At 39.8% G+C, this 112826-nt stretch overlaps 9 protein-coding genes and 1 pseudogene across 22 annotated transcripts; 7 read left to right on the forward strand and 3 right to left on the reverse strand.

The window, feature by feature from the left end:
• Window positions 1–7686: 7686 nt before the first annotated feature.
• Window positions 7687–11633, reverse strand: LOC120291124 (serine/arginine-rich splicing factor SC35-like). 2 transcript variants are annotated; one of them, XM_039308092.1, is made up of 8 exons: window positions 11458–11633; window positions 11278–11356; window positions 11103–11182; window positions 10922–10988; window positions 10537–10608; window positions 8319–8525; window positions 8049–8231; window positions 7687–7964 (listed from the first exon to the last, which is right to left on the reverse strand). In XM_039308092.1, exons 1-7 carry the CDS (start codon window positions 11531–11533, stop codon window positions 8057–8059), a joined length of 756 nt encoding a protein of 251 aa, XP_039164026.1. In that variant the 5' UTR covers window positions 11534–11633; the 3' UTR covers window positions 7687–7964; window positions 8049–8056. The 2 variants fall into 2 exon arrangements, with proteins under 2 accessions (XP_039164026.1, XP_039164025.1); XM_039308091.1 differs by having other exon boundaries at window positions 7687–8231.
• Window positions 11634–20918: 9285 nt separating this feature from the next.
• LOC104447942 (sugar transport protein 5-like) lies at window positions 20919–26255 on the forward strand. The gene is made up of 4 exons (XM_010061692.3): window positions 20919–21146; window positions 23536–23855; window positions 24635–25264; window positions 25530–26255. The coding sequence occupies exons 1-4, from the start codon at window positions 21011–21013 to the stop codon at window positions 25953–25955; spliced, it is 1512 nt and encodes a 503-aa protein (XP_010059994.3). The 5' UTR covers window positions 20919–21010; the 3' UTR covers window positions 25956–26255.
• Window positions 26256–27462: 1207 nt separating this feature from the next.
• LOC104447943 (sugar transport protein 5) lies at window positions 27463–32955 on the forward strand. The gene is made up of 4 exons (XM_010061693.3): window positions 27463–27713; window positions 30303–30622; window positions 31374–32003; window positions 32222–32955. Exons 1-4 carry the CDS (start codon window positions 27578–27580, stop codon window positions 32645–32647), a joined length of 1512 nt encoding a protein of 503 aa, XP_010059995.2. The 5' UTR covers window positions 27463–27577; the 3' UTR covers window positions 32648–32955.
• Window positions 32956–39503: 6548 nt separating this feature from the next.
• LOC104451192 lies at window positions 39504–51525 on the forward strand (annotated as a pseudogene).
• Window positions 51526–52068: 543 nt separating this feature from the next.
• On the forward strand, window positions 52069–55205 carry LOC104447945 (sugar transport protein 5). Its single transcript, XM_010061696.3, has 4 exons — window positions 52069–52216; window positions 53113–53432; window positions 53910–54539; window positions 54667–55205. The coding sequence occupies exons 1-4, from the start codon at window positions 52081–52083 to the stop codon at window positions 55090–55092; spliced, it is 1512 nt and encodes a 503-aa protein (XP_010059998.2). The 5' UTR covers window positions 52069–52080; the 3' UTR covers window positions 55093–55205.
• Window positions 55206–55719: 514 nt separating this feature from the next.
• Window positions 55720–65065, reverse strand: LOC104447946 (synaptonemal complex protein 1). 2 transcript variants are annotated; one of them, XM_039308314.1, is made up of 19 exons: window positions 64776–65065; window positions 64621–64670; window positions 64078–64285; window positions 63860–63985; window positions 63584–63682; window positions 62132–62808; window positions 61801–62049; window positions 61596–61724; window positions 61449–61517; window positions 61258–61368; window positions 60721–60828; window positions 60530–60640; window positions 60369–60455; window positions 58782–58868; window positions 58581–58688; window positions 58287–58373; window positions 58106–58165; window positions 57212–57251; window positions 55720–56160 (listed from the first exon to the last, which is right to left on the reverse strand). In XM_039308314.1, the coding sequence occupies exons 1-19, from the start codon at window positions 64942–64944 to the stop codon at window positions 55952–55954; spliced, it is 2784 nt and encodes a 927-aa protein (XP_039164248.1). In that variant the 5' UTR covers window positions 64945–65065; the 3' UTR covers window positions 55720–55951. The 2 variants fall into 2 exon arrangements, with proteins under 2 accessions (XP_039164248.1, XP_010059999.2); XM_010061697.3 differs by having other exon boundaries at window positions 56025–56160; window positions 57149–57251.
• Window positions 65066–65852: 787 nt separating this feature from the next.
• Window positions 65853–67191, reverse strand: LOC104447948 (signal peptidase complex-like protein DTM1). Its single transcript, XM_010061698.3, has 2 exons — window positions 66739–67191; window positions 65853–66357 (listed from the first exon to the last, which is right to left on the reverse strand). Exons 1-2 carry the CDS (start codon window positions 67110–67112, stop codon window positions 66270–66272), a joined length of 462 nt encoding a protein of 153 aa, XP_010060000.2. The 5' UTR covers window positions 67113–67191; the 3' UTR covers window positions 65853–66269.
• A 5899-nt stretch (window positions 67192–73090) lies between these two features.
• On the forward strand, window positions 73091–74902 carry LOC104447949 (transcription factor MYB41). Its single transcript, XM_010061699.3, has 3 exons — window positions 73091–73336; window positions 73448–73577; window positions 73789–74902. Exons 1-3 carry the CDS (start codon window positions 73204–73206, stop codon window positions 74597–74599), a joined length of 1074 nt encoding a protein of 357 aa, XP_010060001.2. The 5' UTR covers window positions 73091–73203; the 3' UTR covers window positions 74600–74902.
• A 22004-nt stretch (window positions 74903–96906) lies between these two features.
• Window positions 96907–102207, forward strand: LOC104447950 (cryptochrome-1). Of its 2 annotated transcripts, XM_010061700.3 has the most exons (5): window positions 96908–97665; window positions 98311–98529; window positions 99252–99958; window positions 100639–101441; window positions 101828–102207. In XM_010061700.3, the coding sequence occupies exons 1-5, from the start codon at window positions 97359–97361 to the stop codon at window positions 101829–101831; spliced, it is 2040 nt and encodes a 679-aa protein (XP_010060002.1). In that variant the 5' UTR covers window positions 96908–97358; the 3' UTR covers window positions 101832–102207. The 2 variants fall into 2 exon arrangements, with proteins under 2 accessions (XP_010060003.1, XP_010060002.1); XM_010061701.3 differs by lacking the exon at window positions 101828–102207 and having other exon boundaries at window positions 96907–97665; window positions 100639–101445.
• A 3827-nt stretch (window positions 102208–106034) lies between these two features.
• LOC104447952 (probable protein phosphatase 2C 9) lies at window positions 106035–110860 on the forward strand. Of its 11 annotated transcripts, none has more exons than XM_039310171.1 (6): window positions 106035–106435; window positions 106503–106647; window positions 107123–107359; window positions 107452–107728; window positions 108358–108560; window positions 109999–110134. In XM_039310171.1, the coding sequence occupies exons 2-5, from the start codon at window positions 106618–106620 to the stop codon at window positions 108519–108521; spliced, it is 708 nt and encodes a 235-aa protein (XP_039166105.1). In that variant the 5' UTR covers window positions 106035–106435; window positions 106503–106617; the 3' UTR covers window positions 108522–108560; window positions 109999–110134. The 11 variants fall into 11 exon arrangements, with proteins under 11 accessions (XP_039166105.1, XP_039166106.1, XP_039166100.1 ...); XM_039310166.1 differs by lacking the exon at window positions 108358–108560 and adding an exon at window positions 110285–110860 and having other exon boundaries at window positions 106039–106435; window positions 107130–107359; window positions 109999–110153; XM_039310168.1 differs by lacking the exon at window positions 108358–108560 and adding an exon at window positions 110285–110860 and having other exon boundaries at window positions 106039–106435; window positions 106510–106647; window positions 107130–107359; window positions 109999–110153.
• Window positions 110861–112826: the final 1966 nt, after the last annotated feature.

The raw sequence follows: 112826 nt of genomic DNA on the forward strand, positions 1-112826 counted from the left end.
CGTAGGGATGAGATCAAAGCCATGAAGGCGGAGATCCAAGAGCTCAAGATCGAGCTCGCCTTGTGCAAACTAAGCATCACCAACGGTGCTGTGTCAACCCAAGCGGTGCCCAAAATTGAGGTGCCAAAGCCGAAAGAATTCAAGGGCGGACGATCCGCCAAAGAGGTGGACAACTTCGTCTGGAGCATGGAGCAATACTTCGGCGCCGTCAACATACACGACGAGTTGACCAAGGTACGAACCGCTTCCATGTTCTTGTCTGATACGGCGATGCTTTGGTGGCGCAATAAGTGTGACGAGGTTAGACGCGGCGCCGATCCCGTGTGCACATGGGACGACTTCGTGAGAGAGTTCCGGGACTACTTTTTCCCTAAGTTTGCTCAGCAAGAAGCCCGTAGCAAGCTCCATCGCCTCGAGCAAAGAGGCACGATCCGAGAGTACGTGAAGGAATTCACCGAGCTCAAACTCCAGATTCGCAACCTGAGCGAAGAGGAGGCTCTCAGAGCGTTCATGGATGGATTGAAGCCGTGGGCACTTCTCGAGCTCAAGAGACGGGATGTGACTAGTCTTGCGCGAGCGCTGAGTGTGGCCAAGTCGCTCGTCGACCTCACCAAGACCGAACCAAGGAGTCGACAAAGGGATTGGAGGTCAGATCGACCCTGCGAGGATGAAGCACGAAGCACTCCCCGGGCCGCGCATGATCAAGGCGGCCAAGCCAAAGCATGGGGAGAAGGAACTTCCAAGCCATCCTTCCAAAGGGGTCGACCACCGGCGGACTACGCGAGTAAGTTCGATCAACCCCCGCCTTCTCCTTGCTTCATTTGCCAAGGTCCGCACTGGACCCAAAAGTGCCCGAAGAAGGGTCGAATCAATGCCCTCCTTGCCATCAAGGAAGAAAAGGAGGAGTCCAAAGAAGATAAGCGGCAGATCTAGATTGGAGCTGTGAGGATGATCAACTCGGTCCAAGCCCGATCGCCGACCAAGGAAGAAGGAATCGCACCAAACACCGACATGTTCTTTGTGGAGGTCGAAGTGGGCGGTCGAACGCTTTACGCTTTGGTCGACACCGGCGCATCCAACATGTTCATGTCAACCGAGGTTGCAAAGGCCTTGGGACTTCACGTGGAACCATCCGGGAAGTCGTACAAGCCCATCAATTTGGGCGACTTCCATGGCGTAGGAGCAACACCCGACGTGGACGTCAAGATTGGCGGATGGAAGGGCCGAATGGCGTTCGAGGTAATCCCTCTTGACGATTACGATCTCATTCTCGGCATGCAATTCTTTAAAAGTGTGGGAGCGATGATCGACATGAGGACCAAGTGCATGATGATCCTCGACCAAAAGTGCCCGTCGATGATCCCCATGATCAAAGGGGTGGTCGACACCAAGACCATCGCGTCGATCCGACGCCTCGACAAGAGCTTGAAGGCCGTCATGCGCATCAACAAGCTGTCCGAGGTGAAGCCAAAGGTCAAGTTGGATCCTACCCCAACAAATGCCATGCCAATCCAAGCGCTCTTCCCCGAGGTTGAGTGCTCGCCGCGCGCTCCGTCCAAGCCGAAGACCGAGCCGTGTGCAAAGTCCAAGTTCATCAATGAAGGTTGCGGTCCATTATATGAGAGCATCCGCACCAAACAAAACAAGAACAAGAGAGCCCGTGCCAAAGCCCGTGCTCGTGCCAAGAAGGCCAACCGCCGAGCTGTGAGCGACGAGGGCGTTGCTCGAATGAGTGGGGGAGAATGTCACGGGCCTAAAGAGAGTCGACCCGAGAGGTTCCCCAAGGGTGATCCCGACTCGCCCGTGGACCTCTTGCTCTCACTCGGATTTCCACCAAGCCTGCTCCTCGAAGTTTCCAAGGGCGGGCGACACCGTCATTTTGCCTAATTCCGAAAGTTTCCTTTTCATTAATGTCGGTAGACGGTAGTTAGACATTATGTCGGTAGTTGAGGCGGTGTGATCTCGCCCGCTGGATGAAAAGTAGATCAACGGTTGTAAGCCGAGGCCCTCAACTATAAAAGGGGTGTCCTCCTTCATTTGTAATCATCCAATCCACCATTTCAGCATTACAAAGTTCCATTCCCTTTCAAAGCTCCTCTCTCTCTAACTTTCTCTCTCAACGATCCGGGTAAGCGAGCGGGTAAGCGATCGATCGAGCAAGGCTTGGCTTGGGTGATCCAAAGTTGCCCGAGTCGCCGCGCGGCCACGATCCCAATCGATCAGCCCGTGACACATGTCTCTTCGCTTTAAGTAAAGTGATCTTCTTTTCTTTATCTTTTTTTAATTAGCCACTTCATTTGACCAAGTCAACAAACCCAAATATTACAGAAGGCCTTCAAAGCACTTCACAGGGAGAGGCTATGGAGGAAGAGCGTGACGTCAGAAAAGGTGCTTTATGTTGCGTTCGTGTATGAACAGTCCCTCTAACTTTTCCACTTCACCTCCTTGAAGTGCTTGAAGTGGACACATTTTCCTTTTCCATTCGCCGTTTCTTGCACTGCATCAAAAGAAAAACCATTCTTTCACGGCATTATAAGTTGAAGACGATAAGTCAAAAAAAGGAAAAGATTGGAAAATTGCTCCATGACTTTATCCATACGATAAGTTGGAAATTTTCAGGCCAAACATTTAAAAGTCTATAAAGACCAGGACTTCCCAAGAACCATTGCAACGCGTACTAATCCAAAAGTCAACACAATAGAATTGCGTACTCCACAAAGACCTTTGACTTCTTGAGAGATATTTACAAGATCGATCCACACATGCATGCCGGTTTGAATTCTTTCTTTTTCTTCTAGGCTGGTAAGCTAGTTTACATTCTAATTGTATCATAAAATCGCAAAATTCAGAGATTTGCATGAGTAGAATATTCTTCTTGGTGGATATGGTAATAAGGTTTCAAAGGTGCTCACTGTAGGGGTCCATGCACAGAGAGGACATGACCTTACTGTCAATTTATAATGCAGTGTAAAAAAGAGATTCAAAATGTTAAAATAGTTTTTCTTACTTTCTCTTTACGTTAATATGAAACTATTGCCTTTCTTGCATGGCTGACTTCCTTTTTGAACATTTTTATGGATTTCTAGCCATTGCTCTGTCCTTTTTGAGGAGTGAGGATGTTGCTTTGTAGTTACTAGCGGAAAATAATGTAATATATTAATGATTTTGTTTACCCTTTTTTTACTATTTATTGTTAACTGGAAATACTCTCTTAGAAAAGAGCAGGAAAAATGTACTTGGATGCACCTTTAATTATACTTTGGTTATTTTGTTTCAAGTATTGACAATCGTTACAAAAGGGTGATATATTATTTATACAGAGTCTCACTTATTTGGAAGCCAATGGTTGACTTGACTCTACCTTACTAAACTGAGTTATTCCAATGTCAGCATTGTTTTGCTTGCTAATTTACTAATATTTGATAATAGGATTCCATGCATCACAGACATTAATCAGTGAAGAAAGTAGCGTTATATCTTCTTTTCGACTTTGAGATTGTTGCATCGATACTTTGACCGAGGACACGTGTCTTCACGACCTGGAAAATTCTCTCATCCTCCTTGATAAATTTCTTAACACCATTATGAAGCTACTTTAGATGTTGTAAATGGCGCAGTGCTTCGTTTCTAGTACTAGGCTAGACTTAAGACCTTACTAGCATTTGATAGCATAGGTCGAACAGTTCAATGCCTTCTATGCATGGGTATGAACACCTTCTAGCTTTTTACACGTATCTTCTCCAGGACGTGCTTAAAAGGTTGGGAATAAGATGGATTAGGATTCATAGTCTAATCTACGGCTGAGTTGCAGTTAGTCAGCTCAGCAAGCAATTATAAAATTAATGATTTTCCTAACGTGCTAGTATAGTTTAAATCCTGTTGGTCAGACTCGTTGATGATAATTTACCAATTATGTTAGTAACTTGTGGACTTCCAATGCAATAGCAGATTATCGACACCATTCAAAACAAAAGTTAAGCGTTGAACGTGGTATTTTACCAATAACTTACCAACATAGCTCCCCTTTCATGGTAGTATGTGATAACCTGAGTAAGGAATTTTCCAACCTCAAGTGGAATGTAAATTACTCATATACAATTTCACTACTCACACCAAAAGGGAAAAGTGCCAAAAAAAGTCCTAAACATTTTTTTGGTGCCAATTTAGCCCTAAACCTTTTTAGGTTGTGCCAATTCATTCATTTCTAGCCAAAATTGGCCGGATTTTGCTTATTGGATGCCGGCTGGCTAACATGGCCTGATCGGCGCTGACGTGGACAACTTTTAATAATATTTTAATATTTTTTCTTTTTTCTTTTTTTTTCTTTTTTCTTCTCCGCTTCTTCCTCTAGCCGGTTGCTAGACCTCGGCGACCGGCCAGAGGCGACAGCCAGCGAGGGCTGCCTTGCGCAAGGCAGCGAGGCTCGCCCTCACCGGATCTAGCGAGGGTCGAGCCTTGCCCATGGCCAACGAGGGCGAGCCTCGCCAGCTCGCCGAATCTGGCGAGTGAGGGGGTTTGAGCGGGGAGAGAGAGTTGAGGGTAGACCGCCGGCCACAGCACCTGAGCCGCGGCCATCGGCCTACGGCCGCGCCTAGTTTCAAGCGCCAAAGCTCCGGTAGGCCTCGGTCCTTTTGTGCCTTGCGTTGGTCGGACCAAGCCGGAGCTCGTGGTCGTCCGTCGCACAAGCTCCGTCTCCGACCTTCCTTTGTTTGCTATGCACGTCCTGGTTTGTTCTTCAAGGATTCGGTTCGAGATCTAAGGGCGTTCAATCTGGGCGGGACCTAAGAGAGAGAGAGAGAGAGAGAGAGAGTCCTCTCCCGGCCAAGCCGAGGAAACCCTGGCCACGCGAGACCACCGCTGCAATGCTGCAGTCCACCGCTGCTCGCCCTCACCGGCCATGGGCGAGGCTCAACCCGCCGATCCGACGAGGGCGAGCCTCGCCGCCCTCGCGGCCACTAGCGAGGTGGCCGGCGAGGTCGACTTCACCGATTGTCACCTCGGCCGATCGGCTGGAGGAAGAAGAGGAGAAGAAAAAAAGAAAAAAGAAAAAAAATCAAAAATATTAAAATATCATTAAAAGTTGTCCACGTCAGTGCTAATCAGGCCACGTCAGCCAACTGGCGTCCAATAAGCAAAATCTGGCCAATTTTGGCTAGAAATGACTGAATTGGCACTACCTAGAAAGGTTTAAGACTAAATGGGCACAAAAACTAAAGGTTTATGACTTTTTTTAGCACTTTTCCCCACAACAAAAACTTAGTGGTGAAATTACTAAGTTACTTACGTAGGTTTGGAATTTATGGCCTTTTTTTTCTTTTTTGATCAAGATGTTGATTTTTCTGAAGCCCCAAAAGATGCCTAAAACTTTCACTCGACTTATTTTCCTATGGTATTCCTATTTGACAATGGAAATGCATCCCCAAGCATTTATTCGTGGAACACATGTTTGTGGATGCTATCTGGCATAATGAAAAGGTTGACTGTTGCCATCAGATTCTTTGACATTGCATATTGCCTGTTGCCTTCTTCCAAGACTTCAGCACATTCAAGAATTGAGATTAGATTAACACAACCGCGTGATGAGGTTGCGAAAATATAACTCATTGTCTTATAACTTCTCGATTGGGATTGTCGTCAACTTCATCTTCCCCCCCTATTCTATTCGTTCACAAAGTTATCTGAAACTTTGATTTTACAGGTTCGGGTTTTACTCGCGATTGATTGAGGATAGGGTCAAACTTTGGTCTACTATGGTTTCCTATTTCAAATTCAGAAAACTCCGAGCTCTCAAGGACTATGTTCACTGCTTTCCAGATAAAGTACTCAAGGGAAAATTGTTCTGACAAGTTTTGCTCAAGGCAACATAAGTTCACAGCACTGAAAAACAGAAAAGATGGTTTATGGTGAGCTAGCCATAAATGAGTTTTACTTGTAATTGACAATTGGAGCTCGGCCAAGTGAAAACAAACCTTCATGATTTAAATGCCTTAAGATTTTGGAGGGCAGGATCTCGTCTGCCTTCCAACTCTTGAAATATAAGGTAGCAACAGAACAGAACTTGGATTCTTTTTGAGACAAAAGTATTGTATTGCAGTATCCCCTCTCCAGACAAAATGATGACCGATGATCTTACTAATTTAAGCACTTTTTAGTTTGAAGCTCTAATGAAAACGAAGTTTGGATTTACTCTACAACTATACTCTTTGGAGCAATCAAAAGCTACTGATTTGCCAGTAAAGACTCTTGCCGTAGCAACATGCAGTAGCACTCGAGATAGGAACTGACTGAATGCGCTCTGGGTTATGTTACCCAGCGGATAGTAAGTTACACAAAATACAAAATTATGGCGGATGGCCACAATTAGAAACAATTAGTTTTTGATTGAATGCACTCTAAAAAGACGCATTTTTCGAAACTCTTCCGCATGTAAGGGATTTTGCATCTACATAAATCTGAAAAAAGCGTTATAAGAGGGCCAACAATGGACAACATTTTGGACTACTTATGAATGTTCAATTTCAACTTCACATGAACCCTTCACTTTTTAGATTATAACACTATATACATTGACTTTACATTGATATAATAGTTATATTTTCTCACTCTAACTCATCATGGATACTTAGATTTCACTACAATGACCTCAGACTAGATGCAGAAACAGTTCGAAATATCACTTTGAGTTCAGCTGTCTTCTCTCTACAAATGAATCTAGATGCCAGAGTTCAGCTTTTACATGTTCCAAAACAAAAGGCAGTCCCATATTTACTTGGGCGAGAACGAAATGAAGTCCTCATAGTCATGCCAGTATGGGTTAAGCACTCAAATTCTGTTGCCGGTCAATAGTCTTTTAAATTCAAACAAAGATAATACCACATCAGAGAGCGTAGCAATAGAGTGAAAAAAGTTTTGAGACTTAATCAAATAGTTGCAAGGACTCTAATTTTCATTAAAGAAATTGCAACTGGTTGACAGAGCAACACCATTTATCAGACAAAATCTTCTACAAATGATCCAGTAAACGGCTTGAAGCTTTCGCGTCTCTTCTAGGATCAGTGGCTGTCCGTGAATTTTGAACACCATGGAAAATGATTGAACGAAATCATTTCCATTGACGGCCTGAGTTGGGGATCAGCAGATACACAAGCGACCGCAAGCTATAAGATGGTCGGAAGTTCATCCTCGATGCCAGTGATGTTATTTCCAGCAATACTTAGATCACATAAACGCATGCAACTTCCCCAAATTTCTCCATAGAACTTGTTGAGACTCGTGTCCATAAAGTCCAAGTTGGGGTACACAACAAAGGTCCCAGATATGAACCAGTGAATTAATTTAAATGCTAGTGCAATCGGCTCAATGTAAAGCCAAGAAATGGAACCCATTTTCATGCAAATTTGTCAAGACCCAAAAAAATTGCCAAAAGAAGGGATGCCAAATTGGCACACCCACCGCTGTGAGGATATAAAAACAATACTAAATTCAGGAGCATCATTTCATGAGGAATGAAAAACCATAGAGCACTCATAGCGGACCACCTTCGGAGATGGCTAGTGGATTATGACCAAAAAATGGCTAACGAAAGTGCAGGATCATCACCACCACGATTCTCTCATTGTCCATGTGCATTACGTATGATTAAACTGACACCCCATCGACAATAGTTAAAGTGTAGCCAGAGACCTATGAACAAGTGCATCACAATAAAGGCTTTAAATGGACTTCATGAATGCACGTTATAGCACAAGAATAAGATCAGAGTATCACAATAACCACCAAGGTCAGAAAAGACGGACTAGCTGCCTTCAAAGAAGGAAAACATAACGCCCGACTAAACCTAGGATTAACATCTAAATCACTGCACGCAACGAAGTATCCGTCCACCCAATCAAGAGCAACTCAGGATAAAGTATAATTGTTTGTCGAGCAAAAATGACTCCCACGACCTGGGGCACTCATCTTTCCTAAAAAGGCAACATGAAAAAACAGAGACATAAGGATCAAATAGTTGCAATAGAGTGAGACAAAATCCATTCACGTGATTTTACCACTCGATCTATGGACTACGTGGAGATGCACCAGCGGAATTGGCAGGACGTCCACTGGGCGCATCTCTTTGGAGCTGAGAATCTCTTTCACCATTTCGTACATCAGGACTTTCAAGTGTAGAAGGTCTCTGATTTGGAGAGCGACTCCTCTCATATTTGGCTTTCTGCGGGCTCCGGGATGAACTGAAAATTGGGGAACTCCAATCAGATAGAAATTCTCAACAAGAAGTGACCAAAAGAAACATTAAAGGGAAATAAGGAGGGCCTCACCTTGTGTATGATCCACTCCGACTTCGGTCCTCATCATCATGTTTGGGTGCCCTTCGGTCTCTGCGACGATCAGGACTTGGGCTATAGCTCCTACTTCGGTGACGGTAACTCCTTCCCCCGTCTCTGTACTTGTCGCGATCATATCGTCCGCCACTTCTACTGCGACTTCTCCTCCTGTAATCACGGTCTCTATATTCGTCTCTGTACCTGAAAATCCATTGTACCGTCAGTTGCAGTAAAGAATGAGAGGAATTACTTGCAACTCTGCAAGATGCAAGTACTCATTAAGATGGTTAAGGGTTAACTGCTACTTGCTGTTATTTTTTTCATTTTGCTACAAACAAAAGAACAAGGTGCAACAAAATCAGATGTCACCTAATATCTGAACTGCAAAGCTTAAACAACCAAAAAAGGGAATCTAGAAACCAACAACTCAATGGCATAATGGGAACTTGCCGAAAGAAATTAGCAACACCACATTGACACCTTACTTACTTGTTAAAAGGAGGTCACGGGAGTTTACAATTTCATGTGTGAACATCTTAGTTAAAGGCGACACAGTTACAATCTTATTAGGCTGTATCATCAAGTGCTGATGGAGTAAGTCTAAGTTCATAAGCTCTTCATCCAGCACAAATTTATAAAAATAGTTTTGGGAAAAGTGCAAAACAAGTCCTCGATGTGTTACCCATTGTCCCACTGATCAATTGAGCTCTAAATCTTTTGGCAGATGTTCAATCAGTCCTCGTCTTGCAACTGATGCTGTCTTTTCACTGGAAAATGGAACCCACTCAATTTTACATGAAATTGACTATGCTCTTTACTATAACACTGGATTTTGTAATTACGAGACTCAGAACCTAAATTTCATTTAAATTGAGGAAACCTTGGACTTCAACTCAAAACCCTAAATTTGGCCCTTCAATCATCAAATTGTTTTATCAGTCAGCTGATTCTCATAATCAATTCTGTCACTCAATGATTGATTACACTGATGTGTTTTATCCCTTAATTATGGTCCAAATTATCCAGTTAATCTTTTTTCCAACGTAATAAAAATGAGGACCAGTTGCTTAGCTGGTTTGAGCAACCATAATGTAACTGCACTCCCAACATTTTTCTGGAAATTGCACTTCCAAACTTAGTTGCTTAGATCTCAAGAAAAGATGGGAAAGTCCTATCCACTAACTGAAGAATAACGAATCAAATTTACTATATGCACGAGTGACTGTGGTTTTACCATTCAGATTCAGCTGCAGCATTCAGCTGGAACGTAATTCTATTTCTTGACATTGGATTACTGAGAACAAATTCAATATATAACACCCCAATTCTTTAAAAGTAATTGCCTCTAATGTCATTTAAATGTTAAACATATATTATGATTTGTATCTTTAAAAAGGTATAGATATTTTCCATAAGCCATAAGATGTGTAAACAAGCTTCTCACATCATTGTTAACAGCATTAATTCCTCCATAGGATCAGTTCTCTCCATGAACTTGATCAACTGTTTTCATTACGTGCAGACAACTAACAAGGGATGGTAAGGATTATGCACAAAGTTCGCAATTTGATTTTCATGAGGCCCGGAGGGAACCTATAAAATAAATTAGCAGTGACATTGTTAACCCAAAGGGACAGGTGTCCAGTCATATAGAGGTAAACTAAGGAGAAATTCCCTCCCTTTCCTCTTCAAACACTCCACAAGTCATTGAAAACAAATTAGATGGCTTAATCCTTCGTACATCAAAGAGCTCTAGTCATGGGTCCTCTATCCACTGTAGCATCATGATTTCAATGGTAAATTGACCCTGCCTATTTTCTCATTCAATCAGGATCCCAATCAAAGTTTCAGCTGCCTTTATTAAATCACAATCAAAGTTACAGCAACCTTTATTAACTCTTGATATGTAGAGATAAATGAATTGTGAAGCTAGTAAACAGGCTTATGTAAGTATTAGAGGACAAAGTATCTTAACCATTCTATAAAAGTGATTTTGAAATTTCACCTCAAACACAAATCAACAACTATAGCAATAGTGAGTTACAGACAGTTGTCAACACATTAAACCCGAATTTATAATCAAGTGTAGAATTTTTCTCATTTTAGTATATATAGACACAACTTGCATAACTTTACTAACTTAACAAACTTAAACCAATTTGCATACACACAGTTTGTGTAACTTTACTAACTTAACAAACTTAAACCGTACCTTGGACGAGGACTGCGACTTCTCGACCGCCTTCTCATCTTTGAAACCGGTTCAGCAATCTTCCCCTTATCACTGTTGCGAAATAGAGGCCAAGCTCATCAGAAGAATCAATAACAAGAAACTGACAGCGAAGTTATTCAAGAAATCTATTTTTTCCTTTTCTTTAGGCCATCTTTTACAGGTTATTTTGCAAAACGAATCCTCCACTGACAGAATCATGTTAACAAGGTCATAGCAACTTGTGCCATTTCGAGGTTTATTCCAAGAAAACCAAATTCCCTCCAGTGAGCTCGTACCAGATTGGCATTGCCCTGTATTTTAACCGAAAAGAGGCACAATCTTGAACAATTCGAAAACTTAAAGGTGAGATAATCGGACAGCTTACATTCTCTCGGCATTGGGACCGTACTTGGCGAACTGAACCCCAATCTCTCTCCCATCCACGACTCTCCCTTCCAACAAGAAAACCGAACAAGAAATCAAACGCCAATCCAAGCGTTCCCCGCACAAAGCAAACAGAAACCCTCGTCACCGAAGGAACTAAAAATCAGAGACAAGAGCGACACCATCGAGCTTGTCCACCGCCTTCTGCGCCTCGTCCGCGTACTTGTACCTCACGAACGCGAACCCTCTCGATTCCCCAGTCCTGCGCGACCACATCAGAGCACGGCAACAAAATCCCCAACCCTCAGCACGCGACCTAAGAAGCAAAAGGCAACGGAGCAGAGGAAACACACGTACCTCCGGTCCCTGGGAATGAACACGTCGACGACCTTGCCGTACTTGTCGAAGAGAGGGAAGAGGTCGTCGGCGCTGGTCCCTGCGAAACAACCGCGTAAAGGCATTGAAAAAGAGAGAGAGACAGAGACAGAGACAGAGAGTCGGGATAGGGAAGCGGAGGAGAGGGAAGGAGAGGGCTACGGAAGGAGATGTTGAGGATGAGGAGCGAGTAAGTGTCGGCGATGTCCGGCGGCCCTGATCTTCCGAAATGCGACATCTGCGCGCCGCCGCTGCTGCTTCTTCTTCTCCTCCTCCGGCGAGAGATAGAGAGAGATGCTCCGCTGGGGCTTTAGCTTTGTCGAGCGTCCGAAGGGTTCGCCGACTTCGAGAGCAAGATAAGAGAAGACCCGAGAACGGGTTAGCGGGCCGGAATGGGCCGGATCGTGCGGGTCTGATTTTGGCTCGATCCGGGTCGGTTAGGACCAAATCGGATCGTGGCTGTCCGAGGAGAAACATAGGGCGACGTTACGAAGAAAGAGAATCGCAGAACAAAACCATATTAAAGTCATTGCCCCAGCTTGATCGAAAGAAGAAATCTATCGCAACCCAGTGCTTTAATAAAAAGCTATTTTGCAACGTGGAGATTGGTGGGAACACGACTGATGACAACACTATCTCCGATTCGACCTCCACAAATAAAGCGATGAACAATCTCAACGTGGATGTTTGCCCGTGGCAAAAGGGATTAGTAACCATATCAAGATAGACAATTTATTCTAAATATGAAAGGCTAGCCTGCATTGACAAATGAAAATATCATAGCAAGATCATTGAATTTACAAGTCATGAAAATTCACCAGGGAAGAGGTTATCTTCAATGCTTTGATTCTTTAAATGCCCATAATCTTTACGTATGACAATCCAAGTATTCATATACGCAAGAACATTCATGTAAACTAGGATCCTGCATTCTATAGTCAAATTTTCAACTTCGGTTCCCAAATTCTAGGGTTTTACGAGTCAATTTGGGCCAAAATTGTTCCATTAGGGGTTGAAATCGGCTTGACTCGGGAGCTATAGGTGAAATCACAAAACTACTCGCATTGGGGTTGTTTTTAAGTTTTGAGCTGCCTTTGCTAGTAGGCTATATTATTAGGAATTTGGGATTCTTCAAGCCCACAACAAAAGGAGGACGCGAAAGCCCATTGCTCATTAACAAGATCCAATGTTGCATAAAATCCGATGGTATTAGAAGACCCTTCAGGTTTGTGCTCCTTCAAGCATGTTGCGCCCAAATGAAAAACGTATGAAATTCCCTTGCCCCCAATGACCCTCGTGTCTCTGGAATTCAGTACGTATCTCCCTTTTTCTCCCTTGAATCAACAGAGACAAGACACGAGCTAGTACGATTCCTCTCCCAGTACCGATTCCTCTCCCACACTACATGCATTGGGTCCAATGGAACCCCTCGGTCTCCGGCAAGAAGAGCACCACAGAGATCGTCATCACAGCGTTCCTAGAGATGTGGAACATCGGAGAAACTTGGCCCAAGCTTGATGGATAGAACCAGGCGTCAATTGCTTTGGCACAATGCTCGGTTTCAAGCATGGCTGCAAATGACCTGAGCATGGGCACCAAGGTTTTAGGTGCAACTTCAAGGGACTTGAGCCCAGCCTATGTGGACAAGGCTGTTGAGGAACAGTGCTAGGCCTTGATGGACCCAAGCCATACACCAATGAGTAGGGCACGAGAACCAAATACCAAGGTAGTGCCACCAAGGACCCAAGCATTAGCACAAGGTCTGTGGCTCGACTTCAAGGGACTTGGGCTAGGCCTCTATTGACCTCAGCATAGGCATCGAGGTCTTGGCCTTCACCTCAAAACTTTGTGGATTCGAGCTCGATTACTGAGGAATTAGGCTCGACCTTGGTGAACCCAAGCTAAGTGCCAATGACTTGGGTGCGAAAGCCGACTAGCTAGGCATAGTGGCCATGGAATCAAGCACCAGCACCGAGGTCTCGAACCTAGCCTTTGTGGACCCAAACACAACCACTAGGGTCTTAGGCCCGACCTCAAGGGACCTAGGCTAGCATTTGTCAGTTGGGACCCAATCATAGAGGAATTAGGTCTGATCTCAATGGACTTGAGCTAGATGCTAGTGATTTGGGTGTGGGAGCCAGATACATGCGCAAGGCCACTAAGAACTTGGGCACAAGCACAAGAGAGTATTACATTTTGATCAATTGGGCGAAAGTTGGTTTATTGATAAATCCACTAAAACTCATCATTAATTGTCCTTAGCTTTATTAAAACCATATTTCAAATTTTAGGCTACTCATATTTCACCCTACTTAACAAGTATGAGTTAAAATATGGGTCGATACGCCACCTCTACTGGTAAGACACGAGCTACTCACTGTAAATTCCCTTGCCTTGTGCCTTTCTTGTCTTTTGCCGTGAAAAGCCCCATATCCGCATACACGTTAACACCAAGAACCAGCACTCCTTTTGGTAAATTTCCATTTGTCGTTTCAACTCCATACTCGCGGCGAGTTTTACCCGTCAAGTGAAAAGTGAACCGAGTGTATGTTTGATGATGTCATTAGGCAGGCAAAAGGTGCTTGCACTAAAGGGATTGGATTGGTTATATTAGTTCTTTGCAAATAGAAGAAGAAAATGCGTAGTGCAAAGAATAGCTAATCCGCCTTAGCTGTCACTTAAATGATACCTTTGTGTTAAAGAGTTCCTTATCATGCTGGGATTGTTTCCAATCACCAAGGATCATCTGCTTCTGTTCGCTAACATGACTAGCTTTTAGATTGCATTCTTTATTTTGAAGTATCGGTGACTACATAATATATTTTTCTAGTCCCTCCTGGACTCTACTTTCTAATTATTTTACATAAGAATTGGGAGGCTCTAGCAAGGTCTAGGATTAAGTTTTTATAGGACTTGTTTAGGTCCATAGGACTGATTGTATTAATTCTTTGCAATGGAAGAAGAAAATGCCGTCTGCGAACAGCAACTAACGCGCCTTAGCTCTTACTTAAATGATTAGATTAGCTTTTGCGTTAAGGTGCACCCACTGCCACTGGAACGCTTCCCCACGTGACCAGCTACCACCGTAGTAGCCAACAACGCCCATTTCCCTAGGAAACCGTTTGATGTCGACAAATGCGAGGTCAACCGTTTAAATTACTAGATTATTATTACATCCAATAACGTTGGATGGGCGGCGCGTGGAAAAATTCGGTCAGACAATCCATTCAATAATAAATAGTGTAAGAATTTCTTTATATTGGCGGCGGATTTAATAAAAATGCAATTACTAGGTCTTTCCTCTCGAGGGCATGATTCTAGAGAGGGCGATTAAGATTCACGTGGAATAATAGAGAGAGCGTCGGATGTACAGGGAATGCAATATTCTCTAAAATGCCAATTTGATTAGCTTGTATTAGATTGGAATCGGATCTTTTAAATAAGGGACAACTAGATCCAATCACTCCATTTATGCCGGATTGTCTTCCAGCCCCCAAGTAAAGTTTCAAATGATGAACGGTTTCCTCGTTAAAAAGAAGCAAAATTGCATTTTTTTTTCTTTTGACAATTAACTAACTATATATATATAGTGAGAGTTGACAGCTAATCGTGATTTTCACTTTTAAGTGTCAAACTATGAAAATAGCCTATGGATTTACTTAAGATTAATTCAGATTTAGATTATTATCATAACTTGGTTTTGGAGTAATTTAGGGTGTGAGATCAGGAGATAAATCTCTTTCTTTAAATAAGTATAGATGAGTGGACTCCTTCCATGAACAAAGTTGAATAATAAAGATTGTCTCAAAAGCATAAATTCACGGAATCTAAAAATTGCTTGTACTACGGTATTGTAGCTTTTTGGAAGGAAACATAAAAATAATAAAGCTTGAAGCTTCCTATCTAAACTTATGTTTGTGGATTCCAATTGACCTGTGGCTTGTATAAAACTATTAATATATTCAACAAAACCTCGGTTAGATAATTTCATATTAACTAGTTTCTTCAACAAAAGTACTTGATTTGATGTAACTTCTCATAAATATTCATTAGAATATCCATGACTTCTTTTGTAGTTTTTGCTTTCTCGATGTGGTTCAATCAAGAATTTTCCATCTAGCTTTTGTTGTCAGATCTACTTCCACCATTTTGTGTCTCCAACCCTCAAGTAGTGCATAGATATTTTTTTGATAAAGATAATCCTCAATTTAGAATTTCCACCATCCGAAATCATGTCCATTGAACTTATCAATCTTGATTTTATCTTCTAACATACTATTTGCTTTCAATCGAATGTCAACGAAAAACTCTCGATGTTCTCGATTTGCCAACTAAGGCTTTGATACTAGTTGTTGCATAATCGCACACCAATTCCAGAAAAAACTCACAAACAATTCACCAAATATGATATAATAATAAAGAACATAATCAAAAGAATACGCCAAAAAATTTACTATTGAAGTTCACACAAACCTAGGCTATTTCTCCGTGTAGAGGCACTCTGTGAATCCATTAGATTTCGAAGAAAGTTAGAATATAATGATAATCTTCTCTCAAGATCAAAGTATAAAGAAATTGAGAATCCTTACAAAGAAAAAACCCTCTTTTTTCTTTTCTCTTTTTCTCGCCTCTCTATTTTATTTTTCAACGTCTTAACGGCTAGCGTCTTCATACCGCTAATATAAAGGTATATCTTTTAACCTAAAAGCACATTTAATAGAAAAAATAAAAAAAAATCCCCTTGAAAAAAAATTGGCTTCATCTATAACATCGCACTCGATAGAGAGAGTAAGATAGCAAGAGAGAGAGATGGCGATAGGAGGATTTGCCGTCGACTGCGGCAATGCTGACGGCCTCAGGAGCAGGATAATGCTCTCGGTGGTGATCACCTATTTCGTGGCCACGACGAGCGGGCTTATCTTTGGGACGACACTGGAATTTCAAGTGCGTCCTGCCTCTCCTCTGACCAGTTTCTTTCGTGAAATCTCGGTAAAAAGGTTGGACATTACATCCGATATTATCAAGTTCTTTCCTCATTTTACTTCGCATTATGCGCTTTGGATGTGGGACCATTGTAATTGGGCAGTCAAGTCAAGATATTCATACTCGAGATTGTAGAATCAAAATTGGGAAATTGACACAAATAATCCTTAAATTTTGGTTTAATGTGCAATTTGATTCCTAAATTTTTAATTTGTTCAATGTGACCTCTAAATTTTAACTCAATATGTGATGTAGTCCTAGAACTTTTAATTTATTTAATGCGGTCCATCAACTTCTTATACATATTCAATCTAGTTCACATCCGTATGAAAATGTTTAATGATTGGATTAAAGTTCAAAATTACATTGAATAAATTAAAATTTTATGGATCAAATTACAGATTCAGCCAAGATTCTAGGACCATCTGTGGCATTATCCCATGAATCTATCTTCATCGTGTCTTCTTAGAGCAATAAATGCAAAAACATCAAAATTCAATCACCTTGCGTAATCAATTATTGAAGCCCCCACGTTCACGTATCGACACTTTTCTTAGTCTCAGCTCCAGTACAGGCAGAAAAACCATATTGACTTCGCATGTTTTTGCTTCGAGGAGATGTTGGTTTCGATTGCTATCGCTCGGATGAATCGCATGATGTGGGATTTCTTGAAGAGTAGAGCGCGTTGTTTGACGGTGTTAGCTCATCCATCCACGCTCAGGAAATTAATTTTAAAAAAATGATATATATTATATATTATATTAAAAAAGCTGATGTCAATCTCTCGGGTTGGAAGGTAATGATGTTGTTACCCGTCCCATTCACGGTGTGGAATAGATAAAGAGAGAGATGGGTGTGGCGGTGCAGTTCGTTTACCTAATCTCAATTGTTTTTAAAAGATTTTGTACAATCACTTGGTTAAAACAGTGATTACATATGAAATTGCATGTTTTCTTTACTGATCGCCCATCATTTTCTTTCCCGGGGTCTTCGTTAGTTGGGATGGTTAGGTCAATATAGTTCGAAACCGAGAAAAAATATATAGAATTAAGTTATTCTCAATGATCTAGCTGTATCTTATTAGATTCAAGTCAAAATCCATTTAAACTTATGTTCCATGTTCCACCTTACATCACAGTGTGATATATGAAATGTTTCTACGTACTCTTATGGTTGGTGATGGAAACTTTTGTCCAAGATTTGTACAAAAATGATGTATCTATCTCAAAACCACCATTTTCAATGCACATTTCCAGGATTGGTGGCTACTTCGTTAGTTGTGACATAGTATCACGACCCTCTCTCCTCAAATAATAAACTTTTGTATATCTGTCATAAATAAGTAATGTGGTGAATTGGATGTATCCCATGATTCTGAATGTGAAAAGATGTTTTCATCTGGAGGTTCTTATATACTTTACTTATCTTTTGATTGATTACCATAGTATTGCTATAGTGATCGTGATAAATAGCTCCGAGTAAATTAGGATTATGCTAGTTGGTTACCACTAGCATCAACGTGATTTTCTAATCCATAACTATGGTAAAGAAGAAAATAACTATTGTTAATCATTTAGTGCGACGTGACTTCTTACACATGCAAGAAACTTGCACTAAAAACAATATGAAAAGTCTTTGCATGGGTTAAAAGGAGAATTTATCCAACCTAAGCTGGTGATGGTGCTTGGAAGACGAAAATGGACTGTTTGTCCGGATCCCAAAGTTAACTGGGGCACGAGCCGATCGGTTGGCTCGCTCTTTAAGCCACTGCAGATGGTCAATAGCGAGGACAATGCCGAGGGACACTCGAAAAATTATTACATTAGTATACTTGTGGATCCCATTAGCATGATCGCTCCATCATTTTCGGGAACAATAAATAATACTAATAATTTATTATTATTGTTGTTGTTGTTGTTGTGGATAACAATAAATAATTTCAAATAAATATTCAAATATGCCAAAATTAAAATTAACTATACCAAAAAAAAAAAAAAAAAAAAAAAAAAAAAAAACAGAAGTTAAAAATTAGGCATATTAATTAAAATTGTTGGAACAAAACGGTCCTCGGAGGCCCCACATGCACCCCCACATGCCCATGGATTTTAATGCTAACATCATTATGCATTGATTGGAGTGAATTAATTGAAGAAAAAAATAACAAACTAAATCGTTCAGATCCAAGCTTCAAATTTCGGATCTAACAGCCATGGCTGAAATTGGGTTTTCTCGATTTTGAGCCAAAAACATTAATTTAATGCAACCAAAATGTTCTAAAACATATATATATACACCCATGTAACAATTTCTAACATATATCATTCGGGGTAATTTGAAAATTTTAGAACCTTTTCAAATTATGAAACCTAGAAATTCAAATTTGAAACTCTCATTCAATATTCAATGAAAATATACAAACTATATACGGTTGGAAGGAACTCAACATGTAGAACAAAAGTCCTAAGGTTTCAAAATCGATTGATAAAAAAAAAAATCACATGAAATAATTACGACAATATTCAGGTTTTAAAAGAATTTTAATTTTGTTTTGATACCACATGTTGATATTAAAATCATAAATATCAAAATTAATCAACATAAACAACCAAATAATCAAGAAAAAAATCAGATTTATATATGAATGTAAAATACCATAAAAGATATGCACAGCAAAATTAGACCAAACCTATTTGAGCCATTACTTTACTTAAAAGAACTAAATCAATTTGATTAGGAATCAATGATCTATTAGAATGCCAATCTGTGAAATATTTCATTATAGCAACTTTCTATGGGATTAAAACAACTGATAGGTATAACGTATCATTTTAAACTAGAAATGGGACCTTGCAAATGCTAATCACTTAGTGTGCCAATTGGGCTATTCCCATTTCAAGTTTCAATTAAATACAATTACCAACACTTTACTACTCAACTAGACTCATTATTGATAGATACCAAAATCCATTTCAACAAGATCACTAAAGGGTTCTACATATATTGGAATATCCATTAATTTGATCATTTAAAATTGAAAACCAATTAATTAGTCTAAGCCCATATTTAGGAAATTTCTAACATGCTCAACATACAAGACTACATTGAGACATTATACGATAACTATACTCAAACATCCCTCCAACTTGACGTCAATCTCTGAAATCATACATCCACATCAGCCCTTAAAGTTAAACCCTGTTTGCTTATTGTTTAGGTTGGCGTGGCATGTGTCTTGGCTGCGACGACGGGCACTTCTGGCACAGAGCGCATCAGCAAGGACTACGCCATACTAGTGCTGGTGCTGAAATGCATCTACGTGGCCGGCTTCGGTTGGTCGTGGGGTCCCCTAAGCTGGCTCATTTCGAGTGAGATATTTCCCATGAAGATTCGTCCCACGGGGCAAAGCATTAGCGTGGCCGTGGGCTTCGCAGCCGCGTTCGTGCTGTCGCAGACGTTCCTGACCATCTTGTGCCACTTCAAGTAGGCGCTTTCCTATTCTACGCCTTTTGGATCGCCGTGATGACGATCTTTGTGGTGCTCTTCTTGCCGGAGACGAAGGGGTTCCACTGGACTCAATGCATGTGGTGTGGGAGAGGCATTGGTATTGGCAAAGGTTTGCTAACAAGGGAATCATTCTAATATAATGGTGGAGAAGGGTGTGGAAACTCAGTTACTGGAGGATAGAATATCATGCAAGTACCACGAATCAGTCAAGTCCAAACATTTTTGGCTTATGCGAGTGGCCTCTATCTGGAGTATTTATTGTAACTGGTAGGATTTGAATGAGTAACCTCTACTCCCTGACCTAGTAAACCTCCAAGGCTCCAATCAGTAATTGCACGAGCTGTGGGGGCTTCAACTTGTACTTTCAATATTCTGCATGACTAAATAATTTTCCAGTAGTAAGTAGGGAGGAATCTTTCAGGTTGACTTACAAGGGCATTGGTCTGGTTTAGTGGTTTAATTACTAAAGCGTGTTGGATTACAGTTCACTCGACATTAAACATAAAACAAAGGCAACACATTACATCGAGATCAGCAGATAAAATTTTAAAAAAAGAAAAACAATGCCAATGAACTCAAAGTTTATCATGGAACAATAAATAAATAAATAAACAAGTAAAACTGATAGGTATTGAAAGATGGGACATCCAAGACAAGATGTAAGTTACTGACTTGGTCAAAGTTGAATTGAAAAAGGACCCATCTTTTTCTATTTCATTTTCGAGCTCCCAAGCTAGTATTATTTTCGGGACAAGTAGGACATCAATCAGATTATAAATATATCAATCACTTCTCAATCAAGTTATAAACCAATACTCAATATAATAAAAATCCAATCAGAGAAGTGATGCTTGCATGCAGATCAGATGCACAACACGTATACGAGCTTTAATACTATTGAATGCAAAATAACACCATATTTTGACCTAGCCACCCAAGCTTTTGCCTCGTGTTTTACCTAATCCCTCGAAACATTTATATGAATCCAGGTTTATCGGCACTCCTGCATCGCGAAGGAAAAAAAAAAAGTAGGGCGAGTGAGACCTGCCTGAGGCTCTACCTTACACGACTTTCCCTCGCAAGTCATTATAAAATGCCGGCCTCGTGACACGACGCAACGGCCCAATCTTGCGACTCCCTTCATCATTCGCTTCCGACGGAGGACTCCCAAAAGTGCTGCTCTGCTCTCACTCGAAAGAGAGAAAGAAAGTGGGAGAGAGAGAGCAGGATGGCGGGTGGAGGGTTTGCCGTCGATGGCGGCAACTTCGACGGCCTTGGCGGCAGGATAACGCTGTCGGTGGTGATCACCTGCTTCGTGGCCGCAACGAGCGGGCTCATCTTCGGGTACGACATCGGGATTTCGGGTGCGTCTTCTGCTGCCTCTCCTTTGTCCAGTTTCTTCTGTGAACTGTTGGCGTAATACTTCGAAAAAGGGCTGGTTATTACATCCGACGTTCTCAGGACCTTTCCTCATTTTACTTCGCATCATGCGCTTCGGATGTGGGACCGTTCTAATTGGGCGATCGAGTCGAGATATTCGTCCTCGAAACTGCAGAATCAATCTATCACCATCGCGTCTTCTTCGAGCAATAAATGCGAAAACATCAAAATTCAATCACGTTGCTTAATCAATTAGGTTTATGATGAAATCTAGAAATCGATCACCAATCCAATTTGAGTATCTCTATAGGATAGACCTCAATAGAAAACTAAAGAGTAGCAGTAGCAAGTGATTGAGTTCTATAGTTCCTAGTATAAAATTATTGACTCTAGAGATATAGTAATATAAAGAAGACAAAATTGTTTCAAGCACCGACAAAACCAAAAAACCCTGTATTTCAAAGAGACTACAAAATGTTCTTGTGAATTATGGCCAATACCAAGTATATAAGTAGTGATTTCAAATCCAGAGGTTAATTGTACTATGACAACTTTACGTAAGGCAGAATTCAATTTTTTGGGGGTGATAGTGGAAAAGTTGACAAATAAGTCACCATTACTGCGTACATGAGATTTTCACCTCATATGGCTCTTCGTTCAATTCTTTCGATTCCTAAAAGGGATTACTAATCCTTAACTTTTCGAGGAATCCTTCATCAGTGGTTGTGAATGACTGATTTTTTTTCAATCTTTTCGACCTTGGTTCCGAAGGAGCAAGTCAGAAAGATTGAGAAATAGAACCATCTGATTTGATTTGTTCTCAATAGCCATGAGATGATCATCTTAAGGTGATCCTTTTGTTGACGGATGCTCCTGAATAAATTGAGTTTTCCGAAAAAAAACCTACTAGCGGAGGAAGACCTCCTAGGGATAAGAGACATAGGGCTAAAGATAGAGCCAAAAAAGGATCTTATCTAGTTTTTGTGTGTGTAATACAGCTTTACTCTTCTTTTCTTTATTGTTGATAGGAATTCCCGTGTTAAGACCCTATGAATTGATTCAAACCTTAGATTCATATACATGATGGAGTTGCAAAAACTTCTAGATAGGTACCCTACATCTGAACCAAATTATTTATGGTTAAATAATCTCTTTCTAGTTGCTCTGGAAAAATTAAGAGATTCTCTAGATGAAACACGGGGTTATGCTTTTGGTGGCAACATGCTATGGGGTGGTGGTCCAGAGCGCCTTCTACTTCTCGCAGGCCATGAACTAGATCAGAATCATTTTCAACGAATCCATAAGAAGTGATCTCATTTTTTTCATTGGTTCCAATTTCCATTACAAAAGTAATTAGTATTTTTGGCATTAAAAGATATTGTTGGCTGGTAATTATTCCAAAAAATACTATCAATTCTGCAAGAAAACCACTCATACCTAGTAATGCAAGGGAAGCCATTGATAAGATACTAAATATCGTGAATATTTTTTAAAGGTTCCCATGTTCTCCATCAGCACTTTCATACTTTCAGCTCCAGTACAGGCAGAAAAACCTTTGATTTGTCTTGTTTTTGCTTCGAGTAGATGTTGGTTTCGGCTGCTGTCGTTCGGATGAATCGCATGATGTGGGATTTCTTGAAGAGTATAGTGCGTCGTTTGACTGTTAGCTCATCCATCCTCAGGAAGTTAAAACAGTGATTATGTATGAATTGCATGTTTTCTTTAATAACTGCCAATTTTTTCTTTCCCGTGGTCTTCATCAAGGAGGATGGCTAGGTTGGTATAATTCGAAACAGAGAAAAAAATAGAAAGAATAAAGTTATTCCCAATGGTCTCGCTGTACCGTATTAAAATATGTTGCACCTTACATCAATACGTGATATTTAAAATATCTATGTATTGTTATGGTCTTTTTTTTATTTGGTCGAATGTACTCTTATGACTGGTGATAGAAACTTTTGCCTAAGATGGGTGGGAAAATGATGCATCAATCTCAAAAACACCATTTTGGATGCATCGAGATTAGTGGCTACATCATTAATGATGGCATAATTTCACAGCCCCTCTCTCCTCAAATAGTAATTTTTTGTATATTTGTCATGAAGAAGAAGTAACATGATGAGTTAGATAATGCAACCATCTCCTATGGGCACGAGCCTTGACATCGATTTTGGGCCTGATGTGAGGACAATTAGTACCTAGTCAATGCAAAAATTTATGCAAGAATTGCAGTGTGTGAGGATAATGTTCTTTAACTGTTTCTTTTGATGAGACTCATTGCGATCATTAAGAAAATACGGATCTAGAACAGAGCGATATACATTTTAGTGTACTAACATGTACATGGTGCAAATTTGCAATTTATTTGTGTAGGGGGTGTCACTACAATGGCTCCCTTCTTGAAGAAATTCTTCCCATCGGTACTAAGGAAGGCCGCCGAGGCCAAAACGAATGTGTACTGCATTTATGATAGCCAAGTCCTAACGTCATTCACGTCTTCACTCTACATCGCGGGGTTGGTTTCCTCCCTCTTGGCAAGCCGCCTCACTGCAGCGTTTGGTCGGAGAAACATAATGGTTCTCGGTGGCTGCACCTTCCTTGCTGGGGCCGCCATCAACGGCGGAGCTGCCAACATAGCCATGCTCATCGTCGGGCGTATCTTGCTTGGAGTGGGTGTTGGCTTCACTAACCAGGTAGTAGGTCATTTGCTGCTTAATTATGTTCTAAAGAAAATAAGTCCTTTTTCAACACCATGTATCAAGGTTGTTGACTTGCACTCCTCATATCACGATTAACATTTAGCCATTCTGAAATTTGCTGGTACGTTGAGGCTCTAAGAGTGCATTTATTTTTTTGAAAAATAAATGATTTATAAATGATTTTTAAAATAATTGTTTAAATTATCTATAAAAATGAATGAACGAAAAATTATTCAAAAAAATATTTGGACATAAATTATTATTATTAACAAAAATATTTTTTATTGACTAATTATTTTAAGCAATACAAAAAATAATTTTCTAAACCATCTATTTTCCACGAAATAAATAGCACATAAATTTATGATCAATTAGAATACAGATATTCCATTTGGACTCTTTGTCAATAATTATATGTATTCATATGATATTTATGATCGACGAGATGTGTAAATTCATCATGGTACCTATTATGATCAGGTTAATTTTACATTAGTTTGGTGGAGACTTAATAGGCTAGAGAAATTTGACCCCAAAAAAAAAGGCTAGAGAAATGTTCAATATTAAGATTCTAAAGAATAATTTCTATATAGTAGTTTTTTGTTCAAAGATAAATAATAGATGATAACTAAATCTTTTTTAGTGAAAAATGAGTTCAATCGGATCCATATTTTATATTCAATTTACTATATAAACGAGATTCATGCAATACACCCTTCTTTTTGAAAGAAGAATCGCCATCCAGTTAGTGAATGATGAGAATTGTATCTCAGGCAGCTCCAGTCTACCTCTCCGAGATGGCCCCGCCGAAATGGCGCGGCGCCTTCAACACCGGCTTTCAATTCTTCTTAGGCACCGGGGTGGTCTTCGCCAACTGTTTAAACTACGGCACTGCGAAGATCAACTGGGGGTGGCGCCTCTCCCTCGGCCTCGCCGCGGCCCCGGCCGCCATCATGACCATTGGCGCCCTCCTCATCTCTGACACTCCTGCAAGCCTCGTCGAGCGTGGCAGGCTCACTCAGGCAAAGCAAGCGCTCCTCAGGGTGCGGGGCCAAGACACCAACATCGAGCCTGAGCTCGCGGAGCTCATCAGGTCCAGCGAGATAGCAAGGGCCGCCAAGGAAGAGCCCTTCTTAACGATCTTCGAGAGGCAGTACAGGCCGCACCTCGTGATGTCGATAGCTATCCCATTATTTATGCAACTTACAGGGATCAACATCATTGCATTCTATGCACCTGTTTTGTTTCAGTCTGTGGGATTTGGGAGCAGCTCCGCTCTGATAGCGGCTATAATACTTGGAGTGGTGAACTTGGGATCGATTCTGGTGTCTACGTTTGTTGTGGATCGTCGTGGGAGGAGGTTTTTGTTAATTGTGGGTGGAGTGCAGATGTTCCTGTGTCAGGTACGTAATTTGCCCCTAGCTTTATTAGCGATGCATGAAGGCGTGATTCTACGTATGCAGAAAATGAAGAGGTAAAGTATTTTAAGGAGTTTCGACCGAAAAAAAAAAACAAGTATTTTAAGGAGTAATGCTCATTGCTCAACATACAAAAGACTACATTGAGACATTGTACGATCACTATACTCGACCATCCCTCCATCTCGACGTCAATCTTTGAAATCACACATCCACATAGGCCCTTAAACCCTGTTTGCTTATTGTTTAGGTTGGCGTGGCATGTGTCTTGGCTGCGACCGCGGGCACTTCTGGCACAGCGCACGTTAGCAAGAACTACGCCATACTAGTGCTGGTGCTGATGTGCATCTACGCGGCCGGATTCGGTTGGTCGTGGGGTCCCCTAAGCTGGCTCATTCCGAGTGAGATATTTCCCATGAAGATTCGTCCCACGGGTCAAAGCATTAGCGTGGCCGTGGGCTTCGCAGGCGCATTCGTGCTGTCGCAGACATTCCTGACCATGTTGTGCCACTTCAAGTACGGCACTTTCCTATTCTACGCCTCTTGGATCGCCGCGATGACGATCTTTGTGGTGCTCTTCTTGCCGGAGACGAAGGGGGTTCCACTGGAATCAATGCATGTGGTGTGGGAGAGGCATTGGTATTGGCAAAGGTTTGTCAGCAAGGAATCATTCTAATATCATGTTGGAGAAGGGGTGTCGAAACTCGGCTACCTGGAGGATAAAATATCACGCAAGTATGTTCCACGAATCAATGAAGTCCAAACATATTTGGCTTATGCGAGTGGCCTCTATCTGGAATAGATTTATTGTAATTGGTAGGATTTGAATGAGTAACCTCTACTCCCTGAGCTGGAAAATCCTCCATGGCTCCAATCAGTAATTGCACCAGCTGTGGGGGTTTCAACTTTTACTTTTAATATGCTGCATGACTAAATAATTTTCAAGTTGAATGAAGGGAGTAATATTTCAAGTTGACTTACAAGGGCATTGATCTGGTTTAGTGGTTTAATTACTAAAGCGCGTTGGATTACAGTTCACTCAACATTAAACTTAAAACAACGACAGCACATTACATCGAGATGAGCAGATAAAAAAAAAAAAAAAAGCAATGCCAATGAACTCAAAGTCAATCATGGAACATAAAAAAATAAATATATAAATAAACAAGTAAAATTGATAGGAATTGAAAGATGTACAAGAGATAGGACATGATGTTATTTGAATAATGAAGAGCCAATCATAATATCTTAGGTGCCTATTTATAGAGAGTTCGCTATTTAGGAGATAATCAAATAATCAAAATTAAATAACATAATCAGGAAAAAGATATTAATAAAAGGGAAAGTTTTCAAAATGTTGCTAGAATATATAAAATACATCCGAAATCTTTGACGTCTTGAAATCAATGAAAACGCATGAATTTCAAATCAAATATCGTAACCCATTTATAACTTCAAAGATGCTGCAATCTTCTTTAATTTGTGGGACTGTCGGCTCTTTGATGCTCGAAAATTTCTATATAAGCATTTGCCCATTGTTCTACGTCAACATTCAAGACAAAATGTAAGTTATAGGCTTCATCAAAGTTGGCTTGAAAAAGCACCAACCTTTCTCTATTTTATTTTTTTTTAGCTCCCAAGCTAGGAATTTTTTTCGGAAAAAATAACACACTAATTAGTTTCTAAATATGTCAATCACTTGCCAATTAAGTTATAAATCTATACTTTTGGCCTCTAATATTAAAAGTCCAATCGGACAAGTGATGCTAGCGTGCAGATTAGACGTACGACACTAATTAGTTTCTAAATATGTCAATCACTTGCCAATTAAGTTATAAACCTATACTCGATATATTAAAAGTCCAATCGGACAAGTGATGCTAACGTGTAGATTAGACGTACGACACGTGCACGGTCTTTAACACTATTGAAAGCGAATAACTCCATGTTCCGATTAAGCCACCCAACCTCTTGCCTCGTGTTTTACCTAATCCCACGAAACTTTTGTATGAATCCGGGTTTATCGGCATTCCGGCATCGCCAAAAAAAAAAAAAAAAAACAAGCAAAAAAACAAAACAAAACAAGACAAAACAAAATAGGGCGAGTGAGACCCGGCATTTACTCGAAGTGCATTACCTTCTCGGGCACATGACCCACTTGAAGCTATTATCTTACACGCCTCTCCCCCGCAAGTCATTATAAAATGCCGGTCTCGTGACACGACGCAACCCAGTCTTGCGACTCCCAAAAGTCCTGCTCTGGCACGAGAGAGAGAGAGAGAGAGAGAGAGAGAGAGGATGGCGGTCGGAGGGTTCGCCGTCGACGGCGGCAATGTCGACGGCCTCGGCGGCAGGATAACACTGTCGGTGGTGATCACCTGCTTCGTGGCCGCGACGTGCGGCCTCATCTTCGGGTACGATATCGGGATTTCAGGTGCGTCTTCTGCTGCCTCTCCTCCATCCAGTTTCTTTTGTGAAATTTTGGCGTCTTACTTCGAAAAAGTGCTGGTTATCACATCCGATGTTCATAGGATCTTTCCTCATTTTACTTCGCATCATGCGCTTCGGATGTGGGACCATTCTAATTGCACGATCGAGTCGAGATATTCGTACCCGAAACGGCAGAATGAATCTATCATCATCGCGTCTTCTTCGAGCAATAAATGCGAAAACATCAGAATTCAACCGCCTTGCTTAATCAATTATTGAAACCCCCTTGTTCTCCATCAGCACCTTTCATAGTTTCAGCTCCGGTAGAGGCGGAAAAACCCATGACTTATCTTGTTGTTGCTTCGAGTAGATGTTGGTTTCCGCTGCTGTCGTTTGGATGAATCGCCTGTTGTGGGATTTTTTGAAGAGTAGAGTGCGTTGTTTGACTGTTAGTTCATCCATCCAGGCTCAGGAAATTAATTTAAGAAAATGCATTAAAAATTAAATATATATTATATATTATATTCGAAAAGTTAATGCCAACGTTATCTTTGCGTGGACCCCTCCTGGGTTGGAAGGTAATGATGCCTGTAGCCCGTCCCATTTAAGATGTGGAATAGACAGAGAGAAAGATGGGTGTTGCAGTGCATTTCGTCTACCTAATCTCAATTATTTTTAAAAAGAATTTGCCCAATCACTTTATTAAAACAGTGATCACATATGAGGTTGCATGTTTTCTTTAATGATTGCCAATTATTTTCTTTCCTAGGTTTTGTTAGGTGGGATGGTCAGGTCAGTATAGTTTGAAACCGAGGAAAAATATACAAAATTAAATTATTCGCAATGATCTAATCCTACCTTATTAGATACAAGTCAAATTCCATGGGAACATATGTTCCACGTTTCGCCTTGCATCACAATGTGATATGTGAAATATTTCTATCTACTATTATGGTTGGTGGTAGAAAATTTTGCCGAAGTTAGGTATGAAAATGACGCATCAATCTTGAAAACGCCATTTCCGATGCATTTTTGAAGATTGATGGCTACATCATTAATGGTGACATAATGTCACAACCTCTCTCCTGGAATGGTGATCTTTTGTATATTTGTCACGAAGAAAAAGTAACATGGTTAGTTCAATGTTAAAAGCTATTTCCATCGTGAGGAGGTTCTTATATACTTTATTTATCCTTCAATTGATTGCTATAGTATCGGTATATTGACCGTGATGGATAGTTCAGAGTAAATTAGGATTGTGCTAGTAAGTGACCATCAACATTCAATACGATTTTTTTACCACCCGCTGCGGTGGCTTCGTTGGATAAGGCCCCGTTGATCCTTGCCTGCAAGGTAAGAGGTTTGAAACCATATGGAGGCACTTGATGCCTTAACCGCTTGCACGGGGTGGTGGTTCCCTCGTGCGGCCTCAGGATTTGCCCGTCAACTGCCAGCTATTCGAGGTTTCCTGAGTCATAAAAAAAAAATATTCAATACGATTTTCTAATCTATGACTATGTCAAAGATGAAAATGACTATTATTAGTCATTTAATGTGATGTGACTTCTCACACATGCAAGTTTTTAAGTGTAAAGTGAAAGGTGAAAATTGCACTAAAAACAAAATGAAAAGTCTTCGCATGGGTTAAAAAGAGAAACTGTCCAACCCAAGATGGTGATAGCGCTTCGTAGATGAACATGGACTGTTAGTCCGTATCCCAAAAGTAACTTGGGCACGAGCCGATAGGTTGGCTCGCTCTTTAAGCCTTTGAAAATGGTCAGTAGTGAGGACAATACGAAGGAATATTCCCAAAATTATTACATGAGTAAGTATATTTGCGAATCTCACTAGCAGGATTGCTCCGTCGTTATCTGGAACGGCGGAGGCCATGAGTTTTTCAAGTCGAATGTTGGAAACCAAGCAAATAGGTTGCTCTTTATTTTCATACCTTTTTAAAAAAAAAAAAAATTAATGGTGTTCTTTTGATCCCCTTGGTTATTTCACGTGCTAATAAATAACTACGGTACTCAGACCCACCCAATATATGTATCTTCGTGATAGGAATCCACGAAAAATGAAAATTTACAAACTTATTGAAATCGAACTGTTTTAGAAAACAGCAATGGTGTTGTTTTCATATAAGTAGATTTCAAATCACAATACGTAGCCATATTATGTTTCAAGTAACTGCTCCTAGGTAATTTAAAGTGTTTGTAAAATGGGAAAAGAAATTATTATTTCCATAAACGGAAAAATAGACTTTATTCTTCGTGTACAGTATAAACTCTTCAATTTATTTATGCCAACTAGTCAATTCATGTATGCCCAAGTGAATTTATTCATGTAATGCCAACCAACAATCTCTTATGTGCACGAGCCTTGACATCAATTTTGGGCCTTGTGTGAGGACATTTAAAACCTAGTCAATGCAAAAATTTATGCAAGAATCGCATTGTGTGTGGATAATGCTCTTAACTATTTCTTTTGATGAGATTCATTGCGATCATTAAGGGAATACGGATCCAAAACAGAGCGATATACATTTTAGTGCACTAACATATACATCGTGCAAATTTGCAATTTATCTGTGTAGGGGGTGTCACTACAATGGCTCCCTTCTTGAAGAAATTCTTCCCATCGGTACTAAGGAAGGCTGCCGAGGCCAAAACGAATATGTACTGCATGTACGATAGCCAAGTCCTTACGGCGTTCACGTCCTCACTCTACATCGCGGGGTTGGCTTCGTCCCTCTTGGCGAGCCGCCTCACTGCGGCGTTTGGTCGAAGAAACATAATGGTTGTTGGTGGCTGCACCTTCCTTGCCGGGGCCGCCATCAACGGTGGAGCTGCCAACATAGCCATGCTCATCCTCGGGCGTATCTTGCTCGGATTGGGTGTCGGCTTTACTAATCAGGTACTAGATCATTTCCTCTTTCATTATGTTCTAAAGAAAAGAAGCCCTTTTTCAAGACCATATATCAAGGTTGCTGACCTGTACTTCTCACTTCATGGTCAAGGTTTAGCCATTCTGAAATTGCTGGTACATTAAGGCTTTAAGGTTACACTTATTTTGAAAAAAAAAAAAAAATGAATGGATTGAAAAAATAATTTCTTAAAAAGATCGTTTATATTTCTTATAAAAAAAGGATGAAAGAAAAATATTTTTATTGCTCAGAAAATGTTTAGACATAAATTATTCTTGATAATAATAAAAAAATTATTGATTAATTATTTCAAGCAATACAATAAATTATTTTTAGGAAAATATTTTTCAAAATTTTTCATCTTTTGTGAAACAACCAGAGTCTAAGTTTATGATATTAAAGATCTTCCATTTGGACTCGTTGTCAATAATTATATGTTTCATATGATATATCATTGACAAGACGTGTAAATGTGTTGTGATGCTATGATGATCAGGTTCATTGTACATTCGTTTGGCGTAGACTTAATAGGCTAGAGAAATGTTCAGTACTAAGATTCTCAAGAATAATTTTTATATGCTAGTTTTTTGTTTGAAGATATCATTTAACAATTGAAATAGGAGTTCAACCAGATCCATATTTCATATTCAATTTAGTATATAAACTAGATTCATGCAAAATATCCTTCTTTTTGGAAGAAGAATCATCATCCGATTAGTGAATGATGAGAATTGTATCTAGGCAACTCCTGTCTACCTCTCCGAGATGGCCCCGCCGAAATGGCGCGGTGCCTTCAACACTGGCTTCCAATTCTTCATAGGCATCGGGGTGGTCTCCGCCAACTGCATAAACTACGGCACCGCCAAGATCAGCTGGGGGTGGCGCCTCTCCCTCGGCCTCGCTGTGGCCCCAGCCGCCATCATGACCCTCGGCGCCCTCCTCATATTTGACACTCCCGCAAGCCTTGTCGAGCGCGGCAGGCTCACTCAAGCAAAGCAAGCACTCCTTAGGGTACGGGGCCGCGACACCAACATTGAACCTGAGCTCGCAGAGCTCATCAGGTCCAGCGAGATAGCAAGGGCTGCCAAGGAAGAGCCCTTCGTAACAATCTTCGAGAGGCAGTACAGGCCACACCTCGTGATGTCGATAGCGATCCCATTCTTTCAGCAACTTACTGGGATCAACATCATTGCATTCTACGCGCCCGTTTTGTTTCAGTCCGTGGGATTCGGGAGTGACTCCGCTCTGATAGCGGCCATAATACTTGGATTGGTGAACTTGGGATCGATTGTGGTGTCTACGTCTGTGGTGGATCGCTTTGGGAGGAGGTTTTTGTTCATTGAGGGTGGAGTGCAGATGTTCCTCTGTCAGGTACGTAATTAGCCCCTAGCTTTATGAGCAATGCACGAAGGCGTGATCACTGATTTAGAAAATGAAGAGGTGTAGTATTTTAAGGTGTAATGCTCAACGTACAAGACTACATTGAGACATTGTACGATCACTATACTCAACCATCCCCCCATCTCGACGTCAATCTTTGTAATCATAGATCCACATATGCCCTCAAACCTCGTTCGCTTATTGTTTAGGTTGCTGTGGCATCTGTCTTGGCTGCGACGACAGGCACTTCTGGCACGGAGCGCATCAGCAAGGGCTACTCCATACTAGTGCTGGTGCTGATGTGCATCTATGCGGCCGGGTTCGGCTGGTCGTGGGGTCCCCTAAGCTGGCTCATCCCAAGCGAGATATTCCCCATGAAGATTCGTCCCACAGGGCAAAGCATTAGCGTGGCCGTGAACTTTGCCGTCACATTCGTGCTGTCGCAGACATTCCTGACCATGTTGTGCCACTTCAAGTATGGCGCTTTCCTGTTCTACGCCTCTTGGATCGCCCTGATGACTATCTTCGTGGTGCTCTTCTTACCAGAGACGAAGGGGATTCCACTGGACTCAATGAATGTGGTGTGGGAGAGGCACTGGTACTGGCAAAGGTTTGTTAACAAGGAATCATACTAGCTCGTGTTTTGTCTCTGTTGATTTGATGGGCAAAAGGGCGATGCGTACTGAATTCCAGAGACGCGAGGGTCAGTATGGGCAAGAAAAAATTTCGTGTGTTCTTGATTTAGGCGCAACGTGCTTGAAGGAGCATAAATCTGAAGGGTCTTCTAATGCTATAGAAATTCATGTATCTCATTTCATCGCGAAGTAGTAAGACGTCGCAAGTTTTATTAAGTCCAGGAACTATTCCGGTGCTTCATGGCGCCTGGTAATCTAAGTACGAATTGGATAAGTCTGGAGTTATAGGATGAACTTATGGCCTAAAAGAGGGGATGCAGCAGGCGTAAAAGGTTTGACCAAAGCAGATCACTGTGTAGCCCCGTTTAGATCGACATACAAAATTTAAGCTTTTGCCTTTGTCTAGAAAAGTTACGGACTGAGAATTTACGTATCACATTCACCATTTCGCCTAAATATCGTCACGATAACCTACAAATTACATTTCCAAATATCCACGTGATAACTATTCTATTAAATAATGCAATCCACAAAATTCATCTTATCTATTTAAATTCGGAAATGGAATAAATAACAATATATCCGAGTAGTTAAGGATATCAATGGAAGGTTATCCATTTAAATTTGAAAACAGGTAAATCGACGATCATATCCAATAATTATGGATAGAATGGAGGGTTTTTTGTACTGCCATATGTTGTAGTTAGAGATCGGTAGCGATCCAAGCACATTGTTAAGTTAGTTGATTTCTTCGGATTTTATGGATATTCATATTTACTTGAATATTTAACAAACTATACCAAATCACTCAAAATAGGCAATCAAATATTTCAAATCAAATGAGATAATTACAACAAATAAGATAATTACCTAATCTAAGTATTAACTTTCTAAATTTGAATTCGTCGCAATCAGATCAGAATCGGGATCATGGAGCTCAGTGTTGGTGGACTAGTGCTTATTGCATATGGCCGTTGCCGATGGAAACTTGCAATATAATGATGAATTGCCTCGAATCAGGACCGGACCAGTAGTGGCATCGATAGTAGGGGCGGCGTGAGGGCGGCGTGAGGGCGGCTCATCTCAAGGCTAGGCTCAACTCCCACCCGGCACAGCAAGGATGTCATGGGTGTTGGAGGTCTGTTTGTCAAAACAAGCTAAGTGCGTTTTCCTTGTCCCACATAGGAAAAGTGGGAGAAAGTGGGCTAATTTATAAATGTGGGGTTCCTTGTGTAAATCAAGGAATGATTGGGTGGGCTAGACCCCACCATACCCACAAATAATTGTGCCATTTTGGTGCACTTAGCACACCTGCGCTCTCACAATTTAATTAGCACTAATTCATTTGTTATTTATTTATTTATTTTTCATGTTATTAATTTTTAATCAATTCAAAGGTTGCACTTTGTTTTTGAGAATTTTCGGAAATAAATATAAAAAATGAAAATTCGAAATTTTATTTATTTAAAAAAATTATTATTCCGAATTTTGTTTATGTTTTTTCAAGACAACCTTTGAAAAAATTACTTATTTGGTTTGCAACTTTTCCCAAAGGGTTGCAATTGTTTAGTTTTCGACTTATTTCGAAGGGTCGCATTTGTTTATTCAAACAATTTTCTAAAGGACGTGTTTATTCATATTTTTTGGAAATTTTTATGAAGAGTTTATGTGTTTTAAGACTGTTTTATATATATACTTGTCGGTTTCGGAAGAAACAGAGTGATCATTTTTCGAACCTTCTTTCGAAAAAAACTGCAGCCAATTTTTTGATTGCTTTCCTAGAAAGACTCTGGAGTAATAGTAGAATTACTATCTAGTATTCTCATTTGAGACTTTGTTGTATCCTGGAGGATTTTTGCTGGTGACCATTAGTAACTTTGTGAGGCAAATAAATCCTTAAAGAAAGTGACATCACGCCCCAAAGTCCGACTTGAATACTCTAAATATCTGTCTTCATTGTTCTACCTAATTCGAAGCCATATTTTACCAACAGTGGGTAGCTCAGGTGTAGAAGTAGAGGGCTTGATGGGGGCAGTGGGGACAGGGCCAAAGGGCTCAGCACGATGGTAGGGACAACGTTAGGTTGTCACTATGATTGCCAGGAGCTGGCGGAGGGAGGTGTCATAATCAAGCGGCAAAGGGTGTCGTGACAAGGACATCACAGGGTAGCAGCTCAATGTCGACGGTAGCAGCGACACAGCAAGGTAGCAGCAACGAGTGGTCAGTGATCGTTGAGGCAGAGCTTGGTTCCCAGGCTTCAAGACAGGAAGCGGCAAGCAATAGCAGTGTGGGTCACATACAAAATAGTAGCAAGTCGCTAAGGGCTTGAGTGGAGGAGAGGTCGCAGCTTGATCGTCGTCGGTAGGGGCTTGTTCATGGCAAGGGCAGTAGCTTGGAACGGCAGATGGCTATGGTGCTAGTGTCTTGGCTCGAGCAACAGCTTGGCACGACGGAGATGAGGGTGCGGTAGGGGGTCTCGGCTAAGCTTGGCCGAGCTTATGCGTATCTCTCTAGTGCTTTGATAATTGTTTTGCCAACCACGAATGACGAGGCATAAACATGTTTATATAGTGAATACCTAGGTTTAATCTTGATTATAAGGGCTTAATCTAGGCTTTTTCAATGTAATGTGCTCTTATAACCTAAGGTCAATCCCTAATAAGACTTTTAATTGGCTGAATCAAGCTTAATTTAGGCAATTGAGGCCCTTTTACCCTATGAATATCGGCCACCTACACCCCTAGTTGTAGCTCAATTTTACCCCTATGTGCAAGCGTAGTCCATTCATTTTAAGCTTAGAACCATCCTCCACCAATCTGACTAAAATGCAATTACTTGAGATAAAATATAAACCATATAATGAATACTCCTAAATCTATATGCTATGTAATTTAATTTTAATATTTCTTTTAAGGTTTTAAAAATTTATCCCTAATTTTTTGTGCAATTAATGATCAAATGGTTAGCTAATATTTAAGTGCCAACAACCTACAAGAGAATAGATAACCTTGAGTAAGGGTGATCAGGTCCAAGGTGGGTGGGGTCTAGACCTAAACCCTATACCCGACCTTATTATAACCGGTTCCCATTTTTTAGACCATGTACCCAATCCTGTTTGTATTTGATCCTGTACCCGACCTACCCTATTTTTCCGGTCTGATTCCAAGGTCAACCCTATTTCCATTGAAACCTGTTTTGCAATCTCCCAATATCCTATAAAATTTCGAATTGTATATTAATACGCAAGAAAAATAACGTATTCCTCCTAATTTGTATCGAAATATTATGCACTTATAATAAATAAATACATGAACTTTTTGACTAAATGAAAAATTAAGGATCCACAGGGCTAATTATAATAAATAAAATCATAAGAAAAAAATTAGCAACAAACATGAGTTTAATATTAGTCTTATCCCCACAACTACTACATGAAGCTACTCATTTATGCAAGCATAATTCTTCCTACAAAAAAGAAATTAGGCAATCTAATCCACGTGGTACACAAGAATTTGGCGATGACGAACACCGTCCATTTGTCAAACGGTGCGAGAGGGAGCCGCTGAGGGAGGGAAGCAAGTGAGGAAGAGGAATGACGAAAGAGGAGTGCCGTGCATATTTGAGAGAGCAAAGAGGAAAAACGTCGTGTGATTGTGGGAGTAAGAATAGAAATAAGAGGAAAAAATAGAGTTTTGGACTTATACTTACAAAACCAGTTTCCAAACCAAATCCAAAACTGGTCCGGGAACCGGTTCCTAGGTGGGTAATCAATCAGACCCGGTTCCTAGATCGGTTTAAACTGGTTCCCAATTTTGAGAACCGATTCCCGAACCGATTTCAATGGAAACCCGTTCCCGGCCCTGTTTTCCAGGTGGGCCGGTCCGGTTCCTAGGTATATCCAGTCCAGTTGCACACCCCTAACCTTGAGGTTATTGGTTATTCCGGTTCTAATGCTAGGCGTAATGACATAGAAAATCCATATCAAGGTACATTTTTATGCTCGTTGGAGAATCCATCTCATGGAAGAATGCAAAGCAATCCTTAACTACATCTTCCACTATGGAGGCTGAGTTCGTAGCATGTCAAGAGGCGAGTTCTCATGGTTTATGGTTGAGGAACTTCATGATGGGGCTTAAGGTAGTTGATATTATTTCGAGACCACTAAAGAGTCACTATAACAATTAGGTTACTATTTTCTTCTTGAAGAACAAGAAGTCGAGTGGTGTATCCTAACGCATTGACATTAAGTACCAAGTTGTAAGAGAAAGAGTCTAAAATCAAATTGTGTCCATTCAGTATATTAGTACTAAAGCCATCTTAGCGGATCCTATGACAAAATGCTTACCACCCAATCTCTTTCGAGAACATGTTGCTAGTATGGGTTTGGTTAATAGCCTTTAGTTTAGATCATGGTTTTGACATATGATGTATTTTTATTTATTTTGTGATCACCTCATGTAATAGATTTGGATTTATCGATAGTTGCTTCTTATTATATGTGCACCTTTGAAGCTTTTCGAAACAAACAATTATGTATGGACCTCATGAACATATTTATATTATGAAAAGTTACAATTCATGACTATTAAACCATTATGTTGCATTTGGGAAAATTGTCCAAAAAGTCCTAAACCTATTGCAGTTTTGCCAATTCAATCCTAAACATTTTAACTTTACCAATTGAATCATAAACCTTTTAACTTTACCAATTGAATCCTAAACATTTTCACTTTTTGCCAATTCAGTCTATCCGGCCAATTTTGGCCAGAAAATGCTAACGTGGAAGCTGGCGGTACCACGTAGTACTGCCAGCATTGACGTTGATAATTTTTAATTGAATTTTTTTTTCTTTTTGGCTTTTTTCGGTGGCCGGCCACCAGCCACAGCCGATTGGCTGGCCTCGCCCGCCACAGGCGAAGCCTGGCCGGGCGACGACGACGCCGAGCGAGGCCTCCCTAGCCCCAGTGAGGGCCGACCTCACCAAATCTAGCAAGGGGAGCCCTCGCCAGGGGTCGCCCTCACCCAGTGAGCATTGACCTCACCCCTAGCGGGATGGGCGACGGCTAGCCACCCGCCACAGGCCACATCAGCATTTTCCGGCCAAAATTGGCCAGATAGACTGAATCGGCAAGAAGTTAAAAGGTTTATGACTCAATTGGTAAAGTTAAAATGTTTATGATTGAATTGACAAAACTACAATAGGTTTATGACTTTTTGGATAATTTTCCCGTTGCGTTTAATGTTTGTGTTGGGATAGTAACTAAAGAATGTACCGTGGCATTGGAACATGGATTGGCTCCATTTCTTTTCTGGATAAATGTAAGACATGACTTTACTTAAGAGTTGTTGTATATGCTTGATTATGTTGTGTTTTGTGAATTAGATCGATAATAAAGCCTTTGGCTAAGTGGCAGAATGTTGGACTTGACGAGGTCCAACCCATTTATGTGGCTTATCAAGTTAATTATTTAACATTTGATATGAGCCAATTTAATTAAATATAATATGGGTAATATATTTGTGACATCTAATTAGGCATATAGAATCCATATATTAAACCTTAATGGAAGGTTGAGAATTGGCAACTCTAGGGTTGATCCCATCATTCCCTCTATATATGGTCTCGCTTTGGTAGAGAATGGTTGCATCCCATTATCACGATTCCGCTATTTCCAAAAAATCATTGAGAAAAAAAATACACACTCATCACAACCATCATAGAGGAAAGAGTGGCGAAGATTCATACTCACAAGAGGATATAGGGTGCGTTTGGGAACCGCTTTTGGGGAAAGCCTTTAGGAAAATGCAAAGACCTTTGACTTAAAGGTATTTTTCAAAATGCAAACTGTGTTTGGTAAATTATACTTTGAAAGCTCTTTGTGAAGTGCTTTGAGCAAAATAGTGTTTGGGAAATTACATTTACAAAAGAGTTTTGTGGTAAAAAAAAATTATCAAAAGAAAAATTAAAAATAAAATGACCGGCAAGGGCAGCGGCCGTCAGCGACCTCCGGCGACCGCCGGCGATCTCCGGTGACCCCGGATCCGGGTCGTGGGAGGCAGTCTGGTCGCGCGACCTCTGTGCGTCGCCGGAGGTCGCGCGACCTCCGGCGACCAGTCCGGCGACCAGATCTGGTCGCCGCGAGGTCACGCGACCTCTGCGCGTCGCCGGAGGTCGCGCGACCAGATCCGGTCGCGCAGAGGTCGCGCGACCTCCGCGACCAGATCTGGTCGCCGGAGGTCGCGCGACCAAATCTGGTCCCGCAGAGGTCGCGCGACCAGATCTGTTTGCCGGAGGTCGCGCGACCTCGCGGCAACCAGTCCGGCGACCAGATCGGGTCGCGCGACCTCCGGCGACCAGATCTGGTTGTGCAGAGGTCGCGCAGCGAGGTCGCCGCAACCAGATCCGGTCGCCGCGAGGACCTGCGACCTCCGGCTGACCTGCGACCTCCGGCGGACCCTCGTTGGAGGTCGCCCGACCCCGAGGCTCGCCCGAAGAAGATGAACAGTGTTCATACAAGGACACGCACCGGAAAAACAAAAAATTCGTGAGGATAATTTTGGAAAAAAAAAAGATGAACAGTGAGCTCCCAGCATGCCGAGAATGAGGCTGCCTTGGGCTTTCAGCCTTCCAAGTGACTTGCTTTCCCATTAAGAGGCTTCGAAAGCTGGTTCCCAAACACCCATTTTTTTGCCCAAAGGGCTTTTGATGCCCAAAGCCCCTTCTAAAGCTACTCCCAAACGCACCCATATTCTCTCTCATTGGATCAATAATTGCTTCATTTGATTCGGGTACACTATATTATTTAATTTGATATCATGTTCATGTGATTGAAAGATCTTATTACTCTCACAAGAGATGGCGATTGGAGGGTTGGCCGTCGATGGAGGCAACCTGGATGGCCCCAGCTCCAGAATAACGCTGTCGGTGGTGATCACTTGCATCGTGGCCGCGACGAGTGGGCTCATCTTCGGGTACGACATCGGGATTTCAGGCGCGTCTTATGCCTCCTCTCCTCTGTCCAGTTTCTTCCGTGAAAATGGCGTAATGCTCCGTCGTCCTCCATCGGCACGCGAATTATCACGTCTTCTTCGAGCAATTAATGCGTGAAAACATCAAAATTCATCCCCCATGCCTCATCATCATCGAAGCTCCGACATCCTCCGTCAATCTTTGTAGTTTCAGCTCCAGTACACGCAGAAAATGACATCCATGAAACGGACTCGATACGACTTCGCACGTTATTTTTGCTTCGAGTGGATGCAGAAAATGACATCCATGAAATGGACTCGGTACGACTTCGCACGTTACTTTTGCTTCGAGTAGATGCAGAAAATGACATCCATGAAACGGACTCGATACGACTTCGCACGTTATTTTTGCTTCAAGTAGATGCTGAAAAATTAAAAGGCTCACGTCGATCTTCGCTTTGCATTTGAATAGATAGAGAGAAGAGGGTGAGCTAGTGCATTTTTGTTTAACTAATCTCAAATATTTTTTTCGACCAAAAAAAAAAATCTCAAATATTTTTAAAATTTTGCACAATCACTTGATTTAGACAGTGAGTATATTATGTTTGTGCCTATAGGTTGCCCATCAACATCTGGTAAGATTTCTCTTTATTTATAATTATGGAAAATTAAAACAATTATTGTTGGCTATTTCTGGAAAATGCTAAAGTTGGTTTCCATCTTGAGGAGGCTCTTACGTAGGTTGCCATCAAAATCTGATCAGATTTTTCCTTATTTGTAATTATGGATAATGTTCATCCATGAATTATGGAAAGGGCTTTAGTAGTATAATAGTTTTTGCGCTAATATAAAAATAATACTTTCTTGTGAAACCACAAACTTGACGTAATTCACTCTACAATAATGTATAATTATTTATTATTTGTTTTTTTGTGATCGAGAATAAATTATTATTCTTGCAATATACTAAAGACCATTACCCAATCGTTTCTTTTATCGAAAATGCTATAACAGTTTTCCACCTTGAGAGGTTCTTATATAGGTTGCCATCAGGATCTAATAAGTTTTCTCCTTATTTGTAACTATGGAAAATAAAAAAATAATCATCGGATGACTCAATCACATCAGCCATTTGGGACACCCATGATAAATATTATATTTCTATTTCAAAATTATTCTTTTCCAAAAACAAGTTTAGAATAGAAATCCATTTAATAACGCAATGTCATTTTCTATTATTAGAACAAACTATTTTTCCAAAAATAGGTTTGAGAAAGAAATGAGAAGTAAAAATTTTATGTCTCTATTTCTAGAACAAAAATAAGAAATAAAACTCTTCTCATCACTCGTCCTCGCTATTAACTGACCGTCCACCTGCCACCACTTGTCGCCCTCCAACTCGTCGCACAACACGCACCCATTGTGGCCCCCTCCTACCACTGGTCCTCGCCGTCGCCTTTTGCTTGGAAGGGATAAATTTTGTGTCATTATCAAATAATAATAAAAAATTTGTATCATTATCAAATACGTATTTTTGCTTAAAAACTCATTCAGAAATAGAAATAGAAAATGCTATTTCATATTTTTGCTTAGAAACTCATTCAGAAATAGAATTAGAAAAATCTATTTCTATTCAAATAATCAACTTTTAGACAGAATGATTATCATTTGCACCTTTAATGACATTAATTTTAGGCTCGCGCTATTTCCACCTGGTTTATGTATTTTCCCAATAGGAATCCACCAAAAATGAAAATCTATGAACTTATTGGAGATGAACCTGTTTAGAAAACACCAAATGGTGTTGTTTTCACATGAGTAGATTTCAAATTTGGATATGTAACTATGTTTTGTTTCAAGTGACTACTACTACGTAATCTAAACTTTCTATAAAAAATAAAAATATAAAAAAAAAAAAAAAAAAAAAACACTGGAGGTTCGCCCTAGTGGCCACCCTTCCAACTTGGAAGGAAGAGGTGAGTTCAAATCCCCACCGTCTCAGGAGGGATTGGGGTGGTGACGATTTCATTTCATGAGTGGGTTTCGACTCCCACGCCCTACAAGGAGGCAGGGCAAAAGTCTGAGAGTGAGTGTTAGAATAGGCTTAACGTAGGACCGACAAAAAAAAAACTTTCTATAAAATGGGAAAATAAATTATTACTTCTATAAATGGAAAATAGACTTTATTCCTCATTTGCGGTATAAACTCTTCAATTCACTTATGCCAATTAGTCAATTTATATGCACGAGTAGATTTATTCATGTAATGCAACCATCTCCTATGTGCGCGAGCCTTGACATCGATTTTGGGCCTCATGTGAGGACAATTAGTACCTAGTCAATGCAAAAATTTTGCAAGAATTGCGTGTGTGAGGGTAATGCTCTTAACTGTTTCTTTTGATGAGATTCATTGTGATCATTAAGGGAATACGGATCCAAAACAGAGCAAAATACATTTTAGTGTACTAATATATACATGGTGCAAATTTGCAATTTCTTTGTGTAGGGGGTGTCACTACAATGGCTCCCTTCTTGAAGAAATTCTTCCCATCGGTACTAAGGAAGGCCGCCGAGGCCAAAACAAATGTGTACTGCATTTATGATAGCCAAGTCTTGACGGCGTTCATGTCCTCACTCTACATCGCGGGGTTGGCTTCGTCCCTCTGGGCAAGCCGCCTCACTGCGGCATTTGGTCGGAGAAACATAATGGTTCTTGGTGGTTCACCTTCCTTGCCGGGGCAGCCATTAATGGCGGAGCTGCCAACATAGCCATGCTCATCCTCGGGCGTATCTTGCTTGGATTGGGTGTCGGCTTCACTAACCAGGTACTAGGTCATTTGCTGCTTAATTATGTTCTAAAGGAAAGAAGTCCCTTTTCAACTCCATATATCAAGGTTGTTGACTTGTACTCCTCATTTCATGATAAGGATTTAGCCATTCTGAAATTTGCTGGTACGTTACTGCTCCAATAGTGCATTTATTTTTTGAAAAATAAATGATTTATAACATAACTTTTTTAAAATAAGTGTTTAAATTATCTATGGGAATGAAGGAATGAAACATATTTTTATTGTTCAAAAAAATATTTAGACATAACTTAATAATAATAATGATGATGATGATGATGATGATATGTTTTTTTGACTGATTTTTTTAAGTAATACAAAAAATTATTTTCTAAATCATCTATTTTTCATGAAATAAATAGATTATAAGTTTATGATCAATTAAAATACAAATCTTCCATTTGGACTCTTTGTCAATAATTATATGTATTCATATGATATTTATGATCGACGAGACATTTGAATTCATCGTGGTACTATTATGATCCGGTTAATTTTACATTAGTTTGGTGGAGACTTAATAGGCTGGAGAAATTTGAAAAAAAAAACAAGGCTAGAGAAATGTTCAATATTAAGATTCTCATGAATAATTTCTATATGCTAGTTTTCTATTCAAACATAAATAATAGATTATCTTTTTTTATTGAAAAATGAGTTCAATTGAATCCATATTTCATATTCAATTTAGTATATAAATGAGATTCATGCAACATACCCTTCTTTTCGAAAGAAGAATCACCATCCAGTTAGTGAATAATGAGAATTGTATCTCAAGCAACTCCTGTCACGCCCGATCCTCTGAGCACGTGCCCATTCCTCATTAGTCGATTTAATAGCGATGTCCCAGGACGCATCGCCGACCCATTCATTTTAAGGAGAGTAAATTCCTGCAAGTATGCATACCATAGTGGGTGAACAACTCCCGTTCAAGCCCTTCAGGGACAGTTTTTAGTAGAAAACTACACAGCCTTTTAGTTCGAGCCTAGAGACACTCAAAGATTCCAGGATGGCGATACCTACGCAAAATGAAGGATCGCACAGGCCATAAGAAATCAAACCGTTGCTTCATCTGCAATCAGAAAGGACATTTTGCTAAAAATTATCCTCAAGCGAGAAAATGTCAAAATCATCTAATTCATCACATTGAGAATGAAACAAGTATTTCTCTTGAAAATGATGATATTGAATATGTATTCTCTGCTGATGAAGAGCCATCTAAACAAACTCTTTGTGTCATTCCCTCTTACCAAACTTCCAGTGAGACTGAGTCAGACTTAGAATCTAAAGACATCTTTCACATATCCTCCACATCTCCAGAACCAAGCCTTGACATAATTTCAAGTCAAACTCACTGTCCCCATTTCCCTGTAAAAATCCTCACTTCAAAGTTTGCCAAACCGATCACTGTTATTGCTCTCATTGATACCGGAGCAAGTTGTTCAATACTGGACACCAAAGTTCTTCTTGAAGAATATTGGACTCCTTATGTCCGATATTTCAATTATGCTTCGAGAGACACTTTCTCCACAAATGTCAGGACCACTCCAGTAATTGTCCAGTTCTTTTTCCTCAGTGTTCCATAACCACAAAGATTTTTGGATCAAATCTCCCCAATAAAGACTTGATAATTGGGTGGGATCTCTCAAATTTCTCAGTATCATTCCTAGAAAAGGTCTTAGGTATAAAGACCAATTCTCTAAGTTTGTCAACATTCAGAGACTCTTTTCCATTCAAATGAGTCTATTAGATCCAATCATGCAAAAGTTGTTAGAATCTTGTTCGGAATCCCATTCGGAATTTGCTCAGAAGTGTTCCTATCCTTTATGGAAAAATCCAGAGTTCTTTGTTCGCCTTCCTTTTAAGAAGAATGAAGACATAAATCCAACCAAGGCAAGTCACATGGGAATGAAGCCAGAACATCTGGCTTTAGCTCAAAGGGAATGCTCAGAATTATTGCAATAAGGCCTTATTAAAATCTCTGATTCTCAATGGGCTTGCGAATCCTTTTATGTCAATAAGCATGCTGAGCAAAACAGGGGAAAAATGAGACTGGTAATCAACTATCAACATCTCAACATTTTTCTCCAAGATGATAAATTCACTTTACCATCCAGAGACTCTCTCTTTACTGGTCTAACCAAGGCCTATATCTATTCCAAATTCGACCTCAAAGCCGGATTTTGGCAATTAGGCATCCACCCTGAAGACAGATCCAAAACAGGATTCTATATCCCAAACCAGCATTTCCAGTGGAAAGTTATTCATTTTGGCTTAAAAGTAGCACCATCCCTTTTCCAAAAGACCATGTGCCGTATTTTCCAACCAATCTTGTCAAGTGTAACCGTATACATTGACGACATTCTGCTCTACAGTCCTGACGAACAGACTGTCAACTCCTTGAGCAATTCGCAGAAATCGTGAAAAAGCATGGCATTATGCTTTCTTAAAGGAAAATGAATATTGCCCAAATAGAGATTGAATTTCTTGGTATGCACCTCAACAAAGGTACATTGCAAGAATTATTGAAGTTTCCAAGATAACTTCACTACAAAACAAGTTTAGCAATTTCTTGGGATAATAAATTATCTCAATGATTTTGTCCCAAACATTGCAAAGCTTTCCTTTGCAATCCATGCTGAAGAAGAATCCCCTACCTTAGGGAAAAACTCACTAGTGGAGATTATGCAAATCTCCCACCATTGCAAATACCATCAACAGGAAAAAGAATTCTTCAAACTGACACTAGTGATGAATAATTGCAGCCATCCTGTTCGAAGAAATTGATGGTAAGAGACACATTTGCGCTCATAAAAGTGGAAAGTTTTCTCCAGCTGAAATGTATTACCATTCCACTTTCAAAGAAATCTTAGCAGTAAAAAATGGAATCAAAAAGTTTGAGTTTCATCTTATCAGCCATCACTTCCTAGTAGAATTAGACATGGCATCTTTCCCTCAGATGACCAAGTTTAAACAGAAATAGATTCCAAATTCCCAACTGCTTCGATGGGCTGAATGGTTTTCAAAATACTCTTTTGAAACCAAACATATTCATGGAAAGAAGAATGTGCTTGCTAACTTCCTCTCAAGGCCAAAAGTATCAGCTGAAATCAACATGTACATCAAGAGGCATGCTTTTTATATGCTCAATCATGGCGTGAAATATAAGATTGAGAGGATCAAAGATTTGCCAAGTTGGAAATATCCCCAGGAGATTATTCAACAAATCCAGAATGATAGTCTTGCTGAAAACCTGGAGAGCCTTATGTGGCAATGCTACGTAGATCTGTTCAGATTTAATGGAGGTTCGATTCTTTATCATTTTGGGTTAAATTCGATTTATCCATTTATTCATCCTTTTATCTAAAAGGAAGATGATTTCCCGAATCAACTCACGACATTATTATGGTACTTAACCAATAAGTACTTAATAGTTATTGAAATTTCAATCAGAAGATTCATTGCCAACCTCACCAAGATATTTTTACTCGGAAGAAATGTTGAGAAAGAAAGTGATAAGAATCTCTTAGACTTTCTTAATTGGTTCTACCATCCTACTCACTGGAAACATCTCTTGGAAAAAGAGCTGAGAACCATAACCCCAAATCCTGAAGTTCATACCATCTTGTTCTTTCAACGACCATGGCATTTTTTTTACAAATAATGGCCACATCATTGATGCCCCACAGGAAATAGGAACCACATCCTATAAACCTCACTTGGATAGCCGAAAAGCTCGAATTTATAAATCTTATCCCAGATCTAGTAGATCTTGTGAACACCAGTATCGAGGACTCCAAAAAATCTTGTGCTAAGAAAACAAGACCATTCCCGAAGATATATGGAATAATGTACCCACTACGTGGGATCATTATGACCGAACACCAGAAGCTATGGAAGCACTCAGGCAATACAAACAAGTTACATCATCTCAAGATCATGAAATGACAGGAGCTGATGACATTATTCAATCCACCCAGGACCCCTATGCACGCTTTAGAGGTCCTCTGTCCTAGGATCCCTACGAACATGGACCTTCGTCCTTATCTCAAAGCATGGACACATCATTTTATGCACAGCCATCCAATTGGCCTCAGCCTAGCATTCCTACCGACACTGAAGAAAATGACAACACAAACTGAGCAGAAGAAGAAGCATCCCACTGGGCTTACAAAGCCTCTGCATCCACATCCTGTCAGCTCAACCAAATCCTATCACCAGAATACCTTGAAGCTCTTGAACAAAAGTATGAGGAACACTGCTGAGCAACATTACACAACTCGGACAACTCCGACTATGACTACAATGCTAGTGACGGACAAGACCGATGAGTCCGTACAATTTCACTGTAGCAAATCACTGTTCACTTTACTGTAGCACTAGGCTATGGAAGGTACTGTTCATAGTATGCGAATAATTCCCTCCTAGAAGTTTCCGATGCCTCTGTTTGTATCCGAACCCATGAGCTTGGTCCTTGTGTGTGTCTTTGTGACTTCTTATCGTCTATAAAAGACGAGGAGGGTGTAATATGTTGGGAGGAGTCCCTTAAAGTAAAGTGTGTGCTTTGTGAAAAACCTCTCCATGACTTTCTAAATTTCTCTTCTTCTCCAGCCTGGTAGGATCCTCCAAGAAATGCAGCTTTGGTAGATTAGAAACGTTGCCATCCTGGAATCTTTGAGTGTCTTTAGGCTTTGAACTAAATTGCTGAGTGGTTTTCTGCTAAAAGGTTGTCCCTAAAGGGCTTGAACGGGAGTTGTTCGCCTACTGTGGGATGCATACATGCAGGAAATTTAACTGTGCATATATAAATCCCCAGACAATAAAATAATGAGAAAGGAAAGCAGGGCCATAAAATTTCAAACCACACAACCACACTCTTATATATATATATATATATATAACACAACTGGTCATATATTATACAAGTTGGTCCAAGTATATAAACACACATAACATCAAGTTCTCAAACAGAGAGGGGTCTACAACTCCGACTACTCGTCATCGCTAAATTCTTCCTGCTCCACCTCCTCATCCTCTTTGATCTCCCCTTCTTCCTCGCTCCAATTGGCAACTTCGGGTGAGTACACTAGAAAATCATAATCACCTTTAAGATTGGGATCATTGGCATCCATTACTAATCCACCCTTAAGATCCGTTGTGCCATTCCCAAGTGCAGCCTTTAAAACATACCGAAATACATCAGCCTCCGGCACAGGACCCTCCCTTCGCCTATCATGATAGTGACAATACCATGACTGGTACCTATGAGGTACCTTCTCGGGTTCACCCACGTCAACCCAAACAGTGGATTTTATCATCACATACTCCAATCCTTCAGGGTAAGGGTGTATCGGAATATGATAGCCTACTTCGGTGACCTCCTTTGGTATACCAAAATGCACAAGAGAAGGGGGAGGTGCTGTCATCTAGGGACCTGAAATGTTGTCCCACAATGGAGTGAGACTACGTTTCAATAAGTCCTACCCTCCTAAGACCCAATTAGGAAGCTAATATGCCTTAAGGGCTACTTAAGCACAACACGAGTCAGAAGATTTACCTTGACCTCAGTTCCATCTTGCAAGTCAGTATATATTGAATATACACAAACCACATCAATTCACCCAATCAGATCGAACCATCGATCAATCAACTAAATCGATTACATGTCATTGCGACCTTCCCCTAGTCGATACATTCAATACTATTTATAAGTTCACCCATGATATGACTGTTTATTCTAGGCTGATAAATAGATAATATAGCTCTCGCTAAGTTGATAAATAGTATACTGCTCTCGCTAAGCTGACATATCCAACCCTTAAGTTAATATAGCACACTAATAATACTCTCTCTAAGCTGATCATATTGCTCTCACTAAGTTGATTAGATATATTGCTCTCACCAAACTGATATATCAGAGCCCGTAGGTTGATATAACATATTGATAAATTGCTCATAATCTAAGCTAACGTATCGCCCGTAGGCTGATATAATATACTATCCAGACCATTTAATCAATTCTTCATTTTTATCATACCCGATAAAAATAATTGTATGTAGGTACACGGTTGGCCATAGCCAAAATATCATAATTTCACTTTTTGAACATCTCACTAATTTCAACAGCTCATAATATATTTTTCGCGCTATAAACCGACGCCCGGTAATTTTCCAATTAATTACCAAATTTAATTAATTTAGGAATAAAATCTTAAAATCACAATTAAATCAATTCAACACAATTTAGAGCTCAGATAAATAAATAGATTACACCATGATAACCAGCATAAAATTCCAGTCATTGGCTATCCTAGCCTAATTTCCAAAAAATAAATAATTAAATAAATGAATACGAAAAATATTAAATAAATGTAATAAATCCAACTTAGGCCCGTAAAGCCTAATTAGACGCCAAAACGGACCCGAAAAAATTCCAAGATTCGTTAAATAAATAATAGCACGAGTCTACTTGCTAATGGCACTATCTAACCACCTAACATGCATCAGCAAGGCACTAAATTAATTGCTCTACTCTAATCTATCCACCTAATCACACTTAATTAAATCTAAACAACCCCTAAGCATCATTAGCCTACTAAGCGGAGTTTAGTGAGTAAAACTCACTTGTTTAACAAGTAGTTCGGTGCAAAAGGACAGGAACGTCGCGAAGCTCGACTTTCCTCAAGGTGGGCCTAGCAATCGAGGCTCAGGACCACCTCAAAATGGGCCCGCAACAGTGCTAGATACCCTCTTTGTTTGCTGCTATGCTTGGCTGAAACAAAGACCAACAAAGCCGGTTAAGAGCGAGAATGGACCGAGGAAGGTAGCAAGGGCTAAACTGGGCCTTGGTGAGCACTCACGGTAGTCAGACAGGGCTCACAGCGGCCTGAGCTGATTGAAAAAGCTCCTGGGATGCATGGACAGAGGCGGACGACGGGCTAGGACGCGCAAACGGCAGCACGGACAAGCGAACGCGCGACGGCGAGCTAGCTGCTCTAGCGAGCGTGCGGTGGCACAGCTGCTTCTAGTGGCTTGCGAGGTCGACGACAACTTCTCTCCTGCTAGTTGAGGGCATCGAGTAGCACAAAACAGAGGGAAGAGGGGTGGTGGACGCAGCCTTCGAGAGGAAGAGAGAGATAGAGGGGGCTACAAGCCTTGATCTTCCGCATGCTTATCTCATTGACCTATCCACAGCCAAGCATGGCTTCCTTGGCTCTCAATAAGCCACCAATGCTCCCCCTTGCAACCTTGAAATAGTCCAAAACCATAGGTAATGGGGAGCATACGAATTTCTAAGATTTCTCCTTGAATTGGGCTTAGTTTCTTGCTCAATTCAATCTCATTTGGCCTCAACAAATCCCATTGTCGAGTTCTCAATCAAATCGATATTTTTCTTTACCAATACAATCCACTTGATTCTCAAATTTGCGATAAAAAAACGATCCCTGCCTTTTTCTGAACAAAAACGACCATAGGATGACTTTTTCCCAAAAAGTCTCGGATTGCAGAAAAATCTTCTGAGACTGAGTCGACACTCCTAGAATTTATTATGACATGACAGAATTTTTAATTTCTGAAATCGGATTCAAATTCGCGGTTAATTTTACTCAAGCGCGTTTTTAGCGTAACTTAAGCTACCAGGTAGTTTTCAGAAATATTTAGTGTAATTGACCCGTGGTCAATTTTTCTCGAGCCACAATGAACCCACTTGACACATTGGTAATTCTCGGTTGTCGTGAAAATCTCGAGAATTCAAATACGAACACGGGGTACTAAAACGATAGAAAAATTAATCTAGTGCCAGCTGACAAGAATTTTCCAATTTAGTGGTGTCATCCACAATTAGCCACATATCTCTGTTGAATCGACCTATCTCTGATCTCAAATCGATTTTTAATTGTTTCGTAATGGCCTCTAAAGATGAGCACGTCGAGAAACTAACTCCTGATCGAATTCTCAGGTCTATCGCATTAAAATTCTTTAATGGCTTCCTTGAATAGTCTAGTTATCTCGAGAGTGATCAGCTCTGAGAACAGCCTTATAGGCGCGTCGATGAAATGCCCAATTTATTCAATAGAAAACAAAATTGAAAATCTAGGATGTCACAACTCCTATCTACCTCTCAGAGATGGCCCCGCCGAAATGGCGTGGCACCTTCAACACTGGCTTCCAATTCTTCATAGGCATCGGGGTGGTCTCCTCCAACTGCATAAACTACGGCACCGCCAAGATCAACTGGGGGTGGCGCCTCACCCTCGGCCTCGTCGCGGCCCTAGCCACCATCATGACCCTCGGCGCCCTCCTCATCTCCGACACTGCTGCAAGCTTCATCGAGCGTGGCAAGCTCACTCAAGCAAAGCAAGCACTTGTCAAGGTGCGGGGCCACGACACCAACATCGAGCCCGAGCTTGCTGAGCTCATCAGGTCTAGTGAGATAGCAAGGGCCACCAAGGAAAAGCCCATCGTAACGATCTTTGAGAGGCAGTATTGGCCGCACCTTGTGATGTCGATAGCGATCCCATTCTTTCAGCAACTTACAGGGATCAACATCATTGCATTCTACTGCCTGTTTTGTTTCAGTCCGTGGGATTTGGGAGCGACTCTGCTCTGATAGCGGCTATAATACTGGGATCGGTTAACTTGGGATCGATTCTGGTGTCTACGTTTGTCGTGGATTGTTCCTCTGTCAGGTATGTAGTTCGCCCCTAGCTTTATTAGCAATGCATGAAGGCGTGATGCAACCGATGCAGAGAATAAAGAGGTGAAGTATTTTAAGGAGTAATGCTCAACATACAAGACTACATTGAGACGTCGTGCGATCACTATACTCAATCATCTCGCCATCTCGACGTCAGTCTTTGTTATCATAAATCCACGTATGCCCTTAAACCTGGTTCGCTTATTGTTTAGATTGGTGTGGCATGTGTCTTGGCTGTGACGATGGGCATTTCTGGCACGGAGCGCCTCAGCAAGGGCCACGCCATACTAGTGCTGGTGCTGATGTGCATCTACGCAGGCGGGTTCGGTTGGTCGTGGGGTCCCCTAAGCTTCTGTCTCGTGTTTTAAAAATTAACACAATCTAATCAAACAAGTGAGACTTGCGTGCGGATTAGACATATGACACATGTTCAACCTAAAACACTATCAAATGCAAAAGTAACTTCATGTTTCGGCCAACTTACCCGAGCTTCTGTCTCGTGTTTTACACGATCCATGATTTTATTTTATTTTTTTCTTCTCATCCATATATTCTTATATTTTTGTTTTGTCTTTTTACAGAATTAAGAAAAGTCGAATCTCTCGCGCTTGAAACTAAATGTCACCACCTCACCTTTTCTTGCTGCTGGGCCATGTACGGAGTGGTACCCGATCCATGAAATTAAGGGAGCAATTTATGAATCCGGGTTTACAGGCATTCTATCGTTGAAAAAAGGAAAAGAAAATCGGGTGAGTGAGATCTCATCCTTGGCGACGTAACCCATTAAAGGTTCAACGTGACGCCTCTCTCTCGTAAGTCATTATAAAATAAGGGTCTGGTGACACGACGCAACGAGCCTTTGCGACTCTCATCAACATTCACCCAAAATTCCTGCTCTGCGAGTGAGAGAAAGAGAGAGAGAGATGGCGGTCGGAGGGTTGGCGGTCGACGGAGGCAAGATTGATGGCCTCGGTGGCAGGATAACGCTATCGGTGGTGATCGCCTGCGTCGTGGCTGCGACGAGCGGGCTCATCTTCGGGTACGACCTCGGAATTTCAGGTGCGTCTTCTGCCTCTCCTATCTCTCTATCTTCTCTGTGCGGATTCTTCTGTGAAAATGGCATGATGCTCCGACGTCCTCCGTCGACGCGTGAATTGTCGCGTCTCCTTCGAGCAATGAACGCATGAAAACATCAAAATCCATATCCAATGCGTCGTCATCATCGAAGCTGCGATGTCCTCCTCCATCAACACCTTTGTAGTTTCAGCTCTAGGACGCGCTAGTGTAGATAATTTTTAATCGGGCAAACAATGAGGAAATCATTAAAAGGTTCTAAACATATTATATTTTTACAATTCAATCATAAACTATTTTATGTTTGTCAATCGAGTCCATTCAGTCAATTTTGGCTAGAAATCGCTGATATAGAAGTCAACCGTCTTATGTGACACGGCTAACGCTAGTGTAGATAATTTTAATAATATTTTAAATATAAATTTAGTGTCTTTATTCTTTTATTTTCTTTTCTTTTCTTTTTTTCCCTTTTTCGGTAGAATTACAAAAAAAAAAATCCTAAACTTATAATAATTGTGCCGATTCAATCCTAAACCCCCCTTTTTTTTGTCAATTTAGTTACAAACTTTTTGTAATTGTGCTAATTCAATTCTTCTAAATCTAATTGCCATCCAATTACCATATCTAACTATATTCTCGTGCACAGTATAAACTCTTCAATTTATTCGAGGTAATGCCAACAAGTCAATCAATTTACGTGTTGAACGCACAAGTAAATTTATTGATGTAATGCAAGAAGTGCAGTGTGTCAGCATTTCTCTAACTGATTCTTTTGATAAGATTCATTGCAATCATTAAGGGAATGAAGATCTAGAAACAAGCGGTGTACAATTTAGTGCACTAACAGATACATGGTGCAAATTTGCAATTAATCTGTCTAGGGGGTGTCACTACAATGGTTCCATTCTTGAAGAAATTCTTCCCCTCGGTACTAAGGAAGGCAGCCGAGGCGAAGACGGATTTATACTGCATTTATGACAGCCAAGTCCTAACGGCATTCACATCCTCGCTCTATCTCGCTGGGTTGCCCTCGTCCCTCTTGGCAAGCCGCCTCGCCGTAGCATTCGGTCGGAGAAACATGATGCTTCTCGGCGGCTGCACCTTCCTTGCCGGGGCAGCCATCAATGGCGGAGCTGCCAACATAGCCATGCTCATCCTCGGGCGGATCTTGCTCGGATTGGGTATCGGCTTCACTAATCAGGTACTAGATTTCACTTGCTGTTTTATTATGTTCTAATGAAAGGAAGTCCTTTTTCAAGACCATATATCAAGGTTGTTGACTTCTACTCCTGATTCATGGCTATAGATTTAGCCATTCTGAAATTGCTGGTATGTTCGGGCTCTAAAATTATCAATTCAAGTATAAAAACACAATTTAGATCGAATGCCCAAAACAGAATTCAAGACATATTCGATAATAAACGCATCGTGGTACTATTATGATCAAGTTCATTTTATATTGGTTTGGTAGAGACTTAATAAGTTAGAAAAATGTACACTACTATTCTCAAGGATAATATCTATAAGTTAGTTTTTCGTTCAACGATAAATAGTACATAACAAATTGAATCTTGATCATTGAAAATGATGAGTTTAATCAGATTTATGCTTCAAATTCAATTTATCTATATATTAGATTCATGTCTTCGCATTATAAATGATGAGAATTGTATCTCAGGCAGCTCCATTGTACCTCTCCGAGATGGCCCCACCAAAATGGCGCGGCGCCTTCAACACCGGCTTCCATTTCTTCCTAGGCACTGGGGTGCTCTGTGCCAGCTGCATAAACTTCGGCACTGCCAAGATTAGCTGGGGTTGGCGCCTCTCCCTTGCCTTGGCTGCGGCCCCGGCCGCCATCATGACCCTCGGCACCCTCCTCATCTCCGACACTCCTGCGAGCCTTGTGGAGCGCGGCAAGCTTGCTCAGGCGAAGCAAGCGCTCCTCAAGGTGCGTGGCCACGACACTGACATCGAGCCCGAGCTCTCAGAGCTCATCAAGTCCAGCGAGGTAGCCAAGGTCGCCAAGGAGGAGCCATTCGTAATGATCTTCGAGAGGCAATACAGGCCTCACCTCGTGATGTCGATAGCGATCCCGCTCTTTCAGCAACTTACAGGGATCAACATCATGACCTTCTACGCGCCTGTTTTGTTTCAGTCCGTGGGATTCGGGAGTGACTCCGCTCTGGCAGCGACTATACTACTTGGAGTGGTGAACTTGGGATCGATTCTGGTGTCCATGTTTGTGGTGGATCGTTGTGGGAGGAGGTTTTTGCTCATCCAGGGTGGAGTGCAGATGTTCCTCTGCCAGGTACGTAACTAGCCCTTTGCTTAGGTTTATGTTCATTGAGTAATGCTCAACCGTTCCTCCATCTCGAGGTCAATCTTGTAATCATAAATCCACATGAACCCTTAAACCGTGTTAGCTTATTATTTAGGTTGGTGCGGCATGTGTCTTGGCTGTGACGACCGGCACTTCTGGCACGGAGCGCATTGGCAAGGGTTACGCCATACTACTGCTGGTGCTGATGTGCATCTATGTGGCCGGGTTCGGTTGGTCGTGGGGTCCCCTATGCTGGCTCATCCCGAGCGAGATATTCCCCATGAAGATTCGTCCCACGGGGCAAAGCCTTAGCATCGCCGTGTTGCTCACACTTACGTTCGTGCTGTCGCAGACCTTCCTGGCCATGTTGTGCGACTTCAAGTACGGCATCTTCCTATTCTTTGCCTGTTGGAACGCCGTGATGACGATCTTCGTGGTGCTCTTCTTGCCGGAGACGAAGGGGATTCCTCTGGACTCAATGCATGTGGTGTGGGAGAGGCATTGGTACTGGCGTAGGTTTGTTAACAGGGAATCATACTAGCTCGTGTCTTGTCCGTGTTGATTTGAGAGAGAAAAGAGGCGGGCAACGTACTGAGATTCTGAGAGACACAAGGGTCAGTATGAGCAAGGATATCTTCATGTGTTCATGACTTGGACGCCTCATGCTTCAAAGAGCATAATAAATTTGAAAGGTCTTCTAATGCTATAGGAACTCATGTATTTTATTTCATTGTGAGATGTAGTAAGTTCTGCTACTTGGGGGAAGGAAAAGATGTAGCAAGTTAAATTAAGTGCAGGAACCGCCCCATTGCTTCATGGTGGCTGATAATTTAAAGTACAAATTGGGTAATTTGTGAGTTGTAGAATGAACTTATGGCCTAAAAGCATATGGGGTCAGTTATAAGGGGATCGAACATAGACGCAGCCAGGGGTAAAGATTTGACCAAGCAGATCACCGCCTAGTCGGGTTAGAGCGAGATACAAAATTAAACCTTTGCCTCGTCTAGACAAGTTACGGAAGAGAATTTATGTATCCAATTCCCCCATTTCGCCCAAACGTATTGGTCAGGATGACCCTACAAGTTGCATTCCCTAAAATAGCACTCTTCCCTTGAACGGCTAAGAGATACATCATACCTGAGGCCTCGGGCATCAATCCAACAAAGTTGGATAGTCATGTACATAGTGCCACTTTTAAGTGCTGTAGACACCAAATACTCTTCCATCAGCGAACGGGAAAGAGCAGACCTAGTTGTGCGTCTCATGAAAAGCTGTGTTTTTTTTTTTTTAACTGCTGTTACTTCACTTGTATGAATCGCAACCCAAAACCACAGATATCTGCAGTGTGATCATAAGTGATGTACAAGTGAACTTGAGAAGCATACATCTGTACCGTTGCACTAGTAATTTCTGTGAATGTACAGGTTCACAACGACTGCCAGTATCTTGCAAACCATTTCACTCAGAGATGTTGCAGAAGAATCTTTTCTCCAGAAGAAATGCCAGCCAGTTAGTGTGATGCTGAATATGTTCAACTGGTTGTGCCCCCTGAATGTGACGAATTCAGTTGAATGTAACAGAGGAATGCAAGTGATGGAAACGCTTAAGCCTAGGCCAAGAAAATTGACATTAGAGTGATGAACAAATAATATTTACAGTAACGATAAGCAGGAAATTCATATTTACATGCCAAGCTTTCTCTAGAGTAAGACACATGATCATAGGTAAGCTGATCATGTGGACTCCGATGATACTGCAACCTTGACATAGATTCATACGGGAGGGCAAGCACAATTTTCTATTACGGAAATAAAAGTCAATCAAAAACAAAGAAGGAAAAATGACTGCTGCGAAATTCTTCCTCATGATGATTAGTACAATCTGCCATAAGACAATGTATCAAAGTTTATATCCAACTGGAGTACATTCAATATAACTCACATTAACACTGCTAATCTATCCCCCATGCCTTTCGATTATTGTTTTGTTCTTCCACAAGAACATCTATGGCTTGGAAATAAGTTTGATTTCTGCTGTAAAAATTCCAGAAGAAAACTTGTATCCAAGGAATGCTAAAGATGTTGGAAGATCCATTTGCATGAGTTCGTAAATGTAACTATATGGAAGATCCATTTGCATGAGGACCTAGATATAAGGAGAGAAAATAATGTGAAAAATAGGAGAAAAATATGATGTTGGCAGTAACAAATGAGACTTGGATAACGAGACAATTTAAAAATCAAAATTGATAGCTTCTTTTTTCTTTTTCTGCTCTGTGGTTGGGAGTTTTGAACCTCCAACCTCCTGTCCCATGTCCACCCACTGGCCACTAGGCCGAATGCCCAGTAAATCAGGAAATATTCAGATATGAGTTGATCTTGTACCAAAATTCAGGGTGGTATCAGGGCCTAGCAGAGCTACAGGTGTTATGCTGGGTGATCCACTAGCCAAGACTGAACAGTCTCATCAGCAGTATTCACTATATGATCTATTTGTCCAAATTCTACCGTAAAATCATCATTATATGTGAAAGGCATAGTCTAAGATAGCATTATCAGTTTATTAGATCTCAGAAACATTTCAGAACCAACAAATACCTCAGTCAAATGCATAAGGATCATCGACATAGGGATTTAACGATCCTTCTGTGAACAAATCACCTATATTTGAATTTCGTGGAGGATGAACTCCCTTCATTCCCTGCACAAAGAGTGCAGACCAAGAATGATATCTGGAATCATTAACTACAGCTTCTGAAACAAAAGGCAAACCATGTGACTTGATGTAAAGCTACCAATAACGTATTATACAAATTCTTACATGTACTTATTGTTTGGTATCCACTATAAGACAACATATACATCTTTTACTCTGGCTCTCAAACTGTCAGGATATACCTGTGGCAACAGTCAGAACCCAGAGGTGCCACGTTTTTTCAGCATCTTCAACACTATGCCCATCCTTGAATATATATTAAAACAAGGGGCCATTCAGAGTTCCTTTTACTTAATCTCTGAAAATTTACTATTTAAAGTGGTTCTTTCAAGTCTTCATTGTAGTGAACTCTCAATATATCTCTCTATTCACTTTCAGGTGTGAGGTCCAACCATTGAATTGTGAACAAAAGACAAAAAGTCCTAGAAGGTTTCTTCCTCTTCCTCCACTCATATATCGCCTCCTTAAGTATAAAGAAGCAGAAAGAACATAAGATATCAACATTGAAAAGGTCAGGATGTATTATACATACTCCATCCTGGTGGAATTGGATTGAAAGGCACATACATAAGATAAGCTATGATTTTTATATCCAACTATTCATCTCATCCTTGATGTGGTAACATATGAAAAACCTTCACAGGTACCTGTACTCAAAACTGACACAAGTAGTTGAGTACTGTTCTAATAAAGTAACCATGGATTGAGTCCAAGTAGCTCATCACAAGGGAGGTGAAGTAATTGCCTAGACACAGTCTTCTGATAAATGAAAAGTGAAATCGATACCAAACTCCTACAGTTCATGTAAATGCTCATCTATTAGTTTTGCCCGTAATTACCTTAACATCCTTCGGGGTGCTCAGTCTTGGTGAAACCATCCTCTTATGTTTTCTTGGATCCTGCGGCAATGGGAAACATTGAAAGGCCCCATTGTTTGGCAAAAGAAAGGCTAGCAACCCATTTTATGGAGTACCAACAATCAGATGCTAATCAGATGGTTCAGTGAGACTAGATACATGCCTCAAACATGACTGTACTCCTTGTTTTTCTCCTTTTGGTAATTGTTCTGCCATTTGTCGTTTCAACTTCATATTCACGGTGAGTTACCTGTCATGCAGAAAGTAAACTGAGTATACTTGACGATATCATGACACAGGCAGAAGGCGCTTGAACAAGAAGTATCAGACTGATCATATCAATTCATGCAATGGAAGAATATAATACCAGGTGCAGAAGAATAACCACTGCACCGTAGATGACACTCAATGATAGACTTCTGTTTTTGTGTTAAGATCACAGTGGATAACAACTTACTTTCTTGCTATGCTTGGGAATACTCGCCACACTACCAGTATTAGTGTTCTCTACTTTTTTCAACAATGTTGACACCGGTGTTTGAGTTGCTTCTGGGAGAGGTGGATCCTGCAACAATAATTGGAATCAAAATGAGATGACAAGCCGATTTTCTATTGGCTGCAGAGCCAACAAGAGAACATGTTAATGTTTCCCAGTCACCTGCTCATCATCTTCTGCTCTTAAGTCATGCTGGCTTCTTCTATTACCATTAGAATTCCTCTTCTTCATTGAAGTGATTGAATACTCCTTTCAAGAAAAACATTCACAGGGACAGGAGGAATTATATCATATAAAGCTCAAGGCGTATCTCCATAGTTTATAGTTAAATCAGCAGATGATGCCTATCTAGATGAGATGGAATTTATACTAATCATCACAAACACGAATTTCCCTAGTGTAAAATTCAGGTATAACATCTTAATATCTCAACGACATGATGCATATATATGTGGACAGCATCCAAATGGAACACAAGGCTAAAAACATGACAGTGGTTGCTGGTCCAAGCATCAAACTCAGAATGCCAGCAAGAGAAGAAGACCTCTTTTAGTTTCCAAAGACAACTCCCAAAATGTATAAGCAGATGGAAAACATAGACAGGGTGCATCATTTTGCATCGAACTCACAAAAATTAACTTCTTATTATAGTATCTGCATTTTTTTTTAATCTCGTTGCATCCATAGTTGATGCTACGATATGAATAAGCATAGACTTGAAGCACCTACAAAAAATTTATCCCCCCCACCGCATATAATTTATTAAGAGATTAGTAGGGACGATGCACATTAAGGAGTCAGAAATTGGTAGTCAGACTCAGGATAAGTGAATCAATTATCTAGGCCTATTACATCACTAATTTAAAGTTTGGCTGGCGTCGGCTTTGTATCACTATAACAAATGAAAGTAGATTCAGTTATCTACACCATCCAAAAGGAAAAATTCACCACCATGAGCTTGCAACCTAGTAGTTTCAGTGTGGATCCAAGACTTCAGAAAATTGAGGATTTTGCCACCCGAGGGCAGGGAAGAGTTGAGGCATTTACTCTATGAGGACTGTTCTTAATGTAACTGTGATGCCTAATTGACTTGCAAGAATATAACTACAAACTTGGCCAACTATAGCAAAGGTAATGGTATGACTAATCAGGCAGCGCTCAAGAACATGAAGCTGAAAGAGAAAGCTCCCGGAGCCGGTGAGAGAAATCAAAGAACAGTGAGTTACTGCCTATATTTTTATTTTCTTTTTCAGATCGTTGTATTTAGAATCATCTAAACTCAATTTTTATTCGGAGAAACATAAAACAGAAACTCAGGGATGTGTATCTATCTATGAGAAGTGCGTTATGCATGCAATAGTGTTTCAACAGAGTTGTGCCTATTCAATACTTTCAATAAACTTCACATTCAAGAGTTATACATCAGTAGATTCAGTACTACGAAATTGGTACGTTAACTAGCCATCCTGAGCACAGCAAAATGCAGTGAAACAGCATTAAAGAAAAGGAAATGTCTGGCACAATCTTCAGCAGAGAAAAAACTTCTCAACATCATGAGTTTTCAGATTCCTTTGAACCAAACTAAACATTCAGCATAAATCCAAAAGAAAATGTTCTACATGAATGTAAAGTAGCATCAACCAATTAACTCAAAGTATGAGTTTTAAAGAATGACCTGTCCTACATAGAGGTCTATTTGAATAGAGATTCTCTATGAGATTAAGTAAGGAAAAATAGTCAAGACCTAACCTTTCTTGAAGTGACCTCTTGATCCTCCTGTGGCTTGTCAGCCATTACTCTCCATTGTAATTGCAATAAAGCTCTCTGTCTATCTTCCTGGAGTGCATCGTAGGAAGTTAATGTCCAATACAATTTATAAAATCCACTTTAGGACTACAGATATTACTTACTTTGGATTTCTGCCGATCCAATTCCTCTTGCAGTTTTCTACATTCGTCTTCATACTGACACTGTACAGCTTTCATCTGAGCTTCATGTTCATTCCTAAGTGCGGTTGTTCTCTATACAGATAAAACAAGCATCACAAATCCAAACTATAAATGAATCTGGAAGTTCATCTTGAAGCCGGTACCACATGCACCTCTCTCAACTCATTTTCAGCTTGGATTTGGGCACGTTTCATCTCTTCATTGTGGTTGGTTTTGAGAAGCAATTCCTTCTGGTTGTTTTCCTGATGAATGCGACTTACCTACATCACAGATGAGATTGAATTTATTTGAATTTGATGGGATCATGCAGAGTCAGTTTGCCGAATTGTAGTTCACACAAAACTAGCTGATGAGAGCACATAAGACTTGTCCAAGAAGTTTATCTGGAACCACCTTTTGGTTTTAACTGTGCGTATCTATTTACCCTACGCTACGCTTTGGAAAAATGCAACACTAGAAAGTGAATATGATATTAGTCCTTTCAGTTTCAAAAACCAATTATTTCAAAAGCCAACATGTGATTGTGCTTCCCAAACTTAAAAGGACAATACATAGATGTAAGTCTCAACTGTGAGATAAAGTAATGCCAAATAAAACCATATGGCTCAGTAACTGGAGGGCCATAAAAAATATTGAAGAAAAGATGACGAAAGATCAATATGAAAGTATGCATTGGCTGTGAAATTTACAAAAGCAGCATGTTCCTCCTGAACGCATATCAATTGCTGCCTTGATTCTTCTTTGCAATCAGCAAGTTTTTTATCACACTCCACTTCCATTTGTCCGATGACTTTGTCCACCTAAAGCCTCAAAGGGAACAGCAGCCAATTATATCAATAGATTAAGGAACTGTGGGCAAAAGTTTGAAGAAATGACAAACCTTTTCTTTTTCCTGATTGACAATCTCCTGCTTTTCCAGCTCAAATTTTCTTCGAATGTCATTAATGGCCTAATAAAGCTTGCTGTTAGAACTCAAATGATTATAAGTAATTTAAGCTGCATGCAGAGCATGACAAGCAATGAAAACCTGATCATTCTTCTGACAAAGTTCTTTCAAATGCCTCGAAAGTTCCATCTGTTTATTATCAAGCATCATATCGTACTGCTTCTTGGATTCTGCCAGTCTATGTTCAGCTGAAGTCAGTAATGCCTGATTCTGCAGTAACATGCTGCGATGAATATAGTACTGTAGGAGTGTTCTAAGTTCATGAATCGTTATTTCAAAAGTTCACCTCAGAAATTTGGTCTTCTAGCTTCTTCTCTCTATCCCTGTAACTAAGAATAAGGTTTTCCTTCTCCTCTAACACATTTTTGAGATCATCAACTTGATTCTCAAGTGCATCCTTTTGCTTCTCAACTTTCTCATTCACGTCTTGCAGCACTTGTATTTCTTCAGCCTTTTTCTGAATCTCTGCTTGAGATTTCTCATTATCATCATTTTTCTGACTCTCTAATGCTGAATACTTGGCCAGCAAATCTTGCTGTGAGACATAAAGAAACAGGTTGAGGACAGCAATAAAGCATGGTTACAAAACACAAAATGACCAAAGCAATAGTTTCAACCATTCTATCCTCAGAAGATTTTGTACTCTCCAGAAGAGAGCTGATTTTCTGCTTTAATTCCCAAACCAGCAATTCAGACTCAATGCTCTTTGAGACAAGGGTTTCTGCTTCAGACTCCAAGCTCTGAATTCTCTCTCTTGAAATTTGAAGTTCCTCTGAAAGCTGTGTTATAGCCACCTCATGAGATTTCTGAAGTTCTATGACCTGACTATTTAATTCCTGATTCAACACTTGCAAAGCATCCTTCTCTGATTTTGTGAACAAGAGCTCGCTCTGCAGCTTATTATGCCTTTTCTTAGCAAGTTGAGCTGCAAGGTCCATCTTATTTTGAACCAACTTGAAGCAAGACTCATACAGGGAGTTCAACTGATCCAACTTTTCCCTAAAAATCAAATTTTTTGCATCCAATTCCACCAGCTGTGCAGCAATCAGGTGAACAAAACTTTCAAGACTTTTAATCTCTTCAAGTGACAATAACAACTTACTGCCAAAATCATCATTTCTCAACTGAAGTTCCTTCTTGTCTTTTTCTAGATTTTCTTGAGTGGTAATCAGTTGTTTGATTTCATCATCTTTTGATATTAATTGGGACTGCAATTCTCCCAATGTAGAATTCAAATTGTCCATGGCTATCACATTCTCCTTCAGAGCAGCTTCATATTTCTTGATCAATGCATCTGCAAGCCAGATAACAATTATTTGATGGCTTAACAAGCAGATGTATACCAAATGCCCAACAAGATTCTGACCAAACAACTCCATCATTGACATCTTTATTGAAAAACTGCATTGATAACATGTAACTAGTCTATCGCTATCTCAACCGTGTCATTGTCATCTCATAAAAAGAGTAAATCAGAAACATGTATTCTCATCCAATGCGGATAAAAGTTCTGTCACTAACAGAAAGCTTGCTTTTGAATCATGTCATTGTCACCAACTGAACCCTATGTATGTTACCTATACGTTCCGCATGAAGCTAACATTTTACTCAATATGTGAGTAGATCAAAACCAATTGTAACCAATACCACTTAGTAAAGTTCCCTGGATAAGGGAATTGCAATAATCTTTCCAAAACATTGGGAGATGTGTATATTTTCCAATCTTCTTCCCCTCGTAGTCCATGGAAGGTGAAGATTTTGAAAGTGATGATCCATTTGATGCTTAGGAGCATATGGATGAGAAGGATCAAGGATCAAAGCACTAATCCACTGGAGAGGCCTCATATGTTCCACTTTAGGACCTTCGTCTGATCCAGCTGAGGAACCCTCAAAATAGTTCAATTATGAAACTTCCAACTTTCACAGAATACAATCATCTTCTCCAAGTCAAATGTGATACAGAACATGGTTTCAAAATTTCATCTATATAGATCATCATGGATGAAAAGCTCTCTGCAACAGCAATATGTATATAAGATAAACATTCCCAAAAAAGGAACCTAATTTACCTTTCTCCCCTATGAGATTGGCTGTCCTGTACTGTTCATCTCTGTGAAATTTCTCTCGTTCTTCTTTCTCAACTCCAAGTTCCATCAATTCCTTGTCACCTAGAGTTATCATTTAATAAGAGCTTATAAGTTTAAAATTATTCAAAGGAATGACACCAAAATTCAGCAGGTCTACAAGAATCTATGAATACATCTAACAATTCACAACCGAATTACACATTTCATTGTACCATTTTAGTAAATAAACAAAGAATAAACTGACTAATAATGACTCACGTCTCTGAATTGTCTCCTCTGCAGACTCTAGCTTCATGGAAAGAGCAGCCATCTGTTGATTCAACCCATCAATCGCGACTGAACTAGCCGATAACTTGTCTTCAAAGAACTCCTTATCTTTCTCAGCTACATTAGTAATTGTAATATGTCATGTCTACTGAAATTTTTACCGATGCGTGAAATTATCATTTTCAATATGTAGGAAAGAAGTTGGAGACCATTTTGGACTTGACCAGCCAAGTGTTGCAACGTCTCTGTGAGTTGATCGCACAACGTCTTCGTAGAAGAGAATTTAGACTCCAGCCCTTTCCACAGCTTCTCATCCTCCTTCTGCTTCACCTTGAGCTTAGCATTCTCATTAAAGGCATTCTGCAGTTTGTCCTCCAGTGCACGGATGTGCTCCGTCGATTTCTTCAATTTCGTGTTCTAGAACATGGATAACACTGATTAGCCAGATGTACACCTCAAGTTTGCACGTAGCACGGTTAGAAAAAGCTAAAAAAGTTGCATGACATGGAAAATCCAGAAAGATCATTGGCAAAGAGAAATAAATACCTATAAAAGCAATTCAAAGACATTAATTCCTAACTCAGCCTTCTCAAAACACTAATCATTGTGAGTTCAGAATATGCGTACTTCTCAAAACAGACGCCTCACGTAATCCAAATGATTACTCAAGCAAGTCACGGGAATGGCGAAGGTAAAGAAATACACAGTCAGATTCAGAGAACCGATCAAAAGCGAAGTTTCCGCTCCCCTACCGCCATTTCGAGATCGGTTTTGACGGCGGCTTGCTCCTTCACCAGCTTCTCTGGCCACGGACAAATCAACGACAGAAAATCAACAGAGCGATTCGAAAAAGGAAGAAGAAAAACATAACAGAGCACGCGAGGGAAAAAAACGGCGCCACGAGAACCTGCGGTGAGCTTCAGGTTCGCGAAGCTTCCGATCGAGAGCGAGTCCGTCGCGGACGGACGCGGCGAGAAGGAGGAGAAGGCCTTCGCGGTCCCGGCGGCGGACGACGCCGACGACCGGGGCTTGAACTGGTCCAAGCTCTTGAAGCTCGGGAACCCTAGCTTCTGCATCGCGATCGGACGGATCGAGCTTGCAAAGGGAAGAAAAATCGGCGTCGGAATCGAGAGAGAACGGAGGAGGAGGAGGAGGAGGAGAGAGCGAAGAATTCGAGCGCGCGGTCCGTTGCGTCTGCAGTTCGTTCGAGTGGGAAATGAACTTGGCGCCAAGCCCAGCGGAGTCCTTTTATAGTCCGGTCCTCCCGGCGAAAATTAAAAGGAAAAAGTGTCGGCAATTTTATTTTATTTTTTGGGTAATTTCGTGAATATGATGCAATACGGATCATTTCTAGGTGACATTTTTCAAAATTCAGATAAATATTAATTTAATTGCATATCGCTCTGAAAAATAAATGGACATGTAAAGCATTTTCTCCAGACTACTTGTTAGATTTGTCGAGTTTAATGATTGCAATTTTTAATGCTAAGATAATATTTGACCTTGTTCATTGTGATGTATTTGGACTGGTAGTTGCACCTCCTATGGGACTATTTTGTTAGGCCGTTGCCGGTAAGTTTTGATACATCCGGATCTACTTGATGTACACGTATTTAAGTCTTTGAACGAGACACGTGCCTGGGATGGGGTCAAGTAGCGGTTTGAAAATCAATCGATGGTCATGACTTGTAAAGGGGTGTGTGAAACTAAAACCGGTTTTGAATAGAGAGACATCACTTGGTGTGTGACATGCTGTACAAGCTAGTTTATGTTTGCGATTGATTATCTTGATTGATTGACATGTTGATATTCTTATTAAGACGCATCATTCGAATCACTTTCGATCATATTCTTAGTTTGAATTCAAAGAAGGATGTTGACATGTCGTAAATTAGAATGATCGTGAGATGTTAATTCCGACTTTAGAGAAAAGCATCTGATAATGATGGATATGCGGAGACCACCTCATACAATGCCCAAGCCCTAAAAAAAATATGCCTGAAGCCCTACAATTAGGATCTCCTATTATATATCAACGGAGAAAAACCAAAGTTCATCACTCAATTCCCCAATAACCCTAACAAAAAAATGCAACATTCTGGAGAAAATATAATCATCAACTGAACATGTCAAACGAAGAACTGTATCGAAGTGGAAAGATCTAAGTAAAAATCATTCATCACCATAACAGGAGAAATCTGGTGAAAATGCTTCTGCAATGAGTCCGCCTCCTCTTCGCCGGCCGCCCATTCCAAGAGACATTATCACCGGGATCGGGTGCCGCAACACCTTGATTTTCCACAGTTGCCTTCGAATATAGCGAATATCACAGGATTTTGGTGAGATTTACACGGCAGCACGCGATGGACAGACTTATATTGTGCGGTTCCAGAAACTGGACTCAACTGGATACGAACACCCACCACTTGTACAGACCATATCCGTAGACACATGTATACACGGCCAAACGAAGAGGATACATTCTAAACCTGCGTAGGAAAACCATGAAGAACAAGGAAAGATCCGACACTCAGAAGTCAAATCGACCGTGCAAAAAGCATGCGAAGTCATGTCCTGTCCTTTCTAAGATGACATCGTTCAATCTGAATCTATTCCTTTCCATCTCGATCAAACGGACACAAGATCAAACCGCCAAACTTACCCCCGGCTAGGGCGGCCGGATTCAACGTCGAGAAACGAGAAACCTAAGCAGTTAAATCGCTCACGGTGACTAGATCGCCGAGAAGACTACCCTTGAGTTAGTCAGTCTGGTGACGATGCACGAAGATGGGCGTACGTTAAATGCAAAGGGTGGGGGGTTCCATTTTCCTAGAGATGCGCTGAAGGAAGAGATGGAGAGAGGAGCAGACCTTGCGAGGCCAGATCCCCGAGAAGCAATGGCGGCTCTCTCCTCGGGGCTGATCGGGGTGGTCCACTTGGAGAAGTCGCGGTCGAAGTAGTCCCAGTCCGGCAAGAGGACGCCGGCGATCCCCAGCACGCCCGCCCCGTACGTCGCCATCGCCTTCTTGAAGGAGTGCGTCCACAGCCCGACCACCACCATCGCCGCCGCCAGCCAGACCAGGGAGGCCCTCAGGGCCGCGTCATTGGCCATTTGACGACGGGGCGCGGCGGAGAAGGAGGCGAAGCGAGCTGGATGGAGACGAGGGAGAGGAGGAGGAAGGGGAAAGAGACGGTGGTTTGCGGAGAAGGGCCAGTGGGCAGGGTTTCTGGGGTCTCGGTGCATTAAAGGAGGAAGGTGGCAGTTCGCTCATTATGGGCAAAAGGCATTGAATTGTCATCGCGAGGTGAGCATCGATGACTTTTTTTTTTTTTGAGCAAAGAGCATCGATGACTTCACGTCATAGACCATGTATAGATCCAGACCCTTCTAGTTCTAGGAAATCCCTTTCGTGCGATATCTGGCGACCTAACCATGTATTTTGCACTATGTCAAAAAAAAAAAAAAACATGTATTTTGCACCATATTTTTGCCTCATTTCATTACAGACATATAATTGCCGTAAAACAATTTACAACGTGCACAACCGAGGTTCTCTTCTAGTCTCCCACGGAAATATACATGACAAAAGTGTCGTATCTCTTATGACAGTTCAATTTTAATAATATTTAGTCAATCCATTTGGATTGTCTTGTTGTTGATTGGATTAAGTCCTATGAGTTTATTGTGGTCAAAGTCATGATAGAGTAAATTAAGCACATTGATCCGTGCATTTAGCACGGTGAGATGGTTTAACATTAAATTTGTTACACCTAAGTGTGTTTTTCTTTTCCTAATAATTCATAGCAAAAAGGGAAAAAGTATAGGTAAGTGAAAATTTTCTATTTAATCTTTTTGCGATCTTAAAATGTTTAATATTTTTTGCAAAAGTACACCGATAAGACATACTTCTTATCTTTGTCGGCGAGATAAAGGGATATGCGTCAAGTATGTGGTCGATTTTTCATTAAAAAAATTGTCTCGAAGGGAGAAATTTTCAAAAATATAAAAATTCTTGAGGTGGAGTTGTAAAAGTTCACTTCCAACCACGCTTGATCTTTGGGCCCTCAGCAAAATTTTGTCCAGTCATCGAGGTTTGGGCCGAGACCTTTGTATTGGGCCATCACCATTGAAAATCGCCTCAATTGCTAACCCGACCGGGACCAACATAACAATACGGATCTAGCACGAGAATTTGCCCGATTGATCTCCCTTCTCCAACTGCGATCAAGGGATGAAACAGTCTCCTGCTTTCTCCACGTAATATTTTCTTAGCTGTTAGCAGAAACTTTGAACTCTTCCAACGCCCAAGAAAAACTTACTTTTCACATCTTCGAGTAAAATGGTCGATCTCGCATCCTAAATTTTTTACGCACCTAATCGATTAAATAAACCTACAATTTGATGCACATGTCTATCTCATAAGACTACCGCTTCCAAAGAAAAATGCTACCCTTGTTTAGGCACGATTTTTTTTTACTTCTAATTTTTTTTTGCCAAACAAACCCATCTATAAACTCTAGGCCGGCATCTTTATTAAAAATATTCCACGAAATTTCATCTTTGTACGTCCTAAAAAAAATTAATTTAGTTAAATGTAATCGAAAGTTATCAAGACAATCCAAGAAAATCAGGTATCCGCTTCATTAAAAAAAGTGAAAAAAAGAAGGGACTGTTGACCTAAACTTGCCCCGGGAGACTTTGGAGCGTGCGAGGAATAGGCTGACGAAACCCACACGCGACAACTGCGGTGGAGTGTTTTGCTGCATCAACTACCCTCTAACCGCAACCGGGAAGCACGGGTCAACGGGTGTTTCATTGCGTCGCCTATTATTGGAACTCTTCTTTAAAAAAAAAAAAAAAAAAATGAAAAATAAATAAATAAATTCGAAGTCATTTTTGGACTAAAATTCACAGCTTTGTCGTTTGAACTCAAATTATGCTAGCAAGTGTTCAAGACATTGAATCAAAGTCTAAATGAGCACAGAAAAAGAAAATATATTTAGGAGCGATTTTAAGTGGATATTAATGTACGTTTGACGATTACAAAGTGAAAGATCTTCAAAATATAAAAATTTGTAGATACAAAACCGCCCAATCATAAAAATTGGGATGTGATGATGAGATTATCCCAAAAAGATAGTAATTTCATGAGTTATGGTGGGATTATTCTTTCAAGGATATGACAATTTGAAGATTTTGCAAGTTCTTTTTATATATGTTGGTACCAATAAATTATTTCTGATTTATTTTTTTCTTTTTGCTTTTTTTCTAAGTGAAGCTGCACGACTCCACATAGTGGCACATCAATGCCACGTCTCGTCTCACCGAAGTTTATTATTGAAAAATTATCACGCCAATATTTCTCATCTCTCAAATTAGATAGATCCAATTGAAGTACTTAATCACACTAATTAGATAAGTTTTAGAACTTGATTCCACCATTCGAAAATTTTAAAACTTAATTGGTTTCTCATTACATTGTATAACGTCTAGTTGCCTTTCTTTTATATTAGAGGGAAGCAATTGAGTTGGTGGCCATCGAAAATTAAGTAGGTTTAGTAACAAAAACTGGTAAATGCCAAGAAACCTTACATTTCATTTCAATTCTATTTTGTAGAACACCTTTTGCTTTCAAACGATATTACATAATATAAAAAAAAGGTCGAAACTCCCATTTCCATGGAAGGTCTGAAGTGTCGTCTCTCTCTCTCTCTCTCTCTCTCTGTCCGCGATATGGTATTGCGACATTGGATTCGGCATTCCTAAGAATCGTTGATGTCGCCACTGTGTTGACTGGGTGGAATGCCACAGCCCACAAGCTATGGCGGCGGAGGTATGATGGCGGGCACTCGCGATGGCGGTAGAGGTAAGCGGGGGAGGTGGGGACCTCATTTACCTTTTCCTTGATGATCAAGTATGCATTGCCAATGTTTATATAGAGATTATTACAAGGAAATTCATCCATCACTTAATTTTGTGGTTAATGAGAAAGTGGGTAATTATAAATTTAATTACGTTTTTGAATGAAACCGTATGGGAAACTTTTTGCTTATACTAGCAATGTGTGTTATAAAAACAAACAAAAAAACAAAACCCTTTTTTCCAGGGAGATTTTCTGTAGAGGGTGGAACAATTATGAATCATTTTAAGGCACTCAAAGTACATGTCGCCTTCAAGGCCGAGTTCTTTAACTTCATACAGGTCATGGAACATGCACAAGTTTCATTTTGTTTATGAACATTACAAAGTTCAGATTGTGGTCCACATTCAAAGCTACCCGCTCATGTTCTACCTAGCCTTGAATCGGTAATTAAATCAAGAATCCTGACGGCCAGCACAAAAAAAAAATAGTTTTAGGTTGAAACCTAACGAAATCAAATTAACTCGAGATCTCAAGTTAGATTATATAAAGCGACAAATTCGCAATCGTGTGTGTTTAATAAATAAACTATGCTCAAGATTCCGTTATTCAACTAGATATAAACCTAACCACAAATTTATTATCCGTCATCACCTATTAATGTTCGGGTTTACGATATTTATTGTTTAGATCGATTAAACTAGTCGGGACCCTAATCTTGCCCCGCTTATCTAGCGACTCTGTCCCTTTTGAAGATGAACCAATAGAATGAAGGCTTTCCACGAACGGTCTTAAAAAAATAGTAAAATCCACCTAACTTTGATGAGCATAGGGAATAGGAAAGCCCTTGCTAAGGGCTAAATGATTGTGCCCACCTGTTCTCCCTATGATTTGCATGTCCGTCCCCACCCTCTACTTTGATAAAAAAAAAAACATAAGTCAAAAAACCTTTTGTACATTTTGGTTTGTACAACCCATGGCATGATAGCTTAATTAGTAACAGTATGTGGAGTAAACTATTCTAAAAATACCAAACTCAAGAAAATGAATACACATAAAATCATCCATTTTCTCTCAATGCGGCCAGGATTTATTTAGGGTGCATCATGATGATTATCTCGAGCACAACTAATCGAAATAGTCTATTATTATGATTACATTTGATAATGATTATTTGTTCTTCATCATTATAATTGCAAGTTGATATATAAATATATACATACGGTCAAGTATCATAAAAAATGTCGAATTATGCCTACTATGATCCAAATATCCCAAACTTTTTTGTGTCACCAAATATCCTAAACCTGTCTACTATGACACAAATACCTCTAACTCTTTTATTATGTCACGAAAAAATACAAATTTATACATGTGTGACATATATACTATTTATTTAGTTTCCATCGATAAACAAGGAAAGTTGAGATCAACAGTATGACTTTAAACTGGATGAACCATCTGACGCCAATGTAAGTTCAGAAATTTTTTATGACACAAAACAATGTTGAAAGTATTTGTGTCACAATTGACAAGTTTAGGGTTTTTAGTGACAAAAAAATTAGGATATCTGTACCACACTGAGTATAGTTTTTGGGATTTTAACGGCATTAGTTCCATATACAAACATAAATACATACAAATATCGGCTATTGTAGCGAAACTACGTAGACTACATTCGCGTTGCAGCAGGTGTCGCTGTACTTACAAGCGGACAGCAAACATCGATCTGCTCCTAACGATATAATCCGGAAAAGTCTTTGAGTTTGATTAAATTAGAAGCAAGGTCCGGTGAGGTCCAGACCACGAGACGTCAGGGGTGTTGAATTGTGGCCATGCACAATGGATGACGAAAGTGCCCGTGTGTTGCGTGCATGGGAGAGGTTCCTCCAGCCAGCAGCAACCGGACACGCGCCGCGCAATCAGTTCCCGGCTCGTTAATTTAATTGGTGTCTTATGATATAATTTTCTGGTTTTGGAAAAGACGGAGGGAGACAGCGCAGCTTTGACCGGGGAGACTCACGACATTAGTTCCCCAGATTGGACACGTTTTTAAACCCCGGTGATTCTTACCGATTAAATCCCCAGAGGGAGAAGCGCCTTCAGAATTGAGAAAATTTCAAATAAAGACCCGAAGTGAATCAATTTTCTCAAATAAAGAATTGAAATGAACTTTGTATCAGATAAAAATCTAAAATTGATATATTGTTTCAAATAAGGATCCGAAATAGTTAAATCAATTCCAAACAAGGACCTGAGGTTGTTGGTCGGCCAAATATTTGCCGACTATCAAGCATGTGACATTTCTGACGATCGGAGTTTGGGCAATTTTGTCCAAAAAAAAATCTAGGGAAAATTAACAAATCCTAAAATAGAAACAAAAAATCCCTAGGTTTTCTACGGTTTCCCTATTCTTTGTACCCATCCTTTGCAAAGTTAAAGACCGAAGTTCTCCCCATTCTTTGTACCTATCCTCCGCAAAGTCGAGGACCCAAATTCTCCACCGGTTGAGGCATGAATTCAAAAACAAGAAGAAAATCAGATGCTTCTTTCTTTGTTTGCGGAGACCCAAATTCTCCGCCAGTCAAGCAAGGCAAGGAGCGACGAGAATCAATCACGATAATGACCGGGTAGTGATTTGGTTGAGGAGCAGCGGGGAGAAGAAAGAAGAAAACATAAACATCTAAATAAATAACCTAAACTTAATTAATTTAGAATTTTCCATTTTTTTCCAATGACAAATTTCTGACAAAATTGCCCATATTTTAATCACCAAAAAATGTATGCCGGCAAGCTAAGGTCCTTAATAGAGATTAACTTGATCACTTCGGGTCATTATTTGACACAAAATTCACTTCGGGTCCTTATTTGAAACAAAGTTTACTTTGAATCTTTATTTGAGAAAATAGATTCACTCCGAATTCTTATTTGAAATTTTCCCTTCAGAATTTACTAAAAGTGTTCAAATGGTAAAGTGTATCTAAGTCATCAAATGTGGGATCTATGTGAAACCTATTATGTTTAACCGGCTCATATACATTTTAATATATGTAACACATATTCCGGATACTTTCTTGACGACTCAACATCGGTGGTGCATAATGTGGACCAGTCTATGTGTGAATTTTCATCCCACTTGATGCGAGGTTCTACACTATCAAAAGGATATACATGTCATTTCATGTGGAAGAGAGAGAAGGTCTATCATGGACATTACTCTAGGAAAGTCCTTAAATCATGTCCGTCTTCCGAAATAAAATAATTCGGACAGGTTGTGTCTCGTTAAATAATAAAAAAGGTCAGAGGAGAAAGAAGAGAGCGAGGGCTGAGATCTTGTGTATATATAGTGTTGAAATGTTGCAGCTAAGGATTACTGGGTAGCGCCACAAGGAAGCAGCCGAGTCGAGCAAGAAACTAACGAACGCCCGGTGTCATTAGGATTCATAATCCACAAGAACAAAAGAAAAAAGGATCATGGGAAGATCCCCATGTTGCGAAGGCAATGGCCTGAAGAAAGGGCCCTGGTCTTCTGAGGAAGACAAGAAGCTCCTTGATTTCATCCAGCAGCACGGCCATGGGAGCTGGATCTCTCTCCCTAAACGTGCAGGTTTCCAGCCCTCTCTCTCTCTCTCTCTCCCTCCCTCTCTCTCTCTCTCTCTCTCTCTCTCTCTCTCTCTCTCTCTTATAGCCTTTACTTATTTGTGAGTTTCTTGTGCAGGTCTTAATAGATGTGGCAAGAGCTGCAGATTGAGATGGATAAACTACTTGCGGCCGGACATAAAGAGAGGGAGTTTCTCCCCGGAAGAAGAACAAACCATCTTGCATCTCCACTCCGTGCTCGGAAACAAGTAAGAGATTCTGGAAACCCTGCACGAAAAGCTGAATCGATACTTTCGTTGCGCTCAGACTTGTTTTCCAGAATATACCGTTCTTTATATTACGAGTTATGACCAGCCGTAGACATCGACTATCTCATAAACAGAGAAATCTTAGTTAATGCATTATAATTAATTAATATGGTTTTTATGGTCGAGTAACGCGCTTTTTCCAATGTGCCAGATGGTCGGCGATCGCAACGCGACTCCCAGGCCGGACCGATAACGAGATCAAGAACTACTGGAACACCCACCTGAAGAAGAAGCTGATCCGCATGGGGTTCGACCCAGTGACTCACCGCCGGAGGACGGACGTTTTCTCGTCGAGCTTGTCGCAGCTCATAGCCCTAGCGAACCTGAGCAAGCTGATCGATTCTCGGCCGCTGGATGAATCGGCACTCGCGTTGCAGTCCGATGCTCTTCAGCTTGCTAACAGTCTTCAGTACTTACAGGGTCTTCTCCAACCTCCAGCTTCAGCCACGGCCAGCAACAACAATCTATTCAGCCAAACCTCATGCATTACAGAGGCAACCCAAGGTTACACTGCTTACGATCCTATCAAGGAAGACCCGGATCTTAATTCGTTATTGTCGTCAACGGCGAGATTATTCTCCGAGGGAATCGCCGGTTTCTCTCAACCACTCCAAGACAATAATTTCATCGCTCATCATCATCTTGTACCCAACTATTTGACAAACACGCCACCACAAGTCCCTTTCAGCTTCCAAACCTCGTTGAATAACCATGTCGACAGGACGGCGGCGACTCAATGTCTCTCCATGGTCAACGGGATCGATCACTGTCTAGACTCGACAGACTCCGCCCTATGGGGTGACTACGATGACCTCGATCTTCTTCTCCCTCCGTCTCTGACTGAAGCATCTGCGGTCACGGACCGGGGGGATGCCAGAAGCGGCGGTTCCTCCGGAGGTTCTCCTTCCTCGTCGACTTCACCTTGGAGCGATATTTTCTTCGGAGATCTGGCAGGGCATTGAGATCGATCTGTCTCTCTTATAAAAATTTTACTACAGAAAGCGTGATTTGAGCGATTGTTTCCGGGAGTGCTTTTCTCTTGTCACATTATACGCATACTGGGTTTGTTACATAGATATGGTTCTTGTGCTTTTAGGCATGTGTAAAAATCACACCCTTTGTATCAGCATATACGACATACGAGCACGTAGGGACGTGCGTTGGATTTGCATGTAGGCCTCATGCAATCTGTACGTACGCATCGTGTACATATTTTGTGGATATAATCATCTTTTGGATCAATCTGATCCTGAGTTTTCCGTTAATTAGGCGTAGTTGGTTTCTGCACTCGAGTTTCATTGGAATGGACTGATTGAATGAGATAAAGCGAGAGCAACATGTCCGGACTTCTCTCAACAATCAAATCATAAGGCCGTATTTTCTTTGATCCTTGATTGGAGAATATCTATGATTTCACGGTTTAGAAAGATGGGCATCGGTCACATGTAATTTATCTATAACTCATGACAAACCAATCAGAGGCATGACCAGAAGAAACTTTCTTCGATCGGGGAGATAGAGGAAAACATATCATATTGCTCATCCTACAATACTCGATCAACCACACATGGGTTACAGTATGTCCATGCTTGATCAAGTCTAAACCATGAGCATATTGCTTTTACTCACCACGCCTCTTCCAAAATATTAAATTTGTGCTCTAAGAAAAGAAAGGTGAAGTCCAATTTGCCATTTGCTATACCCATCTCATTTCTCCAATCGATGCATCGGCAGCCATATGTCGAGTATATCTGTCATTGCCAAGCATACATCAATTCCCTCTGTTGTCGCCAGCCACCTTCCACTAATCCCTAGCGACCATCGTTGCTTGCCACTAAGGGTGCAATTGAGCAAATACGAGAGAAATTGTCCGATCAATTCTAAAACTATCATACATATGTCAATTCCATACCAAACTCCTTAGTTCTATTAATTTAGTCATATATATTTACGGACAAAATTTTAATGTAGTCATCTTAACCAATTTTCACCGAAAAATTTCTGATATGATGGTATGCCATGTAGAATAGCCGATGACGACTATACTATCATGCTAGTGATATTTGGCAAAAATGACTAAATTGCTAAATTTAAAAATTTAAAACCAAATTGACATACATATAATAGTTTTAAAATTAATTGGGTAATTGTCCCGGCAAATATAGTATAAGCTGGAATTTACTGCAAGCTTGCATAGTTAGAATTCGTGAATATTAAATTTTCTATTACTCAAGCTCAACTCTAATAATAGAAAATCAAGATAGTTGAACTCCACCCCACAGTACTCGATCACAATGAAATTAGTAATGAAGTTAATCACCTTTCAGCCTTAGTTTTTATCAATACACATAAAAAGTCTGTTCTCATATTCATTGGAGAACTTGCAAAATTTCTACAGTGTATTCTTAAATGAGGCACTACACTTTTTTCTTCAGTCTCCTAACTAATCTTCTTCTTTTTTTCTTTTTTTGTTCAAAGGAAATCAGACAAAATCTCTCTAATTCAATCTGAACCATTAAAGTAATCGAGGCAATTGGTCCAAGGATATAAACTATCGCTCAATTATACCGAAATTTAGAGCTCTTATTATAATGAGATTCCATCGACCAAACAACATTATTCAAACTCTTTTATCTTCTCTAGTCAACTTTCGGGCAATACAAACACTGTAGTACTTATTAAGAAATTGATGCAATTTGAGTACATGTTGTGCAGGACGCTCCGTTAGATAAGATAATCAATAATTTTCCAAGATGCTTCCCCGATTGACACTAAACTAAGATTTCGACTTTATCAGGGAGAGAAAATTCAAGCGACCCTAAAAATCAGAGGTCTTCGGTCACCCCTATCATAAATAGGCGACCGGTCAAACCTATAATCAAGAGTAGTAACTACGTCAATCAGCCACTTATAGGAGCTATAGAAAAAGTCAGTAATTCTATAAAAGTGACATCTAAATCACACCATGTTATTATCAAGGTCGATGTGGAATCATCTGGTTGTCAAAGTTAGCACGCAAGAATCTAATATTTTTTTCTGGCACGTTGGATGACCCGAATAAGCCCTGGAATTTAAAGTATCTTGATTGATACGCTGTGTATCTTTTCATATCAAATCACGTCATACTTTTCAAATAAGTATGAGACAGAATCGTGGGTCACAAATATTGATTCAATTAATGATAATAATAAATTCTTGATTTAGTTTTTCTCAATGTCTCGGCTATTCACGTGATGTGAAAAAAGAGATGAAGAATCATCTACTTCCGAAAGATATCAAAGAAAGGAATCCTACAAGATCCAAATTGAGGGAAAACTTGTTCAAAAACTCATGTACTTGTTGTATGGCAGCTAATTTAGCAATAAATATCTAAATTGCGTCAGTTTAATTTTAAATATTTTAATGATTTATCAATTTACTTTTAAACATTTCAATTATATCAATTTAAACAAACATTTTGACTATTTGTTGATTTAGACTATATTTGTTTCATAAAGAATGAATAATTTACAAAATACTTTCTTAAAAAGATGACTTGTATCACTCACGAAAATTTAAAATGAAAAGTATTTCATCCTCCATGAAAATGTTGAAGTATAAATTGTTGTTGGTGATGAAAATATTTTTCCATTGATTAATTATTTCAAGCGATACGAGTGATCATTTTCAAGAAGATACTTTTTAAATCATTCATTTTTTAGGAAAAAAACAAAGCCTTAGTCCTAAACATTTTGACGATTGGCCATTTTAGTCATTTCAGTCAATTGTGACTAGAAATTGTTAACATGGATGCTGTGGTCCTATGTAGCATAGCTGATGTTAACATAGACAATTTTTTTATTTTTAAATTTTTTTGATCTTTTGATTTTTTTTTTCTTTTTTTCTTCCTCTAATTGGTCTCTAGGCCTTAGTGCTATCTAGTGATTGGCCAAAGGCAAGAGCCGACACGGATGAGCCTTGCCCACCCTTGGCAAGGCTCGACATAGCCAACCTAGCAACGCTCAATCCTTGCCCGAGGCGGCAACACCTGTCTCACCAGGTTTGATAAGGTTGAGCTTTACTAGAGGCCAGTGAGGCTAATGACGCTTAACCCTCGCCAACTATAACCAAGGCCTATCAACCAACAGACAAAGAAGGGAAAAAGAAAAGAAAAAAAAATATAAAAAATTAGAAAAATTTAAAAAGTTATCCACATAAATGCCACCCGTGCGAAGTTGGACAACCGACACTAAATAGACCTCTATATCAATGATTCTTGACCAAAATTGATCAAAATAACTAAATTGGCAAATCGCCAAAAGGTTTAGGACTAATTAAATTGACAGATTGTAAAAAAATTTAGGACTAAATTGATACAATTGAAAGGATTGAGACTGAAATGGCCACCAAACAATATGTTTAAGATTTTTTGGACAATTTTCCCCACAAATCGACATAAAAGACTAGATAGTTTCTATGCATGCTTCTAGATTAGCCTCTAAAATTTGGAAACACTTTCATAAACTCTGGATTCCTTTTGACTCATGATACTGATTCTTCAATTTATCGAAACTCTAGAAAATGAGCTTGGAGTGGATTAACAAATGCGGATAAGATCTTGCTTGCCAAGAATGCGGATAAGATCTTGCTTGCCAAGAATGGGAAAAAGGATCTTCTTTACGCGTTAAGCTCTAACCCTAAATAGCAGTTAAATAATGAGTGCACGTAGGATGCTTTTGCTAGGAAGAGAAGAACATTTAATAAGGTTTTTTTTTTTTTTTTTGGTAAAGAACATTTAATAAGGTTTGTCCTCAACGAAGAAGGAATATTCGAGTGGGATTGACTTCTGTCGTATTTAAAAAAAAAAAAATAGAGAGCAAGTGACAAGTCTTAATGGTACTCATTATATATGTAGGAATCGATTTTGGCTAAAAATTTAAGATAAAAATAGGACTAAATTATTGTCGGGGATGCCTTCTTCCAGAATAGGAATCACAAGTCGTGCGTCACATAGATCTTTCCGTCCTCTCTTGATTGGTTGTACAATTGAACAATTTCAACTAACTTTTTGTGTGTTTTGGAGGCCTCATGTGTTTCTCTCTCCCCATCCTTGTTGGAGAAACCAATCATTGAATAACTTAAATCATGCATTGATCCTTCGTTTAAGTGAGGTTTGCCCATCGTGACGTGGTCCTATGTTGGTTAGACACCAGGGGAAAAGCTCAAGAGAAACTGAAGATTCACAATCTCTTAAGTTGACACAATTGATTGGAGGTAGGAGTAACTCAAGAATTGAAAATCACATCTTTGAATCTCATCAATTACATGCAAATTGCTCTGGATTAGGGTTACTTGCACAAGATTAAGTCCTAGCCTTAGATTTAACTAGTTTATAGGGTTTGAAGGCTGTTTGATAAACCTTCGTATGGTTGGGCTTCTATATTTGTGCCCTGAAATCCATCTTAGTAATTTTGTGTCGTTAAGAATGGAGGAATCTTTTTCTTCTTGGTTAAGTAGATTTTTTCCCCTCGCATAAGGGGATGAAAATTCAAGAAGAAGAAGAAGAAGAAGAAGAAGTCATAGTACGTACTCGTCAATTCTGCTTTATTATTCATGTTGATCAAAGTGAAGCTAGGGACACCTCATTCTTGGAACATTGCCAGAACAACATAGTGCTTGATTTATTTTAAATAATGTGCATATTGTTTTATAAAATGCTAACTTACTTGATTGATTTGCACCTAACCAACATCGGACACGTAACTTTATAGCTCCCCTAGTAAAATGATTTTCCTTACTATTTAATTTTCTCTGTCCTCACACAGACTCTTAATTTTTCCACGTCTAAGTGAAATGAATCCAACTATCATCCTCAGTTGAAATAATTGGTAGAACTAAAATAAAGCTAGGAATTTTTTTTCTTATTAAATAATTATAGCTCTAGGACACCTACAAATAGTTTGCCAATCCTAGACATAAAAATTATGGGTACAAGATACTCTAATCTTGGCTTTTAGGAGAAAGTTAGACATCCACGAATCACCTTCTTATATCCTCAAAATTCACTTAACAAGTTTCACTCTTTATCATTTCTACTTTTCCCCCCTTTCTATTATGGTGCACATGTGGGAGTGTTAGGCAAAAAGAGCCTCACTGTCAGTGATATAGTGTAATGTGAAGCAACTAATGTATTCTCAATTGAACTATAACTTATTAATTTAAGTCTCTGAATGAAGATAAATCTTACCAAATATGTTGATCATCTTGAAACCAAGCTCTTTCTTGACAATCTCGCCAAGTGGGAGTATTGAATTTCTACTACACATCCTCAACAATTCACACTCGAGGGGGAGAACTGTTGATTTGAATGTGTGAAGGTATCAAGCCAAAGAAGTCTCATATTAAAGATGTGAAGTATATATTAAAGTCGAGTGAAGTGATTAACATATCCCAGATTTTTTATGAAATGTGAGTTCCACTGGATATGTCATAAGCTCAAAAAATTAAACCACCCCCACCCTTGACGATTTTCCTAGATGAAGGCATCGTGTTTCTAACGCGTCCTCCTCTGGTTTTTTTTTTTTTTTTTTCGCTATAACTCACAGGAGTAGTTAGAGTACATATGTTCCTTCCCCTGCAAGCGATTGATAGTCCCTTGCAAAGCAATGAGCTCTTACGGCAACTAATCTACAAATATGTCCCAGTCTAAACTAACATCTGGCACGTCAATGGCTTAATAGACTACATAAACTATTCTCATTTCACCTTTTATCATATATTCATATGGGCGATGTAGAAAGTGATGCGAAGTCAAGGTGGTCATTGTTGTCAAAGCAAATTAGAAAAACATGGAGTGTGGCCCAATTTCTTCTAAGTGAAAAGAGCGAGAAATTTTCACCGCCACACCTAATCCTACACCCCATAAGGTTAGATACTACTTCAAGTTTCTTATGTCATGAGAAAAAAAGTATAATGTTTATTTGCATAATTAATGTTGTGCATAGTTTATGAAGCTTGAACCGTGTGGTGGATGATTTGGGGTCCCAAATCGACCTATCAAAATATGGAGTTGTTGGCAACGAAATGGAAATGACGGATCCGAGTGGCAACATCAAGAAAGAGATGGTTTGTTTGTTTTTATTAGCTTTCTTTTCTTTCTCTAGCTCTCTTTTTTATTTTCTTGTTGGGAAGAAAAAAGATAGGGCTCGCACTATGCTAATCAAGCCTCATAACCCAGAATTGGCACAATTGATTAGAGTATGATGAGATCTCCAGCACCGGAACTAGGTCGCTTATTGGAAATGCACCAACAATATGTAAACTGTCTTGGGGTTAGGGTCATCTGCGCAGGTCAAAAACTTAAGTAATTCATAGGGCATGCATGGTGTTTTAACGGGACCTTCTACTAATCGGGTTTCTATTTCAATTTCCCTTAACTATTAAAAAAATAAAATAAAATAAAGAGCTCTCGTCCGGACCCTCTTCTGACCTTGACAAGATTATATACGCATTGAATGGTAGTTTAGAGAATGCATGCATTGCATGGTGGTTATGAAAAAGGCAAAGATGACCAAGAAGGGCTTAAAAATTATGGCCAAGTTGTGGTGGGGGCTCCGGCGAATCGGTGTGCACCCACTTGAGGTTGAGGACAAAATTAAGCCCTGATATTTCTAATGGATTAAATCCTCTAAACCATAGTGCTTAATTATATGGCGAGTTGGATTTTGAGGTCGACAGTGTTGAGTGCAAGATGCTTTGGATTTCTACCTGCCGACAACGTACTGTGGACCTTTTGTCGCAATTTGGCTTTTCTTCCCGTCCCTAATGATCTTATGCGGGAGCTTATTTTAGGGCGGCGAGGAGACATGCGTGACATACATATCTCGTCGGCATATACGTGATATAGCGACGAAACATGCATTTCATTGTTCTAATCGTGCACGGACGTGTCGCACGTGTATATTAATTGTGACGTCACCCTACGTCACCCTTCTTTTAACTAAATGCTCGGACTCAAATATTATTAGATATAAATAATCATTTTGAGAGCTTGACCAACTTGATACAATTAGGTTGTTACGGAGAGTATCTGAATGAATACCCTCGAGATGAATTAAGCTCGAAGCCAATTCTACAAGGGTGGCGAGTGATTGCCTGTATGAGGGGTCGGACAAAAAAGTGCAGCTCTGACGTGCTCCAGAGTGGTGAAGGGAATGAAAATGGATTCAAGTCACACGTTCAATGGAGAGACTATCGTTGAGGCATTGATGCTGTTATAAGATCATTAGGGACAAAAGAGCCACATTTACGACTTTCAGAATGATTGAAATGCAAAGAACCACCTTTATGGCTCAAATGGTCACCACCTTAAATAATTCTTTCTTTTACTAGCATCGACCTCGTTATTGCATCCATGATACTATCAATTATAGAAAATAATGACATAATATTTATGGTGACTTGACCCCAATTAAGGTTGTATATATGTATATATAGGACTGACTAATTACAATAAGGGTATAAATAAAAACCTAACTACAGAAAAACCTCATAATACATATAAAGTACACATTAATACATACTTCTCCACTGCCAATTCATCTCCACTCATTAATATCAAAATCCTACAAATTCATAGACTTGGACGCTTCAAACACCTTAAATAATTTCTTCAACAGTAGGAAAATCAATGGTGGATACGCATAGCAGTTCGTAGTTGCTGGAAAGCTGCCAGGTGGACTTTGACTCTGTGGCCCGAATTCTTCCCTTATTGGACGATTCGGTAAGATTGAAGTTATGCCGACGCGAGAAAGAACGAATCATCTTGCCCCTAGTCTTCTCCCAAGTGTGTACGCAACCACAGTCAGCTAGAGGTAGATTATACTCCAAGGATATTCCTTCCACTGTTTGTCAAACAGCATAGGTCAGAGAGTAAAAAGATACAAAAAAAAAAAAAAAAAAAAAAAATCAATAGATGTCCATGTTGGATTAGTTGTCATTTGACCACGGACTTGAGTACCCTCCTTCAGGGTTTCAACAAAAATGTGCATTTTGTTATATTTCAAAAAGCATGTGAAGGTTGTATTTAGAGTCTTGGGTTTTTTAGAATAGGGGACATTTTGGCTGGTGCTAGGGCCGGCCAGCGGGGCCGGCACGACAAGGCATGATTGAGCACATGCCCAAGCACGGACCATCATGTCTCTGGCCGTGCCAATTTGGGCCAGGGCCGGATTGTGCCTGAAATTATGATATTTTTCCTGAGTGATGTCATCTTTAAATACTTGTCCTAGGCCTCCCCATATGTCATGATATTTTCTTTTCTCTAGAAAAGTATGAATAATACCACAAAATAGATCTTGCGACATTTTATATTATAGTTCCTGTTGTCACTAACAATTCTAAGATATAAATAGGGATATGACTGCACAAAGCGCGGGCCAAGTAACTAGTATAAGTTGAAAAGGGAGAGGATTGGCTGAAGACAGTTACCTAAATAATAAAATCAATTTTTTTGGATTGCACCAGAAGGGGATCTCTCCCCCGTGACAGCAGGAGTAAGGATAAATCAGGTGGACTTGCCTTGTCACAAGCCCATGATGAGTTACTCTTAACAAAGCCCGTTTGTAAAGTTTGTGGGCCTGTCCGATTCTATTCTTCAAGGCCCAATGTCTGCCTTTTGGGCCTGACTGTGTGATCAACTTGTGAGAGTGATATTACAGCCACATGGAATTTAACTTCATTCTTCTTTTCGCAAATAAATGTCTTTCCGGCCATACAAATCGCCTACGATTAAATGAGTTATTTCTCCCCGACCAAAAAAATAATAATAGTAAGCCATTTCTCTGTGCTAATGTTTTCGGGAATTGATGTAGTGTGAATTTCATGTCCGATCACAATGTTCAATCAAGGTAACTTTAGAAGCCATATCCGTAATATTACGAGTGGATTTGACATGAAGCACATGAACAAAGTGATTTGCATGTATTCATAAATATTAATTGAGTCAGAAAAGTTTAAATATGCCATACTACATAAGACGCATCAACAGGAAAAAAGGAAAAAAAATGTCTGTTTAGAAGGAGTGTCAATGTTTGCGCCAAAACAAAAGGGAGTGTCAATGAAATGAAATCTCTCGTGCATTTAAGAGTCAACTGGATCTTCTCCCCGCCGTATGAACTTAAATTCACTTTCCTTTCTCCGCTTTGATCAATTAAGTTATGTTCCTTCCACGGGGAACCCCCATAAATGCTTCCGAAGGATATCATGATAGAGAAGTTGACAGACATGTCTAGTCTATAAAATCGTGGGCCGCTCCCAAACTTCCAATCGCGAACCAACCAAAAGCATGCAAAGTGCCACTTTGGGTTCATTAGATTGGGCTAGGCTGTTAGTCCTATCCACAAAAAATGAATAATCTAAATAATATTTCCTAAAAATAATTACTTATATCCTTACAAAAATAAAAATATAAAAATACTTTCATTGTTTGCGAAGATGTTTGGACATGAATATCATCAATAATAAAAATATTTTCTTTTTTAAGTATTTATTTATAAATATATATTTTAAATTATTAATTTTTCAAATAAACGAAGGCTTAATACCAAATTTCCTACAACCTCATTATTAGACTGCACACTTGCGCTTCGCTAATTAGTAATCGCCCTTATCAACTTTTCGGGCAACCAAGAAAATTCTACGGAAGACAGCGACTTCACCATCTTTCAGCCTCCAATGTAATTGTCAAACCGGCCTCTTGGAGGGGGGACCACGGCCATAATGTTAGCTAAAGTACAAGACCGTCTTGGGAGCGTCCGACGGACCACTGCCCACATGACTCCATCGGCCATTTTCACAGCATCACCTTGTCTTAAACCCACGAATCTGATCTGTAAAGTTTGATTCATTCGGTCGTTACCAGAAACCTCTCGTCCCGTGATCATGGATGGCTTCTGTGTTGTCGAAACACCAAGGGGTCGAACTCCCCTACGGCTCCAGATTCGGTTGTTAACTGGTCTCTCCAGTTACTTACAATTATTGTGAACCCGGAAATGCAAGGAGCCAAATGGGGGAATCAGCTTGTGACGAGGTTTTCTGGTCGTGGTGGTTGCTGGGAATATGGCATGATCTGTGAAACGTAAGAGGTTCAGTTGCTTGTGTCTTTTGAGAATGTGGTAGCTTGAAGGGGATAATTCTGGCTATACATTTCGAACTTGAAGTATGCGAGGATGGGAGAGGACAACACATATTCGCCCGTGGAAACAAACATCAAAACGAAAGACAAAGTAGGAAACCCATATGGAGTTTTCTCGACCAAGGACCTAGCTCGTCGGACGCTTCCACTGCCCTATCTCTCTCTCCCGACCTACGCTCGTGCACATGCTTTTCAACCGCCGCACATGTACTAGCTAGTGGTGGCAACCTATCACAACCAATAAACAATGTATTCTAGGTCGGTGGCTAGTTAGGGCCTGTTTGTTTGTGTTCTTTTTTTGTTCCTAACACATTTCGTTCTTTTGTTAGAAGAACAAAAAAGAATAAAACCCGTTTGTTTACACTTTTGTTCCCAGAAACAAAAAATCTATTATTTTGTTCATAGGAATAGAAATAAGAAACCCGAGAACACTTCCGAAAAACAATTTTTCTCTCTTCTATTTTTTTCTTATCTTTCATTTCTTCTTCTCTTTTCTTTGGCTAGTCGCCAGCCTCGGCCATGATCGGTGACCAGCCATCAAGGGCCGGCGACCTTGCCGGAGCATCACCGACCCCCGACAAGCCTTGCCGTGGCTGGGCAAGGCTGCCGACCATGGCCAAGGCCAACAACCAGCCAAAAGGAAGAAAAAATTAAAAATTAAAAGAAACAAAAAAAAAATATACAAATTTACCAAATGTGTTTATGTTCTTTTTTCTATTTCAAGAACATAAATTATACAAGTTTATCAAACACGTTCTTCACGTTCAAAATTGTTTCCCAAAATAAAATTAGCTTTTTCTATTTCTGTTCCCTAGAATAATTTTTTAACAGAAATATTACCAAACACACCCTATCTCTCTCCCGACCTACACTCATGCACATGCTTTTCAACCGCCGCATATGTACTAGCTAGTGGTGGCGACCTATCACAACCAATAAACAAAGTATTCCAAGGCGCTGGCTAGTTAGGACATGTTTGTTTGTGTTCTTTTTTTTGTTCTCCGGAACACAATTTTTGTTCTTTTGTTCGGAGGAACAAAAAAAACGTTTGTTTACACTTTTATTCCCGGAAACAAAAAATCTATTTTTGTTCCGGGAACAAAAATAAGAAACAAAAAAAAAAAAAAACTTGTTTTTGTTACCGAAACACTTCCAAAAACAATTTTCTCTCTCCTATTTTTTCCTTCTCTTTCTTTTCTTCTTCTTTTATTCTTCTTTTCTTCTTTTTTTCTTTGGCTAGTCGTCGGCCTCGGCCATGGTTGGCGATCGGCCATCAAGGGCCGACGACCTCGCCGGAGCGTCACCGGCCCCCAACAAGCCTCGCCGTGACTGGGTGAGGCCGCTGGCCCTCATCAACCAATCACCGGTCATGGCCAAGGCCGGCATCTGCCAAAACGAAGAAAAAATTAAAAATTAAAAAAAAAAATTCAAAGAAACAAAAAAAATATACAAGTTTATCAAACGCGTTCTTACATTCAAAATTGTTTCCCGAACAAAATAGTTTTTTCTATTTCTATTCATTGGAACAATTTTTGAATAGACAAATTACCAAACGCACCCTTACCCTCACATGGAAAAAGTGTTGGGCGGTTTTGACTTCTCTTACTCCAAAAGGTGGACCGATGTGGAATAACCCCAACAATTTTCCCTCACACATCAAGCTTAAGTTGAAGTTGCCATTGGGTGGTTTAAGCCCCTCTTACCTCAGAAGTTAGCTTAAAAGCCAAGGCTTTTCATCATACTTATTAATTGACCATCAGTTCATTTCACAATCGATATGGATAACCCAAAAAAGAAAAAAAAATTCTAGTTATGACTTCTTGGCATTTGAGGTACAAGGATATTAAAAATATCAAAAGTTGCATACGGCACTCACTTTGATACCAAAAATATTTTCATATCACTAAAATACTAATAAAAAAACAATCAATTAAGTGTCAACTCCGATTACTTTAGTCGAAATCTGATGTAGCAATATTTTAATACTTGTTCCTTCTAATGTGGCTCGTTGGAGGTCTAAATCAACATAACAATAGCCAAACAACACCGTTTGCAAGAAAAACCTAGCGATCAATTTCTTGTTGAACGATGTCGTTCATCTCTCTGAACGACATCATTCATCTCTCTCTCTCTGAGGCTTGGCAACAACGGTGGAGGAGAATTGGTGGTGGGATTTGGCCTTGAGCCCGCACTTCTCTTGCTCGCATAACTTTTGGATTTGCTTCTGTTTGATCTCAAAACCCTTGAAGATGCACTGGCCACCAGTTTCTTTGGCGAGGGTTTGGGCATTCTAAGGTTTCATTCTGGCTTCAAGATTGATGGGAAGAGGAGACCAATTTGCGTTCAGTTTAGGCATTCTTTCTAACATGTGGCGAACAATTTCCTAACAATATTTATATTCAACTGGACGCAATTGAGAACAGCAATAAATCTCACGGTGGTTAAAGAGAAACTCGGCAATATTTTTCGGTGGAGATGATGGCGGTGCTTGGCGTGAGAAGTGGTGGCTTCATGGGCGGGCAGTGGAGACGATGGTGAGGGAGAAGAAAAGTGGCGGAGAGGGGGAGAGTCGAAGCCAGGGAAAAGTACCAAAAAAGTCCTAAACTTATTGTATTTATACCAATTCAATCCTAAACTTTTAAATTGGACAAATTCAAGTCCTAAACCTTTTAATATTGGTACCAATTCAGTCCATCTTACCAATTTTGGCCGGCCGGCGCTGACATGGACGTGGCATTTTATGACGTTTTTATTTTTTTCGATTTTTTATTAATTTTTTCTTTTCTTTTTCCTTTTCTTTTCTGCCTTCTTCTTCTTCCTAGCAGCGGCCGGTGAGGCTTGCCGGCCACTAGGCGAGGGCCGCGAAGCCCTTGCCTACCGCCTGCGAGGGTTGTGGCCCTCGCCCGGCCTCTACGAGGGCCACCGGTGAGGCGGCTTCGCTCGAATCTGGGCGAGGCCGAGAGATGGCCGCCATGGCCTTGCCTGCTAGCGGCCCTGGAAGAGGCTAGGCGAGGGCTTCGTGGCCACCGCCAAGAAGAAGAAGGCAGAAAAGAAAGGAAAAAAAATTAATAAAAATTATAAAAATTACCACGTCGATCCAGTACGGCCAACATCCACGTCAGCGTCGGCCGGCCAAAATTGCCCGAATGGACTGAATTGGTACTAATATTAAAAGGTTTAGAACTGAATTGGTCCAATTGAAAAGTTTAGGACTGAATTAATACCAATGCAATAGATTTATGACTTTTTTGGTACTTTTCCCGTCGAAGCCATGTAGGCTAGAAATCCGATGTTGTTTTTAACGTCCATGTGGACTTGATTTTTAAAAGAATACGCCACATGATCTTTTTTTTAAATTAAAAAGGTCATATAATCAATTAGGTCGGAATATTTTGCCGTTAGCACCTAAATGATATTTTCTTCAATTCGGCACTTAAGTGATTTGACAAAAAAAAAAAAAAAAATTGGCACTAGAATAAGTGACATATACAATTTTTGACAGTCTTTTTTTTTTATCTATTCCTGATAATGAGAATTTATCTTCAGTTGCACGCATTGTCCCAGACATCTCAAGATAGAGAGCATTACGCATGAAAGAGATGTTAGTGCTTTTCCCATCCGACTCTGTAATTCGCCTCAGCCCAGCTGAGTTCATTATTACGTCTCCTACACGTTGGGCACTTGCTCCGTTCGTAAGAAATCTCGACGGGCTAATTTTCTTCGCGTCAGTTGTCCATTCCTCAAATATATCCGTCGCTTTCCTTTGCGCGTGAACCGTCGCTGTTGTGACTGACACGGAAACGTACGGGAGCGAAACCATTCGAACAAAAACATAAACTGTGAGGAAATTTAGAGCGCTCGCAAGAAATGTAAATAAAAATTGGTAAAATATAATAGAAGTGTTTCTGTTAAAAGTTAGAGAATTTCACAACAGAAAAGTAAATAACAGTTGGTAACTAATTCAAACAAAAGTTAGCAAGACAGAATAATTGGTCACTTAATAATAAAAATCATTGGTAAGCAATGCAAATAAGAGTAGTAACTCAATAGAAAAGCACGTTGTCGATACATAAATTTTGACTATTTTATTTATTTGCTCGTCATAATTTATTCTTCATATAAAAATGTCAAAATTACATTAAGCATTTCCATTTAGGTAACAGAACATTAGGACCAAACTTATCTTTAAAAAAATTTTTTCTAAAAAAAAATAGAAAACAGAAAAGAGAGAATAGAAAAAATAATTTATAAAATAAAATAATTCGATTGTGGAAGGAGATTTTGAAAGATTTTAGATTTTGAATAATAGAGCATTTTTTCTTGTTGAGTGCATCCCCTCTTTTCAAAAGATGATGTTAACGATTGAGTGAATATATGCAATTATCTTGGTAAATCTTCACTAGCAAACAAACTTTTTTCTCTATAAATAGAGAGTGAAAGGCTTCGTATGTGGGGGGAGAGAAATTTGCAAAGGCTAAGGAGGTTTCATTTAAAAGGGAGAGAAATTGGCAAAGTGTTTGTAAGGGTTTGTTCAAGGAGGGGAGAATTTCCTTGAGAGAATACTTGTGCATTTGTGAAAGAGAGAAGAATGAGAGAGGGAAAAGCCATAGAAAAACTTTTCTTTTCTTCTGTGATTTGTTGTCGGTAGCCCCCGTGCTCCAAGGTTGCCCTCGCATTTGTGTTGCCATCACACGCCTATTCCGAAGCTGCTTCTCACGTGGTGGGATGATAAAACTCGAGGCCCCTTCTCGCCATCCAGTTTTAGTACTTCGGCGAATTCCAACAACATCGACATCGTGACGAGCAGCACATCCCTTTTGGAGTCCCAACAACGAAGCTTGCTATTCCTTAAAATGAACCGATCCCATTGACGCCGGTTTTTTATTCATCGGCTAGGCCTCACGGTGGTGCAATCGTCGTTAGAACTTAGACCACCAACTCTGATCACCAGCTACTCACCAAGCACCAGTGAAGTCTCAGTCGTACCTCATTTGTCAGTTCGCAAGCCTTGCCGCTGCCCCCTCAAGAAAACTGTGCCCTGGACTAGGTAATCTCTTTAGACTAAATTCAATTCAAATGTTCGGTTTCCTAGTTTGTGATATATGTCAATTCTAACTTGATGTACTTTGATATATTTAGACATTATCCGATTAGGAATTTTGTTGTATTAAGTCATGATAATCAAGAATATTGAGCCACAAGAGGTCAGATCATATTTTTGATTATTTTGACTTTTCATGGTAAATTATGGATTGCAATGCGCAATTGATTCACATTAAAATAATATGTCATCAAATTGTATTGGCGATTATCAATAGGATATATTTTTCGATGTGTCATTTAATTAATTAATTGTCATGTATACATTACACATCATGCATCATATGTCTAGGACTTAAGGGCATACGTATTTCATGTTTAAAGCAATGCATGTTGACATGGAATTAGGATAGTACATAATTTTCATTAATAAAACAAAAACTGAAAAAACTGTTATTTAGGTCATATAGATTTCATAATAAGCATGCCATATGTTACGCATTAGTTAGTGAGTCCTACGTTTTAGGTTTAATGTCTTAGTGTTTCCCATCATGCAGTTTGACCATAATTAATAATCGAGGTTTCATGCATTACTCGATTTAGTTTAAAAAAATTGCATTAAATCATTAGGTCACTTTCTTTTCAATAAAAATTATTAAGTCGCATTAGTTTTTTCTCTATTTAAAAGGAAAACACAAAAGTCATTTGTTTGGTTAATTGATAGGGTTAATTCATAATTAATCCTATTTCATGTCATTGTTATAAAAAAAATTATTGGAGTTGCATTATTTTAAGAAGAAAAATCATTAAAAGAACATGCATGCAAATAGCATTACCACGTCGTTCATTATGTAGTGCATGCATATTTAGATGTAAATCAAATTGCACACATATTGTGATGGTTCAAATTATGTCATATGAATTGCATCTCACATGTCAATAGAGTAAAAATCATGCATACTAAATTTAGATTAAAATTGCACATAATTAACATTTTTTTTTTTAAGTTAGGTGTCATGTCATTTAGAAATCATGTTTAGGGCATGCATTTTTATTAACATTTTGTAGTTTTTTTTAAGGGAATAAACTTTAATAAAGTCGCAGTTTGTTTTGCTTAAGGTTAGTCATAATTTTTTTTTACAATTTATTACTTGGGTTTATTCAATGTTATTATGTTGATTATGCACCCGCGTGACCACCCTTTGCGTGTTAGTGACTTAGATTAAAAGTAATCAAGATTGCTTGCAAAATATCTTTGAAATTAAAATGAAAAGGTACTGAAATGACGTTAGATCAATCTAGCGTAACCATATCTCTGAACCTATTGGATCTCTGGTTCGCAAAAGTAAAGTATTCTCCCATACTTTACTTGGGTTTTTAATCAACCCTAATTGATTAGTAGCAACTCCAAATTGAGTAAAACTACATGTTTAAATGAACTAATTTTTTAGTGTCAAGTTGTGATGGATAGCATTTGGGAGGGTCCGTGCTAAGTCTTCAGACTTAGTAATTTATTAGCTTTCTCTTGGGTAATTCACCTTCGGAAAGGTCAACACACATAAATATTTTTAAGAAATAAATGTTCGCAAAAAGCTTATATCAGAAAAAGTTGATAAGTCACACAAAAATAGTTGGTAATTGGATGCGATAATTGATAAAATAAGGCATTGGTAAGAAAGCTAAATAAAAATTCCTCATAGATAAGAGAAATATTTTTTGTTGTTAGAGATATGAAAACTTGATAACCAAAAAAAAAAAAAGTAAATAAACATTGGCAACTAATTTGAATAAGAGTTGATGATGTTAAAACTAGTTAGAAGCTTTATCGGAGAAGTTGTAACTCCCTAAAAAGCGTTGATAAATTTAAATCATTAGTAAGGAAGCCAAGTAAGAGTGGTAACTTGCTAAAGATTTTGGTAAATTTAAGTTAAAACAAATAAACATTAGTAAGCAACTTTAATGAGAGCCAATAATGTAAGAGATGAATAGATAAGTCACAAAAACAAAGATTGGTCATTTCATGTAATAGTCTGTCTTGTTTAAATTGTTAGTAAGAATATAACTAAAAGTTACCAAAAAATAATAGAAGTCTTTTTTATCAGAGAAAAAAAGAAGTTGGTCAATTAAAATAAATAAAAATAAATAAACATTGATCACTAAGGCGAGAGGCTCGGACAAAAAGTGGCTCCTGACAAGTTTTTAGGATGACAAAGGCGATAGAAATCAACTAAGTTATGTGTTGAACAGTAGTATAAAGTTCCCATAATATATTTGTGATAATGGAATTAACTCACCATATGCACTTTTTAACATAACAGTAGCGATTAGCATTGGAACTTTAATGTTATGTATGCTTAGGTTCGAGCACTACCAAAATAAGTGAATTCTTAGGAAAGTGCTTATTTGTAAGCCAAAGGAAAAAATATTAGACTTAATATAAGGTGGGCCAAAGTGAACAATATCTCAAATAAATTAGTCTACGGAATTTACAATAGGCATTGAAATGAAACTCCCTCCAAGTAGGGAAGTGATCGCCAAGGTGAGAGGCCTAGACAATGAGCAACTACCGGCATACTTCTAAGGTGGCAAAGAGAATAAGATTGAACCAAGTTTTGCACTAAAAAAGGAATTGTATTCTTGCATTATATAGGTGGAATTGGAATTAACTCACAATATGTTCCTTTCTATGTAATGACAAAATTCAACGTTTGGTCAAGTAAGAGCACTGTCAAGATGGATGATTTTCGGAAAGTGCTTACTTATATGATAAAAGACGACACATAAGGCTCAAATGGGATAAATCGAAGTGGACAATACCTGATTGAATTTATCCGTGGGTGTCACAATATGACATCAGAGCAGCAATCCCTTGAGTAAGTATGTGATTTGAGGATAAGTCACATGAAAGCTAGTGGGCTTATAATGACTCGATCCGTTGAGGGCAGAGAGTAATCGCCATGACGAGGGGTCGGACAATGAGCGGCTCCTAGTAGGCTCACAAGATAGCTAAGAGGTAGGAATAAGTCGAGTTACAAATTGAATAGGGATGAACATTCCTTTTATATATGTACATATGTGTGTGCACATGCACGCGTGCGTGTGTATGTGGAATTAATTCATAATTGGTGCATGTCTTTTAACATAAAGACAATGTTTAGCATTGGAATTCCTGTTAAGCGTGCTCATACAAGAACACTACCAAATGGGTGATCTTCGAGGAAAGTACTTAGTTATACGTCATAGAACAAAACCGTAAAACATGATTGGGATGGATCAAGAATCTTGATTCAAGATGGACATTATCTTGAGTTAGTTAATTGAAAAGTATCACAAATAAGTTCCTATAATAATCGATCAATTTTAGGCATTTGTGAGAAACACAAAGAAAAATTAGTAGATGATAACAAAAGCCGATAAATTAAAAATATAAATAAATAAACGATGGCAAGTCACTAAATAAGAGTTAGTAACACAAAATTATTTGATAATTTAATAGGGGAAAATTTTGGTAAGTCACTTTAATAAAGATTGGTAAATTTATGTAATAATAGGTTAATCCAAGGCATTTGTAAAAGTTTGCAAAATATTAAAAATGAATGGTAATTTACAAACTGCAAAAAAGAAACTGTTAATTTCATTGAAGCGTTAGAATGTTTCCAGCAAGTAAACTGAAAATCAAATGACTGGTGTATTTTTTATTTTACCAACAGTTTTCCCACATTTTCCAACTTTTATAGAAATATAGCAGTACGAGAAAGAAAAATTATATTCCAGGTTTGGAAATGGAACAAGCGGAATCGTGCCGACACTGGAAGCAAAAAATGTCGGAACACGGGCACGAATGACAACCGAACAACCGGTTGTGCTTTAAAAATAGGCTTCGGTTCTGGTTCGTGCGACAACCGGTGAGACATCAGTCATTGCACGGACGAAGGCGATGTTCCAAAAATCTGAGGTAGATCGCTCGTGTCACGCGATCTCTTAGCCTCTGACGTACCATTGAGCCGAAGACGATCGTACCATGACCAATCGCAAATCTACGACGTACAAGAGTTGAGAGTAATCTGAGGGTAGAACTAATAATTTGAAAATTGGACCAGTACAACTGTGGACCTGAGAGCAAATCTGATTCCGAGTTCTAGGATATCCAAAATAAGTTCTAGATTTAAAAAATTAAAAAAGTTGTTCCGACAAGTAGAACTAATATTGTTCTTATTCTATGTTTTTGCACAACCTTATAGCATTCTATGGCGTTGTATAATTTGATATCACAAGTTTAAACTTCAATTTTCAACAATATCCACGATTAAAACTTTTACTTTATTAAAAAAAAACTTATAATTTTCATATGTTTAGTATAAGTTGTGATAAGTAGATTGTGGAGAATGGAGGTCATAAAAGCGGTAATGCACTGCATTTGTTCAATTAAGTGTACATGTGAAGATGGGTAGATCCTAAACTTGCAATGGAAAAAGTTTATGTTCTTAAGTATACATAATAAATTTCAAATTTTAAAAATTAGAAAACATGTTATAATGAATAGGTTTCAGATTTCAAGTGGAATTTAAAATCACTTGCTCTTAATAAATACGAAGAAATAAAGTTTAATAAATCGAAATCGTGGTATCTTATCAAAATATCATTTCAGGACGAGGCTCGTTGCAGAGACTGCACGTGCGAGGGTAATGTGCTGTTCCCTTCTCCGTGCTGCTGGCGCAGGATCGATGTGGACGAGAAGGGATGGATCGGTAACATCCGCGACCATCTTTTACGGCAAGATAATGTGGGGTTGGAGGTTCGTGTAGAGTGCTCATTGATTTTCAATTTGATTTTTGACTTCTATTGAACACGGATGGACACGAGCACTTCAACTGCTAAAATCATTTGCAGTCATGTCAGGAAGCAAATTACTATTTGTTTTTGTGAGAAAGCTGAAAAGTAATCTTATGCTTCCGACCAAAAGAAAAAAGAAAAAATCTCATGCTTCTAATAACAAGAGTCGGAAAAAACAAGGCCTGGTGACCCGCCCCATGTTAAGACGGGCTTGCCCAACATGATGTGACTTTTTCTGTAAAATAAAAAATAAAAAATCGGCATCTTTAGAAGTCTTGGGAAATAATCCAATTTTTTGCATCCTATTTACATACTTTCTATCATTTTCTTTTTGTATTGATTATAATGTTAATAACACCGCAAGTACGTTAACTTTTGCTTGATGTTCAATCAGAGTATCCACACTTCTTTTGTAATGAAGTATCTAAACTTCCAATTTGGCTTAATGAAGCGATTTCGCTGACAAACTAGATAATGTTAACTAACGTAATTGGATGCTTAATCGAACAAAAAAAGAAATTTCAAGTACCCAATTGAATATTGAACAAAAATTTAGATACTTGTACTGCACTATTAAAATTTATTCAAATCTCATATGCTTGGCCTCTTGAAGATTGGAAATTTCTTCTAATCCCAAAATTGAGGCACTATTATGAGAACTCTCATCTCAAAACCTTACAAATTAATATTTATTTTTATTAAGATGCACCCGTGAGTTGTGTTAGAGATTTTTTATATCGAAAAATTGGTGTTGCGTAAAACAAATAATATATTTATCTTTAAACTTTTGAGTGAAATTGGATATAATTGGAAATATTGATAGACTTGAACTTAGGGCCCTTCTTCACAATCTCCATTAGTGAAAGTATTAGGCATTTGCTACGTGTTTCCAACAAATAGGCGATGGTGGATTGGTAAACCCTTGTGCAATCTCCTTAGGAAAATGTATTAGACTTCTGTTACATACTTCCAACAAATAATGTCAAAGCCGATAGTAGATTATTAGATCCCCAATCTGTTTCGATATTTGGTAAATATCTTAGGGAAGGAATCAAGTGATCAACCCAATTTCCCGGCGGTGGCCTTTGTGGCCTAACAATGCAAGCTTAATAGCAATTTTCATAATCTTTTCTAAAGAAAGAGACCAACGCCAAACAGTAGAGTTCATAATTCAATGTGGAGGAAGAGACTAAAGATGAATTTATGTGTTGATATAGATTCAAGTTGAGATATCTTGATGCAGAACAATGCCTAGATTAAGGGGAAGCATACTTATGCTAAGCTCACACATGAGAAGAGAAATTGTTGAGATACAAGTGTAAGTTGCATTTGAAAAATCTCACATTAAAAAAATTAGTGTGCTATGGAGCAATTCATAAATTCGTGTTGAACTATAATTCACTAGTTTAAATTTTTGAATAAAAGTATATCTCATTCGATATGTTGAGAAGCTCGAACTTGAGCTCTTAATGTATTTTGTTATTTGTTACAAGACTGTATCCTAATTTTATATTCTTAACTACTTATTAGCTGACATCATTAGTAGATGACTCATGTTATATTTTGTATTGAGCAAAGGAAAGAAAAAGGGAAGAATTGAAAAGAAATCGAACAAAAAGAAGTCGAGAAAACAAAGCCAAGGTGAATATTCAATATTCACCTTATTACATCAGAGTGCACAGAGCATTGAAAAGGTAAAACGATACTGGTAGTACTTAAACTCTTATTCAATGTGTAAAATCATTCTTAACTTAATTCCCTCAAATTACTAAAACTCAGTCATGAAGTATAACGAAATCGAGATATTGATTTCAGTAGGAACTCAGAGATCTTCTTCCATTAATGAAAAAAGGCGATGGCTTTAAATGCTAAAATTCTCCCCCTGGCCCTGCTATATTTATGGAAGAGAAAGATGAATGCAAGAGCTGCTCCAAGCATTGTCTAACATCGCGAAGGCGACCAAACGTCGGACTCAAGTGTCTATCTTGCGGTGAGCAATATAATAAATAGACGACAAAATTTTCTGTCAGCTTCCTTTTTAGATTCTGGAAATATTTCCACCCTGTCAAAGATAAGGGCTATCGAAGCAACTGGAGAGACGGGTGGGATCTGTTTTCTTTGCATAGGATAAGGGTAAAATTTTTATTAAAAAAGAAAAATCTTGTAGAAAAAGAAAAGAAAAGTTGTGGCTGCAATTTGCCTGTCAATTTGGTTGTAGTATTCCCACTGCCATTAACCAATCCTCTTCATTCACGGTCCAAGTCTCTCTGTCCCCCGGTCTCTCTCTCTCTCTACAGAGGCTCCTGGGCTGAAAGGGGAAACACCACCAAAATTATTTTCTGCCGAAATTCCCGGAAAGAACATAAAAATTTATTCACCGAAGAAGCAGGAAGAAGAGCAGCATCATTCCCGATTAGAGTCAGAGATACCCATTAAAAAAACTATTTCTTTTTGTCATTTCTTGGTCATTGCTGTGCTAAGCATTCCCCTGCTCATAATAGCAAAGGTTGCATGTGCAAAGGAACAAGATAAGATCAGCTGACATTCCGAAAGAGGTATGCTATGCTTCGTAGCTGAGCAAGCGAGAGTTGGAGAAATCTACGCAGAGGTTGGTGGCCACGGTCGGGTCTTCCTATGCTGTGATTGTTTGAATGTGAAGAAGAAGAAGAACAGACATGTCTGGGTGTAGCATAGTGTGGTTCAGGAGAGATCTGAGGGTTGAGGACAACCCTGCACTAGCGGCTGGGGTGAGGTCAGGTTCTGTGCTGGCCGTGTTCATCTGGGCACCCGAGGAAGAAGGCGCGTATTACCCTGGTAGGGTTTCGAGGTGGTGGCTGAAGCACAGCCTGGCTCACCTTGACTCGTCCCTCAGAAGCCTTGGCACTTGCCTCATCACCAGGAGATCCACTGACAGCGTTTCCTCCCTCCTGGAGCTTGTTAAGTCCACTGGAGCTACTCAGCTCTTCTTTAACCACTTGTATGGTTAGTGCTTCTTTTCGATTTGGGTGCGGGTCCATAATTGTGATTCCAGAATGAGCTTGTTGTGATCCTTTTTCTGTTTGTGGATCTTGCGCATAACTTTGATCGGGGGTGCGGCGTATGCCTTGTTGCTTTTCCTGTTTTGCCTTGTCGAAAGGAGTTTAGGACTATTAGTTCGGTGTACAGTAGAAATATGACGTTCGACCAATTTAACTGGTTCTGTTGATGTTTGTTGGATTTCACGGTGACGATAAATCTAAAGTTGGTTCACCAAGGAATAGGATGGACTTGTGAAATTTCTACTCTGCTGACATTAAGGGAAAAGAGTTGAGCTTGTCTGTTGTACTGGGTACTAGCTCTTGGAATATTTGAATGACGAGAATTGATAATCAGTTGTCGACGAAGCTGGATTTTTCCTGTCAACGGGTCTCAAATTCAGTCTCCTTTTTGATTCTGCATCTTTTCATCAGTTTTCTGGACATACCTTTAAGTTCCTGAGCAAATCATTAGATCAACAAGAAGAAATTTAGTTTCCTCAAGGAATTGTTTTCTGCTGCTTTGTATATCTGATTGCTTTCAGAATTAGTCTAGTGCTACTGTGGCAGTGCTACTGCTTTCGGCATTTACTGATAAGTCCCATGCATTCAGATCCCATATCACTTGTCAGAGATCACAGAGCAAAGGAGGTTTTGAACGCCCAGGGGATAAATGTACACTCATTCAATGCAGACTTGCTCTATGAACCGTGGGAAGTAAATGATGATCAAGGCCATCCATTCACAACCTTTGCTGGTTTCTGGGAGAAATGCCTCAGCATGCCTTATGATCCAGAATCCCCACTGCTTCCTCCAAAGAGAATAATTTCAGGTTCGTTCTATGTCTGTTGTTTCTGTTCTTTACATTTCAGAAACACTCTGCAATATGCACTTCTTGGAAAATAGTTTGGCATCAACTATATTTATCAAACCATCCTAGAGGATGTCCATATCCAAAATTTCGGTAAACCTGGTGGATGTATGATGATGTCATCTCCAAGCTTAAGCTTGAGCTTTTAAACTGGACATCAATCTTTAGTTCAGGAAGTCCTCAAAACATACCAGACAAAATTCACAGCAGAATAAACGTTTGCCTTCTTTCCATACTGGAATGCTCAGAATATGAGAGCAGAATCTAGTCCACTTTCCTCATGGAGATTACATTAGAGTCTTTCTGTTTTGATTGGCCACCATTGAGGTCCAGTCGATTTCCCCATCATCAGGAAGACAACTAGTGACAATTTGCAACTTAGCTGAGTGCTGATGTTTTTTTTTTTTTTCAATGACATTGAGAGAGGCGGTGTTGACTAAATGAAACAAAACTCTGTGGTTAATCCATGTTGTCATATCTTATTTTGACTATAAGTATATCATTTTGAGAGTGAAGGAGGGGGAAAGGAGGGGAGCAACTGTTTGCTATGTCTGAGAGGGTTGCACTCTTCCATTTTCACCTTAGTTTTCCCAACATAAGCTCTCTTCATGAGTTTTGTATAACTGCCCTGACCTACAATTGGCACACTTTTATATGCTAAAATTTTCACGCCCTTTGTTTAGGTGATGTATCAAGATGTCCTTCAGAAGCTTTGGTGTTTGAAGACGAATCTGAGAAAGGAAGCAATGCGCTTCTTGCTCGTGCTTGGTCCCCTGGGTGGAGTAATGCTGATAAGGCTCTGACCACATTTGTTAATGGACCACTTTTAGAGTACTCTAAAAACCGCAGAAAGGCTGACAGTGCTACAACCTCATTCCTCTCTCCTCACTTGCACTTCGGAGAAGTTAGCGTGAGGAAAGTCTTTCACCTGGTTCGCATCAAGCAGGTTTTATGGGCGAATGAGGGGAACAAGGCTGGTGAAGAGAGCGTGAACTTGTTCCTTAAATCTATTGGTCTACGAGAGTACTCAAGGTACATGAGCTTTAACCATCCTTACAGCCATGAAAGGCCTCTCCTTGGACACCTCAAGTACTTCCCATGGGTTGTGGATGAGGGGCATTTTAAGGCATGGAGACAAGGCAGAACTGGGTATCCACTAGTTGATGCCGGCATGAGGGAGTTGTGGGCTACAGGGTGGCTTCATGATCGTATTAGAGTTGTGGTTTCAAGCTTCTTTGTGAAGGTTTTGCAACTTCCATGGAGATGGGGGATGAAATACTTCTGGGACACCCTCTTGGATGCAGATCTAGAAAGTGATGCCCTTGGATGGCAATACATATCCGGTACAATCCCTGATGGTCGTGAGTTTGACCGCATTGATAATCCACAGGTACTAATGCTACTACCAGTTGCACACTGACATAAATCGTCTAAGTTACTTGACTTCATGAATCTCCGTGAAGGCCATCGTGGCAACTTTAACTTAAGCTGTTGACTTAGGCATTTAATATATTCCTCACTCTGATAATTCATCAGTGAGTCAGCTGCAATCCAGTTATTACCGTGATGTCCTTTCTTTCTTACTCAATGTCATATCAATGATGCTGTAGCATTTTAGGATATCTTTCAAGTGAAATGGCACTTGGTATGCTGCAAAGCCACATTTCCCAAAAAAGAAAGGAGTTTCTATCTATATGGTTCGAACGTACCAACATATCTCAAGTGTTTAGATGTACTATAGACTTTTGCATACTTCCCTAATTGATCAGTGTGATCTCCTTGCTTAGACCATTTGTTCTCTTTCACCATGTCATCTCTGCTGAAGCAGTGTAATAACTCCATCGACAGAAACTGAAAAGTAATGAATTAATGAAACCATGAAGCAAAAGCTGGTGACTTCAGCATACTACTGTTCCCATCTGACTAACATCTCATGCTTTGTTCACACTTTGAGCTTATGTTTAACTTAATACCAATTTTTTCCCTTACTACTTTCATTGGGCAATAATTATACATTTTTGTCGAATTGTTTCATGGGGTCCAAATGACTAATCTTCAGTTCTTCTGCAGTTTGAAGGTTACAAGTTTGATCCTAATGGAGAATATGTACGACGATGGCTTCCCGAACTGGCCAGACTACCAACGGAATGGATACACCATCCTTGGAATGCACCTGAATCGGTTCTTCAAGCTGCTGGAATTGAGCTTGGATCAAATTATCCTCTCCCTATTGTAAGTATAGATGCAGCCAAAGTAAGGCTGCAAGATGCACTTTCCATTATGTGGCAGCACGAAGCAACATCAAGAGCCGCTATAGAAAACGGAACTGAAGAAGGGCTGGGAGACTCATCTGAATCAGCTCCGATCGCTTTTCCTCAAGATATTCAAATGGAGGAAAATCACGAAACTATGCGGAATAACCCACCAGGTCCAGTTCACCGCTATGAGGATCAGATGGTACCAAGCATAACTTCTCTGGTTAGAGCGGATGAAGAAGAGACTTCTTCTGGTATTCAAAACTCCATAGGTGATACTAGAGCAGAAGTGCCTGCAAATGTAAATTTGAATGAAGAACCAAGAAGAGACACGTTAAATGAGGGAGTTTTCCAACAACTTCGACCAAACAACACCCAACCAATGTATAACTTTTCACCTGGGCTACATAATGATGCTGAAGATTCCACTGCAGAGTCTTCGAGCACTGGCAGGAGAGAGAGGGATGGAGGAGTCGTTCCAGTTTGGTCGCCGTCAACTTCTAGTTACTCTGACCAAATTGCGGGCGACGAAAATGGAATTGGCAATGGTTCAGCATTTTTACAAAGGCATCCACAATCCCATCAAATAATTAATTGGAGGCGATTATCTCAAACTGGGTAAGAGTTGAACTTTATTCATACCTGAGACTGCTGCAGCAGTCCATTTTTTCATACGAGAATGTCCCACAGAAAGTTTCTACTTAGTTATAATAAGTGGATGACACTGTTGGACAAAAAAACTTTGATAGTTTTTCTTGTTGGTGATCCTGCTAAAGTTCATGTGTGCCGTTAGATATTGGGTTACGTAATTGGCGAATATTGTTTGCTGTAAAGTCCACTTATCTTTGATAGTCAAGTTCTCTTCGAGGAGCAACTAATCTCGCAAGTTTGAGTTGCTGAAAGAATTATAGGTATGCTTCACCACGCAGTGGAGAAGTATTTGCTAAAGTATTGGCTGCTTCTCCCGCTTGTGAAACTTCTGAGATACTCCATTATCCTAACAGGTGACTATGCAATACGCAAGAAACATGAGGAGATATCATGGAGATGGCCACAGCCTAATCCGAAAGGGGCACAAGAAGATGTAGAAGTCCCGAGTACATATCATATGGCACTGCTTCTCTCTTCACCAGTTCGACCTGACCAGCAATTTAACCTCGAAAAGCTACACCATGGAAGTTTAGAATTGTTCCAGGCAGCTGGTGGTCCGTCCTTTTTCTTAATCATTTTCCACTTGTACCATATATGGAATTTGTTCGTTTGACAAAAAAAGGTATGAAGCCGTTGTGTATAGTATATCTTGTTCTCATAGCTGGAGAGAGACGTCATAACACGGACATATGGGCCCCTAATAAAACCAACATTGTGCTTTCTCTTCGGTTCATAGTTACTCTCATCATCATCTAGCAGTCTTCACCGTTGCTTGGTCTGAAGTAGGATAACTGTAATATGTTATCATACCTCCTCTTGGTCTGAAGCAGGATAACTGTAATATGTTATCACACCTCCTCTTGTGAGAAGGAAAACAGACGATTTCATGACTCGGGTCTTCAGTTGGTCTCTGCTTGCCCAAGCCCCAGTAACCGGTCAAGAAAAGAAGTGCTGTCATGTGAAAAATGCAGCTTTTGCTGTTACGCAAGTTGCTGCATTGAAGACCAAATACTTGGCTGTGGCCGAGCAGGAGGCAACTGGAAGGGCCTAATCTAAATGGCTGCCTCATTCGAGCTAACAACACTACAACCACCTCTAACGACCTCCCATTCAGTGAAAGGATGTCATTTCGTGATGGATTTACAGTTGATCTCTTGTCGCAAACCGGATACATTCTCATGCTTCTGTGCTGTGTTATTTCCCCATTGAGAAGATCTTTTCGGGCTGTTCACAGTCCATCCCAGTGCTAATACATTCTAGGACTGGTCGACTGTCGCATTTTTCGTCCTGATATCGCTACAGGCAAAATCAATATCAAAGTTTACTAGTTGCACACACAAACACATCATACGCACGTGGATATAAGACAGCCTCGGTATAGTGTTATAGCAGACCGTGTTGTCTCAGACACCGGTATCCTTCTCATCCTGAACTCAAGATGCAGTTTTATTGACCATATCTGCATTAACATCTCGCTTATGCCTCACTTATAGAAGGATTATCGTACTAAAATTTGGGAAAGTACCAAGTAAAAACTCAGATGATGGTGTAATTGCAAAGATTGCATCTGTAAACCCATCTCCAGAATTTGAAATCTTGATTTATGCCTTGATGCCTCATGCCTCTGTTAGAACATACAACCCAAAAATTTATGCCAGCGGGAAAAGGTGACCGCATATCCATAAGGTACATTATAATTATATATTTAAGCAATGACGGATTATACTTAACAAGATACGATATTTCATGCATGCAGGTAAGCGGCTGGGAACCGAAGGTCGACCGTCTATAGCATAAGACCATGTCTTGCAATCATCGCATGGGAATCGCCTGGCGCATGTCGATCATGAAACAATCTTTTTGGTGCGAAACTTCTCATAACTTTGGTCGGACAGGACGATATTTTGTCTGGTTCGACCGACTCGAACAAAATACACTGAACATATCCTAAGGTGGAGCCCACGTTATTAAATGGTGCCGACTTACTTCTAAATCAATCACCTCTATAATTTCACGTGTCGGCCGAGAAACACACCGAAAATAATACTCTCGAAACACCTAATGAAAATATACCTTCAAGGATTTCCTTGATAAATTACAATTTTTTCCTTGCTTTTTCCTTTTGGTGGAAAAATTATCCAATAAGTCATAAAATTATTGCACGTTGATCAATTTAGTCTTAATCCTTTCAATTTTACTAATTAAGCCCTAAAATATTTTCATATTTTGCAATTGAATCCATCCAACTAATTTTAACTGGAATTCTAATGCAAAATGTAAATATATTTACGACTCGATTTAACAAAATTACAAAATTTAGAATTGAGTTGATCAAAATTCAATAAGCTCCGAACATTTCGGATATATTTCTCTTCCTTCGTTTCTTAGCCATAATGAAATAGGACGATGATATAAAATTGATCTAGAATTTTTTTGTTTTTTTTTTAAAATTGATCTAGATGAAAAGTCGGGATATTTCGAGTAACGTAAATAAAAAACCAATAAAGCAAGAACAAACGAAGGCGGTGTTCTTTGGCATACAATGAATACATACAAGGCCGAGGATTAGAAAAAGCGCGCCCCCGCGCGCATATCGAGTCGTCGGAGTACGATGCATTCAATTGCAGGCACGGGTGGGAGACTGAACATGGGTCGACCCGTTGACTTTGCTTCCCACGTGAATATAATAATTACCAAAAGAAGATTTTATAAAATCACCGAAATACCCTAAATTATATTCATTATTAGCTATGTATCATAAATCTTTTTCTGAAATACTAAATGTCCCAAATTTATATCTATTGGATATATTTATCTCCATCAAGATTACGTCAAGGAACACCGTTGATAATTTCCCAACATGGACAATAAAAGACGAACGGTGTTGACTTAATTAACATAAAAATAATATCATTTTTGCTGAAAAATAATTTAATAAAATCTTGATGGAAAGTAAATGTACCATATGTACAAATTTAGAAATTTTTTATGTCACGAGAGAAATGATAAATGTATCGTAGTTGGCATGTTTTAGAGTTTTTTATGTTGAAAAGAAATCAAGATAAAATCGAGATTTTTTGTGATTTTTTTTTTTTTGTCATTCTTAGTCATGCGTTTGACCAAGTCACGCCCGCCTGCTAACTGGCCTTGGACCCCAGTGACGGGGACAACATGGAATTCTCAACTCTCTGAATCCTTTGATTGCACGTCTCATTCACTAACGGCGCACCGTTTCATCGCTTTGAATTGGCAAGCAGATGTTTTCCTGGGTCCAACCAAGTTGCCTCCAAGCAAGTTAAATTCTCACAAGTCCCTCTCGGTATGGCCTAGGCTCGAATCATCCGTCGTCCTTTCGCATCCTTTCCAGTCATCCCGCGAGCACCGGCACGAGAGAACCGTGACGCTTGAAACCGATGGGAATCCAACCACGCGGTCTTGACTTGAATTTCGAAAGGAAAAAGAGAGAGAGAGAGAGAGAGAGAGAGCAAAGTTTAGCTGAAGGGGCGGGACCTTAGGTCAGGTCAAGACCACACTTGTTGACCATTCCAGAATTTTATAATCTCGATCGCATCCCCAGTGATTGGAAGCGGCAGGTTTGGCTAAACACGTTGGCCAAAAAAACCCTCATGCCGCCTTACGTTCCATCTCTCTCTGTCCTGGAAACAAGAACTCCTTGAAACGATCGGGAGGCGCGATTTTTAAAACAATGGCGTGCATGAAATCAGACCGCGAGGACCGGGCGTTCGATTTTCTTCATTAAAATGTCCCAATTCGAGAGGTCCCACAGACGTCTGAAGTTGAATAGTCAAAATTTGACCAAAGAAAAAGTCGACATCTGGTGTGCGATAGAGTCGCACTTGGTTTCTTCCTTCGTGGGAAGCTAAGGACCCGCTACAATAGTAAATGAAACAATGAGCACATTTCATGAAAAATGAACGATTTGATAAAAAAAAAAATTTCTGAAAACGATCGTTTATACTACTCAAGATAATTAGCTAATAATAAATATTTCTCATTAATTTATGTCTAAATATTTTTGTGAACAAATTACTCAGCAATTGAATGTGAACAGCAATTGAATGTGAACACATTAATATTAGTGGCGTTCCGATGGAAAAGTTCAATCAACCGATTGTACGTTAAGAGAGCTGTGTATGAAAGTAAGAGGGAATTTACCTAAAAACGGGAAACATGGGGCACCGAGAAAAATGAAAAACGCAAACCTCAAAATGACTATACACTCCGTTGTTATATTCTCTGTCTAGTTATCTCAAAGCACGAATATGGAGGTTTCCATAATTATCTACAGTACAATACTGTCCTGTAGAATTTTCGCGACTCTTACATTGTAATCGAGGGTCGAACGTTGTAAAATGTAATAGCCTTGCTTTGTGTTGTCCGCCGTAATCAATTAATAGAATTTATAAAAATATTATATACAACTATAACTACGTGCCGTGGAAAATGCCTCATCGATTTTGTCTTAAGAACTTGGATACTCCGTTCAGGGGGGGACGACGGCTGGGAATGATGATTGGGGGGATTAAAGCGGCCGGGACACGAAAAAGGGGAGAGAGAAGAAGGCACGAAAAACGAAAGGGAGCAAAGTCAAAGGGCAGAACAGAGTCCTGTCTCTGCTTTGTAGCAGCCTTTTTTGCTCTTTTATTCTCGGGCTCTCTTCAATCTCTCAGAGAAGGCCTCCCTAAACGGTTGCATACCAAACACGCGCACGCCCCGAAAGCCCTCTGCAGATTCCCTTCTCTCCTCTCGGTTCTCTTGTCTTTGTATGCAGTTCTGTTGTCTTTGCATGCGCTCTTTGCCTCCCCCCCTCTTACTCTGCCATAAGAGGTACCTGTCGACAGCTGTGCTGGAAAAGTTAAGAAGCAAAGTTGTCGGCTTCCCCCATCTGTTTGATTTTCCATTGCTTTTTGCTTCGTGGGTTTTTCGAGTTTTGTCTGAAGGTGCTCAAATTTTTTTTTTTTTTTGTGTGTGTGTATGTTTTGGTGTTTGACGATCATGATTGGGCAGTTTTTAGGGGTCGGAGTTTTGCTGGTCAATTTGGTGGGGGAAACAGAGGAGTGATGCTGGGAATTTAGTTGCACAAAGGCCCTTTTGTTGTCTGGTCCTGGGGTTGTTTTCTTGGATGGCGAGGCTATGCTGTTTCAATCCTCAGGTATTGATCTAAACTGATATTATTAGGCTTCTTAGCCTCTGTTGTTTTGCTTTCTGTTTTTGTGTGTACGCATCCAGAGTATATGGACATTACAATTGAGTACTTTTGTGTCTTCTTTGCATGTAGTGACCAGTTATCGCTTGAATTGCCCTGGTTGAAATGCATGTATAAGGAATAAATATTGTTTGTTTACGGGGTTTCTAGCCCTCGTCTAGCTGTTTAAGGATTTAGTTGGATACCTTTTGACCGTGTGTGAGTCAGGAGAGACTCGGTTACTTTTGTATGATTGTGCTGTATGGAAGAATGGGGAAGTTGGATTTCAGAGCTTGCGATCGACTGTGAAGATTTCTTCTAGATTTTTCAAAGCCCAATCAAGATATATCTACCTATTGTCCTATTGCTTGCCATTGTTCGGCTATCATCGCATTGTAGCATTTTGTGGGATTGTTTCTTCCCTTTAATTCTTGGACATTAGCATGCAGGAGCTCAATCCTCTACTTCTGGTAAAGGAAGAAACATCGAAGGGCTGATCAAGTATGGTTTCAGCCTAGTAAAAGGGAAAGCCAATCATCCCATGGAGGACTATCATGTTGCCAAGTTCATGCAAAAGAAAGGGCACGAATTAGGGCTCTTTGCTATTTATGATGGTCATTTGGGGGACAAGGTCCCCGTGTACCTGCAAAAGCATTTGTTTTCCAACATCTTAAAGGAGGTGGGTTGAAGTGATCGGACTCTAATGGGATTAACATTACATATTCTCTCACAGTCCTAAGTTCTTTTACTTGTTCAACATTGACCTTACAGGAAGAGTTCTGGGTCAATCCCAATAGGTCTATTTCAAAAGCTTATGAGAAGACAGACCAGGCGATACTCTCCAATAGTTCTGGCTTGGGACGTGGTGGTTCGACTGCAGTGACGGTAATACTGATAAATGGCCAACAACTATTGGTTGCTAATGTTGGAGATTCACGAGCAGTTCTCTCAAGGGGGGGTCGAGCTCTACAGATGAGTATCGATCATGAACCCAGCACAGAAAGAGGGAGCATTGAACATAGAGGCGGCTTTGTCTCAAACATGCCAGGTTTCTCCTATCAGCCTTGCTGATCATGGTTCAAGATGTGCTTTTTGTCCTGTATGCTTAATGATGCTTTTATAAGCAATTGATGGCTCAAAATCTCTCAATGGTTAGCTTCTTGGTTCTTAGAACATTGTTATTTAAGGCATTTATGCTGTATTCATGACCAAATCCACCATGCAAAATCTCCTAATTTCTAAATTGCGCTGTTACAAATCTCATGAAACTCGAGCAGAAAACTATGTGGAGCTTCTTGTTCCAAAAGAGCACTTTACAGAGACTGGTCAAATTGAAAAGGCATGGGAAATTGTGCATATTAATCAGTTTGTGTGAGGTTCTAATAGGAAACGGTTATTTTGATTGTTGTTAGGTTAGCTGATTTTGATTGGGGTGATATATGCAAAGATCAATTTGTGTTTACTTATGTCCTTATCAATTAATGTGTTTTTATTTCAAAGGGGAATAACTCTGTCCTAATTGAATGCACTTAGGAATACTTTAATACGTGTAGTAGCTTTCCCAATTTGTGTAGAAAAATTAATATTCAAATCTCCATAAATGAAAATAAATGCTTAAATCTCGAGTCTTGAGCCTATTTTTCTGAAGGCTCTTGTTTGATCATTTTGAATTAGCAGATGTCTGCTGCTTTGGAGTTGTAGAAAATTTCATCTTCTCTAAGAATGAGAAGGTGACATGTCTTTCCATGCTTCATGAACTGACGATGCGGGAGTTACTTCTTGTTATGGGATATCAAAACAGTCAACCCTGGCTTGTGGTGCTCTATCCTTGTTTCTCTTAGCCTGCAGAGGGCTGATGAAGAAAACAACAAGCTTCTCAGGTTGCTGTTATGTCTGTTTAATTTTCACTTACTAGTCAAGACCCAAATATTGATTCAGCAATAGTTCACAAAGTCAGTCGGATGCTTTTAGGACAAAAGAGAGCCATTGCTTGGGGACAATTCCAAGCGTGCTCTATACCTTCTTTCTTTTTGGTATATTCATGGGAGCCTATTACTGCATATAGGGAATTTTTCATGAGAGAGATACTTATAGTAGTTGTAATCTTAACCCTATGCTTTAAAAGCCACAAGTTACATAAGTGGCCTGCTGTGCTAGGGTATCGAAACTGGCAGCTGTCCGTTGACCCTTAAGTTTGTTTAGACTAATTTCCTTCTAGGCTCAACATCTTTTTGACTATTCTGCCTGGCATGATAGCTTGATGTCTCAGTTATCAATCCATGATTTCCTTTCATGGTTTAGGTTGCTTCAATTTGTGTTTGTACAACTGTGGAACTTCCTTAGCATTGTTACTCTGTTCACGCTGCATTTCATACTTCATCCATCAACTGCTTAGACAAAGTTGCAAGTGCACAAGTTGATACATTGCCTGAGCCTATCTGTTCTAGTTGGTGCTTTCTACATTTACTGATGGCCTTCTTCTGCTGGCTTATTCAATTTTTCGGCACAATAGTACCGATGAAGAATTGTGTTTATTCCAATGTGCAGTGAAGATTGCACAGAAATAGGGGTTTTCTTGGCTTCTTCTGACAGCTTTATTGCTAGACACCCACTGCGGTTGAAGGACTGTTTTCTGAGAAGGGCTATGCACTTCACAAATAAAGACTAATAGCATAATGGATCTAGCTGCCTTGTTCTGATAATAGAATTTATGTTGTCCCTTTTCCATGTTTCTACTTGCAGTTTGTTATGAGTTTTGACCTTCAGTATTGATTTTGGTAACTTGGAAGAGCTACTTATTGAGCATAAAATGTACAGTGGCATGCATCTCAAACAGAAAGACTACAGCAGTAATGTCATAGGTTTGTGATGTTGGGATAAGTGTAAGTGTCAAGCCTTTATGTTCCTGCTGGATGTTACTCAGTTTTTTTTCCGAGTCACATTGATAGCAGTGCTTCAGTCTATTTTTCATTGGACTTGAAAGCATGGTGAATTGAACCACATCAACAGTGTCAAATTTGAGTTTGGAGATTGTAGTATTCATCATTATGAGATAAGTAGAGTGAAATGGTCTTATCGACAGTTTCAATTGTCACGTGATCATATAAGTGTCAAGTGTGTGTGAATCATACGGAATTGACAATGCAAAGGAATCCAGCTCGTCTTGCGAGCACTTGCCTTATATTTGATCTCTCCTGTATTTTCCTTGTTAAATTGCGATTGAATAAAGTGGTACCTTTTTACATTTGATGATTCTTCTACTGCACAAACAAACTTGGATATTGCAAAGATCCTTAGCTTAAATTTTCACTCTACCAGGGGATGTCCCAAGAGTTAACGGACAGCTGGCAGTTTCTCGTGCTTTTGGAGACAGGAGCCTGAAGTTACATTTACGCTCAGACCCTGACATTAGAACCATCAATGTGGAAGTCAATATGGATGTATTAATCCTTGCAAGTGATGGTCTTTGGAAGGCAAGTTTCCAAATAATAATACATTAGATATCAAAGAAAAATTACAAATATCAGCATCTGAAAATACTCCAATGAGTCAACTTATCATTTGAGAGCTACATTGTTATTGATTCGGGACATTATTGATTCAGGTGGTGAGTAATCAAGAGGCAGTTGATATCGCTGGAAGGATCAAAGATCCAGAAAAGGCGGCAAAAGAGCTGACTGCAGAAGCTTTGAGAAGGGACAGCCGAGATGATATATCTTGTATAGTCGTCAGATTTAGAGGATGATACAGTCTGATATTAAACTGCTACCCAGCTTCAGTACATACCAACAGATGAAAGGTTTTCACTGTCTGTGAAGGAATGGTATATCTAAGTGATTGTGGATCATATTCTAGGCCCAATGAACTCCTTTTGCCAATTTCTGGAAGAGGCGTGGAATTGGCAAGTCCAGAAATTGGCAAGGGAACAAGCGGGTGCAGGAAGGTTTCTGCTGTATATTACATTCTTTATTTTATGGTCCGGAGGATTTTTTCCCCCCTTCTTTTTTCAAATCTGAAGCGTATTTTTGGACCTAGGAAAGAGGACAGATTTGTCTGCAGGATTAGACGTGTATTTATTGGTGATTGAAGGACTACTAGGTGTTCCGCTGATTGTCATATTTGTTTTGGGGAAGTCTCCTCCAAATTTGAAATTCAAGTTGTTTACTTTACAGTTATCGAATGTGCTGTCTATTCTTTGTTGGTTATCTTTACTTTGCAGATCGTCTTCCTGATAGTATAAGCTTTTTGAAAAAATGATTTCCCATTTTCTCTAGCTACATTGTTTGAAGCAGACTGCAGCAATGAATTAAAGAACCTTCAGCAGAATTAGGGCTGAGTTTTTATGACGAGCCTGAAACGAACGGGGAAGAAAAAGACTCCCGGAAGCAATACAGATCCAACTGGATTTGGAGATGAAGTTTAGGTGCAATCTGATTACATGACCATCTGTCTAACTAATCTCCGAACTTGAGGGTTATGAGCTGCCCCATTTTCGTTCGATTAATTGTATTCTGATAGAGCTGGCAGCTCGCAATGCTTGAAAGCACCAAAAATCTCTCAAGCTGTGGCGTATAATGTTCACACAGATAGGCAAGCATTGATAGATTAGAACTACGGATATACAAAAGAATCGAGAACTGCCGGAACCGGATTGGGCTAACCCAAAATCGGTAGTTTCCATGAGAACCAATCTAGTTCCCACTTCCATTTTAATTAAAATAATGTGTATCAGTCCGATTCCAAATTTTAGGTGTGGAACTACCCACAAGGACTGGATTCGTACACAAACCAATATATAATTATTTTTTGTGTAATTCTTAAGTTTTAACTTTTCAAATCAAAACTCTAGTTTTCTCTCCATCTCTTGCCCCACTCATCTTGCAACCTCACCTCCCTCTCTCACTCTCGCTCTTGATGGCCTCTAGCCTCGTTGATCCCTCTCTCACTCTTGCTCTAGATCATCTCTTGCCTCATCACTCCGTCTGTCACTCTAGCTTTCGATCACCTTTGGCCTCTACCCTTGTCGCTTGCTCGTAAGTCTCACCCCTCTTTCATAGTGGGGACATTTTGATCGGTTTCATGGACACACCCAAGAACTAGATCGCTCTCTGATTTCAAGGTTCTTCCATGAAATCAATAAGCAATTCCCAACTCTAATTTTTTTTAAACCAATTCTTAATGGGCAATTCCTCATTCTAAGGTACAAATCATCTACCTTAAAATCAATCACCCCTAATCAGAACTGTAATTAAGGTGTTTAACTCCAAATTCTAACAGCAGGAGGCATGTTAGGAGCTTATAAGATAAAGATTTTTCTTAGATTGGAAGCTGACTCTTGCCCTTATGTGATTGCATTCTCATGGCGACAATGTGGGCACGGCTCCTTAAATCTACAGCTGGGATTGCTCCTTAAAGGACCTGCACTTGTCCCCCTTCCCTCTCGTCACAGCTTGTCCTTCCAACGGTTTTGTCAGGCTGGAATGGACGTTCATAAAGAGCGAGGTCTGCAAGATCCATACGGCAAGTGTGCTCTGTCATGGAAAGTTTCAAGTCGATCCATGCGTAGGACTGTGCTGAACAGAGAAACAGGTGAACTAGTCAAATTCGACTCCCGCAGTCATCACTGCAATCTCACTTTCGGCAGGCTGACCAATCGAATTCCCTCTTTAGAAGATAACGCAAGGCATTCGAACTTTTCTACTCGACTAATCTTCACGATGCACGCAAATCCACGCGAGCGAAAGACATTGCAATTATTACACAGAGTCCGCCGCATCCAATCAGCGGCGCGGTAGCTCCTCGGCTAGTCCATCAGCATAGCTGGCATAGACTCCGCCATGCTTGGGGGCTGATGGTAGGTGAGGCTGATCGAATGAAACTGCAACATTCCAGAGGGGGCTGAAAAGGATTTAACACAAATTCTCTTTGAATTTCTACCATTCAATAACTCACCATCCGCAAAACTTGACTTTTGTGTTATTCTCCAGTTATCTAAATCAGATTTGAAAAGCACTTTTCTAAAAATAATTATTTATGTTATTTAAAATAATTAGTTAATGAAAAATATTTTCACTATCAATAATAATTTATATTCTAAATAGTTTTGTGGATAATAAAGACAAATTTGGTTCGTTCATATTTGTAAA

This window comes from Eucalyptus grandis, chromosome 3 (assembly GCF_016545825.1).
Source record: "Eucalyptus grandis isolate ANBG69807.140 chromosome 3, ASM1654582v1, whole genome shotgun sequence".
Classification (NCBI taxonomy): Eukaryota; Viridiplantae; Streptophyta; class Magnoliopsida; order Myrtales; family Myrtaceae; genus Eucalyptus; species Eucalyptus grandis.

Coding starts and splice junctions, on each gene's coding strand:
- LOC120291124 (XM_039308092.1), bottom strand. CDS start 11,533: ATGTCGCATTTCGGAAGATCAGGGCCGCCGGACATCGCCGACACTTAC. Junction 11,357..11,457: donor CATCCTCAACATCTCCTTCC/GTAGCCCTCTCC, acceptor GTTGTTTCGCAG/GGACCAGCGCCGACGACCTC. Junction 8,526..10,536: donor AGTCGCAGTCCTCGTCCAAG/GTACGGTTTAAG, acceptor ATGGATTTTCAG/GTACAGAGACGAATATAGAG.
- LOC104447942 (XM_010061692.3), top strand. CDS start 21,011: ATGGCGGGTGGAGGGTTTGCCGTCGATGGCGGCAACTTCGACGGCCTT. Junction 21,147..23,535: donor GTACGACATCGGGATTTCGG/GTGCGTCTTCTG, acceptor TTATTTGTGTAG/GGGGTGTCACTACAATGGCT. Junction 23,856..24,634: donor GTGTTGGCTTCACTAACCAG/GTAGTAGGTCAT, acceptor ATTGTATCTCAG/GCAGCTCCAGTCTACCTCTC.
- LOC104447943 (XM_010061693.3), top strand. CDS start 27,578: ATGGCGGTCGGAGGGTTCGCCGTCGACGGCGGCAATGTCGACGGCCTC. Junction 27,714..30,302: donor GTACGATATCGGGATTTCAG/GTGCGTCTTCTG, acceptor TTATCTGTGTAG/GGGGTGTCACTACAATGGCT. Junction 30,623..31,373: donor GTGTCGGCTTTACTAATCAG/GTACTAGATCAT, acceptor AATTGTATCTAG/GCAACTCCTGTCTACCTCTC.
- LOC104447945 (XM_010061696.3), top strand. CDS start 52,081: ATGGCGGTCGGAGGGTTGGCGGTCGACGGAGGCAAGATTGATGGCCTC. Junction 53,433..53,909: donor GTATCGGCTTCACTAATCAG/GTACTAGATTTC, acceptor ATTGTATCTCAG/GCAGCTCCATTGTACCTCTC. Junction 54,540..54,666: donor TGCAGATGTTCCTCTGCCAG/GTACGTAACTAG, acceptor CTTATTATTTAG/GTTGGTGCGGCATGTGTCTT.
- LOC104447946 (XM_039308314.1), bottom strand. CDS start 64,944: ATGCAGAAGCTAGGGTTCCCGAGCTTCAAGAGCTTGGACCAGTTCAAG. Junction 64,671..64,775: donor GAACCTGAAGCTCACCGCAG/GTTCTCGTGGCG, acceptor GTCCGTGGCCAG/AGAAGCTGGTGAAGGAGCAA. Junction 61,369..61,448: donor TCAATCAGGAAAAAGAAAAG/GTTTGTCATTTC, acceptor TTGAGGCTTTAG/GTGGACAAAGTCATCGGACA.
- LOC104447948 (XM_010061698.3), bottom strand. CDS start 67,112: ATGCACCGAGACCCCAGAAACCCTGCCCACTGGCCCTTCTCCGCAAAC. Junction 66,358..66,738: donor CGGGGATCTGGCCTCGCAAG/GTCTGCTCCTCT, acceptor TTTCCTACGCAG/GTTTAGAATGTATCCTCTTC.
- LOC104447949 (XM_010061699.3), top strand. CDS start 73,204: ATGGGAAGATCCCCATGTTGCGAAGGCAATGGCCTGAAGAAAGGGCCC. Junction 73,337..73,447: donor CTCTCTCCCTAAACGTGCAG/GTTTCCAGCCCT, acceptor TTTCTTGTGCAG/GTCTTAATAGATGTGGCAAG. Junction 73,578..73,788: donor CACTCCGTGCTCGGAAACAA/GTAAGAGATTCT, acceptor CCAATGTGCCAG/ATGGTCGGCGATCGCAACGC.
- LOC104447950 (XM_010061701.3), top strand. CDS start 97,359: ATGTCTGGGTGTAGCATAGTGTGGTTCAGGAGAGATCTGAGGGTTGAG. Junction 97,666..98,310: donor CTTCTTTAACCACTTGTATG/GTTAGTGCTTCT, acceptor CCATGCATTCAG/ATCCCATATCACTTGTCAGA. Junction 99,959..100,638: donor ACCGCATTGATAATCCACAG/GTACTAATGCTA, acceptor GTTCTTCTGCAG/TTTGAAGGTTACAAGTTTGA.
- LOC104447952 (XM_010061703.3), top strand. CDS start 106,618: ATGGCGAGGCTATGCTGTTTCAATCCTCAG. Junction 106,648..107,122: donor TATGCTGTTTCAATCCTCAG/GTATTGATCTAA, acceptor CTTGGACATTAG/CATGCAGGAGCTCAATCCTC. Junction 107,360..107,451: donor TTTCCAACATCTTAAAGGAG/GTGGGTTGAAGT, acceptor TTGACCTTACAG/GAAGAGTTCTGGGTCAATCC.